Here is a 144179-nt window from a genome sequence, read left to right as displayed (position 1 = left end):
ATTTTATTAATATTAGTGCATGGGAATAAATCTGTGAAGGTAGGGATGGGAGTGTCTATATAATGTAATTATTCTCTTTTAAAGATTATAAGGATAATGGATTGGTTAGATTTCCACAAGTACACACACACTTTTCATTCCACGCCCCCCCCCTTTTATTTAGGCACATACAACTTTGGTCTAAGCTAAAGTGCAGTGGTTAGAAAATGCTCTACCCATCATATATCCATGAAGACCTGAATATTGCCATGGCAATGAGGAAAGCAGGCCGGATTTCTTACAGTGTGAATGCTTCAAAACAAACCATGGGCCCACACAGCCTAGTTTAATCAGCATTAATGGCTCTGACAACCATTGGCTCCTTTATTTTCTCTGTTTACAACAATTTGCTAATTATAATTAAAAATGCCTGGTGTTTGCCAATGATTCCAGAGTCACCTTCTTCAATGCAAGAAGACAAGGATATGAAAAAGTCTAAAAATAGTATCCATCCTAGCAGTTTTAGAAGTAAAGGAAAACCAGTGAAAAGATATAAGATGGTCTTGAATCTGGTGAGGGTGTAGCAGCACATTAACTGCAAAGTCTTTAACCTGTTCCAGGAACATAAAAGGTATTTATAGAAGAAAATAAAAGTTAGCTTGGAATTTTCTTAACATCAACATCCTCAATCACTAGAAGAAATAATTAGGGTGTAAGTATTTATGTTACTTAAAATTCTATAATAGAAATTTCTGTTCTGTAATTCACAGACAATAAATTGACTCCAAAAGGTCTACACAGTCCAAAATTTTAAGCAATATTGTGAGTTCAGGCTCATTTGTGAATTGTTTTTTCCTGGGTATATGATCACTAGTTCAATAAATTATAACATGGCTGGTTACTCATAAAAGACAATATAATCTTCGTTGTTATTCTGTCTTTGCTTTACAGGGCTGTTGAATTTTACAATTTTACTGGAAAGCAATTTTAAAACGCATTTTGAGAGCAAATATCAATAAAAACTCTAGTCCTAAGAATGCATTCTAAAATAATCCAACAGAAGAATAAGAAAACGATGAATCATTTAGGAAGGTTTAGCAACCACAACTTTAAAATAACCTTAAAATAAGCATATTTTTATCTCACAGAAAAGACAACAGCCATTTGTTAATTCAATGGTTCATTAACTTGTCTCTGTCCCACATTTCTGTTATTTCTTCTCCATGTGTACACTTAACACAGAAGATTGGGCCCGTGGAATCAAGATGGTATCAACATGACTGCAGGCATTCCAGGAATCACAGGCAGGTAGCAAAGCAGGAAAGCAACAATTTTTGTTGTGCATCTTCATTCTAAAACTAATAACTTTCCCAGAATCCCCTCACATGGCCCTTCCCTCTCATTGGCCAAAATGTCTTTACATCCTCTGCCTCAAACATTTATTGCAAAGGAAATGATCAGATGCATTCCCTGCAGCTGGAGATAGACCCAGCCTACTGTGAAGGACAAGATTGCTCATAGGAGGGCATGGAAGTTAGAGATCTGTTGGAGAGTAAGAAGATGGGCACTAGATTTTTCTTGGGTAAGAGCCACTTTCCAGCCATGATGCACTACCTAGGTGATGTCATTGTAGGAATCTTCATTGTTTATGGTAATATTAACCTGTCTCTATATATTTCACATACATGAAAAAGAATTAACAGGATCGTGAACACATGAGTACTGAATCACTCAGCTTTAAGTATTAACATTGGTTCAGATCTCATTAATATATTTGTGATTGCTGGGCATGGTGGCACATGCCTGTAATCCTAGCAGCTGGGGAGGCTGAGGCAGAAGGATCACAAGTCCCAAGCTAGCATAAGCAATTTAGCAAGGCCCTAAGCAACGTAATGAGACCCTGTTTCAAAATAAAAAATAAAACAGGCTGTGGATATACCTCAGTGGTTAAGCACCCTTGGGTTTAATCCTTGGTACAAAAACAAAAAACAAATAACAAAAACATCTGTATTCAGTTATCCAGAATTCATATGATTCCTACTTTTTACCCAGGTATGACTATTAACTGAATTCCTTATTCATCTTTCTCATGCTTAATTATATATTTATGTATTATAAGGACACTTTAAAAATTCATTTGTGATTTTCCAATCATGGGTAAGAAAAACAAAATAGATATTCAGTATGCAAGAATAACATTGTATTCCTAGGAATTACCAACTACAAAAAATTTTAATTCTTTATGGTCTTGATTTTAGTTTCACCCAGTTCATTCAATCAAATGAATCAATAAAAATTGGGATCACATACCACAAGAAATTATTTTTATTTTTTTCATTTATTTATTTATTTTTATTGGTGCATTATAATTATACATGATATGGGTTTTACTGTAATATATTTGTATATATTGTATAATTTGGTCAATTGGAAAGGTCAAGTAAATAAGCCAGTGATAAGCAATCCCTTATTTCTGATGTGAAAAAAAAAAAGCTGAAGAAATACGCAAGTAAATATCATGGCCCCTGAGTTAAAATAACAGAGGAACAAGAAAGAAACAAACTCTAATTCCAATATGTAAGAAGAGTGCTATAGGAGTGGTACTTTGAAATTCAACTTGATTCTTCTAGTTTATTATTTATTTATTTATTTATTAGTGCTGTGGATTGAATCCAGGGCTATACGCATGGTATGTGCTCTGCCATGGAACTACACCCATAACCACATCTTAGTTTTGAAAATGAAGACCCAGTAGCACATAGTCTAGAAGAAAACCTTTACATTCCATATTTTGCCAGCCAGCTATATTCATTTTTCTGGGGAATTCTGACTGTGAACATGTCCTGCTCATACTTACAGGGGGATTCTAATTGCCATATTGTCTGTACCATCCCCAAAATGTTGGCCTGTTTTCCTTCTTTAAGACCTTGGAGTTGAATTCTCAATTCATCTGATTAATATGTATATATTAGAAAAGTCTGAGCTGAGCAAAACTACCCTGCCCATAATGAACTTGCTCATGCCTCAAGTAAAGAATATCCTATTCATCTATTACATGCAAGGTATGTAGTTAACAAGAAATCCAATATGAATAAAAACCAGTTCACATATTAAGGAAGTCCTTCTCTATGGGCATCAACAAGTATAATGTGATGTGGTAAATTCTACCTGAAGCAAAAATTATAGGAAGTTCATAGATGTCAGAGACTGGGGTTCACTCTGGGAATCTGAAATATTTTATGGGAGAATATTTGAAATTGTTGTTGAAGAATAGCATGAGTTCACCAGGTCAAGAGGGAAAGAAAATGTCAGAAAAATTAAATATTCTGTATTTCAAATAGAAAAACCAATTCCATTTGGCTCCTGACCTCTTGAATGTCACTTTATGATGCTTTTATTATTATATGTGGTTCTTAATGAATTGCAAATTTCCTCCCATTCTGTGTAAAGTCAGTTCAATCTTGGACTTCTGAGGTTCCCCTTTGGAAATGCTTTTCATATATTTCTTCATTTCATCTGTGGCCTCCCTTTGCCTTACCACTTCTCTCAATGACAGTCTCTTCTCAAACCCAATACTCCTGTTCTTCTCTCACTATAGAATTGATTATCCATTGGGACCTCAGCCTCTTGAGTCAGTGGGATTATAGGCAGGCACCACTATACCCAATTAGGTTTCCTTTAATTCATCAGTGATTGTATATCTTTTCTCTCTTTCATTTTATGTTTAGTGGATAAATGACTTGCTTTGAAATCCAGATTTTAATTCATGTCCCACATAAAATAGTTGCATGTTTGGTAGAAGTGATTTTGTCTTTTGAACTTCAGATTGGTCATTTAAAACACTGAAGGTAATTTAGTTTTATAAGATTTGAGGGAATAATTAAGTGAAAAAGATGTGAGCCAAAGGAGACACTCAAAATTTGAATCTATGTATTCTTTTTCAGGGTCAAGATTATACTTGGTTATGGATTTGCAAATATTCATTGTATACAAACTACTTTCTCCACTCTAACAAGGCAATTTCTTGGGGATTGTAAGAGATTGACAAATAAGATCAAGAAAAAGAATCATTTTCATTCCTTATCAAACATTAACAGAACATATACTATAAGTGAGGCCCCATACTAGGCTCTACGTGAATCTTAAGAAATAATAGCATTGAGTTAGTTGAAAAGTGGATGATACAGACAAACAGCAATCAACTTTAACAGGAAGGGCTTCATAATCTCCTGTCACTGGGTTCATAAAAAATTTTGTTAGAACACATTGGAAAATATGTGACATTTTAGTTACAGTAAATTATTTCTAAAAGAAGAAATAAAAAGCAAAGAATCAAAACCAGCAGACAAACAAACAGAAATAGAAATCAGTGTCCTATTTGTGATATGCCTATGTTGTAGTTTATTGAGAGTTAGGGCTCACAAATGGTTTGCCTTTGAAAATATTTCCTTGCCATATTTCATGAACTGGTATTATAGATCTACTGTTTTTTCTCACTTTCATCTTACACTACATGGACTTCCAGAAACTATAAAATAAACTTTTGCCAAATATCCAGTGGAGTAGATCAGCTATGGTTGTTAACAAGGAGCAACTGACACTAGCATTCCTCAAAAAAAATGGCTTGCAGTCAGGATTGGGGAACATGATTAGCCAAATGGGAAATTTGTGGGTGTTAAATTTGGAAGTGAACAGAAAACTTGTAGGCTTCAAAATCCCATTTGGCTCCTAAACTAGACACAACTACAGGGCTGTGTGGGGCTTTTTTTCTCCTGTTTTTTTTCCCCCTTTTCTATTTTATTCCCATGGCAGTTTTAGAAGAAGGAGCAAGAATTCCTTTCAAGCAAGAATGTTTATTGCCTGCATGATGCAGGCTTCCATTTAGTTAGAAAAACATGTTTTTCAATTAACTTTCCCCTGATAAACAATGATTTAATTTAAAGGATGACTGTTTTTCAAATTGAAATAAAAGACATTTTTGTTTTTGTAAGAGAAAACTTTACTTTTTAAAAGAAGAAACGATTAGTTGCCAAAGTTTCTAGAAGCTGAGTAATTTTTGAGCTCTTGTTCTAATTCCAAAATATTTTTAGTAGCATACCTGGAATGCTAATGTCTGTATAATCTCACTTGAAGTGTCTAAGAAGATGGCATCCATCCAACCTAATCCATTTGATTTTCTCTCGTTTGCCTTTTGGTGAACAAATTATCTCTGCTGATAGCAATTTACTTTAAAATTGACACTAGATCTCAGCTTGATGAAGAGTGAATAACTCCTTGTTTCCTCTCAAATCATCACATTTAATTTCCTCCCCTCTTTCACTCTTCCTCATTTGCTATCTAGATGCATGAGGATCATGAGATTTCTTTTCCTTCTTTGATTACCAAGATAAGTAATTAAAATATGTCTCTTGAATTCAATTTATTTATTGTAATATAGAGAAGTCCAGGTGGTTTTATATACTATGTACATTAAATATCTAAAATAAAGAGAAAAAACCCTAAGGATAAAGTATTCATCTGGAGAAAAATCACTGCATAAGAAATTAGAGTAAATGTTCCTTCCATAAAGGTAAACGGAAAGTACACTCATTTAACAAGAAATGATAACAATGATAGGAATTAGCTGAAGATCCTGTTTCACCCACTCCAAAACAAAGAACCTATCTCCCCCAAGTGCTCCTCTCCTCCACCACCACCAGAAGGTGTGGGGAAGAACAAGTCATGTTTAAGAACTTATTCTCTTAAAAGTGACATTTAAAAATCTTTAGCTTGGTGTTTGCACAATTGAAGTAGTAACACTAGGTAGGATTTGATCCATAGAAAGGCTTATCTTTTTAATTCTAGCATGAGTATGCAATTTGAGAATGGGTATGGGATGAGGAAAATACACAATACTAAGTAAATAATAACTTCACTGTAAGATAGATGGTCTTACATATTTGGGAGGCTATTAGGAAAATATTTTCCACAGAATATATTTAGATGGTATCCTGAAATGTGTCTGAGAAATGTGTGTGTTCAGGTGTAAGTGTACATATGTTGAAGAGATTGAATAAATTACATGTAGGACATAAAGAAAAACAAAACTATATGCCTATGTGCAGTTTATACTTTCAAAAAGAACTAACTTGGTCTGTTTGTGGCTGCTCTAAAATTTGCTCCAAGTCTTAGTGTTGCCAGCTGGCTGGGCTGGCAACTAAAAGACCATACAAATACAGAAATACCTTTTTTGGGGGTCAGAGACAGCTCTGAGACTTCAGGTGTCAGCTCCCAAGCTGGAGGACAAGGAAAGCAAGGGAGGCAAGAGACAAGAGAGTAAGTGCACCCAAATGCCAGTATTTATTAGGGGAAGACATTTGATAGAATACTCCACACAAATAAGGCAAAGAATTGTGTTACAACAAACAGGGTGGTGTGTAGCCCAGTCCCATTGGGTGACATCCAATCCCAGAGCTGCACTTCCTTTCCCAGAAAAGGTAAGGCCCACTTGCTTCTCACTTCATGGAATGTCAGTTTCACACCCCCTTTACTCAAGGCTAAGGAGGCGTGCTCAGCTCCTGTTCATGGGGGCCCTCCAACTTGGGGTATCTAAGCAACCTCATAACCCTGGACAATCCTGTGAGTCTAGGAATGTCAAAGGCCACCATGAACTATTTTGGTGACACCCATAGAGTGTGTTCTACAATGGATAACTAAGACTTAGAGTAAGGAGAACACACTCTGGAGGGAAATCAAATCAATGGGTACATAGTAGGCTTTCTTAAAAAAATAGAGATTTACAGGTTAGAATTTTGATATTATTTGTGGGGGTTATTTTTAAAAGGTAAATTCGAGTACAAGAGAATCAAAATAGGACCTGGAGACATCTGTGAAATTCCCCCATTGAAAGATTTAACCCTTTTGATGTCTTTCGTTTGTATAATAGTTAATTCAAATATAGTATAGTGATAATAATTCATTTCCTTTCTTATGGTATTTAGCTATCTCAACTTTCAGCAAAGATAGATATTCCTATATATCATCCTGTGATGTTTTCATGGAGAAAGGGTGACTGTGAGGAGGGATCAGCAGTCAACAGCAATGATTAATCTTGAATTTCAGGTAGTTAATAGAAGTGAAGTGATTGGTTGACCCTACAATACTGAGAAGCAGTTGTCAGATGAATGACTCAAGATGAATATGAGAACCATCAAATTCTAACTGTATATTGACCAAAATATAAGAGAAGAATATGATTCTTAGAGTGGAGAAAATACTTACACTCGGTTAAATTGATAAACAGTGTTTAGTGTGTGCTGTGTGTTCTTCAAATATTATTTTATTTAATAATCACAAATAATACCACATTACACAAGAAGAGAATAAACTTTAAAGAGATGAAATGATGTTCCCAAGTTTATACTGTTTAATGGTGATAGACTCACCATCCATCTCAATTTTTTTTTTCAAGTTTGTCTTCCCTGAACCTATAGCTTGACTAGTAACATGTCATGGTTGTGTTTGCTTTATTAAAAATTGACATATTAAGTATTCTTAAAATTCCAGAGACCCTTTAATATACTGCTTGGATTGTATTGATTTCAACATTTATTATATTTAATTATCTTTTGAGTTCTGGTTTTTAAAGAAAGATACCACTGCAGATGACTTTAACTTCTGTTGGTAAACTGTAGGAGTTCTGTGTTTGGGATTGGGTCTCTGATACTCTTTGTGATCGTGGCATTCTTGGTGGCTAGGAAGTTTCTGTGCAAAGATACAGAATGCCTGGATGCTGGGAAGTATCTGTGCAAAAGTGCAGAAAGCCTGGCTATTGGGAAACTCCTCTGTCAAACACATGGGATGCCTGGCCACTGTAGCAATGCTCTCCATGAGGGTTTCGACCTTGATCTTAGACACATAGCTCCTGGGAATAGAAGAATTTGTTTGATAGATAACTACAATGTTTCATCAAACTCTGGTGCTCTGGAAGCTGCCCACCTAATAGTAACTTCAGGCAGTGGATTTTCTTGAGAACTGCACAAAGCTCCTAACATTGCATATTGTAACTATGAAATGTAACTGCAGCGTGAGCAACTTTACTGATACTCTAAACAGTAATGTAGGTATGGTCCTAATCACCTAATATAACCTATTGGTATAAACAAACATGGCTGCTTGGACAAAGAGCCACTCTGCCACCCTCCCTGCCTCTGCACCTTGTCTGTCTCCTCTTTATTATAATTCTTTATGGTAAACATCACTGACTATTCCTGTACTTCTGCCTTTCTTTCCAGAGGAAACCACTGAACTGAAGTTGGATTCTATCATACTCATTGATGTTTTTTATTTTTTATATTATTCTCATGAATTGAATTATGTATAATATATTTTCATTACACATATATTATAGACACACATGCATTTATCTGTACATTTAATTACTTACCTGTAAATATCTGGTTTATTCTGAATTTAGACATTAAAAACCCTCACCATCTTTTAAAATATCTTTATTGGTGAATTATAGTTACAAATATTATTAGGGTTCATTGTTACATATTCGTACATAAATACAAGATTATTTGGTCAATTTCATTCCTCAGTACCTCTCCTTTCCTTCCCTTTCTTCTTCCCCCCTTGTCTCTTTCCTCTACTCTACAGGTGTCTCTTCTATTTCATGGGATCTCTCTGCCTTTTAAAAATCCCTTTTCTCTTTCTAGCTTCTACATATGAGATAAAACATATGATGATCCTTGAATTTCTGAGCATGGTGTATTTCACTTAACATGGTGTTCTGAAGTTCCATCATTTTTCCTGCAATTGACATGACAATCTTTCTTAGATACGGCTGAATAAAACTCCATTGTGTGTATGTGTGTGTGTGTGTGTGTGTGTGTGTGTGTGTATATATATATATATATATATATATATATATATATATATATATATATATATCTCACGTTTTCTTTTATTCATTCATCTCTTGATGGGCACCTGGTCTAGAAAAAACCACAAACATCTTCTTTTTTTCCAAATTCTATCCATATGGATAAATGTAAACTGACTTATTGATTCTCACACCTGTATAGCAACAACATACATGAATGCATTACTATTTATTTCTGTATTTCTCTACTTTTGGATATTTAGATTATTTCATTTTTTTCTGCTACATATAATGCCAAGGTAAAAACCTTTGAACTTACTACTTTGTGTGATTGTGCTAAGAATTTTACATGTGTCTAGAAGAGAAGCTGCTAGGCTATAAGGTGAGTCAGTTAAAAACTTCAATAGGGTTTGTCCAACATTTCTACCCTCCACAGTAGTAAGAGCTCCTAATTCTCTATATCCTTTTCATCAATTGCTATTTTCAGAGATTTAAATTTTCTTTACCTGGCAAACATTAAGTGCACTTCCCTGTGTCACTGATTTTCATTTTTCTGACTTCTACTATGCTGGTGCAAGGTTTGTTATGTTTACCCAGCTTTGAAGCACCCTCACCAGAGGTAATTTGAAACACTTCTGCAATTTTTTTCATACTTTTTAAAAGATGAAACCGAATGTCCCTCCTCTTCCATGTGAGCTAGATTTTGTGCTTCACTTTTAAATAATAGAGCAAAAGAGAACTTTATTGTGCTTCAGAGAATAGGCCATAAAATTCACTGAGCCTTCCTGCTTCTATGCTCTCTTGAATCCCTTGCTAGTGGCAGGGAGCAGGAAGCAGTGCCAGCTGCCATATAGTGAGTGTACTCAAGTAGCCTATGAGAAGCCTATGGGATTAAAAAAGAGGCCTCTTGACAAATAGACAACAAGCAATAGAGGCCTCCTGCCAGCATCTAGCAAGGTGCTAATGACTGATGCTTCCAGTGATTGATGTCTTGCCTGAAACCTCATGACACACACTGAGCCAGAAAAATGTGATGGTCCAATATCACCCCAACTGAGCCACTCACAAATTTCAGACATAATAAATGTTTATTGTTTTAAGCAATTAAATTCTGGAGTAATTTGGTATCCAACAACAGGACTGGTAGAGGCTTCATAGAGCAGGTGCTACTGGTGTTTTATAACTAGGGACTAATTTTATCTTCTTAGAATCAAGGTTCTAACAGACAAAGAGAAAATATAAGCCTAACCCCAGATTTATAAAATGATGTCCTTGCTCTGTTTAATTAAATCTGTCTCAGGCCTTCTAATCTTTTTTTTTTTAAATTCACAATATATTACTAATATCTGCTGCCTATATTTCAGAAAGGAGGTTCTCTTGCCCTAAGAAATAAACATTAAAGTATTTTTGGGCAGTTAGTACATTTTTCCTATTATTTGTATTGAGAATAATGGTTTTTGCCCAGGAGAGTTGCCTAATAATATAATGATGAATAAAAATTTTAACTCAAGAAAATTAAATTTATTGTCCTCAAATTCTGCAAAAACAGAAATAAGCAATTAAATTGATTACATGTTGAGTATGAAGCTAAATTCTATATTGTACACTTAGCACTTAAATTTTCAAAGCCATTTACATAAAATATTATCAGGCTTCATCCAAATGGGTATGTGAACATTAACGCAAAATCATTGTTGATAATTGGACCAATTTACAGGGCTTATAAAAGAGCTCATGCTAATTTAAATCCAGATCCAATGCCATGAGATCCAGGCTTTATTCATTACAACATATTACCTTGTCTACAGCGATAATGTCAATGTGAGTGCCTTTCTTTTCCTTTAAGAAAGAAAGTGAACATGTCTTTTCAATATAAAATATTAAATTTATTACTAATGTTTATAAAACTAGAAGTGCTTAGAAAAGCTAGAGAGTATCATAGTCTGTGTGAAATACCCTCTCTCCATCCCCAACCACAAATATATATTCACTTAGCCTTGGGGTCCAAGATACAAACCTGAAGCCAAGTCTTATATTTGTATTTTAATTTTGCAACCAACTTCATGTTCAAATTAACTACCTTTAACATCTGATCTTTTTAAAACAAAGGTATAAAGTGTATATTTTTAAATAACCTAAAGTCCCAGAATAAAAAATTATTTAAAATACAATGTAATCATAGGCAAAGAAAATAAAAGCAGATAAAACTTAGTCACACACTAGTTACATACGGAAATGAAAATTGTATGTGTTTGTAAGTACGTATTTTCATAAAAATGGTTTCAAAGTGATATAACCTTTTGACAGCCAGTTGTAAATATTTTTCCTTAAAATTCACTGGCTTTTTAAATTATAAAGAAAGAACATACAGTGTTATTGTTGTAAAAATAAACAAATACTAAGATTGCAAACAAAAAACACAGTATGATGTGGTGGATAAAATTGTGGGTTACAGAGGCAGAAAGCCCAACTCTGTCACTCATTAGCTGTGTGACCATTGACAAATCACTTAACCTTCATGTGCTCCCATTTCCTCCTCAGTAAATGGAGATAACACTGAAATCTTTCTCATAAATATAGGAATAACAAATAAATATATATAAAGCTTTTGGGACTATGCCTGACTCACAAAACATTTAATAACTGGCAACTATTGACTGTTATGCCTATAAATTCCTATGGGCATCGTTTAGAAGAGAAACTGAGTATTTGGAGAAGAACAAGATCAGAAAGTGAACGAATTATGAGTAGAAAAGAAATATTTTGTGAAGAAACACAGAGAAAAACAGGAGATAAGGAAAAGAAAAGAAAGAGAAGGTATAAAGAATGATAAACAGGAGATGTCTCATCTGAATTCACATTGAACTATTTACTTTCCTGTGTCTCCTGGCTAGGAACCATGAGGGCTGGGTAGAGTCTGTGCTTTCTTTGTATTTATCTTGATTTGCTAACTAGTTAGTTAACCATTCTTCAGTTTTCTTTTTCCCAAATCTATACTCTGGATTAAAAAATAAGAAGGGAGAATTTATATTGGGGGCTTTATCATCAGAAAATAGGACTGGCAGGATCTGGAATATGGACACACACCCATGTACTCGTGTATGTGAGTGTGTATGAGCACACACACACACACAGGTCAATATATACCAATATTTTTATATTTAATATATACTTTTATATTTAATATATACCAATATATTCATATTTTTATATTGTTTATATATATTCTATATGGTCTAAACTACTTAAAAAGACCATAATTTTGAGCAAACAAACCCAAGAGGTTTACGTATGTTTGAGTGTATAAAACTGGCTGTTAATGAAAGAGTGATAATTTTGCTTTCCTCAAGTTCACAGATTCAGGCTCACTGAAGCTAATCACATTGAATATAGCATGACAATCACGTAAGAGATGATTCTGTTATAGATGACTGTCAATACAGCACTTGGAAATATTTGCATAAGATACCTTCAGGCAAATGAACAAATAGCTATGTTAACATTCCAGTAGACTACAAGTCCCATCCCTATAAGGTAAGATGATTCGAACTGAAATGGAACTACTGAAGCCCCTTGATCTCAATACCCAGCAAAATATGCCTTCATTGATTTGTCAGTTAGCATTGCTCTTTCTGCCTATACACATGATCTCTACAAGAGCTAATCTGGGATCCAAATGTTGCTTAGTACAAAAAAGTCATTATTCAATCTGTCATATATATAAGAGATCTTTAGATACATTCTCATTTGCATTTGGTTCCAGAAAAAAATATCTCTCTGAAGATAAATATCTTACCTTTCCTCTGCTGTGTAACAATAATAATATTTAAAAGCTTTCCTTGTGTCTCTTTTTGTCTCAGCAACCAGTTTAAAGATTGCTCAGATAAAGACATTTGCAGGGGCTTAGCAATTACTTTTATATTTTTATATATTATCATTCTGTTCCCAATTTTTCATCTTATCTTTAATATTTTGATTGATCACTTTTTAAAGGATATTAGTGGTACATAAATTCGAAGGAAAGTCAAAGATTTTAACATTCTGTTTTAATTTGTGGCACTTCAAAATTAAGCTGTAGAGAAATCTCTCTTTTGAGATAGATAGTAAGATAGTAATTGAAATTTTGCAGTATTCCATTTGATTTAATTGAATGTACTGAACATAAATTCTACACAAAATATTCCTTTTAAAGATGTGGCATTTTTATTAATTTATGAAATGGATACATTATATCTGGCTTTAAATCCTTGTTTTTCATACTTATGTTGAAGAACTTCAAATAATTTTAAGTGCTAGGGTAAATATGAATTCAGTAAAAACTTTAGCTAGGAGAGTGTGTCCTACTTGCTGAGGCAATTTAACTTATAAGTCAAAGTTTTATACTGAAATCTGAAATATAAGTTCCTCAAATTTTGCACACTACTAAACTAAAACATCACTCTTATCAATTATCAATGATATTATTAGTTAACTACCACTGCATAATAAATTATCCCCAAATGGCTTAAAGCAACCAAGTTATTACATCATTGTTTCTGTTATTCAGGAATGTGAATGTTATCTTTTCCCTTAAGGTCTCCTATATGGTTTTTGGCTGGTTGTCTACCACTCTTGGAATTAACTGGAGACTGAACAGGACTGTGGATCTATTTCCATGATCACTCCTGTGCTGTTGGTAGCAGGTCTCAGTTCCTCACTGATTATTGGCCAGAGGCCATAGTCCTTTGCCACATAAACTGTTCCTCAAGGTGATTTAAGGGCCACACAACATAATGGTTGATCCCCCCCCCCCAGTAGGTGATCCAAGAGGGAAGGGGACTTGAAACTGCTTTTGACCTAACTTATACACCTGTGCTTTTGTCATATGATTGTAGTTAGAAATGAGCCATTTAATCTAGTTTACACTCAGAGGGGTTGGGTGTGGACTAAGCTCTGCCCTTTGAAAGGAGCAATATCAAAGAGCTTGTGGGTATTTTAAAACCATCACAATCTTCCCTCTGGGCACAGTTTATTTACACTAACCACAGGGCTCAGCAGTAGAGCTCTCACCTAGCACAAGCGGGACCAGTTTGATCCTCAGCACCACATAAATATAAAGGCATTGTGTTGTGTCCATCTACTATATATATATATATATATACTCACACACATATATATTTCTCCCTCCTGAAGACCAAAAGCACTGTTACTTTATACCATCAACTCAAGTATAAATTACATCCAGGTGCAGACACCCCATAGGTGCAACTTCTTATTTACAGCTCCCAGAAGAAAGTTCTAAAACAATGAAATAATTAGACAAAAAGAGGAAAAGGGATTCACAGAGGAGTCACTGTACATAGTAAATTTGAAATCTCTCTGGGCTTGTGTTGTAACTGCCTTGATCAAAACTTAGGTTTAGGTAATGATTTTCCACAGTTCTTCCTCTATCTTTTGGGGTTTGGATCTTATTTTCCAAGTTATCCTTTCTTTGTAGTAAAAGGCATTACATGTTACAGTTGAGTACTCTGCTTCCAAAGTTCCTTTTTCATTCTATACTTTCTCAATCCCTTTTAGTCCAAACTGGTGACTTTCCTGAAAACACAATTCTTTTCAAAACTTTCTTGGTTTTCTGAATTTATTAGACCAGTGTTACAAAGTAACTTGGGCTTTTGTCCAGGTGGCTGTGAGACAATATCTTCAAGCTTCTTAGAAGGGTCACTGTCTGATTGAGGAGATCTATGAGACATAACCTTTCACACAATGATAGGGCTTTTGTTTGAGTGGATGCTACTCTGAAGCATCATTTTGATCTTTCTGAACTAGTAACAAAGGCATTTTTTAATTAGCCATTTCTTCAATGCTTCTCAGGATTTCATTCATACCTCCAAGTCCTTCTTAGCGTTTATCAACGGTCCAATAACAAAGTTTGTCCCATGCTTCATGTTTTTGTTATGGAAGCACCACAGTTCCAGTTATCAAAATCTTTACTAGTTACACATCACTGTGTAACAAATTATTCAAAAATTTAGCAACCAAAAATGCCAAATCTTTATAATTTCATATTTTCTGTGAATTATAAATTTGAAAATGGCTTTCCTGGGTAGTTATGGCTCAGAGTTTCTCATGTGGTTGCACTCAAGAAGTTTCTCAGGACTGAGTCCTTGAAAAACTTCACTAGAACTGAAGAATCCATTTTGAAGCCCATTCACAAAGCTGTTGTTCATTCCTCCTCAGAAGGGCCTCTCAATGGCATAGCTTGTGTGTCCTTTCACAGGGCAGCTGGCTCCCTCAGAAGCAAGCAGGGAGAAAGATAATTGAAGTAACAGTGTCTTTTATAATCTAATCTGAGAAGTAGCACAATGTCATTTTTGTCCTATATTGTATACTAGAAGTAAGACACAATATCCAGCCCAAACTTAAGGAGAAGAAATTAAGCTCAACCTCTGGAAACGAGGTGTCAAAGGGTTTGTGAACAAACCAAAAAACTTTTACAATGATCCTTTTCTGCATCGGAAAAGAACTTTAAAAATACTTTTCTGCTTTATGTCATGGTAACTTGCAATTTTATTGACATTCCTTTCCTAGAACATCCTTTTACTGACTTACACAATGAAAGTCTTTCTTCTTTTTTTAAAAAAATAATTATTGGATCACTGTTTTCATTATTTTCCACGTTCTTGTCATTGTGTATTAACATCTTGTTGTATTAACATCTTGCTGACTAAATCAATTAATATGCATCAAACATTTTCAACTTTTATTTGGAGATGAGGCTGAGCACTGTCACTGAGGAATAAAGGGAAGGAGGCAGCTTCCTCATACAGTCAGCTTAGTTTAAATTTGATGTTTTCAAACTGTATTTGTTTGAGTTATCTGTAGTTCTGTAACAAAATACCCCACAACTTGGTGTTTTAGAGCAACAATCCATCTCTTAATTCTTAGCGTTAAGTTGGTGCCCTTTAGGTGTTCGTTTGCTGGGTGTGCTGGCAGCTAGTATTACAGCTATCTAAGAGTTTCATTAAAGCAGTCACATGGCTGCTTGTTGGAGCTGGATATTGGTTGGGAGCTTGCCTGGGACTATCTACAAGGGTGTCTCAATTATTCTTTATGGGGCCTCTCTGAGTGACTTGACATTATCATAGCATTGAGTCTGAATTCTATGAGTCAGAGAGTTGAAGTTTCCAGTAGAATTAAGTCTTAAATTTTTCAAGATTAGAACATCATTTTTTTCCTGCAGTCTATAATAAAGCCAGTAACAAAATCATCCTCAATTCAAGGTGCATTGAAATAATTACCATGTCCTGATATTAGAAATGCAGCATACATAGAGGAAGGGGAAAGTATTATTTATTCCATCTTTGGAAAATAGCTAGCATAGTCTATTTTTTTTTTTTTTGGCCACAAAAATTCATGACACTCCTCTTACTCAACTCCTTGTAAGACTTCAAAGAGCCTCAACTACTTATAGCATTAGCATATAGTAAATCTAGAATTTCATCAAATAAATCAGGTTAAAGTAGCAATGGGTATCCTTGGGTACCTGTTCCTGGATGTGATGGCATAGAGAATAAGTCCCCCCACCAAATTGCCTGATTTTCCTAAATACCCATTATGAAATGCAAGAAATTGACTTAATAACAGCACTAAGCATCCCTATTGTAACAGGAAAGAAATAGTACTCATAGATGTCACTGGTTCATAGCAATTCTGAAATCCATGTAAATATGTATTGTTTTTTTATCTTGTCTTTGGTAGAAAACATTGGCTGTATTGAGTCATTTATTCTATTTAATAAAAAACAATCTTGTATATGCTGCCAGATAATTTTGTCAGCCTGTATTCTTCATAGGAAAACAAGGAGGACTAAAAGTCTATTTTCATTTTGAACTAGTTCTGTCCCTTTAGTTCAAGATAGTAAAAATTTTATAAAAAACCTTGTGGATTTATAGTGAATCAAGTTGTGTTTTATTCTATTAGATTAAATCCACAACTACATATCTGAGATAAGTTTCTTTATATGTTGAATTAAGGGTAAGCATGTGGTGATATAATACCTTTAAGATTCTTAGAATCCCTTTTATCTAACAGAGTCTATAAAGCACATGGTGTATAGCTCAAAACTCTGTAGACATGACCTTAACCTTCCTCAGTTTGCATCAAAAGGTTTTATAGATGTCCTTTTGAGCTGTTTATCCACTGTAAGGCTTTTACTAATATATTCCTGAATTTGACATTGTGTTCTATGTTTTAATTTACCTTGGGCATCTTTCATGTGTTAAGGTACTTGGGAATGATAAAGATTTTGATTTTCCAACCTAGCAATTATGAGATTTCTTCTATGTGTTTTTTTTTTAAACTGAATCATGGTAACTTTAGTTCATTCACTTCTTCCCATATTTTTCATAGGCAAATTTTTAAAAATCAACTTTTATTTCCACCACCCTGCCTGGAAGAATCCTTATACTAGTTTATTAGGTTCATGAATGCATGTAACCACTATTGCAGGGTTCTTAGAAATTATGGAACTACATAGCATCTGCCACTTTTTGCCTATATCCAAATATACTTCCTTACAGCTCTTTAGTCTCTACTAATACTGTTATAATTTCTGTATAATACCAAATCTACTGCCACATGTTTTAGATTATAGCAATGGTAGTAGTTCGCTTCTAGGTATCCATTTTGTATTATTTATTTCTGTGCAAAAAATTACTCTGTATTTTAATGGCATGAAACAACAATTGTTTAAAATTTGCTTAATCATTCCATAAGTTTACAGGGATCATCTGAAAATTCTGCTGTACATGATGCTATCTGAGTTTCAATTACCTGGCGGCTCAATCAGGATAGAATATCCAATATATTTCACTCATAGTAGTGGGTAGTTTGTGTTGGCTGCAAGGGAAAACTGAAAGTCAGTCTGGGAGATCAGCCTATCTTTGAGACTGGGGCACTTGGGTTCTCTTTCATCTATTTTTCTCTCTAAGGCTTTAGCTTCTCAGAATTTAGTGTTAAAATGGTCAGAAAGTTAAAGGTCTTAATCATTTCAAGATCTGAGTTCAGATCAAAACCACCACTTTGCCACGTTATATTGAGAAAAGTCAACCACAATGTCAGTTTACAAAAATAAGAGAAATAAATTCTAGCCCTTTATATTAAGTATGGAATGTGCCTAATGTAAGGGAAGAAATAATTGAAGTTAAGTAACCTACTATTCAGAACATAAAAGCCCTGCAGTTTAGGTTAGATTCTGTAGGGAACTAACTCTAAAGCAGAAATAATTCAAGTCAGAATATTACTGGGAATAAAACATGGCAAGAAACTTGAGAGAGTAAAGATAGGAAGTATGGTATAAGAAATTTTAAAAGGAGGTAATTTAAACAAAAGTCTCTGAAAAGTCAGTGGAAAATTCTGGAACTGAGGTGTCTCTACCAAGTTTCTAAGAATTGAGGCAAGGGTGTCTTTGTATACCCATATCCCCAGAGTTGCCTCTAAGCAGGGATTATAGTTTTGAATAAAGTAGCACCTTTGGCCACAGGAATTTCTGGAGAGTAACTCAGGTATAAGCAGTCAGCAGCAGACAAAATTCCTGAAAGCTGAGGGGAATAATTCCTTAATCCTGAAGGTCAATTATTACTTTATGGTATCCACTAGCTTCTATTCCTTGCCAGTTCTCAGGCCCAGAAGCCACTGACCAAAAGAGGCTAAATTCCTGGGAAGACATACACTGCAGCATCAGGTCTAGTATTTTATGTGAATGTATATAGGTGAGATATAATTTACATTGTATAGTGAAGATGTCTATAGTCCAGTATGCAACCATGCAAAAAGGAAAACAGGATACCCAGGTGTAGTGGCACCCCCTCCTCTACAGAAAATCTTAATTAAACGTTTCCAAAGACCCTCACCATAACTGTTCTTAAACTATCAGCAAGAATTTCTGCAACAAAGTTTTCAGGCAGGAGGTGTGTTGCTGAAGCAGGATGTGATAACAAAGATTAACCCAAGGCCTCCACAGAGGCATTTGCATTTTTGTATCCAGGCCTGGGTTTAATGCCCAGAGCAGCAAAAAGATTGCTTTTGTGTGGACTTCTACAGATTTCGAGCCTCTGAGCCCCTACCCTATACACTAGGTATAAAGTTCTCAAACTTTCTGAACTCGGGGTTCAGAGGGATTGAAGGACTATGGTGAAAGCTCCCTTCTAAGCCTGGCTGCAGCCAATAAACCTACTTACTGCTAATTCCTTGGTGTTCAGCCTCATCTGCCCCAGAACATATGTATTTCAAAAACTGTTAGACACAAGATTTTACTTGAAATTGACACCTGGACATCAAAAGTGCCATTATAATCTAACATCTATTATAGCAGGCCTCTAGGCAGGCCATGGAGTAAATGGAGTCCCATTCATTGTCTAACTTACATTAATGCCACTGAGTTTCTTACCCCATTTAATACCATTTTTTCAGTTCCTAAATGCAGTATCAGAAAGAAAATCTTGGTAGTTAGGCCAACCCTCCAATGGGTTTCTTGGCCTTTGTGGTAAGAGTTTTTATAGTGAGGAAGGCTATGTGGCAAACTCTAAAACTATCATTTTTCAGGAGTGAGAATCAATGAGAAACAATGTCAAATTCTGGAGTAAATGGTAGATTAGTGGTTCCTTAAAGATCCAAAGGAGAAATTGTCTCCTCCATTGTGTTTCCATCAATTCACCCTTTGCAGCTCTAGAAAAATAAGAGAAAACCTGGCAGATAACAATGAACTTCAAACTTAGTAGCCATCCCTGTTTTGGCTGCTGTACAGATTACATGTCTTTGTTAGAGTAGATTAACAGTCTCTTATATACTGCATGCAGCACATGTGTGTAAGGATGAGTACTTCCTTATCCACCTATCAAGAGGAGAGCTGAGATATAGTCTGCAACCACATGAAAACAATGAAGCAATAACTGTGCATGTTTCACTATTTTGGCTCAGGGTCTCCTCATCTTTTATTATAATAAAGACAAAAGAACCTAGATTATATGATTATAATGGAGACATCATATTCATCTACTGTATCAATGACCTCATATCAATCACAATGGATAATTAATGGAATGCATATTGGAAGACCTATAAAGCTACATCTGTACAGGGATCAGTAGATAAGCCATATAACATTTCAGGGGTCTAACAAATCACAAACTATTGGGTCTAGTAGTCATGGACTTACTAAGACATCTATTCCCAAATCAAGGACAAAAATTATTGTATTTCATATTTTCTTTGACTAAACATAGCTTGTAAGGCCTCCATGAGCTTTAGATGCACATTTTATTCATTTGTGAATACTAATCTGACCCATTTACCAGATGACAAAGAAGCTTCCAGCATCATATAGGTCTGCAAAAAAAAGCAGTAAAAGGCTCTGCAACCAATTCAGTTTGTGGTACAAGCAGCTTTGTGTTTTGGGTCTTATGATCCTGATACTGGAAGTGGAATTCTGTACAGAATTTATTGCAAACCATTGTAACGTGTTGGAGGAAGGCCATGACATCTGCAGCAGAGCACAAGACACAAATGAAAAATCAGCACCTGGTATGTCATTGGATCAGGTAAAAATTAAGCTTTGAAAAAACATTTTTATGTGACCACTTAGGGACAACTCCCAATCAAGAGCTGGGTTCTGTTAGGTCAATCAAATAAAAAGATGTACTTCATTAATTACTTACAGGCTGGAATTAACACATCCTTTACTAGGCATACATAAGGCTGGAGGACACATTAAGCTGCCCACACAGATGGACAGACACATTACTATTGGATTAGCACCTGTTTCAACTCATACCTATGTTCATATAAAGCTATTTATGACCAGATGATGGAAGAGTTGAACAGGTGGGTTAGCCTAGTATATAAGTAGAAACAAGAAAAAAATAGACATATGCTTCCCTATAGTCTAATTCAGAGATAGCTTTAAATTAATTTTGGTTACTGCATCTGGTCATATACTTGGCATGGCAAAAAAATGGCAGAAGAAGAGAGATGGGCAAATATGAAACAAAAAGGTATAGAGAAGAGATGTGCAGTTGAGAGTACACATAAAATGTTAAGTTTCTTGGATTACATAGTAACTCTCAACAAAGGAAATCCACTATTGAAGAAAAACTAAACAATGAAAGTCAGGATGGCTTTCAATAGTTGACATTGGCCAGACACTAACTAGGCCATTCCAGTGCTGGTACAAAATGCCTGAAGAGGGTATCTATTGTGATTGATATGAAAGCTATGAATGAGCCCAATTACACAGGCTTGGGATTATCAACATTTAGTTAGCTACTTTGACTGTTGAATGTCTGACATGATAGTAACAGGGACAAACACATGACCTCATACATTAACCATATCAACCATTCAATTGGCGGTAAGCTAGTTACAATAGATACCTTCGAGCTTAACATTAATTGACCTTGAATAGGACTATCATTTATTTTTGGAAATGACTTTACCTTTTCTGCCTGTTAGGGGACTTTTCCATCAAGGGCAGGGGTTCTTATACAACAAAGCCTTGAATCCTGTAGTCTCCTTTACAGCAGAGTAGGCATGCTTCAGACCTACTAGTCCTTCTATGTCATACCACCCAGAAGTTGCCAGCCTTATAGTTAGATATATCCACTCTTTGAAGGTACAGCTAGGGAGTCAATTTGAAAGGATTGCTGTGAGCAATCCTCAAGGGTATACTTTACACTTGACATAACCTGACATTATGATGTGTTCCCTGTGGTTAAAGTACTTGGCTATGGGAACCAAAGACTTGATGTAAAGATGGCTCCACTGGTTATCCATCTCTGTGACTATTTATATTTTTGCTTTATTTTCTGAAAATCTCAAACCCTGCTGGTCTACAGACCCAATTTCTCAGAGGATAGACACTTGCACCTGGTAAGTCACTAGTAAGTAGGGCAACTAGCCATAGGTGAAACTAGTCAATCAGCAAAGGTATGTCTCATCCTACCAACCTCTTCTTATAAGTTTCTCATAAAGGAGGTCAGTGAGAATTCTGGAGAAGCTGTACATGGATGTCATAAAATTACTATAAGAAGGGAGTGGTTCAAGCAATATAAGGGATACTTATTGTGAATAATCTGTTGTGTTGTCCAGAGCTCTCTTTCAGGAGTGAAGCATTGATCTTCTTAGCAACCAGAAGTCTAGGAGTCTTAGTTGGATGTCCCATGGTTTCTACCCTCTCTGGCACTTATCCTACAGAGAAATGACAGGCTCCACCAATAATTAGCATGTTCCAGCTACTGTTTAGCGGGATTCAAAAGTTGCACTTGCTTTGAGGGCATCTCCTATCCAAAGAATAATTTAAGCAGGGATGTGAAGATTCTTGAGACAATTTTCTCCCTTTGAATATCAAGGGGCTCTTCCAACTCCAAAGGGCCTCAAGGGTCTGGTTGAGAATTCTCTGTTAACTGAATCATAGTGAAACTTTTTTCTTACCCTTATTTCTTTACAGGCATTGTTCCAAAATCTCCTATAAACATTTTTAATGCAGATCTTTGTTTCCTATAAACCTAAATTAAAATCATCTTATTTGCTCAGTAAACTGAGGGAAGGAGTATCATTGAAGGATGAAATCTTACAGAACTGGCTACTGGGACAGGACATTGTCCTTGAAAATCTCTGTCATACAATATTTTGCTTTCCCTCAGTCTGTGTATAAAAATATATATAGGTATACACCTACAAGGAATATATATATACATACATACACACATATGTACACACACACTAATAAATGATATTATATATTAATGTATACATCATAGGTATATATATTACATAAATATGTTATGAATAATATGCACATATATAATATATATGTATTTATGTAACTATAAATACAACATATACAATGTTTCTCCATATTTCTTCATCCGAGGTAGAAGTGTCTCATCTTTTTAAGGGATCATGATTTTTTTTTTTATTTTGAAAGTACAGAGGAGAGGTAATTCTGAACAAAGAGTACAGCTGTGCTAATATAAGTTTCTAAATCCACCTCTGTGGTAAATTTCTGTAACCACTATATCTGTTATATTACCTAGCCCTCCAGTGGCCAATTTAGGTATTGATTGATCAAGTTTCTACAAGCAAATTTTAGCTTTGGAATTAATTAGGTCAACGGTACTGGTTAGCATTCTTCAAATCATTACTTAAGTTCATTAACCTAATGACCTAACCATTCAAGTTACTCAAGTAGATTTATTTTCATAACAATAAGAAACCAATTAAATGAGAAAAAGAGTAAATAAATAAATAAATAAATAAACTCGTGGGCTTATTTCTATAGGGTAAGTTTTCTTTAGATGGCACAATCCAATTAAAACCTACCTTGATGGATATTTGGTAGATTTTTCATAACCAGCCAGTGATTCTTTTACTCTACTGTCAATATGAGTAACTGATCAAAAAAGAAAAAGATGAAGGAGAAGACAAACACCACCCTATTGAGCTACTAAGTTCTCAAAGTAGCAGGATCAACTCTTCCTGAATAGTGACAGTGACAAGATCTCAGCAATAGAGAACACAATCTCACTGGTTGACTTTGGATGCCTGTGGAAGCTGTTTAGCTGAACAACTATGGGATTCCAGTAGATGTCAACCAAGGTGATAGAATAAATTCTTTTGCTTTATCTCCACTTAGTTCCATTCAAAAGTATTGATCTGAAAACTTACAATGAATGGTCCTTGGTACTTTACTGAACTTTAAAGTAGGTATGCTTTGCCTTTTTCACAGATGAGGAAACTCAGGCTTAAAGGGCCTAAGAAACTGTACAAAAAATCTGATCACTTTGGTCAAGTTTAACAAAGTTAAATCACAATTAAAAACTATTGGAAGTTGAACAATTTCTCAACAAATGCTGTATTTCTTTTTTAAATGAAGACTACAGATCTCAATTTTTTTTCACTAGCTCTCTGTGGATCATTTTTAAATTTTATTATGTGAATAACTATTAAGGACAAATGTATTCAAAGTATCCAGATGGCATTCAACTATTTCTATAATGTTAACTTGCAAATTACTTTCATTTTTTTCTCAAGTCCTCCAAAAAAAGATAAAAAGCATGCACATTTATTTTCTAGTTACACTAAATATTGGTACTTACTCACTAACCTAGTATAAAAAAGGGCTTGAATTAAATCCATTTTTTTTCTAAATACAAAGCCTTTGTCTTCTACCACACCAATTTTTATATGGTGTACTTCTTGCCACTTCTTGGTACAAGTATTTCTCACTTGAGCTCAGATACTTTGCAAAGAAATCTTTTCTCTCCCTCTACTTTTCTTTGCTAATTAATTTAAGAGGAGTTGAATAGGGCTGATATCATGATAGTGCACCAAGATCTCCCTCAACTTGTATATATATTGTGTGTACTTAAGAACCTTCTTTTGTCCATTTACTCCCATTTGCCCACACAGTGTTCCAGGACTGGTAATATTTGCTATGTATTGAATGAACTAATTCATTAATCTAGCTACTTGCCCGCCCCACCAGCCTATAAATCCATCATCATACTAAGCAGGATTAAAAACAAAACAAAATCTCAGAAAAAAAAAAAACAATAAGCAGACACTACAGGAATGTCTGAACAGGGAAGAAACTCCACAAAAAATGTTTCCTGCAAATTTACATCTTTAAGAGGATTACCTCTGGAGGGGTGTGGGTGACTTTTTCCAGAGTAAGCAGTTGTGGGGCAGTTAATTCTCACCTTTTGGCCTCGGATTTTATTAAGAGCTCAGCCCCCCACGTGGAGATCTTGGCTAGTTGGCACCTGACTAAGAAGTGTTTTATTATAATGGAAGGGAGGAGACATGCACAACCTTGACCCTGCAGCTTTGGACAATAAGAATCCTCAAAATGCTTTCCAGTCACTGCAATTCTTTAAAATCAATGTTATTAAGACAAAATTTGCATACAATAAAAGGCAGCCATCTTAAGGGTGCAGTTTGATGAACTTTTGGCAGATGTAGGCATATGTGGCATAAACCCATCACAGCAGGTATGTCATATATCTGTCATCCCCAAAATTTCTTCATACTGTTTTGCAGTAAATTCACACTCGCCCCAAACCCAAAACAATCACTAATCTGATTTTCAACATGATGAATTACTTTTGTCTTTTCTAGAACTTCATAGAAATTTGTAAAAATCTAGGAATATAACTTCTGGATCACATGGTAAGTATATTTCCAATTTTATTGCAAATGCCAAAGTCTTATAAAGTGGTTGTGTAATTTTACATTTCTTTTGAAATGAGTGAGTGTATAGTTGCATGTACTGAAATTATTATATGTTTTTCCCCCAATTTTTTTTTAGTATGGTAAATTGCCTTGATTCATTTTAGAATGTTAAACCAATCTTGCATTTTTAATAATCTTCTCTTATTTTATTTATTTTTCCCAGGATATCAGTTTGTAGTTTTCTTTGTCTTTTACTATGTCATTGTTTTGTTTTGCTAGCATAAAAAGGTAAAATGACTTGGGAAATTTCCACTCTTCGAATTTGCTTAATAAAAAATTGTGAAGGACTTGTATTTATATCTACCATAGAAAGCAAACAGGATTCACCAGAGGTAATATTTGGGCCTGGTACATATTTTTATTATGAATCCAATGTCTTTAATTGATATTGAACACTATATTTTTTTTTCTAATCCTAAATTATTTTTGTGTCTTTATGGAATTTGTTCATTTCATTTGAGTTGTCAAATCTATTGCTATAAAGATAGTTATAAAAATTTTTGCTATCCTTTTAATGTCTGAGGATCATCAATAATATTGCTCTGTCATTCTCAGAATTAGAAATATGAGTGTCTTTATTTTAATTAATGAGTGTCCTTAGAAGTATATCAATTTTATCTCTTTTTAAAAACTTCACCTCTTGTGTCATTGATTTTTATCTATTATTTTTCTAGATTCTATTATGATAATTTCTATTTCTTTTTTCTACTGACTTTATAGGTAGTTCTCACATAACTGCTTAACGTGGAAAATTAGATCATTGATTTTTCTCTTTCTTCTTTTTGCTAAACTGTTTTCCTTTTCATTTGGTTCCAATTATTTGTTTTTCTAATTTGTTAAGTTTGAAGACATTTACATTTGTTGATTTAAGGCTAATTAAGTTTTTGTCAGAGCATATACTTTGTGAGATGTTTAAAAAAATTCTCTTTTCTCTCTCACTTTTCTTTTCTTGGTGAATATTTCATGTACACTTAAAAAATGTGAATTCTGCTATCATCACATACATAACTATGGAGAAGCTTCAGTGAACACTGAAGAACTTCTTCGAACTCAAAGTAAAAACAAGACACTTTTTTGATAGTTGCTAACTCATCCAAAGATGGGTGAAAGAAATTTTAATTTAAATTTTGCCACAAATTAAATATATCTTCTAAAAGGACTTATTTTTAGTATCTTGTTCTGGATAAAATCTTTGTTTTGTACAATTTTAAATGAGTGCTTACTGAACCAAGAAAGGATGACAGCTAAATATTGATCTCACTCATTATATCTCTATTTACCCCGTAGAACTCTAACCTAACTGAAGCAAGAATTATGGTCATTTTTCTTATTCCTGAAATTAGTGCCACAGTCAATGATAGAAAGGCAATTTCATTTCAAACAATGCCCTCACTTACTTTACAAACTCCTTGATAGGGAGTACTCTCTGAAGGTCAGTAACAAAGAAATAATACTCAAGCTACCTAATATTCATTATTCATAGTTTTTCTTTAGGTTCATATTGCTTTGTACAAATAATTATTTATATGTAAATTCCAGCTTCTGATTTTTGGGTGTTTTTAGAGATTGTACTTCCAAAAATAGCAGAGCACAACATTATTGAAATCATATTTAACAAGTTCATCATATTTGTTAACAATGCATTGCAGATACTCTGGTTCTCATCTCCCTGTGGAACTATAGATGATTGTACTTTCTCCTTTATCTTATGGTTGAGTGGTCATGAGACTGATATGGTCTATGAGTTATGAAAGGAAATGACACATGTCACGTCTTGGCTTGAGCAAGACACATGGGGCCCTCTCTTCTCTGCCACCTACCAGCAATATCCTGCACAACGGCTTCCCCATAGGATTTTTATCAGGGCAGAAATGACAGAAAACAGGTATGCACATGGTCCATATGGGGTATGTAAGATGACTAAAATATAAACCTGTAAAAAGCCACCACAATTGGAAAGTATTGATTACTCTAGCATAACTTTGTTTAATCCAATTAATTTCTATGTCCACCAGTGAAATACTCAGTTACTAGAAAGAAAGCAATATAAAAACTATCCCTGAGTTATTTGTACCTCCTCAAAGAAAAGATAATGAGGTATTAACTGAAAAATGCTTACTTGATGTTCATTTCAAAGGGTACCCATTTAATTTCTTTTTAGTAACAAGAATTAAGTCTTTTAAAAAAATTTGTTATCATTTTGTCTAGTTATAACATCCTGAATCTTCTCAGGTTCTTGGACAAAATAAGAATGTGAATATTTATCTTATATATGTATGTAATTCATGAAAGAATATAAGAAACACAAAGTTTACACTAAGATAAAGTAATGTTGATATGTAAAGTAATGTAATTCTTGAGTTAAACTATAGTCTCTCCTACATAGGTCTAGATATAAATCAGGCTGCAATGACAACAATGAAAGTGATTTTTGACATAAAGAATCAGAATTTGGGATCTTGGTCATAATTCTCAGAAACTCTTTCTTTCACTAATTGTTTATATTACATAAATAATCTGAGGTTATTCATGTCTTTACAAGATTTTAACCCTTCAGTGTTTTACTTTGAATGTAAAGCTCAGGCATTTCCAACTTGGGGAAGCATGGCAGATGTATACCCCTTATGGGTGATTATTGCGATACATACATCTTTTTCTTTGCTGAACATGGGCATATGTCTTATTCCATGTGTTTAAAGAGCTCTTTCCCTTGGCCCCTTTCTGAGCTCTCAAAAGCCGTAGGTACAGGTGGAGTGGGTAAAATGCTTATAAGAAGCACAAACATTATTGAAAAATGTGTTCCTGTCATCTGGAGAAGCACAGCAGACTGAGTGTCCTCTAAAGCAAAGGTATAAGTTGTAGTTGGGATTTGTTTACTCAGGGATAACTTAGGTAAAACCTCAAGTCTTGAGGGCTAACCTTAGACTTATTCTACTTCTGAGACAAGATACATTCCAAGATCAAAAGAACCAAGTGAAAAATCAAATTTGGGATCCAAAATGGTTCAAATTTAAGAGGTAAAGTTTAAAAGGTAGTTTTCCAATACCCATGTTTTTATTAGATTGATTACACTTTCTGAGAGTTTGAATATTTCTAGAATGTTTTGATTATTGAAGCTTTTTTTGGTTATTTGAGCATTCAAGTTAAAGAATGCTTAAGACACTATCGCCTCTTCCTTTTTTCACAATGTCCAAATGCATTGGATTTTGTCAAAGAAGACAATCCTAAAATTTTATTCTGATTCACCAAAAGAAATCTAGGCATAATTTGCCCTTTTCTATTCTTTCTTTGAAGTCATTAAAATCCAGACAATCTTGGTTCACAGATTGTCCCCACTGTTTGTCAGTAACTATCAATTCATCTTCCTTGTCTGTGCATTAAATTCTTAGTTCTTAAAATTACACACTTAATATTTGTCTACTTTATATATACGTTATGCTTCAATTTTAAAAAGCTAATATATTTTGGGGCTGGGGTTGTGGCTCAGTGGTAGAGTGCCTGCCTAGCATGCGTGAGGCACTGGGTTTGATTCTCAGCACCACATATAAATAAATAAAATAAAGGTCCACTGAAAACTAAAAAAATAAAATATTTTTTTAAAAAAAGCTAATATATTTTGTTACACATATTTAATTTTACTACAACATAACCTTTTTGTGTGTGCATTCAGCCAAGTATGCCTCCATTCATTCATCTAGTTATTCATAATATTTGTGAGTACATATTTGTGATTCAAACTGACTTGAGTTCAAATCCAGATTCTGCGACTGCATTTTTACTCTCCCAAAGTTTGAATTCCTCATTTCTTGAATGTGATCATTGCTTATTTTCAGGGTTATTTTGAGGGTTAGCTGAGTAATGTAAGTGAAGTACTTAATGCAGCATATGCTATGTAGTAAGTCTTCAATAAATAGTAGAATTACCATTTTATAAATATAATGCTTCTATACAAAAAGGCAAACAGTGCTTGCTTGTAGCCACTGTGAAGTTGACCCAGGAGAACAAAGTTTTTTTTTTCTTCCAAGACAAGAAATAAATGGTACAAAAACAGTAGTGAAAAAAACACAAAACACGCAAGACCTGCTTCCCTTAATTAGAAAGGCAATAGAAGAAATCATAAATTGAGAGTAAAAAAAATGGAGTGTCCAGACCTATTTTCAAGCTTTGTTTTTTAAGCCTGTCATGAACATAGTGTACTCCCATACTCATTCCAACAGTTTTGGTTTTGAACTTTTAAAGTCAATTTAAAATGCATGTATTATGTCTAAGTATTAATTGATGCACTTCCTATCTCAGTATCCTCAGTAAAAAAAGTTCAACATAATAGTTTTATTACTATTATAATCCTAGTTAGCTTGCAAGTAGAAGAGGAAAGTAAAAATATGACACCCTGAGTGAACTTCCTTTACAGTGTTTGTAAAATTTTGTTATTTTCTTGACGCCTATAATACCTCACCCTAACCACTGAAGTTATTTCACAAATATTAAAATTGTCTGATGTTTCCGTTTCAAATTACTTTGTTAACAAATAAAAATTGTATAGTTTTATGGTGTACAAACATGATTTTTTAAAATATGTATACAATGCAGGATGACTGAAACAAGCTAATGCTAAAGTTTTCAATAACTATGTTTGGTCTTGGACTGGGATATTATCACTCAACTAATATTAACATAAGAAAGTAATTTTTGACTGTGAGAATTTTTCACCAAAAATACAATGTAGATAATTTTCGATATACATGCAATTGTAAGAATAATGCAGAGAGAGCCTGTGTGCTCTTCACTTCATTTCCCTTATGGTACTACTGTGCAAAATTATAATATAATATCGTAATCACAATATTAATATTTATACACCATGTTGCTGTTACTCAAACCACCTATTTTATTTGTACTCACTAGTGTGTGTTGGGGGGGATGTTGTATATAGCTTGATAATGTGTATAGTTTTATGTTGCACCAAACACACTCAGGATACTGAACATTTCCCTAACTACAAGGATCCCCCATGTCAGTTGAAGTGTAAATTTTTTTTCTTTCTTTTTGGCCTGTCAATGTGATGAATGGCATTGATTGACTTTCTAACACTGATCCAACATTGCATACCTGAGAATAAGTACTATTTTGCCATGGTGTACAGTTCTTTTTAAAATGTTGTATACTGTTTGCTAATAGTTTATTGGTGATTTTCATGTCTAAGTTCATGAGCAATATCAGCATTTCTCTTTTTTAAAACGATGTTTGTCTGCTTTTGGTATTAGAGAAATATTGAGAAAGACTATATGAAATTGTTTTTCAGTTTTTCAATGTTTGCTAAAGTTCTCTGGTGAAGCCATCTGGGGCTGAGGATTTCTTCTTCAGGAAACTTTTAATTACAAATTTTACTTTCTAATGGTTTAATGGGATTTGATAGTTCATGGTTTTAAAATAATTGGTCAATTTTCTCTAAATTATTGAATTTATGAGCATACACTTGTTCAGAATGATGATTTATTATCCTTCCACCGGTTTCAGGTCTGTAGCAGTAGCTTCAATTTTATCCTGATATTAGTGATTCTTTTTTTTTCTTTTTATTTCTGTCAGTCTTACCAGAGATTTACCAATTTTGTTGTCTTTGTTTTTTGATGTGTTAAGTATTTTTTTAATTAATTTCTCTATTTTCCTATTATCTGATTTTCATTTATCTTTATTATGGTAATTGACAGAGGCATATGGTGAAGTCAATGCTATAATTGTGGAATTGTTAATTTCTCATTGTAGTTTTATTGATTTGCACTTCCTGTATTTTGATACTCTCTAGTCTGATACATATTTAGAACTTCTATGTATTTCTGGTATATTGATCTTTCTCTTATTGAATTGCCATTTTTTGTTTCTGATAAATTTTGGAAATATACTTTGTCTCTTATTAATACAGTTATTCTTTCTTTTTTTTTAAAAAGATAATGTTTCTCTGGTTCATCTTTTAAATCTTTTCACTTTTAATCTACATATGTTGTTCAACTGAGAATGAATTTCTTTTAAATAGAATTTAATTGGGTGTATATTTGTTTCATGGTTCGTTTCATTGACCCTGCTGCCAACTTGTCTTTTCATTGGTGAATTTACACTGTTCACATTTAGGATAAGTAATAATAAATTAAACTTAAATCTTTCACTGCAATTTTTTTGTGTGTGTGTCCTCTGGATTTGTTCCTCTGTTTTGCTTTTTCTGCCTTTTTTTTGACACATAAACAAATTGTCCAGTTCCATATGGATTTGTGATAGTGTATTTCTGTATCATTCCTAAAGAAAAGGGGACAACAACAACAACAAAAAATGTGTCCTTGAATGTTCCTTTTCTACTCCCAAGAAACCTCGCCAAGTTAAGGGAAGCATGAGAGCAAACCTGGGCTGGAAAGTCCAGATACATATTATCTTGAAGGCATGGCCTTCTCTGTGAACACAGGTAATTAGAGTAAGTTAGTGTTACCTGTAGAAAGTTACTTTCTTGCATGTGTGCAATGATGGTTGCTCCTTGAGATTCTGGTCTTTACAAGGAAGCTAATGCTGATATGTTGCCGCAGTCCAGCTACAGCAAAATAACCCGGGGGGGGGGGGGTGGGGGGGTGGGGGAGTGACGAACAACTTGTGTACATTGATACAGCAGAAGTGGGCACCATTTATTGTGGGACAGGAGCGGTATATATACATTCCACACAGCTTATCTTAATTTACATAAACTAGATACAGCAGTCAACCAATAAGAAATCTCCACATTTAATGGCTCTCTGGTGCCACCTCATAAACCATTCCCCCTGGCAAAATGCCAGGCGCCATCCTGATTTGTTTATAGACTCTAACAATATGTCACTGATTCTGCCTCCTAATATGGAATCCATCCTCTGGGGAGTTGCGGGATGGTGTGAACTGGAGGCACTGTGGAAAGGATTTGTATCATTCTACACTCATTCAGCCAGCCGCCACTGGACAAAGCATCAAGAGGGAGAAGAGGCTCTGCCTTGGTGAAACACCTTGAGGTACAGAGGTTCTATTTGCTCAGCCTTCCACCACTGAACTTTCTTAGAGCAGTCACTGATCTCTCCTAAGCTTTCCCTTAATAGTCATATATCTCTCATGTGGGCACTTTCTTGACTTTCCCAGAGCACATCAGAGGGCCCTGGCATACTGGGCTGTGGACAAGACAGTCTTTTTGTATGGTTTCTGTCAGTGTTGCTCTGGGAATTACAACATATATGTGAATTTCAACATAGATAGATGACTTCTATTGTTACTGGGGTTTCCAATTGACCTCCCTTGCTTTGGTGCCATGCTGGCATTGTAAGTAAGCTCCTGAATCAACAAAGGAAGGAAGGTATCAAGGAAAACACTGTGCCTCCTTAGGTAAAATGTGTGAATCTCACTTCTGGTTGCTGTCAGTATCTTTTCCTTTGTCTTTATTTTTTATAAGTTTAAATTATTTTTCAGTATTAAATTCTCTGGAATTATTTTGTTTAGAATTTATTCAGTTTCTTGTATCTATATATTTGTATCATTTTGCCAAGTTTTGGAAGTTATTTTTCATTATGTCTCTGAATACTCTTCCCAAACACATTCTGCATTCCCTCTCCTTCTGGGACTCTGACAATACAAATACTGAATTTTGGAATATTGTCCATAGTCCCAGAAAGTATTTAGTTTATTTAACTTGTTTTCCAGTTCATCTTTCTCTTTTGTTTAAATTGAACAAATTCTATTAATCCATCAAGTTAACCATCCTTATCTTCTGTTATCTTCAATATATGATTGAGCCTTACAAGTCAGTTTAATAATGTTGTTATTGTACTTTTCAGGTTAACATTTTTCACTTGTTTCTTTTGTATGACTGCTATTTCTTGGTTGAAGTTTTTATGTATTTATTTATTTATTCATTTGTTCCATGAAAGTGTATAATTGATTGTTTAAGTAAATTTTCTGACCATTAATTAAAACCCCTTGTCATGGTGCCGGCTAATTGTCTTTTCTCACTAAAGCTGTCATCCTCTTTGTTCTTGGTATAACTAGATAATTTTGAATATATTTTATTACTAGCAGACTCTGGATCTTCTAAAATCTCTTGTTCTAGTAGATGAACATTCTTCTTAACTTTAGCACTCAGGTCCTGGCATTCTTCTATGAGTTGTTTTTTTCTCTAACAGTTCAATTTTTAGAGCTTGTGCCGTATATTCTAGTCTAATCTTCATTCTGGTACTGCTGGGGCTTCCACAGGTCTCTTTCACTGCAGATGTTTGGAAAGGGTGAAAGAAGTTTCTGAAAGCTAGTACTACAAAGCATTTTTCATCAGGTAAAGGAAGTCATTGATCCTAGGATTAAGTGGCTTCTGTGGCCAGAAATGTATTGTGGTGGGTTTCTCCTAATTGTCACGAACAGAGAACAGAGTATTGTCAGTAAGCATCCTGGCCAGCACTCCTCTTCCCTGACCTAGCATCTCTGGCAATGGCATGACTCAAACCCTCAGAAACAAAATGTTTTCCTTGATTTGGGTGATGAGAAGACTATCAGTTACATAGGTTTTTTTTTTTTTTTTTTTTAAATCTTCCTATCTTCTTATGTTGGGCTGCTCAGTGTGACACATTTCTTTTGCTGTTGCTGACCAGTGGTTTGGTGTCTCAGGCTGATATGAAGAGTGTTTCCTCTGGCTTTTGTTGTTACTGGAGTTTCCAACTGACCTCTCTTTCTGTGGTGCCATGTTACCTAGTATTCTAAGTAAGCTCCTGTACCAACAAGGGAGGGAAGAAAGCAACCTGGGCTACTCCTGGGTCAGCTTCTGTTGAGGGTGGGAATCATGAGTCTTCTTACAGTTAAGGGGCTCTGCCAGTTCTGAGTGACAAACCAATTTGCCTTTCTCTTACCTCCTTTCAGGGTTTTTCTTTGATTGCTCCTTGCGTTGTTCCCAGAGTTTGTGGTTGTACATATTGGGGAAGAACAGAGGCAAGTGTGTACATTGAAATCTTCTCCAGAACAAAAGCTGTAGATTATTTTTGAAAATAATGATTTTGAAAATACTATATAGTCAACAACCCATTTCAAAGTACAATAAAAACTTCCTGTTACAAATTTGATAGAAATAGCAGATAAAGTTTAGCTGGGCCATTGTCCACAATATCATATGTGATCTAGACTTCATAAGCATCTACAGTTGACTTGTCTTCTCACTGAGTTACTCAAGTTATTCATGTGTTCTAATGTATCAGGCCAGTATAACAATTTTTCAATATATAATAGGAAAGCAACCCAAAAGTCTCCTTAATTTTTAGTTGCTCCCATTCAATCATTCAACAATTAGAGGTTTATATTATAATTAATAATGCCATGTTCTGATAGATAAAAGTATACAAAATCAATTAAAATGTGTACCTCATCCTTTCTAAATTAGAAACTTTTAAAATAAAGACTAGGAAGAAAACCAAAATAAATTTTCATTTATTTATAATTTATTTTGATTACACATCAGGTTTTTGAACTACTCTATATCTACACAAAGATATATTTTTAAAGACACACATACAATGCTTTACACGCCAAGCACATCTAATTCAATAAATACCACACATCATAATATGCTATAGATTGGATATAAGATGCCCCCTGGAGAACTCATGAGACAATGTAGGAGTGTTCAGAGGTGAAATGATTAGATTATGAGGACCATAACCTAATAGATGGATTAATTATTTTGGTGATTTAATAATTTGAAAGGAATACTGTACTGGGTAGTAACTGTAGTTAGGTTGGGCATGACTGAAGGATTATGTCATTGGGAGCATGCCAGTGAGGGTTATTTTGTCTCTAGTTGCTTGATATTTGCTTCCTGGAGCTTTCCTCTGCTGAGATATTTCACCATGGTGTTCTGTCTGACCTCAGCCCAAGAGCAATGGAAGCAACCAACCAAGGACTGAGACTTCTGAAACCATGAGACCAGAATAAACTTTTTCTTCTCTAAATTATACTTATCAGATATTTTGGTCACATTGACTAAAAGCTGCTTAACACAATGTACTACAGGTAAAACTACATATATTATAAAATGAATAAAATTGTATTATTTTGATATTACAATACTTTTCCCAATGTAAATTAATAATAAATTAACATTAATGTTACACAAAATGTTAATAAAACAGCAGATTTAAATAAAAAAACTGAGGGGCTGGGGATGTGGCTCAAGCGGTAGCGCGCTCGCCTGGCATGCGTGCGGCCTGGGTTCGATCCTCAGCACCAGATACCAACAAAGATGTTGTGTCCACCGAGAACTAAAAAATAAATGTTAAAAATTCTCTCTCTCTCTCTCTCTCTCTCTCTCTCTCTCTCTCTCTCTCTCTCCTCTCTCATTCTCTCAAAAAAAAACTGAAAAAAATGAAAAAGCAACTTTATTGATCATATTTGCATATTAAAGTATTTATGCTGTAAGGTTTATTTTATAATAGTCCAGAATATTTATTCATTTTTAAAATTCCTCCAGGGGAATTTATATCAAAAGGAAATGAGATATTAATAAAGGTAACATAAATATGAAACATCATTTAATTATTTGTCCCATTTTCAATCTTAACATAAACCACCAAAATGACTAAATATGCATTACCATAGTTTGTAGTTTATGTAAATTAAAAGATTAAAAAAAAGTTATGCCTTTAGCTAAGGAAAAGAAATAAAGTAAAACATTTTACAATTGTATTGTCAATTCTAAAACCAGTGAATTGATTTCAATTATTCTATCTATAAGAATCAATAAAAGACTATTTTTTAGGGACAGGAATCGAGATGAGTTGAAGATTGAAATAATGCTAAACACCTGAGTCTTTCAACAGCATAATCATACTCTGATCACTTGCAAATGAAAAATGAAGGTTAATATTTTTAGAGATTTCGAATAAAGAATCTTTGTTAACCTCTGCTTTCAATTTCCCAAAAGCCAGTCATCTGACCATAATATTTATGATTAAACAGTAGAGTTTTATTATAATATTCCGGTACAGTTCACAGCATGTTTCCACACACTGTTTCAGAGGGAATCAAGGCTTGAGAAAGTACTTGTCTAAAGTCACCATGAACCCAGAATGGAAAGCTTGCAGTCTGTGATCTTCCCATCTTACCACGCAGTTTCTTTTCTCTTTTCTTTTTCTTTTAGGAGGAGAATCATGTCCATCAGAACTTTATATTTATACAAATTAATTATAGAGTTGTGTGTTTCATTATGGCATACAACATAATTAATCTATATTTTCCCAAACACCTCCCTTATTCTTCTCTCCACTTTTCTCCCTCCTCTGATTCCTATACTCTACTGGCTTATCCTCCAGTGGCCTCCCTTCTACTTTCATGACATCTTTTTTTTTTCTTTTTTTCCATCTAGGCTTCCATATATGACTGAAAATATATGACATTTGTCTTTCTGAGTCTGGCTTATTTTGCTTAACATGATGCGCTCCACTTTCACTCATTTTCCAACAAATAACATAATTTTGTTCTTCTTTTTTGGCTGAATAAAACTTCATTGTGTATATATACCACATTTTCTTTATCCATTAATTGGTTGATGGACACCTAAGCTGGTTCCATAACTTGGACATTATGAATTATGGTATGATAAACATGGGTATACATGTATGTATAAAGTATGCTGACTTTAATTCTTTTGGACAGAGACAGAGGCATGCTATAGCTAGATTACATTGGTTTCTGAGGAACCTCCCTACTGATTTCCATACTGCTTGAACAAATTTACATTCCCAACAACAGTGTGTAAGAGATGCTTCACCCCACTAGAACCCCCACATTCTTGACAGTTATTATGGCTATTTGTACTATCCATGATAGACATTTAGCATCTCAATGTAGTTTTGATCTGCATTTTTCTGATGGCTGAAGATTTTGAACATTTTTTTTTCATAGAGTTGTTGGCCAATTGTACTTGTTTTGAAAAGTGTCTGTTTTGTTCCTTTGTCCATTTATTTGCCTAATTATTGAATGGGTTATTTCATCACACTGTTCCTTAAATCTTAAATCATTGCTTACTGCCTTTTGGAATGAGCATAGGTGTTTGAACTTACTTGTATATAAATACACATACATTTATGTGTGTATAAATATATCTGTATATGTATATATATACATATATATATATACATGTAGCAACATTCTGAGACATCTTTTAACAATAGATATATCTAATAATTATAAGTTATATAAATATGAATTAGGTATTGAATTGTTTGACTTTCTAGTCAAGGCAAATGACAGTGGCTCACAACACAGGAGTAGTACCAAATAAATGCAGTAATTCGTTCCATTTACACAAATAGCTGCTGAAAGGCAGATGGAGGTGCCAGTTGTGTGGGGTGCAGGTGATTATGGCCCAGTCCACACACCACCAGGTTGTTTTTTTTCTTCACCAGAAAACTGTCCATTAACTTTCCAAAGAGCCAAAAGCAAAAGGAGAGGAATTTGTGAAGTTGCTAGCCCATATGGCTGGTAGTGAGTTAATCTGTGTCTGAGCAGCAGGTAGCAAGAGCCAGTCTGTCTGTTGGGGCTGTTAGTAACCCAGGGGCAGATCAGAGAACAGCAGGGAAGGGATCAACTCAGGCTGCAAATACAGTCAGGAATGTGGCAGGAAATTATTTCTGAAAACACACTTTGCAGCATAAGGGCAGCCATCAGATGCTACATGATAATCTAATCTGTACTTCATTTTGGTAATTATTTTAGAGCTATACATGTAGGTATGAATTTTAGATAGTTGAAGATATGTAGTTACTGTGAATGTTCACTTTATATAACACCTTGCCTTAAAATAATTATTTCAAGTGTCCTTGCTTCACAATAAAATATGCATGCAAAAAGATTTTGGAATTTTGAAAAAGAGGAATTGATCTAGATCAGCTATATTAGAAAAAATAGGGACCTGTTCAAAAGGCAGAACTGCAAAGATAATGGCTTTGTTAAATAACCAAGAGAAAATAGGGGCTGGATAGTATTTCCCTTGATGATCTGGCAAAATAGAGAAAATGAGAAATAAATTAGTAATTTCCTGAAAACAACTAAAAGAAGCTTGAATTATATTAACAACTGGGTACTAAAAATTAAAAAAAGGAACCATGCAAATGGTTGAATTATTATTGGACAATGGTTATTAATATCTTCTTTCCTTCCTTCTTTTCTTTTGCTTCCTTCCTTCATCTATCAATAGATCAATCTCTCATCTATTGATGTATCTATATGAATGTTAAATATAACATTAAGATTTGGCATATTTTTGTGTTCACAGAATTAAATCTAAACCATTGGCAAAAATAAACTGGACCAAGGAATCTGTTTACATGTAGTCTTCTTGTTTCTTAACCATGAAAATAAAGCATTAGTTTTCCTAAACTTAGTTAATATAACTTAGTTATATTAAACATCCATCATTAAAATATTGAAGAGAAGGGTTGAAGAGATAAATGATCAAAGAGGACTGAAAGCTAAATTAAAATGATATTCACAACTAGTAGCAAATGTGATAACTAGGATCATATACTTCTAGAAAATCCAAACTGCTATTTATTTTTTTATTTTTAAAATTTTTATTTATTTTTTTACATGAGCTCTATTATTGTTATTATTATTATTATTATTATTTGCATTACAATTCTTAATACACTTCTATACCACAATTTATCATATCTTTGTATGCAAGACATGCTGACACCAAATTCACATCTTCATACATGCACTTTGTACAATGAAGAGGTTCTCCTTCCACCATCCATGCTATTTCCCCTCTCTCTCCCCTTCCTTCCCACCCCTCCTCCCTATCTAGAGGTAATCTTCCTCCCTTGCTCTCCCTCCCTATCCCATCCTGAATCATCTCCCTTATATCAGAGAAGACATTCAGCATTTGTTTTTTTGGTATTGACTAACTTCACTTAGCATAATCTGCTCTAATGCCATCCATTTCCCTGCAAATGCCATGATCTTATTCTTTTTTAATGCTGAGTAATATTCCATTGTGTATAAATGCCACTTTTTTAAATCCATTCATCAATTGAAGAACACCTAGGTTGGCTCCACAGTTTAGCTACTGTGAATTGTGCTGCTATAAACATTGATGTGGCTGTGTCTCTGTAGTATGCTGTTTTTAGGTCCTTTGGGTATATATATATAAACATACAATCTTTTCAAATTCATAAACTTGTGCTTACTCTTAAAGAGCTTTAAAAACGAACTCTCTAGAGGGGGAAAAAATTAGAAAGGGCCAAGTCTATGCTCAGGATCAGAATTCAAGTGAACCTCATGTTTCTCTTCTGAGACCTATGGCCATTAGTTTCAGTAGACTGAATTTCACCTTCTGTCATATCATGAAATTCTAAAACTAAAAGGTTTACTGTTTGGGGGTCTATCACCTGACCCTCGTGATAAGATGTGGTTATTTCCATAGTGAGGCGTATTCTGCTTTTTTCCCCCAGAAATAAGGAAAGTGAAATACTGTTAACTCCTGCACAAAGTCATTGCTTCAGAGTGGTTCCTACCATTCTTCAGTAGCCAGTATATGTTATCCACATCACAATTGTTCTCTAATGCTTACATCACTTACATAATTTCAGGTGCTCTTGGGCATGGATCTCAGAGGCCAACTCAAGTTTTCTTCTCTTTGCTCCAAATTGCAAAAACATCTCCAAATATGTTAGGGTGATCAAGGGAGGTATCATGTTCAAAACTGCAGCTGAACTGGCCCTCAGAGTTTTGAATAATAAGAATTGGAAGATAAATTGTTATTCTATGAAGATTGACATGCTAGACACAAAGTCATCAAGAAGGATTCCAGACTGTGTCCAGGGGGAGAATGCAGAAGAGCAGGATGCCTAAATTTACTTATATCATTTCTGAAATTGTAATACACAGGTCTCATGAAATATGAAGTTCAAATTATGACAAATGCTAAAAATTTTATTAGATGTCAGCAAATCCTAGAAATGATGCTTTGGAAGAAGCTTGATTTTTTTGATAATCAAGGAAAATGACAACAATGACAAGAAAAAAAAAACTTGTTCAGAGGTATCTATAACAAAAGGCTTTAGGGTGAAATTTATGTATATATTAGTAGTATTTAGCAATAATTTGGATTACCTAAGTTTCAGAGAAAATATTAATGTATTTCTATGTAGAAAGAGTTTGTATTTTTTAAATGAGATGAATTTGTATTTTATTTGCAAATGCACTATATTCTATGTAGCTGTAGAGAAACTAAAAGCATATTATTAACATAAGACACAGACACATGCATATCTATAATGAATTACACAGTACCCGGCAATGTCACATTTGCCACTTTCACCTACTCTTATAGTATTCATTTTCCTTAAATCATGACAACCTAATAAATCCCATTTTACTACAAATAACAGAAGCTTTCTCAAAAATAATAAAAATTAATGTTGTTCATCTATGTATCTGAAAGACATCAATGTTCATTGTTTGTAAAATTACATTTTAAATTTATTATCAAAGTAATATGTTTAAAAGTAACTCTACTCTTCCAAGTCCACTACTAATTCTTAAAAGGAATGACATCCAGCTTACTTTTTGTATATTTTATTATCCACACCTCAAAATGACACGTGTGTATAATTTCTTAATTTATGAAAATGAAGTCATTTGTCTATTGTCTTCTGATATGACCAAAAATATTTAAAGCATTTAAACTACCACATCTCCTCCATATACTCTGGGTATGGTTACATCACTATTCTTAAATTCTTTGGGGGTGATTTCTATCATTTTGAACTATTAGAAGGAATATAAATTAATATAATAAATCAATGTGAATATCGCCCAATTTAATAAATCTCCAATGTAACACTTGTATTTCTTTCTCCTTCCTTTCCTTGCAAATGTTAAGTTCCACTTAAATTTGGTGTTTGTTTTTCCATACAAGTACATATTCACTTATATTTATCCATCTTTCCTGTTACAAACCCTTTTGAAGTCAAAGGTATTTTGAAATTCAGAATGGTTTAAATACTATAAAAAACATTACCATAAAGACACTATCTACTATAGAATATGTGACATCTTCTGTAAGATTTGGAGCAGGCGCTATAATTAAAATGAATAAGTATTTCTGAAACAGAAAGCATAAATATCCATAGCAAGTGTGTTAAACAAAAGGAACTAATAGCTTCATGTTATTTTGGTCAGATTTTGTCAGCAAGTGAATTAAGATTACGTAAATTTTAGAGCCAATGGATTGGGGGTAGGGTAAGAAATTTCATTTTTATAGCTCTTAGGATTTGGGAGTCATTCATGAGAGATTGTGAAAATACAGTAAAGAATGGATTTCTAATACACTCCTAATACATTTGTTTCTAACTTTGTTGACACAGATTAGTGTGGGTCCCCTCTGTGAAACACACTTATCATCACCATTTCCCTTCCAGGGACCTTTCTTCCCAATGCCTACCTCTAAACGGAGGTCCTTTTGGGCTTGATAACACTTGTGTTCTGTTACAGAATGATAACATAGCTTGTTTTCTCTGCTCTGTCTGTAATTTGATTTGGAGAGGGCATGTCAATAATCTGCTTACATTACTTTGTCTATGTGAATATGGGTTATGCAGCTCCATCCAGCACATCCATTTTTCTGCCAGCTTTAACTCTATTTAGTTGTGATTTATTTGCATTATTTTAACATACATACCTTTTAATTTACCCACAATGACTATCCAAATGTGTTTCCTGTCAGCTGCCTGTAAATACTGAACTCAGATCCTGCATTAAAAGTGATTTCCTTTTTGCTGACATTACCCTATGTGCAAGGCAAACATTTGTTTCCAGTTTCCCACCATATCCTTCACTCTTTTTCCATCTGCTTTTTATCTTTAAAATTTGTTGAAATACATCATTTGCAAATGACTCTTGTCTTTTATATTTATGTTGATACTATAAATGTAAAAGCATAATTTTTGTAAACATTTTTGTAAAATTTTGTAAAATACTATATATATATATAAACACACAAATAGTATCAGAAAGGAGAGCAAATGAATTTATATTGCTAGCTTAACATTTGTTTCTATGAATTTTAAGAAGAAAAATGTTCAAATTATAACTATAAAAGATTATGTTATCTGGGAGCAAGGTGGTAAGGTGCAGAACTTAAGCAATAGTTCTGACTTTAAAATGTCAGTAAGTTCAATACACAATGTAATAAACATGCAATAAAAAATAAAGTATGTTTTTAAAATATAAGTAAATGACAATAACCCCCTATATTCTCATAAGAAAATCTAAATATGAGGCTCATTTTATATTCTAAGAACTGTGGTTATCTTATTTTGACACATTAGTAAGAAAGCATAAAATTATAAAAAAGCATAAAATTATAAAATAAAATATATTCCAGCATAGTAGTCATTTTGTTACATGTGCATTTTATCACATCATGTTATATACCTAAAAGATTCACAATAAAATTTATTAAAAATAAAATTTAAAACCATGAAAAATAAATAACTTAAAAATACAATAATTCAGTAAAAACTGATCCAGTGGCTCAGGAGGCTGAGGCAGGAGGATCACAAGCTCAAAGCCAGCCTCAGCAAAAGGGAGTTGTTAAGCAACTCAGTGAGACTCTGTCTCTAAATAAAGTACAAAATAGGCCTGGGGATGTGGCTCAGTGGTTGAGTGTCTCTGAGTTCAATTCCTGGTACTTCCCCCTCAGCCAAAAAAATAAACAAATAAAATAACTGATTCTTGTTTCACATTGGTGCTGGTGATTTGTTGAGAAGCCAGCACTTTTAAGTTCCCAAATACATGACTAAGTTCATAGCTAAAATATTGTAGGTTATTCAGCAGATTTTATTTAAAGAGGTTAAGCATTCACTGTTGAAATTCCACTCATATTCCCACATTTTAATCACTTCAGTCTGTACTCCACACACTTGCAATTGAGAGACTGCATTTCTTTATGTGATTATTAAAGTCTTTATTTTATCCATGCACTAGACCAGAAATGCCAGGGAACAGATTTCCAGAAGAAGTACTCATTTGATGACTGATGAGAATTGGTGTATGAATATTTCAGCTTCTGTTAAGGACCTTTATGTTTGCGCTTCTCCCCTGGCCCCAAATCTGTATTTTGAAGTCTTAACTTTCAATGTGACTTGTGAAATACAAATATTTGGATTATGTGTATTTGGGCCTATGAGGAGGTAATACAAATTAAATGAGGTCAGTAAGATGGGATCAAAACAATCATATTTAGTTTCAAAATATACAAAATATATTGTCCAGGGGGCTGTGGATGGAATGCTTACTTAGCATGTTGAAAGACGCAGGTTCAATTCCTAATACATGGAAATATATGTATATATATATATATATATATATATATATATGTTTGTGTGTGTGTATACACACACACACACACACAGAGACAGAGAGACAGATAGAGACATGGAGAGAGAGAGAGAGAGAGAGAGAGAGAGAGAGAGAGAGAGAGAGAGAGAGAGAGTCCAGATAAATATATAGACCAAATTAATAACATGTTATATTTATTTGATCTTCAGAAAAGGGCAGTTTTTAGGGTGAAAAAATATAGAGTTTGATTAATGCCAGACATACTGAAAATGATTAGCTTTTATACAGACAATATATTTGAGTAAATTTACATCAAGAAATTGCTTGGAAAAATTCTAGCAAAATGAGATCACTGAGTGGAACCACTAATCCCTCATCAGTTTATCAATTCTATCACTGTATTGATAAGGAATAGCCCAGGTCCATGAAGCAGCCAGTGTATCATGCTTGCTTTACTAACCAAAGCCAGAAATTATTTCTTGTTCTCTTCATATCTTCGAACATATTTCTAGTCATCTGGAAGAAAAGTACTTTCTCTTGCCTTTTCTAATATTGTTTCTTTTATATTATATATTTCAGAATAAATATTTGCATTTTTCATATTTGAGGGTTAAATTTAAACTTTGTTCTCTAAGATCCCAAGTGCTTCTTTCTTTATTTTCTTTATTTTTTCATGAAAACTATCCAAGCCCCTGGTTTGGATAGTTTACACTGGTTCCAGGGTTTCATTTGATGAAAGAACACTATTCAAAAGCAATAAACAGAAGGTAGGCTGACTTTCTAGTTACTGACAGCAAGAACTTGTTGCCTGTGTTCATGATTAAGTAATAAACTATTGTTATAGAGTTTATTAATTCCATCAAATCCTTTAATATAAGCTCATATTAATTGTATCTTTAAGCTTCATTCCTCAGCTTAGCAATGCTGAATTTTCCTAATTGGAATTTGGACTGTAATTATAACTTACTTAACTGGAATTTATGAAGTGTGTTACCTCTTATAATACTTAAAGTTGAATCCCAAATCAAAATTTTGGAAAAAGGATTCTGAGGGAGGGTGCCTGAGCCATACATGGAAAGATTTGTCCCTTACAGATGTGTCATCTTTGAGAGTAAGGACATTTATACTCTTGTAATGCTGCAATGCTGTCTGTGGATAAACAATAATTTCAAACTTTTCTTCCTTTCTTTTTAGGAAAAAGCATAAAAAATTCATTAACTAAGCATTGGAAACCTTTAAAAACATTTAAAGTATAAAATCTTTTGGAGGACGGCATGTTTATATATTACACTTCTTCAGAATTATCTTAGGTGTGAAAATTTTCAAATGAGTAAGATGCCATCATCAATACTCAATAGTCAATGACTTAAGACTCACATCTTCTATATCAAGTTCACACTTCAACTTCAATATTCAGCTGGTCAAGAAGTTGAAGTCAATAGCAAAAACATCATGTATAGTTATCACTGAAAGAATATCCATGGACACATCTGGTTCCAAAAATTCAGTGTCACAGATTTGACCCCTACAGAAACATCTATAGGATTCTTAAAGTCTTATTATCTAATATCTAGGCTAGATGAGACAAAATTATATTTTGACAAAAATTATCACAATAATTCAAATGTAAGTATTTTTGATAAGATACAAATATTATATTCAAAGAAAGGTAGTAAATTTAATCTGATTACTCTAAATGATGTTTATTTAATCTTGTAGCATGTTGTGCATAGAAAATATCATAAGTACATTCATAACTATACAATTAAAGGCAAATAGCTATTTTAAATAGGATTGAGATGTTTTATCTGTCAATCTCTCTCCACTCTCTTAAACCATGAGATGGGTTGAGGGAAGAGAAGCCAAGCCTGGCTGCTGCATTAAATTTGTTGACAATTAAACTTTTATATTCTCATCTGTTGTTTTTACTACTAATAGTAGTAATTACAATTTACTGAGTTTAACTATAGACCAACCTTTAGGCAGATCACTTTATACAACTTAATTCTAATGTTCTCTATCAATGGATAAAACAATTAAAGTTTGGAGAGATCAACAGACTTCCCCCTAGTTACACTTTACAAGATGATGATTATTAGGGTTTAATGGAGGATTAAGAATTACAGAGAATTTTGAAAAGAATTTTCCATTTCATAATAAAACTGGCACTTTGTGTGTTTCGTGTAATCAAATAAAACAATGTGTCTGAGTAAGTTTTGCAAACTAGAAAGTATTAAAACACATTATTATTATTTATCCTCCTCAACAATCATTAAGTATAAAGACCAGTAGATGAAACATGCACAGAGCCAAGATGGAGAAAGAGTCACTTCAAACAACTAAGACACTAGATAAAATATATGAAAAAGTTGTTCTAAAGATATTGGACACTGGGCAATAAAGGATAAGGAAAACTAGAGAAATAAGAATTGCAATTGCTCTAGCACCTGTTGAAGAGTTTCCTGGCAAGGATGCAGAGACAGAGGGCACCAGGTGGAGTCTAGAAATCTCTCTGCATTAATAAAATAGATCTTAGAGTCCACGAAGGTCAAGGTGGCTAGAATTCACAGGGCTGAGTGCAGGAGTGAAAAAGAACTGCTCAGTGAGAACTTTGGAGAACAGCAGAGGGTCCCCTATGAGAATTCAGCTGAGTACTAATGATTGCATTCATTTGAGGAAACTACAATCTAAGTTCACTGAATAGAGTCCTTAGAAGATTTTTCCCTCAGTGGTTGCAAAAATTAGTTCTTGACTACATGTGTTTTAGTAATATTTGTCAAACCATAAAAACAAGAGCAAAAATGGCCAAATATTTTCCAAATAAGTTAATGAAATTCCAAAACAGTTCAAAGATTTTTAGAGAAAAATTTTACAGGTTTTATTTTTATTTTAAAAATATTTAGTTGATAAAGATAGCATATTTTCAATGCACACCACAGAATGATTTGATATAGGTATACATTGTGTAACTATTACACAATCAAAATATATAACAGATCCATCAACATCATATGCATCAGGTCCCTAGAAACTGTTCATTTTATAACTGAAAAGTTTGGACTTTGACTATCATATCCCCATTTTCCTCATCCTCCAGATTTTGGCAATCACCATTCTATTCTCTGTTTTTATAAGTGTGTGTGTGTGTGTGTGTGTGTGTGTGTGTGTGTGTGTGTTTTGAGATTTCACATGAATGACCAATACAGTATTGGTTTCTGATGAGCTTATTTTGCTTACCATAATGTCTAACAGAATTTCCTTTGTTTCATTCCTGAATAACACTCTAGTGCATGTGTATGTAGGTATGCTCACTGCATTCTCATTTGTATGTTGGTGTCTATATATGTATATATACATAAAATTATATTTACATATTATATATTTTATATGTATTATATGACATTTTATATGTTTATTTTATAAATTATATATTTTTCTGAAACACTTTTTATGTTTTTAACTTTCAATGTACCTTCACACTGACTTATAACTTGACTATTGTGAACAAGGCTGTAATGAATACGAGAGTATAAAGCAGATATATCTTGGAAAAGATAATTTCACAGCTCAGAGATTATAGCACTGGTCTTACAAAATAAAAATGAATAAATACATTTCTCAAGCAAGTAAGTCTCACATCTCACCCTTGGAATCTAAACAAAGACTGTCACTCATGTAAAGCAAGGTGTTCATCAACTTTCTGTCACTATAACAAATGCCTGGAATAATCAATTTATAAATAGAAAAGGTTTGTTTTGGTTTATGATTTGGATCCATTACTTTTAGGCCTCTGGAGTGGTGTGGTGGTAGATGGTAGTGACAGGGAGAATGTTATACAGCAAAACTGCTCACTTCATGACCAGAGATAAAAAATTAATCAAGGAAGGGAGTAGAGTCCCACAGTCCATTTAAACGGCAAATTCCCAAAGACCTAAAGACCTCTCATTAAGCTCTACCTCTTAAAAGTTTTTCCACCTCCCAATAGTGCCTTCCTGGGGATCAGGTCTTTACTACTTGGGCCTTTGGGGGCCATTAAAGATCCAAACTACGATAAGCAGAAAATAATAATTAAGGAAGAGAATGTCAGTCGCATGAAACAGACTGAGAAGTAACACACATGATAAAATTAGCAGACAAGGGCAGAAAAATTATTACAAGTATATAGCATATACACAGTAATCTAGAGGAAAAAAGAAATATGTTTAGCAGAAATCTGGCTGAGATGTTAAAGAGACAAAAATCTGACTTCTTCGGGTGAAAATTATAATATCAGAAAAAAATTGGATTTGATAAATAACAGCTAATGTAGAGAAATATTTTAATGATTTTAAAGACAGAGCAATTGAAACTATCAAAACTTTAGAAATATTTTTTAAAAATAGAGAATTGGTAATTTGTGGCTTGTGGTCTAACATACATGATACTTGGAGTCTCTAAAAGGTGGGGCAGAAAAATGCATTTGAAATATAATATCAAATATTTTGCTGAATTGGAGAGCTGCTAAAAATTCATAGATCAAAAATGATCAATAAACTCTAATTATAAGAAGTATGAAGAAAATTATACCTATATACTTCATAACAAGCTAACTTAAATCCAATAATAAAAATATTTTAGAAGCTCAATGTGAGGGAAAAGCACAGTCCATGCAGAAAAATAAGCTGAGAAGGTGAGCAAATGCAGTGTTGAAAACAATCCAAACACAAAGGCCTGGAAGTAACAGCTTCAAGGAACTAAAGAAAAATATTGTGCATCTAGAATTCTCTTCAGACCAAAACTAATTTTAAAAAATGAAGATGAAGGAAACACTTTATTTTAGACCTAAAAAAAAAGCTAAAGGAATATCACAAGCAGACAAGAAATGTAAGGGGAGTACTTCAGGCAGAAAGGAGAACTATACCAATTTGGAATCTGGGTTTGCATGAATAAAGATCACTCAAAATCATTCCCCCATCTCTCTCTCTCTTTCTCTCCCTCTAGTGTGTGTGTGTGTGTGTGTGTGTGTGTGTGTGTGTGTGTGTGAGCGATACTGGGGATTGAACCCAGGACATCTTTTCCACTGAACTATATATCCAACTGTTTTTATTTTTTATTTTGATATGGGGCCTCATTAAGTTGCTGAGCCTACTGAGTCACTGGAATTCAGAAATGTGCACCTGAACCTGGTTAAATATAATATTTTAATTAAAATTTATTTCCAAGATAATTAGCAAAAATAAAATAGCAGAAACGTTTCAATAAGAAATAATTATAGAAATAAGCATAGTATTGTAAGTTTATTATACTACATGTGATGGGGTATATTATCAACTAAAAGTAGACTGATAACTTAAAGTTAACTGAGAACTATAAACTCTAAAGAAACAAATGATATCATAGTATAGATAATAAGACAAATAAAAAGAAGATGGGGAATAAAAGTATATTCAGTTAATAAAAAAAGGCTGAAAATCTAAAAAATGGAAAAAGGAACAAATGGGACAAATACAAAAGAAATAAGAGTGTTTGATTTAAACCTAACTATATTAACAAGTGCATTAAATGTAAGTGTGTAATTGTCCTGAACACCACAATTATTGTAAGAATGGATCAAAAGTAAAACAAAACCATTTGATGTATGCAAGAATCCCACATTAAATAAAAAGACAAAATAATGTTTGGGACCAATTGAAATGAGAAGAGCTATTGTGATAACACTGATCTGAAGAGAGCTCAGATGGCTATATTAATACTAAAGTAAATTTTAGAACTAAAAGAGATAAGCAGTATCAAGTCCTTGTTTCTTAAAACAAAATTAATCAGTTGAATATTCCATGATGGAGCTGTGAGGACATCACCCTCAATTTTCTGCCCCAAAGCAATGATAAAACATAATAAAATTGCCAACTGCAACCATTTAAGGTTACTGGAGAAGAAAAAAAAGATATATAACTAATTGAGAATCAATAATTAATTTAAAAATCTAGCCAAGTTCAAGAAAGTACAATGCATTTGGTGGCCTTCTTGCCTTCTTTTCACTTCTTCTCCAGGTCTCAATTAGCATAGCAGCATCAAAAAGAAAATAATTCATTACATACAGGGAAGCAATTATTCTATGAAAATCTGACTCTCTTGATTCTTGCCAGAAGTAATGAAGAGAAGAATGTATCCAGTGATAAAAGAAAAACAAGATGCTGGGCAAAAGCTAATTTCCAGTAAAAGAATTCTTCAAAAATGAAGTAAAGACTTTTATGTGTAAACAAAGACTGATGGAACTTTTTGCTTGCATAATTGTCTCAAAATCCTTAAGCAAGTCCTTTGAGCTGAAATAAAATGACATCATATAGTAAGCTGAATCCAAATAACAAAATACAAAAGTGAGAACATTAAAAAAAAAAGAGGAAAGTTTCTGGATTAAAAAAATTAAAAGGAATGTATGTTACATTTTATAAAACAAATTACAAAACTGTGCAATTGGTTTTATAGCATATATAATTAATATGTATGTCAGTAAGAGAACAAAGTAGGTGGGCAGAAATGACTGTATTTGAGTCATCTTAACATTTTACCAGAGTCTATGTTTGAGTCTATATTTTAACAGAATTTTGTGTAAATCTAGCATAGATTTTTTGTTTTGTGTGTGTGTGTGTGTGTGTGTGTGTGTGTGTGTGTGTGTGTGTGTGGTGATGGGGATTGAACCCAGGGTCTTGTGCATGCAAGGCAAGCACTCTACCAACTGAACTATATCCCCAGCCCTAAAATAGATTATTATAAGTAAAGATGCATATCATAATGCCTACAGCAAACTACTACTAAGCTTAAAATGTAAAAACATCAACAAAAAATCAAAAGGATACACTAAAAATATCTCCTTTATCATAAAAGGAGTTAGTAAAGGATGAAATAAAAAAAAGAACAAGATGTAAAAAATAAAGTCAAAACACAGACATAAATCCAACAATGAGAACTATTATTCTAACCATGTTATTCTAATAAAAAAGCTGAAATTGGATTAAGAAATTAATTTATAACTAAATAGAGCATCCTGAAATTCAAAGATAAGAAAAATGGCAGTATAAATGACAAAGTAGACTTTAAGGCAAAAATATTATTGGAGGAAAAAGTGGCTAATTTATAATTACAGATCAATTCATGTACATTTACCTAATAATAGAGTCCTTAAATACAGAAAGCAAAACTTCACTGAACTAAAAGAAAAAATACTATTATCATACAATAATAATAGATGGAACATCAATATATATGGACTTTATTATCACACTCTCCATAACATATTAGAACAACTAGACAGAACTCAACAAAGGTATACAGGATTTGAATGACATTATCAGTCTATTTGTCCTCACTGGAAACAAATCATTTTCTTTTTGAGCAAACAAGGCACATCTCACAGTAACGTAGGTGAGGCTGTAACCCAAGACTCACTTTCAAAGGCTGAAAAACATACAAATGTTTTCCAACTCAAAGAAATTAAATGAGAAATCAACACCAGAGTGAAATTTGAGAAATTCCTGTATATTTAGAAATGAAAGAGTGTCTGTGTAAAATCCCATGGGGCAAAGAAAAACTCACAAAGTGAGATACAAAGATATTTTAAAATGAATGAAAATTTTAACACACCAAACAAAATGTCTAAGCACAGCAAATGTTTTAGAGGAAAAATGTCTTTAAATGCCTATATTAGAAAATAAAATAGGACTTATAAAATCCATAAATTAATTGTACAACTTGAGAAGCTAGACAGAGAATGGAAAATTAAACTCAAAGCACAAGCATGGAATAAAAAATGAATAGAAACAAGTTGACAAACTAAAAAGGCAACCAAGAGAAAATAACAACGAGACTAAAAATTGTCCTCTCTTAAGGTTAACAAGATTGAAAAATCATGGACTTAATAGTAAAACATGATAATGACTCAAAATTCCAAAATTGGGAATAAAAAAAGGAGTATCATTACTAATAAGGAGAAAGTAAAACACTATAAAGAAATACCATGAGAACTTTTAGCAAATAAAATAACTTTGGCAAATAGATAAATCCCTAGAAAAACAAAACTAAAAATGACTCAAAATTAACTCAAAAAGAAATAAAAAGTCAGGAAAAAATCTATTTGTCAACAACAAATTTTAAAATTAAGTATTTAAAATCCTTCCTATGGGCTGGGGATGTGGCTCAAGCGGTAGCGCGCTCGCCTGGCATGCATGCGGCCTGGGTTCCATCCTCAGCACCACATACAAACAAAGATGTTGTGTCCGCAGAGAACTAAAATAAATAAATAAATATTAAAAGATTCTCTCTTTCTCTCTCTCTCTAAAAAATAAATAAATAAATAAAATCCTTCCTATGAAGACTGAGCCTACTCGTCCTCAAAGCTGAATTCAAAACATTTTAAAGAAAAAGGTAATACCAAGCTTCCACAAACTCTGTCAGAAAACAAGAAAGACCAAGTCTCAACTTGTTAGAAAATGAAATCATAAAAATATGCAGATAATTATCGCACATTAACTTAGATTTATAAGTCCTTAACAAAGTACTAGCAAAATAAGTCCAGAAATATAGAAATATATTTCTGAAAAGGTGGAATTTATCTTTCAAATATAAGGCTGGTCCCAAAATTAATTAATGTAATATACTATACTAAAGAGAATAAAGAACAATGGACCATATTAAAACTTCAAAAAACACAGAAAAAATCATTTGAAAAACATCCAAAACAGAGTCACAAATAAAATTCTAAACAAACTAGGATAGGAAGGGAAATTATTTTACTTGATAAGTGAAAGCTGTGGGAAACTTGTAGCTAGCATTATAATTCAGGGTAAGAAACTGAATTATTTTCTTCCTAAGATCCAGAACAAGACAAGGATGACACCTGTTGCCATTTATTTTCAACATTGTACTGGAGATTTTATCAGGGCAATAGAACAATCAGGGCAATAAAGCTAAAAAATAAGTAAATAAGTAAGTAAGTTAGTAAATAAATAAAGTCATCTAGATGGGAAAGGAAAAAATAAAACTGTCCTCATTAGCAGATAGCATGATTCTGTATTCAAATTCTGTGTTATCCACAATGTCACAGGACAAAGGATATAAGATCAACAGGATAGAAGATCAACAAATAAAAATCATTTTTATTTCAAAATATTAGCAATAAAATACTTGAAACATTTCACAATGATAACACTAATTAAACAGAAGAAATAAATAAGATCAAAGGCATAAAAAAGAAAAGTACACTAAAGAAAAAAATTAAGAAACTCCAATAGCTTTATGTTGATTAAAATAATTAATGTTGCAGTATTATTTTTTTAACTTCCAATAAAAAACTTTAGACCCATGTGGCTTCACTGATGAATCCTACCAAATACTTCAGAAAACAAATTTTACACAAACTCTCTAAAAGTATTAAAGAGAAGAAAATACTCCTCAACTCATTATATGAAACCAAGGATATTTTCATATGAAACTGGAAAAAAATTCATAAAAACTGCAGACAAAGTATCATTGTGAATATAAATGCCAAAATTTTTAGGAAATGGAAAGCAACAATATATAAATGGTGACATGGAAGGCCAATTAGGATTTATTTCAGTAGTTCAAGGTTAATTTAACATTTGAACAGCAATAAAGATAATGTATCATTTTAATAGATTAAAACAACATGTTCATCTCCACAGACTCAGAAAACTCAAAATGTGGGATAAGTACAACATTCACTATGACTAAACATTCTCAGCAATCTAGAACAAGAACATCATCAACGCAGCCAAAGAAATCTATGAATAACTTGTAGCAAATGTGTCACATAATGATAAAGATTAGATGATTTTAACTTATAATAAGGAACAGGAAAATGATTCTTATTCTCACATTTTCTATTCATCATTTTACTGGAGATTTTAGTAAGTGCAATTAAACAAGAAAAAGAAAAGTTATTCAGTTTGGACATAAAAAATTAAAACTATGTAAAAATAATATGATTGTCTATGTAGAAAATTCTACTGAATATCAAAAATACTACCCAAACTAACAGATGACTTAAGCAGTTTGCATAAATGAGATTAATATTAAAAACTTATTAGACTTAATATATGAGAATCAAACATTTATCAAACAAAAATTTTATAAATATGCAATTTCAAATAGCATCTAAGATATGAACTGCTTAGGGATGGATCTGAAAAAAATTTGATCAAAATCTGTTCACTGAATTTATAAAACATTCCTGAAAATCATTAGAGTTATACAAATGAGGAGATAAATGAAGATTAAGAACTAGAAGTCTTGAGCTGGGGATATGGCTCAAGCAGTAGCACGCTCACCTGGCATGTGTAGGGCGCTAGGTTTGATCCTCAGCATCACATAAAAATAAAAAAATAAATGTTGTGTCCACCGAAAACTAAAAAACACTTAAAAAATTCTCTCTCTCTCTGTCTCTCTCTCTCTTTTTTTTAAAAAAAAGAACTAGAAGTCTCACTATGTTTAAGATGTCAATACTCATAGATTCTGCAAAGTAGCAATCAAAATTCTAGTAGCATGCCAGGCACAGTGACAGACACATGTAATCCCCATGACTCAGGAGGCAGAGGCAAGGAGGATCACAAGTTCAAAGCCAGCCTCGGCAAGGTCCTAAGAACTTGGTGAGACCCTGTCTCAGAAAAAAAGGGCTGGTGATGTGGACTTTAAGATTCTCATAAAGATAAGAGTAATCAAGACAGTTGACACAGGTAAATAAATCAATTAACCCAAATGGAGCTCAAAAATAAACTCACATATATATGAGCAGTCATTAATTCACAAAATAACTGTGTCCATTCAATGGAGAAAGGACAATCTTCAGAAAATAATTTTGGAACTATTAGATATCTGTTGCAAAACAATAAAATTGCTTCTATAAACAGTTAATTCAAAGTAGATTATACCTAAACATAAAACTTAAAATTACAAAATGTCTAAGGATAAGGTGACAATATTTGTAAATTGAGGTTAGCTTTCTTAGTTATAGCACCAAAGGCATGACCATAAAAGGAAAAAAAAAAGTGATGACTTGGATTTACTTAAAGAACTTCTGTTCAACAAAAGATAATATTAAAAAAGAAAAACATGAAAAGACCATGCATTTATTGAAGTTCATCTAGTTTAGTTCCACAATTTAGCTATTGTGAATTGTGCTGCTCTAAACATTGATGTGTTTGTGTCACTGCAGTATGCAGTTTTTAAGTCCTTTGGGTATAGATTAAGGAGCGGGATAGCTGGTGGTTCCATTCCAAGTTTTCCAAGGAATCTCCATACTGCTTTCCAGATTGGTTGTAGCAATTTGAAGGCCCACCAGCAATGTAGGAGTGTGCCTTTTCCCCCACATCCTCACTAACACTTATTGTTGCTTGTATTCTTAATAACTGTCATTCTGACTGGAGTGAGATGAAACCTTAGAGTAGTCTTGATTTGCATTTCTCTAATTGCTAGAGATGATGAGCATTTTTTCTTATATTTTTTGATCAATTGTTTATCATCTTCTGAGGAGTATTTATTCAGTTCCTTATCCCATTTATTGATTGGGTTATCTGGTTTTTGAAGTTTTTTGAGTTCTTTATACATCCTGGAGATTAGCCCTCTATCTGATGTGCATGTGGTAAAAATTTGCTCCCATTCAGTAGGATCTTCACCTCACTGATTGTTTCTTTTGCTGAGAAGAAGCTTTCCAGTTTGAATCCATCCCACTTATTTATTCTTGTTTTTATTTCTTGCCCTATAGGAGTCTTGTTAAGGAAATTGGGACCTAATCTGACATGATAAAGATTTGGATTTACTTTTTCTTCTGTTAGGTGTAGGGTCTCTTGTTTAATTCCTAGGTTCTGGATTCACTTTGAGTTGAGTTTTGTGCATGGTAAGAGATGGGGCTTACTTTCATTTTGCAATGGATAAAGAAATTGTGGTATATATACACAATGGAATATTACAAAGCATTTAAAGAGAATAAAATCATGGCACTTGCAGATAAATGGATGAAGTTGGAGAATATCATGCTAAGTGAAGTAAGCCAATCCCCCAAATCCAAAGGTCGAATGTTTACTCTAATAAGTGGATGCTGATCCATGGTGAGAGTTGGGGGGAACAAGAAAAGAATGGAGGAACTTTGGATAGGGCAAAGGGGAGGAAGGGAAAGGGAGGGCACATGAAAATTGGTGAAATGAGATGGACATCATTACCCTAGGTACATGTATGAACACATGAATGGTGTGACTCTATTTTGTGTACAAACAGAGAAATGAAAAATTGTGCTCCATATATGTACTATGAATTGAAATACATTCTGCTGTCATGAATAACAAACTAGAACAAATTAATTAATTTAAAAAATTGATTGATAAAAATACCCAATCTTAAAAAAAGACTATGCACATATAGCAAAAAAAATTTGCAAATCATAGGTGTAAAGGTTTATGTTCTGTCTTAAAGAATAACTCTAAACTAAAAATCAAAGAAACAGTTTTTTCCAAATTTTAAAAACAAGCATCTTCCAGGTGTGGTGGTTTACACTTGTAGTCCCAGTTACTCTGGATGCTAAGTCAGGGGAATTGCTTGAACCCAAAAGATCAAGGTAACCCTAGGCAACATGGCAATACCCTATAGGGGGGCAGTAAATTTGAATGGACACTTCTTCATGGGATATATGGTGTCAAATAAGCATGTGAAAAATGTTAATTAGCATTAGACATTAAGGAAATGAAAATTAAAACCACTCTGATATACCCTTACATATCTATTAGAATGCTCAAAATTTTAAATATGAATCATACCAACTTAGTACAAGGATGTATAGTAGCTAGAACTTTAATATATTTTCAGTAGAAATATAAAATGGTATAATTATTTTGTAAAATAATGTACTAATTTTTGAAAACATCAAACACACACATTTTAGCCATTCCACTTGTACCATATTTCATATAAAATCCTGTGCACAAAGCTATCCACATGTCCATCAATAGATTAATTTATAAAGACATAGTTAAATGTACATTTAAAATATTACCCAGTGGACACATGCTGATATTCCATTAAATAAAATTCTAGAACATGAAAATTAATAGAGATAGATGAGTTCCTATCTGATAGTTACATGTATATACGTTAAAATTTACAAATTGTACATTTTACATGCAATTTGTTGTTTGTCAAGACCATAATAAAGTTTTTTTTTTTTTAAGTAGAAAGTACAGAGATTAGTGGAGTACTTCCATAACAGTATAGTATAGCATGTACTGTTATAGAAGGTTTTGTATGGAAAAGTAAGAGAATATATTCTGGACATAAAAAGAAAAACTCATGAACTTTATACAACAATATGCCTTGAATGATTTCAATTTATGATACTCCCAATAAGCTCTGGTAATTGCTGCATTTATAAACTCATAAAACTTCCAATTTCCCTCTGAATAGCAGAATACAGGGAAACCATCAGTTCCCAAATGCTGCTCTCTCTTTATCCCAACAGGTGGGCTCCAGGCTTTTCTTTACACCTACTTATTGGTGGACAAATCTTTCCCACTCTGTCTAAGCCATTCACCCCTCCCTTGAGCCACAGTTCTTTATGATGAGATGACTCATTAAGCTTTGCTCCTGGTAGGGAGCTGACACCCAATTAATGAGCTGACACTGTTCTGTGTCTGCTCTCACAAGTGCAATAAGGCTCTGTTTACAAACACAGGCTGTTGTGCCTGTTAGGGAGGGCAGGTTAAAATCTCCCTGCTGGGCCAGTTTGTTCAATCTGATAAGGCTTCTTTAAACAATGTCTTTGTGCCTTAAACATCAGACATACTGCTTTCAGCAGGAAGCAAGTCACCCTCATGACAACATCCTGTTTGGCGGGAAAGTCACTAATATACCCAGGTTTTGCATTATAAAACAATACAAATAGTGATATTTTTATCACAAAGTTGTTCTCCAGACTATCTCATGGTAGATTTTGTTTACCTCTAAGAATTCAATTTCATATTTTCAATTTGTTTTTTTTCAGCTGAAAGTTTGGGCTAAAGCTAGACTCTGTGTTTTACTCCCTCCACCTGGAATTCCTTTTGCCCTTCTCGCTTTGTCAAACTCTGTAACCTCAGACCCTAGCTAAAATACCATTTCTTCTGTGAAGTCGTTTTCAAAATTTTCAGGAAGAGGTAAGCTTCCATAAAATGTTCCTATCGTTTTTAAATGCCTCTACAGTAACATTGCATTTTTCCTTTTTGTTTCTTAAGTCATAGTATAGTCCATCATGCACAGTAATCACTGACTTAGGCTTCAATTCTGCGGACATGGGCTTCCTACAATTGTGCTCTAAACCTATTATTCCCCACAATTACTTTGTCTCATACTGGTTACTGAAAGAATATCTCCTTCTATACCATTTGGATTCCAAATCTTTCTCACCTCTCTAGTGAGTTATTCAGAACAGCCATATCTGTGTAGAACTCATGGGAAGTGCTGGCCATGAGCCTTTCTGTTCCAACTGTATAGTGTATAAATCTCCATATATTCTAGGCAGTGAAGGATAACTATAAATGTCTTATCTCCAGCTAGCTTTTTCCTTTGGTCATACCTCAGCCTCTAAGGCCAGTGTCACTGAAATTGAGAGATGGAAAAAGCAGGAACAAGAGTTCAGCAGGACCCAAGAGCTACAGAAATTGCAGGCCATGCCAAACACTATAAACTGTTTTCAAGATTTTGCTTTTTCTTTTTCTGAAGAAAAATGGCAGAGGTGGACAATAGGATGAATTGACACTCCTAAAAGATTATTTGCATTGTGGAGTTGGGATGGGAGGATAATATAAAAGGGTACTGGAAGACCAGTTTGGACTCTATGGAAGCAGAAAATAAGAGTTCATTGTGGCTCAGGTGAGGTTGGTGGTGATGATGATTGTGATAGTTGTGATAAAGGTGAGAAAGTGTGATAGATTTGAGAAGCATCTGGGAGTAGATAGTCAATGATATACAAAAACACAGTAGATGAAATAGAAAAACTAATGTTTCTTATATCCATACCTTAGCATATGGTTCATGCCATCAACTGGGCAAGGACGGAATTATTAATATCTATTTGGGGGTGGGAGTAAAATTCAAGGGCAGATGTGAGGCTTTCTTTATGGATACCTGTATTCATTTTTGCATATGTTGGATTCAGCATCTTCATAATTCTGATGAAAATGTTCTGATGCTGTCCATAGTCATTTTATCAAATAATTGCCACTTCCTGAGAACTTCAAGCAACTCCCAGTCCTTTACTGTTTACTAATGCTCTTAAACTTAAAAATCATAAAAAGAACATAAATAATCACAGAGGAAATTCCAAGTCTTCTACATGTCAAACAATAATGTATTCATCTCGATTGCTGCCCTATCTTCCTTTTCCCTTGCTTCCATTAAGAAACTTGCTCGAACTTAGAATTCTTCCTTTCCCTATCTAACACCCCTACTTTAACTATTGGACCTCATTGCATTATTTCTTCTTGGAAGCGCACATTATTAAGTGTCTTAGATGGACACTTCTTATATGATTTTGAAATACTTGTCCCTTTTATTCAACAAAAGGAGGGAGAGCTGTCAACTCTACATTCTTCTCTACCACTTCTTTTCTACCTCCCATTAAAACAAATCACTAAAGGAGAGAAATGAGGAGAAGTTAGTGATCAATGGACATTGAATTTCAGTTTGGAGATGGATTGTCTTGATAGTTTCATAACAATGTGAATAAAATTAAATCCACTAGATTATACACTTAAGATGGTTAAAATGTTAAATTTTATGTTATCCATATTTTACCACAATAAAAGGGAGAAACACCCTTGTTCATGTTCAATGATGCTATTTCTTTATCTCCCTCTACTTCTTAAACTTTTGCATATGTTGCATATGAAATGTTTTGAAGATATTCAATTGCAGATGCAAAAATGCAGTTTATTTTGGGATCTGGAACTCATAAAAGAGATATTCACAGAGGTATATATTCATAATCACCTGACTACAAAAAAAGGTCAAGATACTAAAATCTTTTTCCTTTTTAAAAATGTTGATATTCACTGAGTATAAACCTAAGTTCCCATGTTTTCAGCAGATGTCCAATGGTGCACACATATTGTCCAAATTCCCATTTATAGTGTTTATATTATATCAACAAAGCCTGAAGATAAGGAAGGAACAGGAATAGTAAAATAAATTGAAATGATAAGATGAGAAACTGGCACTGACTTGCTGTTCACTGGTTAAAAGAAAATGGAGAAAAGCAGAAGGGAGCATATTCACTGTGCATGCACTTTGGAAATGTAAATATGTATATCTACATGCATATATACAGATACACACATACATACATACATATACATATGCACACTTTTCAAAAAAAGCATTTTCAGTTCACTATCTTCTCTAGAAGACTCAGCAAAACAGCAAAAAGTACTTTAAAAAATTGGAATAACTTTTTTTCTATGAAATAGCCATGAATTCAAACTACAGTACATACTTTTAATTAGGAACTAGACTAGGTTTCTTACATGAATTAATTATTTTTTTGTGTGTTTGCATGTACCTTGGGAATCAAACCTAGGGCCTTTTATGTGCTAGATAAGAACTCTAACACTGACTGAGCTAATCTCCAAACCCAATTAATTCCTTAATTCTCAGAAAAAGAAAAGAAGGAAAGAAACCTACATCTTAGATGCTATTATCACTTATTTCACAAAACGAGGGGACTGATGTAAACAAGCCTAAGAATGTGTGCAGGATTCATAGGAAGCAACAAGTACAGTCAGACTTTGACCAGGCCAGTCTGGAAGTACAATGTGGGCAATTTTGTGCTGTCAACCACCAGTCTCTACTCAAAAATCCAGAGCCATTATGTACTATTTCAGACTAACAATAGGTATACACAGTCCTCTAATAAGTGTGTCAGTACTGATAGACCCATTCAATGATCCTTTAAGGCAGCAAGACCCCTTTCCAAACCCTGTCTCACTCAGATACTTCATTTTAGAATACATGATGGATGAGAAAACACCATATTTATTGTCTCAGACAAAGTCTCTGATGAGAAAGATTATCGGTGTAATATACAGAGCAGGAGAAAGAGGAAGCAGAAAATTTTAGCTCTTTTATAATTTGTGGACAAAACAATTTGGAAGTCTGAATTTTGATGCAAATTTGATATATTAATTTGTGTCTCTTGGATCTCTTTTATACCTTCCACTACTAAATGTTTCTAATTTTATTCATTATATTATTCATTATCTAGAATGGCAGGCAACTTACTTATAGGCTTGTTTTTAAAGTTGATTCTGCAAGAAAACATTGTGGTCATAGTGTGTATATTATTTCTAGGCAACAGAAACACAAATACACAAGCATGTTTTTGTATATTCCTTCTTCAAACTTGTTTTTCATATAGTTCAGAACACTATTAATAATTGAAACACAAAAGTCTATCACACATTGCTGTCATTGTATTGAAAAATTCAGAGCACTTATACATACTTGGAACTCTGTGTTTTTTTTTAATAACATCCTCTCAAGATCTTTGTAAGATTATTGATATTCTTATTTTATGCATAAAGGGATTGAGACCTTTATAGTCAAATATCTCGGCCAAGTTCCTGTAGCTGATCAGTGACTTCCTCAGAGTTTGAATCCATTTTTATCTAAGTTCAAAGCTAATGTGCTTAATAATTAAAGAATATTTTCTATCACCTAACTCTACTGGAATTTATTCAAGACATATGTGCAGTTACTTGCAGCTAGTTTGAAGAAGTACTTCAAATATTCTGATAGAGATCAGAGAAGAAATAGCGATTGCTCTTTATCCAAGAGGGGAATAATGGACCTGTGTTTCGAGGAATAAATAGATTTCCCAATAGAGAAGAAAAACAGTATTAAATATGCAAAGGAAGAAAAGTGGAGAACATGGTTAGGCTTTGAGAAAATGGAGTAAAGACAAAGAATTAATTACAAAGTCTCATGAATCATGGAAAAAAAAAGCTGAGGCTTGAAAAACACATTAGAGCTAGATTAGAAGGATTCATGAATACCATACAAAAGAAGCATAACTATCAAGGTTTTAATAGAAACTTTAGTAAATATCAACAGCAGTGTCTCTTGTCTTTTTGCTTATAATATTTCTATCACCATCACCTCACACCAATGAATTTATTCCTTACTACCAGGCATTTGTTTCTCAAGACATGATTCCTACTTTTAAATTCACCTATAACCTACTTAGTGATAGGTAGATGACATTATATAAATGAAATGTTGACATTATATAAATGAAATGTGTATGTGTATGACGTTATATAAATGACATGTTGTCCTGTATGCTAGACCCCTGAAGATGATGCAGAAAATACATAATAGATACATTAATCCAGATAAGCAAGGAAATACTTTGTGTTAAGTGAGTCATGGAAGGGTGCATAGTGGTAATGCACATAGCCATTAGAATTATAATGAAGTTGTAGTCCTAATAACTCCCAAATTTGTGTGATCTTGAATAAATTACTTACATTTTTGTTCCTTGGTAAGTAAAATTGTGATTATAATGCATACAGTGCTTGAAATATAATAAACAATAAATAAATATTGGCTAGAAAAAGATTTTTAAGGGCAGGAAATTGTTGACAGTCATATAGATCACTTGTGAATATACAACCTATTATGTACTGGAAAACTCACCTGGCTCTAACCTTTAACCATTGGATAATGTCTTCCTTCATGAAGAGTGATAGGAGCTCTTTCCTACTAAACAGGTCCATGAATTCCGTAGTAGAATAGAAAAGCAAACTACCAAGCAAACAGTTTTAGGATCAAATGAAAGCTAAAGTTTCTGTTATTGTATTTTTATGATTAGAACCTCCAGAGTCATAGGATATAAATGACTTTTTTTTTTTAATCTTGAGGGAAAGAGGCCTTCCTGGCTTTATTTAATTCAAACTTTCTCACTCTTGTTTGATTATTGATAGATTTTATTATTACACACCTGCCAGAGTCAAAGGGATCACGGTACTTGGGTTAGTACATTAGACCAGGGCTGCAGCCGTCTAAAGTAAAGACAAGGATGGGATTGGGAGCTTCCCTTTCACAGAGTGGTTTGTAGGAGGCCTCACATGTACTCCTCCACAAGATTGCTTGAGTGTTCTCATGACATGGCAGCTCACTTCCTCCTTAACAAGTGATCCCAGAGATACAGGAAGACAAAAACCAAAAGGTTCTTTAATCGAGCTGGAGTTGTGGCTCAGTGGTACAGCACTTGCCTGGCATGTGTGAGGCCCTGGGTTCAATACTCAGCACTGCATATTGGGGGAAAAAAAAGATCCATTTACAACTAAAAAATATTTTTTTAAATGGTGTTTAATCACTTAGTCTTGAAGGTGATCAAGACCCTCAATTCTAGAACACTGGGTTTACTCCAAGTGAGTCACTAAATTCAGCCCATCCTCTCACGGAGAAGCATTGAACTCTATTTCATGAAGGAAGGAGTGTCAGAGAAGTCAGGGACTGATCTTAGAAACACTGAATAGCTCTTTAGAGGATGGTAGGTATGCTCTGTCAGTATCCTGCATGCTCAGTCACCTTCTAGTTGCAGCTTTGTAAGATCAAAACAGAAGTTAAAAGCATTATTAGACTAGCCAAGATTTTTTCTTTTTCTCTTTCTTTCTTTTTTATTTTTTTAAATAAATGATCTCACTACATTGTCTAGGCTGGTCCCAAACTTTTGAGCTCAAATGAACCTCCTGACTCAGCTTCCTCAGTAACTGAAACTGCAGGTGTGTGCCACTGTACTCACCCAGATAATTCTTAATTTAGAAAACATAAATATCAAAATACATGTATGAAGATTTGAATTTGGTGTCAGCATACTTTATATACAAACAGAGATATGAAAAATTGTGGTATATATGTGTATTAGGAATGGTAATGCAAAAATAAGTATATGTATAATGGCATAATTTGGCATGAACATACTTTATATACAGAGTTAGGAAAAATTGTGCTATATCTGGGTAATAATGAGTGTAATGCATTCCACTATTGTCATGTATTTAAAAAATTTAAAAAGAATAACAACAACAACAAAAAAGAAAACATTATAAATAAATACAATATTCATCATATATTTTTATATAAGTATTTTTATGAGTTCTGATAGTTTTACTGAGAAAACATTTATTTACTTTAATACTCCAGAAAGCAATCTTAGAGTCTTAGTCCTAGTTAATAATTTTACTAACCATGAGTTCTTGGAATTCAGAGATAATTGAAAATGCAGCAAGTGTCATTTAAGAATGGCTCTGAATGCTAGGTCTTAAAACCACAAAATATTCTCTAGGCAAGCTTAGACTCTCTTGTTTGCAAGAAATATTGCACGAGGAACAACTTGGATTTTAAAATTTTTCACAATATTATTGAATATTTTATTTAATTCTTCTAAAAATATAAAAAGCAGTTTTATACAAGAAATATGACATACTCAGATATTCTTGGTTTTGGTGTCAATTGTGTGAACTTGACAAAATCATATGTCTCTCATCAGCCTGGTCCTCTTCTGTAAATAGATTTTAAAAATAAAATATGTTGTTGAATTAGATGGTCTAAGTGCTATTTGATACAAAATTCTCAGGTTCTAGAATTCCAACTTATTTTTTAAGTTGAGTTTTGGTAAAAATCTTAATGCTATAATCTATTTCTATCTCTAAAATGTCTACAATGAGAATTTAAAAGATTAATGTTTTAAATGAGTAAAAATCCATAAGCTAACATTCAGGAAAAAGTATTTTTTAAAATTTTAAGTTGTTTTCTAGCTTCAAAATATATAATGCAAAGGTTAAACATGAATCTATAGAAAATATGGTTGTATTCTTAACATGAATAGTAAGGTTTATATTTTTACAAGGATATCAAGTAGATATTTTCCCCTTTAAAGTAAACTACCTTGTGACTAAAGTGGTTCAATCAAGCAGGAAAGCAAAGCACCATGAGGTAAGGTGAGTGATGTGTGCTTATTTGAGAGAGAGAGAGAGAGAGAGAGAGAGAGAGAGAGAGAGAGAGAGAGAGAGAGAGAGAGAGAGAGAGAGACAACAAACTAAATTATGTCTCCAAGTATTAAAACCATATTTTACAATCACCTCATAATTCACAACAAAAAAAGAAAAATTATGTGGATCTGGCGGTAGTTCAATGCTAAGGAATTAGGCCTCTGTTAGATCTGTAACTATTACAGATTTCCCCCAAATATTCCCGAGAGCTAAAATAAAGGACCTGGAAAACGAGAGTCTTAAAAAGACCAAATAAATAACTTTCACTTTACTCAAGGCACATGACCAAAGAGCAGTCAGCTAATCTGATCCAAAACACAGGTGGTCTCTGGGGGGGAAATCATGGTGTATATTGGCCACATTGCAGAAAGTTTTCAAAAGCTAGAAGTTCTGAGGAGAGAAGCCCCATGGATTTGCACCTGTCTCCCTCATCTCTCATTGCAGGACGGGCAAGTCTTGTAGGTAATGCTTGAAACTGCCTTCTGTCACCTAACAGATCCAATTGAACTTCCCCCTCCCCCTGTGGATTTCTTTACCTAGGTATCTAAGTTATAGATTATTTGTAGATTTGGGTTGAGTTTATTGTTTCTGTGAAATTTACCCTGAAGGGCCAGAACACTTAATGATAATGGCTATCTGAAAATCATAGACGTCTTTCTCTGTCTCATTTTTAGTGAACATAGCATGTAAATCTTTCCAGTTTATGTTCATTAACTCAGTTCATCTTTCTGCTAACCCTTGGGATGGGTCAGGTAGAGCAAGTGCTATTTATGGATGAGGGCATGGAGACTTCAAGAAGTGAGCAATTTGTCCAAGGTTGAAGCATTAGAGCCTGGTCTAAACAACCTAGCTATAGATCCTACAGTCTATAATGTCCCCCTTCTGTTCTTTCTTATTCCAAGACTCCTATGGGTTTGTGTTCAACAAGTTGTTGGGTTTTGAATATTTAGAAAATGAATTGTAACTTCCTTAAAAATGAAATCTGTTTAAAGCATTCTCAGAAAAAACAAACACTAACTGTTGATGCACACACACAGTCACTCACACACAACACTGTCCTGGTGTGATCCAGGCACTGCCAATACAGGAGTCTATTGGGTCCTGAATGGGACAAACTGCTTCCATCTGGAAGTTCACCAACAAATATCTCAAAGTTATTACTGACCACCCAGTAAGGGAGGCTGAATAGTTAATTTTATATCATTGTCCATACTATTTTAAATGACCTATAAGATATTTCTACAGTCTAATCCTCAGAAATTAACATAACAATTCCATAAGGGCAAAAATTAAAAGCTATTTCACAAGTTTCTTAAAGGCAAAAATTTCTCCATAGATACACTAGTCAGCCATAGACATCATTAACATTTTTTTAAATATTCAGAAAATTTAGTTTTAGAAAATTTATAAAATTTAGACTGGTCTAAGATTGAATAACTAAAATCAATAATATCCCCATTCATTGTGACTAATCTGACTAGAAAGCTTTATGGTCCAGAGAATACTGCACCTTAAACATTTGGGACAAAGTATGAGTACTATATACAAAACTATAGATCATGGGAAAATATCTATTTGCTACAGCTATGCAATTGAATGCCAAGAGTGTGTGTGATTTTCCAGTTTATGTGACATAAGATTCACAGAGTATTTTGAACTATCTACTACTAAATTTTCAAGAATTTTCCTTTCTACAGAATATAAATATCCTCTTTATTCCTCAACAGAGTAACTCACATCTCAGTCTAACATGTCTTCTCCCAATCCTCTATACACCTGCATTTTTCTCTAGGTAATTTGAGCTAATAGTGCACTTGTAGGGCTTTTTGCTAAAGACTTTCCCTGCAGTCCTGTTCTCAAGTGTTCTCTTATTCCTCTGATGGCAATCACACCAATAAGGGGTGACATCTGTGCCTCAGATCATTGTGAGCCATTTCAGGTAGACCATGTGTTGTACCTTGACCTAACATCTCATTTCTTTTCCCACTATTGTGGCCAATTAAATGGGGGCCTTTTAAGGAGCCAGTTGACTGGTCTGGTCCTGTGCCTGTGCCTTGTGCCGGCTATCACCACAAGAGCTTAAGGGCCACAAATCTCTGTTATTACCAAGCTGTTGCTGCCAGAAGCATGCTGATTCCTGACAAAAAGAATAGATTAGGATCAATCAAATCTCCCCCAGGCTTATCAGTGGGACTTTTAACCACACCTTCTACCTCAAACTTTCCCCTTCACCTCCTTCCAAACACCTACAGCAGCAAGCTAACAAGGTGTCTGCCAAACCATATGTTCGTAATTAGTTAACTTCTTGCCTGTCGCTAGAGGCACCACTGATTCAGCAACAGCCCTCAAGGGTGTTGGGCATCCAATAAGACACCTCCAACCAGCACCAGCCCCTCCCCTCAGCAGTAGGAGAAGAAGCATACTTAATTCCAGCTGTGGCATTGTTAAGTGAATTAACTTTATCCTCAATTTAAAAAGCCAGCATGAAATCAAAGCAGACCTCAGAAAAGAAAAATAGAGAAAATGAAAAAAAAAAATGCTCATAGGTTAACTCAAAAAGTCTGCTGAATGAAACTCAACTGGTTGGCCCTAACCAGCCAATCACTGCAAAGCAGGTTCCTGGCACCGTTGTTACTTCTGGCATAATTCTTCCTTTTATTTCCCAGTTCTGTGGTTAAGGTCTCTTGTTACACACAGAGGGGACTGATGATATAATTGTTTATGAGCCAGGGGAACACATTTTTAGGTAATAGTGAGGTTACCCGGCAATGAGAAATTAATGTTAGAAACAGCAGTGTACGATGCTGGCTAAGAAATCTCATCTCAAGGTAAGAGTTCTATATGTGAAATTAAATTTGCAATCTCCTCTCTGAGCCTATACATGTTTGATTGTATGGGTTTTCTTTATGGGAAAAAGTTGGCAAACAATATTTTGCAAAAAGCTATAAGGTAATGAGAACTCTGTAGTATTTTTTTGTTCCCATTGACTAAAGAAGAAATGTCTAGCAAGTATTTAAAAATATGTGCTTTCATTAAATATGTTTATTTAAATGAGAAGCAGTGATGAATTACTCTACTTTGAATAAAATAGTAGTAGAGATGCTCTAATAAATTCATTTGCTTCAATGAGTGAAAGTAATTCTAAAAGCATATCATGATCCTGAATTTTAGTAATCAGAATTTGACAGTGTCATTTCTCATTTTACAGCTAGTAAGATTACAGGGAATAACTTTTGAAACTTGAAAAAATAAGGATGTATTTTCTGTAACTTAAATATTCCAAGTTCTTTATTTTAAATTTGTAATATATGCAAATATGCATTTATATAACTACTAAAGTTGGAATGAAAAAAATATTAGAGCCATGAAAATCCTTCATGTAGACTCATAAACTATTATAAAAGTTAGGACTGAAAACAATGATATTCACACAGCACCCTTGTGAGCCCAAAAGTGTGGATATAAGTATGGAAGTAAACAGAAAATTTTAACTAATAAAAGAAGATTAAAGAATGCATGTGAAAATAATTATAAATAAGATTAAGATAACAGCTCATTATTTTAAATAATACTAATCATAGACGATTATGATTTTGTTGTTGTAATTCATATTTTTGCTCAGAGGAAAACCTCTTGTGAAGCAATCTAAAAATTTTGGACAATGCAAAGATTAGGGCAGAAAAGCTCAAGATTTAAATATCCAACAAACCTAGGTTACTGTTCCTTACGAGTTTAGTATCAGCTTGAGATCTAATTTCATTGTCAATTACATAATCTCTGCTATTATATTAAATAACCATTGAGGTTGGCAATGTACTCAGGGGTCTTGTCAGAATGACATGTGGCTTAAAGTGAATTAAGAAATAACTGATATGGCTTGGGACCAGGGAATTAGAAAACATAAGTCAAAGGGAAAATGCAGAAACCACAGATTGGTACAAGTTACAGGTAATTTTCTTAATAACTCCCTTTACAATAATGTTATACAAGCTATGTCAAGCGTCTTCCCTATCCTCTATGGGACAAATCAGTTAACAATCACAGCCACATGCCTGCTTTCACAGACAAATGTCATACTAAAAAAAATACATATATTTTATAACTTAATTGTTACTAAGCAAATAACGCTTATTTATAACAAGAACAATCTGATAAAAAATGCCCACAGATTAATACATTTATTTCTCCAGTTTAATCTCTCCAAATTTTCAAATATGACATTTTAATTAAAATAAAGCCTGATTCAACTAAAAAAATGCAGTCTCATTTTCATAGCCAAGGGTTTTATTTACAATTCCATAGTAGGAGGTCTTTATTTAGCTTTCAATGTGATTAACTTTTAAAATGAGATTTAACTTTTAGCAAGTATTCTACTTAAGGAATATGAAGATATGCAGATTGGAAATAGGAAGCAATGTTGATTAGATATTGAAAATTGATTTTGAGGAGTCTTAAAATATTTAGGCATACTGAAATAATAGTGAACCACTGAACAACAGATCATGGTGATCTAATATGATGAACAGAACACTTAACAAAAAACTGAGCAGCAATGTGCAGTGCAGATTGGAAGAAAACAAGATGCATGTTGAAGAGGTGGGTTCCAAGTTAGTGCTGAGCACCTGGTCAAGACAGTGTGAATGGAACTAGATAGAGAGACAACATTAGATATATTAAAGACTGACTCAGATGGTTGCAGACAATGAAAGAGGGAAATGCAAGACAATAATGCCTCAATTTTGTTGAAAAAAAAAAGAGTGGCAAAATGATGTGAAGGCAAGGAGGGCAGAGCTCAGTTTTTTCGATTTGGAAAATGATGAGTGTAGTTTTAAACTGGATCTGAGGAGTGATTTGCGCAATAGGAATGACCCCCTGGCAGGATAGAGCCCTGATGATCAGAGGGAGGACATCAGTTTGGAGGCCAGCATGGAGGCACACACCTATAATCCCAGGGGATTGAGAGGCTGAAGCAGGAGGATCACAGTTTCAAAGCCAGCCTTAGCAATTTAGCAAGGCCCTAAGCAACTTAGCAAGACCCTTCCTATAAATAAAATATTAAAAAGGGCTGGGGATGTGGCTCAGTGGTTAAGCACCCCTGGGTTCAATCCCTGGTACAGAGAGAGGGAGAGAGATAGGAAGGGAGGGAGAGAGAGAGGAGGAGGAAAAGAGAGAGAAAGAATATCAGTAGTTTGAGAGTTATCAGTGCAATGCCCAGGAGTGTATACAGGGGAAATGCTGGGCTTTCTGAGGCAGAGAATGTGAATCCAGAAACAACAGGTCAAGCCCAGTGTATTATACTCCCAAAATAAAGGGGCCCAGGGAAAGAAGTCAAGGATGAGAACACAGGAAGAGTGTTAGGAAAAGAGTCAGATAAGAGAATCTACAAGATAATAAAATTTTAGAGAACAAGAGAAAGTAAAAAACGTCTTGTGGAGATAAGAGGTCAAGTGTGAAGAAAATAGTTAACAATACAAGTAAACTCAAACAGCAGAGAAACTTCAAAAAGCTGCTTTTCAAATTTTGATATGAAGTTTCCACAAGGTTATGAAATAAATTGAGACATGTTTCTTTGTTTCTGTGCCCTTATTCTCAACAACAAATTAAGATTATTATTTGAAAGTTTGATTAAAAACTAATTTATACAAACATGTAATCCCAGTTTATACTTTGGAGGAAGAATTTCAATGATTCAGTTTGTTAAAGTATTCTCATAATATTTTATTTATTAGTTTATCTTGAGATTTTTCATCTATAAGATTGATCAAAATCACCTACAGTACTAAATTCATTAAATTTTAATATTTACTGATTAATATGATGACTGTCTTCTTATTTTTAATATTTAACCTTTTTCCCCTCATAAACAAATGATTTGTATGTGTGGCTATTTGATAGCCTCATTGAAAAGTAATTAAATAAGTTCATTTATTAGTTACATATTTTTTCAGTTCCATTTGCAATTATTCCCATTCTTTCACTATTGTTTCATTTTTTACCGATTTTTAAATCCCATTTTTTCTCCTAGTTTCTCAGATTAATAATTGATATTTGACTTTTATTGTTAACTAGTATTTTTTGAAGTTCATAAGTCACCATTATAAATTCATTTTGCATGAATTTTTATACAAATCTTCATTTTATATATTTCTAAACATTTTATGACACTCAATGTAGTTTTCTTTAACATGTTAATTTCTTAGGCATTTTAACATTGATTTTTAATTTTTTCACTTGTATTCACTTTGTTTTACATTATTGAAACTTCATTAAGAGGTCAGTAAATTATCAGATACTACTTACTAATCTCTGAATTATGCAATAATTTAAGTGATGTTTCCTATAAGAATAGCCCAAGACAAAAATTTATGAAAGCTAAGAGTATGGTGATAAGGTGGGGAAGGAAATAATCAGAGAACAAAGGACAAATTTTTCAGATTAAGACTTCCTCTATGAGGAAGGTGATAGTGAGAGAGCAGTGAAGTATGGCCATAGGGTGGTGGCATTGCCATTACTGATACGAAGACTGAGAACAAAGGCAGAGATTATGTCATGTGTTGAGTGCTTGCCATGATACAACAAGGGTGATAAGCAACTATACCAATTTAACTTTGATAATCATAGGTTTAGAATTTAATTTTCTATAATATATTAAGAATCCATTTGGTTTTCAGTCATCCACTTAACTTCATTGTTAATGACAATAGTTTGAGGCAATTGTTGCCTGTGTTGCCTGTGAGAGAAAAGAAGGGGATTACAAGAATATATAAATATAATGACCTTTCCTTAAAATAGAAAAGTTTAGGCTAAGTATACAAATTGTGAACCATCAAGATATAGAAAGTAATTGAAATTATGACAGTGGATCAACTTGGCCATGAAACATCTGCAGCATAAGGAAAAGAACAAGGCTAAAACCTTGAGCAATTCCCATGGTCTTTAGGAAGAATAAGAGTTGATAAAGGGGATTCTGAAGCCACAGGAGAAGACTGAGGAGAAAAAGAGGCATGTGATACCTGGTAAGACAAGAGACTGGACTATTTGAAGAAAAGGGAATCATGATGAGAAAACTGAATTCTTAAACTATGATATCCAAACTGTAATCCCCATTAAAACCATTATTAATAATACTTACAGGGATTTTGATACGGCAGGTAGTTCTATGAAGCATACATTTTCTGCTGATAAGATTGAAAGGCACTGTCAATACACTAAGACTGGTAGAAATAAAAATAACAAACTTCCATGTATTGAGTGCCTACCATGCTCCAACAAGGGTGATAGGCATCTCATAGAAAATAAACTCTGAAAAATTTGTAATTTCCATCTGGAACACAACATGCTTTAAACAAATGTGTCCTTTAATAAACATATCAATGAATGATTCAGTTTTGTTTGCAATTTATAATTTGTCCAGCACCTTTCACATGGTCAATCATCACTATTGTAGAAGGAAAAAAATTATCTTCTTTTCACAAATATGCCTTAATCCATAAAGAGGGACAGACATTTTCTGTCTACCATTCTTTCTGTATTCCCTTATTAACCAATAAGGTTTCTGCCCACAGAAACACAGGATAATCTTTTGACTGTTCTGAATGGGAGTCTATTGGTTTGTACTTTGCTAGTAGAAAAAGTTCCATTTATATATGAAGCAGGGAAATGCTGTGCTTTCTGTTTATTTATTTATATTTTACTTTTGCACTCAGGTGCTACAGTTTTCTTGGTGCTTCCTTCTCTGTCCAGAGCACAGGTAGCCACACAGCTGTCAGAGTCCACCCTTGCATGCAGCCCCCTACTTCATTCTTGGTCCCATCTGTGTGCTACAAGGCAAGGGTTATTTAATTCGTTTATATAACTATTGAGTTAATAGACTTGGAGTTTGATCCAAAAATACTAGCCACTCCAGATTCAAAGGAAGATATCTCATTTGAACAATCAGGTAAGTATATCACTCCAACATATTATACCAGAGGAATCCTGCATTGGAGATTTTCAAATAAACACCCAACTTAACTCCCACATACACATACCCCCCACACACACATTACTTATTAACATATTCTTTTTATATGTGTGCATATTCCTTTGGCAGGTTATTTCAGAGAAGAAGAGATAAATTAAGATTTGTATTTTATTAATATAAAAATGGGAGTCCAAAGACCTTGATACTCGACCAAGGTGAAACTCTTAAGATGTAGATCCAGGATTTAAATCCAGGTCTTCTCAGTTTTCTTTTGGTATTCTTTTACCCAACCTGTAATTTTACCTACCATATAGCCACACTGAAATTATGATATGTTAAATTTGAGTAGTTTAAACGTATGTAGCATTTTCCCTTTCATAAAATATTGATTATACTTTATTATACATTCATTATTAACTGCTTTAAAATAGCTTATCTGTTTCACTAACACCCAGTAATACATAGGTTATTTGGATTTCAGAATGATTAAAATATTGCTCCAAACTAAAGGAAAAGGTTTTTGAAAATAATAACAAGAGAGAAGAAGAGAGAAAATGTTAAATGTTAGCATATTTTCCACACTTGCATAAAAAATACAATATCATCAGTTAAGTTAGTTGGCTTCTCATCTTTATATTGGCATTATCCAAATGTGAGTTTCTGGCTGATGTTGCCATAATAAACTTTTGGTAGGTCAGAAAAGGCCAAGAAATAGAACAAGTACAGAGTACCACTTTGTCACTGAATCAAAATAACATCTGTACCAACCTAGTAATCCTTGTCTCAAAAGGCAGCTGATGGTCTCACAGAATGAAGATTAATTCACAGTAAAATTCCTTGAGCCTTTTGAGGAGCTTGAACACTCTGGCAGAGAACAATTGGACTATGTGTCAACTGGAAAGAACAGAGGTATTGGAACAGAGGAAGTACTGTTTAAAATGTATGGATTTAAATATTATACTATATAAGGGAAGACGCTAGAATACAAGAAGAATACAAGATCAGGAGCCAGGTGTGGTGGCACACGCCTGTAATCTTAGCAACTCAGGAGACTGAGGCAGGAGGATTACAGGTTGAAGGCCAGCTTCAGCAATTTATCACGACCCTGCATTGGGCTGGGAATGTGGCTCAGTGGTTGAGTGTCCTTGGGTTCAACCCCTAGTACCCCCCCCCCCCCCGCAAAAAAATCAATTTGCAATTATGGTTGTAAAAATATTTAGCATGAAATTAAAATAAACTGAAAGGATTGAGTGGTTAATGGAATGCATGGAGCTAAATAAAGAAATGGAGGTTTGACAGATACTTACTAACACTGTGTGTTAAAAATGCCATAAATGAAAGAGAATGTAAATAAATAAATAATGAAAAGAATAATACGATACCAGATTAAAAGCTTTCCAGGGTTTCAAGCCCACGAGAGAACAAAATTTCAACTCCAAAAATGTACTTAAATGTAAGACTATCAATGATAATAAGTAACAGATTCCAAAATGAATAATCAAATAGTGCAAAAAAGAAGCAAAGAATCCAAGTAACTTGGACCCTTCTTCATTAGAAATATGTTGGACTATGTAATAATTTAAGAATGCAAACTAATCATTCATCTCAACCTGCATCACTCTGAGGATGATGAAAAAAAAATCATTGTGTATTCTTTACAAAACTTCCTGAACCTGATTGCCATGGAATTTAAGAGATGAATTCATAAGTTTATTGTAAAATGGGTCTTCATCAAATTGTATTTGTTTCCTTTTCTGAAAGAGATTCCTCACAAAGGACCACCACAACTCTCCTTTAACCATATTATTAAGCAATGAGTTTTCAGTTGAGAAAAATCACCTTCAGAATACTAATCTCATAAATAGACTTCTCTTCCATCAATTTCTAGAAGTGCTTCCCCACGTTTTCATAAATGTAAACAGAGGATGGAAAAATTCTAGGATTGGTTGGCATTAAATTAAACTAGCCCCATACTACAAGTCATAAATAATATAAATGATAGGTTTATTAAATTTACATTAGGGGCTGGGGATGTGGCTCAAGCAGTAGTGCGCTCGCCTGGCATGTGTGCTGCCCGGGTTCTATCCTTAGCACCACATACAAAGATGTTGTGTCCGCCCATAACTAAAAACTAAATATTAAAATTCTCCTCTCTCTCTCTCTCTCTCTCTCTCTCTCTCTCTCTCTCTCTCTCTCTCTCTCTCTCTCTTTTAAAAAAATAAAATAAATTTACATTAAATGAAAAAAAGTGAAATCACACTTCTTAATTAGAATTTGTGTTTAAAAATGTACACTGTCATCAAGAGAGATTCAACCTTTTCTTTATTCTGTGAAATGCTAGAAAAGCCCTCAGGAGCCCCCTCTAGTGTCTTAAGGATGCAATAGCTCCTCAACAAAGGATTTGCTCAAAAGAAAAAGACAAGAATTCTTTGTCCTGCTAAAAAAGTCTATAGAGATCTTCAACTCCAACACCTATTCCATCCAGAAAATGGCAAGACTGAAGGTCCAGCAAGAAGGCTTTTTTTCTAAGGTTTGAAGTAGGTTAGTGGTAGGTCAAGCAATAGGACTTGATTTCCCCTACTACTAGTTAACAGAACATTCCACTGTGCTCTGTGGACTTGGATTTGGGGCTAACAGGTCCAGAATACAATAAAAACACGGAATTTGGAGGATATGAGGGTTTTCTAAATGAGAGAAGAATTATAGATATAAGGGAAGAGTCATTGAGATAAAGGAGGAAACAGAAAGGGGAAAATGTTAGGGGTCCACAGTAATAGGAACTCAGAGACAGGGTAATTAAAGGATTGATTGGATTTGTGATGCTTGAGAGGATACTGATAGATCAGAAACAGACTTGTAAAATGAGCATGTACAAAAGTATGTATTTTATTTGTAGTTTTCAAGGTTATTAATGAAGTTTAGCTACAAATTCCCCACTTATTAAAATCTGTTATTTAACTCTTATACCGTTATTCTTTTTATCTATATCAAAAGAAATTACATTACCAGCAATGCAGAATATGAAGTTTTCATTTCAGAGCAATAAACCTTGATTTCTCACCCAACTCTAGTTCATGGTAACAGAGTAGCACTGGAGATATTGGTTAAAACATCATGATATATTATCCTTAAATGCAGTGCATAAATTTCTGTCTCCCTTCCTTCCCCCAGAATGCATAAAAAGCAATACTCTCTGGAAAAAAAAAGCTTTAAGTACTATCTCTCTCAAAAGACACAAATCCAAACAGCCTAGTTAATTTAACTGTGTGACTTTTATTTGCATAGCATTGTTAAGAAATAGTTTGTGAAAAATGTTCAGCTATTTCTTTTTCACAAGTATTGAATTTGGGAATTTGCCATACAGATAAGACATGCATTGAAGAGTTCATAGTCTGATGGGGAAAACCCAAAAGTAGAAAGGAAAGAGGGGGACATATTATTTGAGTCATATTTCGACTATCAGCCTTTAGTCATGTTAGCGATTGTAGAATGTGGAGCTGAAGGGCAGTGGAGATTTGGTACGAAAGTACATGCTGCCAGGCGTTAAGGATACCTGATACCTGAACAACTCTTCATTCTCAATACCAGTGTAGGAGATGAGACAGACAAAAAATGCTTTAGACAAAAAGCTCTCTATGGAATAACACAGGGTGAGCATTGAATTAAGAAGGTGCTGAGAATGCTGGGGAATAAGTAAGTGGATGAGAATTCCTGCATTTATGTTGTTCAAAGGAAGGAATCACAAAACTCCTCAAGACTAACTTGTTCAGTCATTAATTGAACAGTTCTGTGCCAGACAGGAATGGTAAGGGATTTGAAAATAAATTTCTATGAGGTCACTTTTTAAAAGTGAGAAGACTTCATAGAAATCAAATATTCTTTCTCATCAATTTTTCATGACTTTCATTATAAATGAAGGTTCAAATACCTAATAAGCTAAAATATATTGAGAACCAAATTTTCGAAATGCACTCTTCTTAGTGTTTTTTACAAGCATCATCTCATTGAATTTTTACAAGACCCCTTCATCCCTGGGGCATTCCTGTTGGGCCACCAGCCTGGGAAATGGCCAAAGCATTACAGCATTCTCATAAAATTTCTTCATCATTTCCTTCAAGACGTTTTTATATTTAAAGGAGTATAAATGATGTTAGATGTTTCATTGTTCTTTGTATTTTATTTCATTTGAACTGTTGGAAATCAAACTCAGGGTCTCATGCATGCTATGCAGGTACTCTATCACTGAGCTACATCCCCATCCTGATTTTTTTGAGACATTTAATTGTTCCTCAAAGTGCTATACTTAGAAAAGTTTCATAAAACTAATGGAGATGCTGTTAAACTTAAAATGATGGCAATGTTCTAACTGTTGTAAATATTTTCCAACCAATGAACCTGAAATTGATTGATTCAAGAAATTGGATACTTAATAGTGAATGCATTGATGTAAATTGGGTGAACCATAGTAGTGATAGAAAACTGGACACAAAAGGAGATCTAAGTTCCACTTGTGATTTTCTATATGTATTAGAGCTGTTCTCCAAGGCAATCTATAAAAGCTCTAATTATACAAAGTAGTGTTGCTAGTTTTAACACTTGGCCACATTCCCTTTTTCTTTCCCCATTCACCATACTACCCAGGAGTATTCCACCACTCCTAAGAGGGCCCGCAGTCCAGTGAATCCTACACTGTATCCAAGAGGAAGGGATCTAAAGACATCTTAGGAACTTTGGGATTCCATTCACAAGTCTACCCTGTCCCACTATCCGGCGGTAAGCCACCATCCAGTAATTTTCTCACTTGACTATTTCATTTCCCCTGATTCTTGCAACCCTTTTGAAATTTCTTTCCTTTTTTACCCAGCATTCTACTACTCCTTTACAAAAGCCTTCAAATCTTTCTCTCCATTGAAGTTTCTTTAAAACTTCTCAGCAGATCCTAAAACACAGGTCAACCCTGATCATCTTCTTTTCTCTCTTTACCTCTATGATTCTGATCACATAATTCAGTTACCACATCCACAGGCTTTCTCTTCATTTGAACTATTAGAGCTGATGGTCCATTCTCTCTTTTTCTTTCCTCTGTGACAATTTCAAACTTCATAGCAGTCTACAAGCCCTACTTTTGTCCCTCAATGGATCTATTGTTTTCCACTTTATGGAGAAAAATTGAAATTATCAAGTGAATATTTCCTCAATTCTTTACCAAAATATGTGTCACAGAAAACCTTCCACAACTTCTTATCATCACTTAGTCTCTCTTCCTGTAGTATATGATCTCTATTCCTTGCCTTGATGTTGAATCTTTTATACTTTTGTCTCTGAGGGTAGATATCTATTTATTATTTTTTTTGCATTTGGAATAACTAAACTCATGGTTATAAAACTCAATGTTTGAGATATTAATTCTTCCAAAGATGATATATAAATGTACTATAATTCCAACTAAAACCCATAAGGCTTTGGTGAAAATGGACAGGCTAAAACTGAAAATGATGCTCAAGAAAATGATAAGATTTTAATACTTAATATAAAACCATACTGAGTATGACTGCATGGTATTGGAGAAAACTATCAAATGAAATGAACAGAACAGAATAGGATGCACAAAGTAGACTCAAATATATGATCATCTGCCTTATAACAATGGTGACACTGTCAAGCAGTAGAGAAAATGAACATCTATTTCATTAAGAATCCTCTATAAGGGAAAAGATGCATGGGAAGATGAAACTTAGCATCTACACCAAACAATATAAAACTCATACCTAGATGAACCACAGACTAGATGAACCACAGACACTAATGCACAAAGTAAAACAATAACAAACCTCAGAAGAAAAAGCAGGTGACTATCTTTCTTGGAGTAACTGAAGATTTCTAAAATAAGGCACAGAAAGAATTAATCATGAAGGAAATATTGGTTAATAGAACTATTTCAAATTTAGAATTTTAGGGCACCAGAAGATACCTATAAGAGTACAAGGCAAACTATTTTTGTTTATTATGAAATCAGTTCTCGATAAGCTTTCGATAAGTTAAATGTATGATAGATAAGTTCTTGGTTCTTATTAAATATTTGATTATTTTTGGAACTATGTTTCAAGTGACTACAAAACACCAGGAATTATGTAGTGGTCTATTTACATATATTATTTAATCTATTCTTTACCACAACTGTGCAAAGTATGTAGTAATATTTACAGATAAAGAAATCAGTGCCCAGAAAGATTTAGCAATTTACTCATACTCACTTCTAATGGGAGAGAGAGCTACAGTTTAAGCCAGAAACTTCTCTAAAATCCAAATTCTCTCTACATTCTGTCCAGATTTTCTTAAGTCAGTACCTACAGGCAAACATATTTTATGTGATCTACTCAGTATTTATAGTTCATTGTAAGTTTGAATAGAAAGATCTAAGTATCATCTTTAAATCCCAGAACCTTTCAGTGGGTTCTTGAATTTGACTAATTTAGCATCTAAACAAGCTAGAGGCAACACTGAAGAGGAAGCAGAAGAGGAAAGGAGAACTCTGATAGAAAAGAAGTAATGAGGACTCAGCAGAAGTCTGAGTAAGGAGTCATGGAAATGAACAGGTAGACATCAGGTTACCCTGAGGCGGAGCAAAGTTAATTCTGTGAAATGCAAAGAGACCGCTGGTCCAGAAATTTGTAGAATTCCTTCAAGAAAGAACTCTGCTAAGTTCTCAAGTGTGAGCCTGGAGAAGTTCCAGAATTTCTCTTCTACTCAGTTGCTCTCTGAGAGAATTACTCCAAGGGTCTGAAATGTTTCTTCCACTTCTGATATTAAACAAATCTCCCTGTGTATCTACAGGAGGTCCATGTATTGAGCCCAAGAATACTCAGCCTTTGCAAAATAGCTGATACCAAATAACTGTTAGCATTTAACTGACACCACATTTATCTACAGCTAATGATTTTTTTCTGTTTATTTTCCAAAGTATTGATTAGCTACACTGCAGTCAATGCTTAAAAGAGCTGAACTTATTTAAATCACAAAACTCTTCTTTGTCATTTTCTGTGAACTTCAGGTTTCATTTCTACCAGGTATGTGTGTTATAAATCAAATTCAAGTGGGTTGAATATTACTAGACCAGTAGCACTAATTCAGTGCTCCATGTGACTCTGTTGGCCATTTTAGCATATATTCCTTTTACATATGCACCTTACCCATATGTTTCTTTTTTTTTTTTTAAGAGAAAGCGAGAGAGAGAGAGAGAGAGAGAGAGAGAGAGAGAGAGAGAGAGAGAGAGAGAAGAGAGAGTTTTTAATATTTATTTTTTAGTTTTCGGCAGACACGACATCTTTGTTTGTATGTGGTGCTGAGGATCAAACCCAGTGCCCCGCATGTGCCAGGCAAGTGCATTACCGCTTGAGCCACATCCCCAGCCCCCATATGTTTCTTTTATGTAACTAAATACATTGTGCAACCTCTGCTCCACTCTTTTTTAAAAAGAAAAGAAAATTGTGAATCAACCAAAGTCCCACAGAGGGCAGTATGGTTCTAGCTGTTTCAGAAGAAATCCTATTTCATAGTAAAGAATATAAATCTAGTCAAATAAATGAATACAAAATGAAACAGTGATATGAAAATGTGAGATATAGAGATATAGGTTGAAAGATAATAAAAGAGTAGGGTAGAAGACTTCTGATTGTAAATTAATAAATAAGAATCATAAAATTTTTAGAAATTAATGAAATAAAAGTAATTTTATTTATTAAATTTTATTTATTAAATTTAAATTTTAAATTATCCATTATCCCTAAGGTCAGACAGAATCATTCTGATGTCTGTGTATGTGTGTGTGTGTGTGTGTGTGTGTGTATACACATACACATATATTCATAAATATATATACATATAACTTCTATCAGATTAGTTTTGCATTCTTATATTCTTTATGTCATTTAAGAGTTTTCTAGATTGTGTAATTTGTATACTATTTTTAATGGATGGATACAATTTCTTCATAGTTATATATGTTAACTAACCATTTAGTTCTTTTTAAAAAATTATTATTTTTATTTTAACCAGGAATATATGACAGCAGAATGCATTTTGATTCATTGTACACAATTGCAACACAACTGTTCATTTCTCTGGTTGTATATAATGTATCATCACACCATATGTGCAGTCACACATGTACATAGGGTAATGATGTCCATCTCATTCCATAATCTTTTCTGCCCCATGCCCCCTCACCATTTAGCTCATGATTCAACTTTAGATATATTAAATGTTTTTTATAGATTAATGCTATAATAAATACTTTTGCTTAAATTTATATATTAATTTTTAATGTTTCCTTGTAACATGTTCTCCTAGCATAATGAATAGTTAATACCTATTTAGGTACTAACATGTAACTATTCCTTATAACTGTCACCAAATTCTTTACAGACATATACTCATTTATGCTGTGTAACTATAGATAGCTTCAACAACATGTAATTATACTCATAATTTTATTTAATACTAGAAAAATGATACTCCAGTTTGATTTTTTATATGATAAAGAATTGGTTGAGAAAAATAGTCCAGAACTCAAAATTATAAATTATATCTGAAAAATCTTGGAATAAGTGGTGTTGAAATAGAGTACAAAATCATTTCAAAGATCTCTTGGGAGAGGCAAATGAGAGAAGGGAGGTGAAAATAATTTTAAAATATTGTCTTATCTAAATGGAAAGAAACAATAAAGAAATAGTATACTTTTTCAAGATAAATAATTGAGTCTATAAGGTAATATATAAAAGTGGAGTTTTGAAACTTTGGTTCAACTAGAAAATACTGAATCCATTTCTTACTATTTGCATAGCACTGGGTAAATGCCTTAATTTCCCTGGACAGATTATGCCTACTTAAAAGAATGTTGTGAGGACCTAATTATATACTATAGATTATTATTAATACTTGACAGGTACATAACATATACTCCATAAATATTATTAACATTATTTTCTTTTAGTCAATTATCAATAAAGAGACACATGTCTAAGTATGAGCACCAGGAAGAAAAATTCTTTAAGTAATTAAAAAATATAGTATGATTTCCAAATTAACAAGGTAATAATATGGAGCATATTCCAACTGTATCAAACTCACAGAATAAGAATTGAAAGGGGAAAAAGATATAGTAAAGTTAAAACTAAGCCATATATATATATATATATATATATATATATATATATATATAGTTAATGAAAGAAAAAAATGCAAAGCAAAGGGATTTTTGAGCAGTGAAATTATTCTGAGTGATACTCTAAAGGTGGATATATGCCATCATGCATTGACCGAAACTCACAGGTTACAGCAAATCATAGAACGCAATAGTAATATATCAATTTTGGCTTATCAGTTTTAACAAATGCTGCCTAATTAAAGATCCTAATAATAGGGAAAAATTGGGGATGGGGAAAATAAGCTTGTAGAAATTCTGTGTTTTCCACTCAACTTTTCTGTAAAGCTAAAAGTGCTCAAAAAGTAGTATATTAAGTTTAAAAAGATCTATACAAATCTCTGCTACACGAGAGACTATTTACAACATATTTTTGTCAACTATGAAATATAATAAATTTATATTCACTTTTAATATGTTAATTGTTTTGAAATTAATATTTCCATAAGGTATTATTAAGACCTTATGAATTTTAAACAATTCACATGTATGTAAAATTTTTTTGTCATTATGATCTCAAGAAGATATCAAAGGAAAATATTGTGTTCATGCCTTATGAAAAAATGGCTAACTTTACAGAAAAAATAAGTTGTTGAGTGAAAATACAGAGTAATTATTCTGATTATTTTTTGGATCTTGGAAAGAGTCATTGTTGATCAAGATGCAAAAAATGTTAAAAACAAAAAAAAATCAAATAAATAAAAACATACATGAAGACACAAAATAGTTTATCAATCATGACAGAAATTGAGGGTGAACTATAATCCATAAAAAGGTCTATGTTCTTAAACTAGGTTTGGAAAATGATAGTTCATTACTATTTATAAGAATCAGAATGAAGCCAGTCTCAGGAAGTCAGGGTCACATATTTCCTCTTATATGCAGAAGCTGTGAAGAAAAATAGGAAAGAAAAAGAAACCACTTGGAAACAGAAGAGAGAGTGGTAGAATGGAGAAAGGAGGTGAGGAGGGAGTAGAGGAGAGAAAGGGGAGGTATTCAGAAAGGAAATACAGCAATGTATGCTGTCATACATCAATTAAATTTTTTAAAAGGAAGCTATGAAATCTGAAAGTAGGTGCAAAAGAGAAAGAGAGGAGTAACAACATTAGTATCGGAAGGCTGACTGTAGGGTTGAAAGACCTACATGAATGCAAAGTAGGGAGCCATGTATTGATAGAAGGGACATTTGTGAAGAAGTTATGCAATTGTCAACTTCTGCATGACAAACTATACAGTAGCTAAACATTAAAGGTGAGAACACCAATTAGTACAAATTTGATGAGACTGTAATTAAATGAAAACTTTTAATGTTTCTTTTCAAATTTGAGTAATCTAAGTACTTCATGAAAATTAACTCAATCTTCACCCTAATAACCCTGTAAAGTTAGCATGATTATAAGATGTATTTTCAACTGAGGAAAAGAAAAATTATAAATAAATCACAGATTTTTGTTTTAGAAGTTCCATTGAAAATGATGACTTCCTTATAAGTCAAAAGAAAGGGAGTAAAATACACAAGATTAGATAAAACTTAACCACAGAGGATATTAATAGAAAAATAAATGTTGTGGTACAAAATTTTAGGGAACACATTTGCAAATCAAAAGAAATGTATGATTTTTGGGGGGAGGGGAGAAATAATAAATACCACAAAAGACTAAAAAAATTGAAAAATTTTAAATGTACACTTTGAAAAATTTGAAGAAACAGATTCACAGGCAATTTCTATCTAATATCTAAAAAAAAAAAGATACTTCAGGTGCATTAAGGCAAGAAAGTAGTATTCACTACCAAAAAACCTATAGAGATAATCAAATAAGCACTTGATAAAATAGACTTAGCCATTCCTAACAATAACACTAAATAAAAAACAGACTGAAAAGAAACTACTTAAATTTAATACTTGGGTATTTGCAAATCACACAATAAGTATTATTGCTATAAAGAGTAAATGTTTAAATAATTAATGATAAATAGCAAAGGCTGAAAGCAATGTCATTTTAAGGTCAAAAATTGGACAGAGAAGACTGCTTTTAAGATTAGATTTCAATATTGGCTGGAGGTGCCCTGAAAGCAGTAGGGTAAAGATCAAATTAGTGTTGGTATTGGAAGACAGAATTTCATTTCTTTCTTCTCTTAATATAATTTTGTACAACTGAGGAGATCTAGAAAAATCTATCAAAGTTAATATGGGAAAAAAGAATCTAGATACAAGACACACATTCAAAAATCGGTAGTTTTCTCTTTATCTTGCCGTCACCTTTAAATGAAAAATCTTTAGACTCATTTATAGGGCGTAAACACACAAGCAAAAATACTTAGAAACTAGCAGAGTGAAATTGATTATGTAAATAAAATATGCATATATAAATTTACCAATGTACATAATAATTTGTATAATACATTATATAAAAATATGTGAAAAATCTTATAGGGCCATAAAAATGTTCTAAATAAGTGAAAGAAATTGTATAGTGCTGGTTAAAATTGCAGCCAATTTAAATAAAGTCTGCCAACATCTGTTAATATTATAAAACCTTTAATTAACTCAGTATTCTCCTGAAAATCTTATACTAAATAAATAACCATTATGGATATATATGGAGAAATATTTTGTTATATAATATTTATGGAAATAAAAAAGTATGGAAATAATCTAAGCATTCATTAGGAATATGAATTGTTGACTATATTATGTAATATTATGTAGTCAATATAATATTTTAGACAATGTATGATGTTACAAAATCAACAAAAATAGAATGCTTTGAAGTTGTTCCAGTGTTCTTATTAGTACCTTGGAAACTTGATGAAAATATATTTACAATGAGAACTTTTAATATGTTTCTTTTGAAATTTGAACAATCTAAAAACTACATAGACAATTATGGAGTACCTTTCTATTTCTTTGTAAAATGCTGTTATTAAAAAGTCCCACAGGAAAGGGAGGAACAAATTATCATGTGCTGCATCACAACTGACATCAAAACCTAGTGGCCTAAAGAAATGGTTCTTACATGAATTAAATTGCTTCTTGAGAAAAATTTTTGATTATCAAATTATGTGCCTGACACAAGTTAGTATATCAAATTAGTACCGCAACCCAGACATTCTGCTTGTCTTGTCCACACAGTACTTGTCAAGTCAATAAAATACACAATGAGGACTGAGATGGAGCATGACAGCAATATGGTAACTGAGCTTCATAATAAATCAAGGCTTAAGAAGACTGCCATCTATAGCCCACATGGCAACAGATTTTTTTAGTAAAGGGCTAAAATTTGCTGCTTCCTCTTCCTCCTTCTCCACCTACATACCAATACTTTTTCTCATTAAAGACTTGGTCTGAGACAATAAAAACTATATTTTGATCATTTGTCATCTATTCTAATATAAAAGGGTTTGAATGGAACAGGGTCTGAGAGGGGTCTTGTTGCCTTAATTAAAGGACCATTGGGTTGGTCTATCAGGGATGGCACACTTCTTTAGGGAACTCTGTTTCAATTCTTGGTGAGATGAAAAAAGTATATATTTTCTCTTCGATTTTCTGAGATGTATCCAGTTTAGAGTGGTGGTTGATGGGGCGTATCAAGTACCCACACTCTAGACCTAGGGTATTGTTAAGCACCCTACAATGTAAGACTAACCTTTTACAACAAAGAATTGTCCTGTCCGAATTGTCACTAGGGCAATGTGAAGAAACTCTTAAAGAAGTGACAGTGTTTATTAAATAAAATACAGAGCTATAATTTGGGCAGGTCAGGGTTGGGTAAGAAAGCTCTGCTCTCCTCAGTGTCAGGATAGAGGGCTTACCTGAAATCATGTGAGGCTTCTCTGTTGGAGTTTTAATACTAGTTGCAAATGAGACCTGGGCCTGTCAACTGGAACAATCCACAGTTACCTTCTCCTTGTGGTCTTACTTTTGTCTTAAGGATGTAGCTAGACTCCAAGGTTGAGATTTCAAAAAAGTAAAAGAAAGAGAAAAAGAGACAAGCCATGTGACCTTTAAGAATGAGCTGCAGAAATTCACATGGGTCTACCAGATTCTTCTTGATTGGGTTAGTCACAAAGCTTTGTGAGGTTCAAGAGGAAGGGAAATAGACCCCACCTGTCAATGGGCATAGCAAGGTTGTAGAAATGTGAGAACCGAAATACTGCTATAGCCATTTTGTATGTCTTTTTAAAATTTCTTACTGGCATATTATAATGAATTATGATTGTGGGATTAATTATGTTACATTCATATATACACATATTTATTTGATCCATATCATTCCTCAGTACCTTCCAGTTCCCCACCCTCTCCTTCTACTGATTCACTTGCTTTATTCTACTTGCTGTAGCCAGTTTTGAAAAAAAACTGACTTCCTATTTAAAATGAGACTAATAGTGTTTACTAGAGTTATTAAAATTTCTAATCATCCATTAAAGAATAACATTGATTAATAACAAGTTTGGACAGGAGTTCAATGTTCCAGTTAATAGTTCTAGCTTTTTGCTAAAAAATTTAACAGTCTTGGTGTGGATCTCCTAAAAGTCAAAGGGAAATCAATGGAGGAAAATGACTAAGGTATGGGAGGAGGGAGGGAGGGAGGAAGTGCTGGGGAGTGATATTGGACAACTTATATTGTTATACTGTGTCATGTATAAATATGTAACGACAACTCCCATCATTATATACAACTGTAATGCACCAACAAAAAATGTGTGAAAAAACAAATACAGAAGTGTTGGAAATGTTAAAATTGGAGAGAATTTAAAAATACTATTACACAGACAAGATACAGATGCTTTAATGACTTAAGAGGTGGGTGTGATGAGTAAAGAGATGAGAAATATTGGTGGAAAAATGCAAATATCAAGAAAATCCAGATGGAAATTCTAAAAGAGGAAAAATATGAGATTGTGGTGCTGCAGATGTTGCTCAATGGTAGAGCATACAGTTAGCATAAGGAAGACCCTGGATTCAGTTGCAAGTACTGAAAATAAGTAGGGAAAAAAAGAAGGAGGAGGAGGATGTGGAGGAGGAAAAGGAGGAAGGGAAAAAATATATAAGATCTGAATTGAAAATGTCAAAGGATAGATTTCATAGAATCATAGAATATTTAAAATCAAAGAAGAAATGATCAGTAAAATTGACTTTAGGGTAACAAATAACAATTCAAACATAAGCCCAGAGGCAAAAACAAAACAAAAAAAACCCAAAACAAAACATAAACAAATAAAAACACAAAACTCTCTTGGGAGGGCTCAGGAGATAAGGGGAATCAGATGAATCCATGAGTCTAAAACTTTGGAAATAATACAGGATCAATGAAAAAGAAAATAGTGTAGTTCTGCACAAAGTCACGGGGACCTGTATTATTGCCCAAGGTACAATTTATTGGAGAAATTATCTTACTCAATTTTGTAAACTCAAGCATCTGGAAGGTCATGATATCACTAAGTAATTGATGATTTGAAAATAAATATGACTCCACTTACCTCATTAAGACCCTTTCATGTCTTTGAATTCCTCTTAGCATAATGCCTAAATGATCTCAACTCAGTCTGTCTCTCCAGCCTCATCATGTTATCTGTTTCTCACGTGTGTACCAGGGCCTTTGCATGTGCTCTTTGTCATTCCCGATGCATACTTCCCTCTACTCTTCACCTGTAGAACTGTTTTTCTTCAAGTTTTGGCTAAAATGTCATTTTCTCAAGCAATATAGCCTTAACAGTTTAAACACAGGTCAAAGAGGGTAGCAATATAGATGCAGAAGCCCACAGTGTTCTAAATTCTCTTTCCATTTCACTTACCAAAGTCTCCATTTACACAACTAAGTGTGCAATATTTCCTCCAAAATATATAAACACCATTAAGGCAGGAATCACATTTGTTTTGTTCAGTGTTTTATCCCCAGTACTTACATAGCATAGTATAAAATGGAAGAGGAGAGTCTTGGAATGAATGTGTTTTTCTAAAAAATTAGTCACTTTATCACTTTTGATGGAACACTTCCAGGGGTGGACATCCTACTACTCCTGAAGGAAAGTCATTTTTTTTTTAACAATTCCATTAAAAATGCCTTTTATTATTGGCCATAAATCTGTGTCCTTCTAATTTTGGTTCTTTGGTTTCCAATTTTACATAACAAACAAGTGATTCTTGAGGGTCTTGAGGATCATATGAGACTTTTCTTGTTGAATACATTCATTTTCGAAAGATCAGAGTCATTTTCCACAGTGACAAGAAGGATATTACATGCTGATGCTTGCAAAGAAAAAGCTAAAAAGCTAGATAAGTGGGAGAAAAGGATAAAGGCAGAGACGTTTCACACAGAGTAAAAGTAAACTATTGCATTTGTGGTTCCTTAGTCTCAATAAAAGAAAGACTTCATTGAAGTAGCCTTCACATTTTCCTTCTCTTCTGACTGCTCTCCTTTTAGCCCATCTTCTCCTCGTATATTTGGATTTTACATATTTATGACATTTAACATATGACTGAGGATATTGACATCCACTATTCACTATGTTATTTTTTTATTTTCTGGAAATATGGCTGTGCTCACACTCTGCAGTCCCCACAGGCATAAACAGAACACCTTAGAAATAGAAATATATATAGAAATAAGGCTGAACTTGGTGACTTTAAACTTCTTCTTGGACCCTAAAGAGTTACCACCCAGTGTGACATAATCTATGAAGGTCTTGCACTCCCAAATCTTCATTGTTTGCCTCTAAAGCTCGAGCCCTTAATATCTGGGGTGGATGCTATATATCGTCTCTTTTATTATGCTGCTCCCATCTTTTCATGAAAAGTGCTATGGTTCCAGTGACTCATAAAATGGAGAAAAGACTCCACAGGAATGAGGATTTACAGTCACTTAGCCCTGCCACTAGCCTCCTCACACACGGCTGCTTTATCCTGTTTACTTGATCACTGTTATTCTACTAAATTTCAGCAATTATAATTTCATAATAATTATAATTTCATATATATATATATATCTATCTTTAAACATGCATTCAAGTTAATTACAAAGACGTCTAATCTCAGAATTACATTGAATTGCGAGTTCTTTGCATTGGAAATAATTTTAAGGACTGTGTTTTCCTGGTAGTAGCACTGTATGAACAAGCAATAAAACATCTGGATAGTCTCAGTAATCCATCTACTCTGTGAACTTGTCTAGTAACTAAGAGTTCACTTCTTATGGGATAGCACATTCTATCTTTACACATTACTGAGCATTACAAATACCCTTATTTATTTTATACTAAAATTTTACAGTTGGTTAGTGCTAACTAATGGGATTAGGTCTATTTACTCTCTTCAACAATTTTGTATTAATTTGAAGATTATAATCACACTCTATTTAATTTTCTACATTTAAGCAAAGCTTTCTTGTATTTTTTTTGCACCTTGATGTCAAAGCCCCACAAAATCTTATATATAAAGTACTTTTCCACTTTTATACAGATTTGCATAATTTTTAAAAACATTTTTGAGTTTTGGGGTAAGAATGAAATGGAACATTTACCTTCTACCACAATCACCCCTCACCATGCAAATCCAACAACAAACAGTAGGAACATACAAAATATAATCTGTCATTACTCTTCAAGGCACTCAGCTTTAACCATGTTTTTACTCCACAAAAATATATTACTTCTAATCAATTCTGTGATTTCATATATATATTTCCATTTTTAAGACCTTAAAAGCAAAACATCATTCATATAAAGTTTCAGGAATGTACAGGATTATGAAGAATAGAATCATAATCACACTTATGAAACAAGAAACATTATTTTAATGTCATTATGTTTATGCCTGTTTTTAAAATTTGTTTTAATACACTCATATACATTTCAATATAGTTAACATCATGCTATTTTTCTAGGTTTTTAGTTTAAAAATATTTTCAATGAATACACAATCCATACTATAGACATGCTCTAATTTACTGAAGCAATCTTTTATTGTCAAAACAATTTCTTATTGGCCATACTACTGAAAGCACTATACAGATTCTATGTGATTCCAATTAAAATTCCAATGTCATTCCTTATAGAAATAGAAAAGGTAATCATGAAATTCATTTGAAAAAAAATGAGAGACCCAGAATAGCTAAAGCAATCCTTAGTAAGAAGAGTAAAGCAGGAGACATCACCATATCAGACCTAAACTGTAATACAAAGCTATAGTAATGAAACAGCATGGTATTGGCACCAAAAATAGACATGTAGACCAATGGTACAGAATATAAAACACAGAGATAAACCCAGATAAATATAGTTATCTTATACTAGACAAAGGCACCAAAAACAGTGGAGAAAAGATAACCTCTTCAACAATAGTGCTGGAAATCCATATGCGGCAAAATAAAAATATTCTTGAACATTTTCTTAATGTTTACAAATGTCCCTTATATTGATGTGATGAACTCAGTTGTAAATCGTGCTTAAATTTGTTCGCTTCATGCATTAATTTGTTTTGTGCTTGCTGGCTTAAAAGGATGGATGTTTTAAAGTTCTTAAAATATCTGTAATCCCAGTGGCTCAGGAGGCTGAGGTAAGATGTTCATAAGTTCAAAGCCAGCTTCAGCAACTTAGCAAGACCCTTTTATAAAATATAAAAAGGGCTGGGGATGTAATATATATATATGTTTGCATAAAACTGAATGTCAAATATATTACAGTTTTTCTCCTGATTACTTTTACTTGTTTATGACAAAGTATTTGATTGTTTTGTATATAAATATGTTACCTTTAGCATTAAAACACAAAACTTTATGGTGAAGCTTTACTTGCATGTATACTTTTAAATAGGCTTCCTAATATGCATTTCTTATTAATATAGAATTTAATTTACTGTGAGTGATGCTGGGGGTACAACACAACTCCAACTGGCACAGAGCTACTTGAAACTTTCCACAGGAGAAGCAGACAGCCCATCACGTAGACACTGACATTAGTGTGGGACCAAATGCTCCTTTCCTTCACCAATCAAAGAAATTTGCATTTATGTGAATTATTGTCGCTTTATAAAAAATATAAGATTGAAGAATAACTCTTTATTTGTCAACATCTGAACATTTCCAGGTGTAAGTGTTTTAAGGCCTTGGGTATCACTGACTGCTCCAGATGCCTGAATTTGTATATATGTAAAAACATAAATAGGCACATACAATCAAGATATATTAATAAATGCCAAATAATTCATAAAAGCAGTTACAAATAAAAGTTTTTAAAAGATGCACATTATGCAATTTGAGTTCTTCTCAGTTGTACTCATGAACAAAAAACACTTTTTTTTTCCCTTTGCTTGTCTTTCAGTTCTTCCTTCCCCAAAAGGAAGCTATTAAAATGTATTGGTTTGTGTAAAATCATCAGCTATGATTCAGTCATGCAATGCTGATACTACCCAGAAGTGGCAGCTGGGAGGCTTCTGGTTAGATAAAGAAAAAATAAAAATTATATGTACCACTGTCACCAAAACATCATTTATCTCATGTCATAGAGGGTATTTGGAATTTTACTTTATTGTTGATAGGGTACTTAATTCATCTTATAATACTTTAATTCATTCTAATTTTAGTAAGCAGCATTAGTTTCATAACAATAAAAATTCTCTATATTTTTCACAGATTGCTTTAGAATATATAAATGATTCCACCGGCTATAGATTGACATTATGCTTTCATTTTCTAAAAAAAGAAATATGGCAAACAGAAGTTGACTAGAAACATCCAAATTGTATTAATACCAATATCAAGTAAGTTTCTTTGATTTGATTGTAAATAAGATGAACTTGTCAAAAATTTGTTAACTTCACAGATTTTATAGATTACAAAAATACAGAATTATACCTTTACTATAGCTGAACATTTGTATTTAAATACATTTATTTGTCTTATTTTCATGAAAGAAGTCAACTTATTTCAGGTTCGCTAATAATTCCAAGGCTAGAAGGAACCAGTTGTCCTATTTTGGTATTGAAATCTTAAGTTTTTTGAAAAAAAGGAAGCCTGACTTCCTTTTTCAGCATCTTCTAGACACACTTAGATGTCATAGTCACTGCCGATTCACCATTCAGGCCTTTACTGCCTGATCAGCAAGTTATCCAAAAACCTTTGCATCAGAAATCCTTGGGAGGAATCACTTGAGCAATGAAGGCACAGAAGCTCAGTTTGTGAAGATACTGGTGCTCATGAAGCAGAGATTTATTGTATTTTAAGTTATAGCTGCGCTAGTATAACTCTGATGTATATTAATCCTAATACCTGTTTTAATCATTTTCTACTATGGTTGAGTAAAGTGTCGGGGATGAGATGTATCTGTCTTGTTTTGTTTGAAGTTCCACATCTATAACCTTGGTCGCAATACAAGGTTCATTTCAATGTTTTGAACATATTTTCATAGTGGTATTGATATTATTTCATTCCATTTGAGCCAGATAGGTCACATGGAGCAGACCTTCCCAACTGTTTTACCCACGCATAATAGGTCACAGGCCTGTGAGATAATGATATCCTCTGTTCTCAGGGTGCCCTGGTGAGACCTGGGGGAAATGAGAACTCCCATAACTATCAACAGCCAAGAGAAGCCTTAGCAATTTATTCTAACTTGCCACAAATGTTATTTTGAAGTGCTATATTATGAGAAAAGCCAGAAAGCAATGATAGCAAGTAAAGAATAGGTTTGTCTCACTTTGCAATGAATACAGATTGGCATATATTTCCTAGTTATCTCTCAAAGATGAAGTGAATAGTTACCATTTGAAAGATATGCCCTTAGGCTGAAAATATTTTAAACTTGTGAAGATTACTATAGTATGTGATTTGCCTTGATAAAATAAATAAAGAGCTGAAGGTAGTTATAAAGATATTAAAGTAAATTCTGACTGAAACTTCCAATAAAACAATATCACAAATTACACACACTCACACACACACACACACACACACACACACACACACGAGTGCACATGTGCATACACATTTCCATACAGAGCTGATCTGACTCAGTTCCAAACTGAATATTTCATTCCTGAATGCATCCAAGGCCTTTCTCTTTTCTATCTAGTAAACTGCTAGAAGTTTTTCAAATTTATTATTTTTTACATTTTTGTTACCAGGATTAACAATTGACTCTATTTTTCATGCCTTTTGTTCATGTAGAAACAGTTTTTATCACTGCATAGGTTACTGCATATATACTGGCTACTATGCAGACATGGCAAGTAGTAAGTCTCTATCTATATTAAAATTATTGATTTCTGCATATTATTCTGGAGGGGTGAAATTCAAACTATGCTTCAACAAATGAAATATGTCAGGTTCTTCAGACATTCTAAAAATTCAAATGTTAAATTTTCCAATGTAAAACATCTTCTCTAAATATACTTTATCTAAATGTAATACTTTTCTTTACAAACAGGTGAAATAAGAAATATTATCTTTATCATTACCTGGAGATTCAACCATTGAATCAATGAGAAAAGCTGTATTTATAGAAAAAAATTTAGAAATTGTTTATTACATTTACTATCGATCCACTAATGGGATAATCATGGAGTTAAACAAAAGAATATTCCATATGCCAACCTATTTATCTCCTGACCAAACTCTGCTCACGCTCTAACCTTCTCTGTCTGCAGACTTGTTTTTTTTTTTTTGTGCAAAATAAGAGGTCAAATTACCTCTTATTTTGTTATATCTTTGCCCAGACAGGAGGTGGTACCCTGATTCAACAATTGGCTGTTTGGTCCACATTCCCTTTAACACCATTGCTTTAGGCACAGAACAAAAGGCAGTTTTAACTAATCTTATTATTAGCAGAAGAAAAACCATCTATGTGGGTTACATTGACATCACTAAGAAATGTGAACCTCTTTCTTTCATAAAGGTGGATAAATAAGTGCCAGAGGGTTTCCCACTATGGTTTACGGGATGCAGGTTTCAAAATACTAGTCATCATCATAATAGTAACAATTAAGTTTATACCTTAGTAGTGGATGTTAAGTAAGATGTCATGCATAAATCAAATCTTAATAATTAGTTTTTTCCCTTAGTTTTTTATTTGAGAATAGATTTATGATCTGATTTATGTTTAATTGTCAATAGCTCTTTGCTGTTTAGGGGTTCTCCACCATCATGTATACTCCCAACCTACCAAGATAAAGTATTAATGATTTGCCAAATATTGTTGTGCTTAAAACCAATCAAAAACTTCTTAAAATTATGTCTTACCCTCAGAAAACAAAAACCTCATTTTATAAATGTAGCATTCTTTTTCAGTTACTTTAATAAACAAGACACAGGAGCATATGTGTGTTCAAAGGCAGAGTCCCTCACCCCTAATAGTAAAAAGAGATACTATCCATTATTTAGTCAACAAATTAGGAAATAATTAAGCATTAATAAAAATGTCTGGTTTTTCAAGTAACTTCTAATGTATGTGTTACTATGCTAATTTCCCAAATAAGAGGCTTAAGATAACCCCAAGTGACTCAGTCATAGCATGGCAGCTTAAATCTGGGTATATTTTGATGCAAAGCTTATAGTCCTTTTTTGCATACCATGTTTAGTCAATTACCTACTTTGTATCATTTTGGGAGCCAAAAGAAAATCTATCTTGCAGAGGCTCCTGTGTCATTTGTGAAAGTTTCCAAAAACACAACTCCATCCTCCTTTTGCTGTCCCTGCTGCTCATCGCAAAATGAATGAGGGTTTTGCCAAACAGATTGTGTTGCTGGCAGGACTAAAAGCATGAACAGTTCTTTGCCTTAAAAAGGATCACTGATTCTTACCAATTAAATACATTTTGATATGTTCTCCTTACCCATCATCTCAGGGCCTTACAGCCATTACATCTTTTTTTCTTGTTACAGTTAGAGCAGAGATGGACCAGTCCTTCATGTCACATACTGAAATGAGTTAGTGTTGACTGATCCAGTTCATCCACATTCCAGGCAGGGATCCCCAAACCTATTACTATTAATCTGAAAGTGTTTTTCAAATAAATGTCATTGAAGCAGGAAAAAAGGACTGCTCCAAGAGAAGCAGCTTCCCTCTCCTTTCCTTTCTTAATTTTGGATATACAGTACTTAATTAACATCCATTCTGTCCTAGTCATTTTGCTGAGTGCTATGGGTCATGAGTAGAGTACAAAGAAGAATGAAGAAAGGTCAAAGCCAGAGTAGAGAAAGGGCTGTGCAAGCCAGAATCAGTTCCTACACCTGTCTTGAAATACAGTAACATTGGGTATAGGTCTTCAACATATGACTTATGGGGAACACAACCCAGTCCATAACAATGCCCATTGATCAACAGCAATAACATGCAATAGAGAGAAGTTAAAGTCAAATGCCATAGGCATAGTAGTTAGTCAGAAGTTCAAATCCAAAGCCTGCCACTTCCCAATTGTGTTAACAGTGGTGAGTTTTCTTAACCTTAGTGCTTCCTTCCTTAGTAGATGTAACAAGGACAATAAGTATCCTTTCTCCTATGGCTATCATCAAGTATTTTATATCTAATTAGAAGGTAAATTGAAATGAGAAGCTACTATTAGTTGTAGATAAATAGTTTCAAAGATGTTGTTACTCTTCTTTCTATGGTAGGCATAGTATTTTAGGAATTGTGAGAATCAAATGTAAGAGAAAAGACAGAGGAAATTAAATGCTTACACTATTTTTTCTTAATGAATTTATTTTATATAAATATAGTTGTGAGGCTAGGCCTACACAGAGAAAGATGCTTTAGATTTCAGAAATGTGTAGCTTAATTCATTCTTTAAAACAAATCTTTACTGAGCATTTATTATGTGTCAGAAATTGTGCCAGGCATTTTGGAGACAGCAGTGAGCAGAAATCGCTATTCTTGGGGAATTTATATTCTAGAATTAAAATATGTCACCTCCACTTCCAGAATTGGGCAAAATAAGGTCCATCAAATAGGGAAAATAAATTAATTAAAATAAATTTACAACATAATACAAGTTGGCATTACATTGTTATCATGTGGTCAAAAGATAGATAGGCATAATACTAGCTCTGGGGCTGTAGGACTGGATTCCACAAGTGCCACCCCATCTCTGAAATACAGGTTTGAGACCTGCCATCCCTCACCATTGCCCAGGCAGACTTTCCGCCCCGCCCTGCCTGGCTGCGCGTGTGGAACAGGAGGAAGCGCTGGCCTTAGGGTCCCTCAGGGCTGCGCTGCCACCACCAGCCTCTGACATCCCGCGCCAGGTGCGCAGCCAGCGCGCATTTTGAAGCGGCGCAGCATACCCGGTAGCCAAGAGCAGGCCGGGAGCCCGACCCGCCGGTCCCAGATCTTGCTGTCCTGATCGCCAGAGTGAGAGTGACTCTGGCTTCAGCTGGTGTCTGCAAGCTCACGTCACCTGTTTGACAGCCTCCCACCAAATCAGAGGGCAGCACTCGCCAGGAACCCCGAGCGTCACCGGCTCCCGCAGATTAGAACTCGCCTCTCATAGTTCCCCCCTTCATTCCATTTAAAGCTCCCACTGGCTTTAAGAAAAAGTTAAGTGTGAGCTCAGTTTCTTCAGCGCTTTCTTCCACTGCAAGATGGTAAGTGAGGAACCGGCGTTTGCTAGTCCTCTGGCAAAACCTGGGGCTCTGAAAGTTAATAAACTTTGCACTGAGAATTTATTCCATTTTTGGAGCAAGCTTTCTTTGCTATCTACCAATTAAAATAGATCCTCTCCTGTCTCCTTTTTATTATCATCTGTCTTCTCTCTCTTTCTCCCTTCCTTTCCCACTACCTTTCTCCCTGTTATTTTTATCCTTCATATTTCCCCCAAATTTCACCTATTCACCTGCACTTACTTTTCATTCCTCCTCTTCTTCCAGATTATGCACATATTTGCAAACACTTGGAGTTGAACTACTGTAAGAGTATTTGGGGTTTGTTTTCTTCTCAGGTGTCAATTGCCTAATAGTTTAGCTTGGATTCCAATAATACCCTCAAGGAAGGAGTCTGCAAACATGCTTTTAAAATGAAAACAAGAAAAATAGCTCTTGATAAACTTTTGGCTTAACTTCTTTGGTCTGCACTCCCCAAGCTGCACTTGCTTCTGAACTGTTTTTTTTTTTTTCTTTTCTTTTCTTTTTCTTTTCCAAGACTTAACTCACTGGGAACATTAACAAAGTGTGACTTAATTGACTCATTTCCCCCCCCTTCTGTTTATGTTATGACCAAGAAAGTACTCAAGCCAACAAAAGATTCGTATTAGTCAAAAAGAGTTTATCTAAACCTAGGCTCTGCTTGAATAAATGGCTTTTACCTGATTAAACATTGACAAATAATTAGGAATGGACTGTTGTACAAATTAACCCAGGAAGGCTGCATACTTGTCCTTGTTTGGAGATTTGGAAAGAGTGTATGTTTGAGGTTTGAGAAGTGGCAAGCAGGAAGGTACTCCCTGGATCAGAACACAGTGAGAACACACGCCAGGCAGTTAGTGGTGACAGGATAACTTTGCAAGGACATTGAGCCCTAGTGATGGATAGATCTAGACCTTGCAGTCTTTGCTTATTTCTTTCAGCTTTTAGATGTTTACTTGGAGTGATGTTATGTTCCTCTGACTGGAGCTGGGGCAAAGTTTGTTTAATCACCTACAAGGAACAAAGTTTATTTAATTATCTATAGAACAGAGAGAGAGAGAACATATATATACATATGCACTTATGTCTATATCTGTATATGTCTATATGTATGTATATTATACAAGTATGTATGTACATAACTATATGTATGTGTATGTATATATATGCATATCACATATATACATTATATATATATATATATAATTTGCATATACATTATACACAGCATGTGTTTGTGTGTATCTCTATTCAGATTCCCATAAGATCCAACAGAATGTTAGTTTGGAGGAGAAGAGGAAGGGAAGCATAAAACAATTATTGATTCAGAAGTTAGTCTATAAGATGTCATATTCTGCTTTTTCATCCTTTTTAATGGGTTCTTCGTCTTCCAAGGTGATTAGAAATAGAAATATAATTAAGATAGTTCTGACTGGCATATTAGGTGAGCTAGGCATTACAACAGAAAATATAAATATGATTCATCCAATAGTAGTCTATTCATCCAATAGTAGTCTATTTCCACAGGTTCAAGAGACCTGTGGAAATGTTAGGAAAGTCATAAGAGCTGATTCCTTTTAAGTTATTAAATTAAACCACTCAAAATTTAATCTGGATCTAAATTTAACATCTTCTCTGTTTCTTGATTAACTGCATGTAATTTCTCTGTGTTTCTCCCACCCTTCTCTCCCTCCACATCTCCATTGCCCAATCTCCTGGGACACCCCCCTCCACCCCAACTCCTTATACTGAATTTCACAGAACACCATTCTGCCTTGCCAAGACCAGTATTTTGCAGGAGACCAGAGTTGTAATTGCTCGTATTCCACTACACCGTCAGAAACTAGTGTTGACGTTTCCACGGAGACTTGGGTCTCTTTCTGGGCTGCTGGTCTCCTGGACAACAGTGAGCCCCAACAAGCACCACAGGCACAGGGTAAGTTCAGCTCTTCTGCTTTAGTGGTAGACCTGGAGCCCTTTTCAAGCAATGTGGCTGCAAAGCATCATGGTCTGGGACTCTAGAAAAGGGATGTTATAAACAATTTAAGTTAGTCCAAAGAGTCTTGAATTTTACAACCTTAACTTCTTCTATTTGTACTTGCCAAATAGTGAAAATGGGATTCTTCCTCTTTCTTGCTGGACAACACATGTTTCTCCCTCTACTTTATAGTACTTGGAGATTCCCAACTCACTGAAAGAAATTTTCTGGGTCATATTTTATAAACAATATCCTAGTAGAATGTTTTTGGAGTCAAGATACTAGTTACAACATTTTTTTTGAAATTCAGGAAACTTTCCAAAGTATGATAAAGAAACAAGAATGAATAACTTCATCTTTTATTTCATAGAGGAGATTCTATAGACAATGCCTTGTAAGTAGAAACAATTATTCTCTTACACAAACACACACACACACACACACACAGGATTTCAAAGTTGGAGGGAAATATAACATTGATGGAAAATTATGGATGTGTTAATCTTGACTTGAAGGTTAGTGAACATTTTTATAAAATTAAGTGAATTTCTGTATAAATAGTTAAGTTTCTCTAAAAAGTTTCAGATGTCTTAGAATTAAATACCTATACTATTGTTTGCCATATGCTCCTTTGGTGGACACAGGGGTTAAGGAAAGGCACACAAAAAATGAAAACCTAAAAATGTTGAAGCAGACTTACATATCATGGATAAAGTTGTTCAGTTTTACTTTTTTACTATAAGCAACAGCAAAGATAAAATGCCCAAAATCTAAACCCAAACTGTTTATAAAATTGGATTCCTGTTTTCTTACTCATTACTCTATTTTAATAAAAAATACTTCAGTAACAGCAGTTTAAGTAGAACAGAGAAAGAGAATGGTATTAATGAGGGGAATAAAGTAAAAAACCAATTAAGCATGCCCAAATGCTTTTGATTAACAGGCATAGCTTGCTGTCAAATATGAAAAAAAATTCTTTGTAAAAGCATAAAAAAATATACAGATGAAAACAGTTGAAACAGAGAAGGTAGAATTTTGCAATTTTTATCATGGTCTTCAGAGAAACAAGGTGCAAATTATTTAAAAGTAGAAATTGCTACTACATCAAATTCTGAATTCTATCCATTAGATTTAACAGGTAGGCAGACAATAAGGGAAATAATAGCATAAAATGTTATTAGATTATCAAGCCAAACACTATATTATTAAGTGTTGAAGCTTAGAAAATAAAATAAAAATTATAAAAAGATAGTGGGATTGCAATATTATGGCTAGTGGGAGGGAAAGGTTAATAAACATTTGAATGAATTAATGACGCAGCTGAGAGAGTCTTTATTAATTTAACCAACAAGAATATACATATAAAGGGAAGAATGTGACCACTTAGTTCCAAAAAGAAAAAAAAATCCCACCTCTTTAAAAACTTTGGCATAGATTGTATAAATATTTGTCTGTCACAGCTTGCTTCCTTCTTCTGAAAGCTTTAAATATTTTGTTCTATTGTAAGAAGCAATAGCTATTTTTAGAAAGGTAATTGAACCTATTGCACTTTGGGAATGGTTTGGTGAGTTCATTGCACATAAGTCAAAAGTGTGTTTTCTATGCTACCCATTTTGTATTTTCTCATAGAGTCATCTTCTAATTCGAGTTTTCCTATTCTGAACTCATGTTCCTGGGAAGAAGCTCAGCTTTCCTCACAGCTCTACAGAAATAAACAGGTATGTGTGGATAGTCAGAACATTGAGACTGGCCATGTACCCTGCAGTCCATTCTCCACTTGCATCCTCCCTTAAGTTCACGCTGCTCCTTTTTCCTTTTAAAATTCACATTGACTCACTTTAGAACTAAAATGAGCATATGGAGAGAGAGAGAGAGAGAGAGAGAGAGAGAGAGAGAGAGAGAGAGAGAGAGAGAGAGAGAGGTGTTAGATGAACAATCTCTCTTCCCTCCCTCCTTCTTTATTTTCCTCTCTCTCTCTCTCTCTCTCTCTCTCTCTCTCTCTCTCTCTCTCTCTCTCTCTCCTCCCCCCCCAATAAAGACACACTCTCATATACACAAATAACACTTTAGGAAGACATGAAGTCAGGCTCTGACTATATCACATTTTAGCTGTGTGACCTATCACGTCCACCTTTTCCTCATCCATGAAATTGGAATATTTATGCGGCATATCTCAGAGGGCTAATGGAAAGACCAAATGGAATCATGTCAGTATTTTAAAATGATAAACATAGATAATTGCTTGGAGAATTAATGATGATGAAAAAGGTTTTTTTCCAGATATTGTTTCATTTTCCATATGTTATTCTTATTTGTTCCCCAAAAGTAATATGATCTACTGAACATACAGACACTGATCAATCAGAGTGTGGCACAAGTCAACTATCTTTTTTTTTTCTTTCTTTCTTTTCTTTTCTTTTTTTTTTTTTGATGTGCAAGGAAGGAGTCCAGGTAAACGTTTCTAAACACCTTTTTTTATATTTAAACAGTTGAATGCTGCTCATTTTCCTTTACACCTACCTGACTCCCTTGTGGTTAAAATTTTAAAAGTCATATAATACCCTCAAATACTTTGTAATGAATGAAAAATTCAGAGCACAAAACTGAACAATCAGGTGGTAGGGGGTTGTTGATTTCCGTCTCGGAGGACGAGAACTCCCTGAAATTGTGTTCATAAAACAAACAGAAGAATAATCAAGTTTAAGAAGGCTGAGGCACAGTGGCATTATTATAAAGTTACAAAGTCAATACAGTGGAGCAACCTTCACCATTGTCTGCTTTTTGCAGCTCCAAGATACTCTGGTTCAGAAGGAAGAAGAACTTGCTAGGCTACATGAAGAGAATAATCACCTCAGACAATACCTGAATTCTACTTTGGTTAAATGTCTTGAAGAAAAGGCCAAGGTGTGTAATAATCTTTTTTATAAGGTCAGGGCAGTGATTTAAGAAAGGAAACCATTTATGTAAAATTTCTTAATTAAAAGCAAGAAGTGTACTCAACAACATGTCGTGGGATATGTGAACAGAATGGATAATATTTCTTAAGGAAGTACATGACTTTCACTAGAACTTTTATGTATTGTTTCTTAGAAGTATCTAGATTGCAGATTCTTTCCAGATATTATTACAAAAGGAGTTTCTTATATATCAAAAGCTAGGGGATTGCTGAGGAAACAGGTTGATCAAAAGGAGAGTTAGGTGGAAGTCAGAGATTTAAAAACTCAGTTGTTTTAATTATCTTCTGACTTTAGGAAAATCATTCTCAATTAGGGATTTGGTTACCTTTAGCTACAAAAACTAAAAATCTGTGAAAAATCTCTCTCAATCTAAGATGCTATGATTACTGGAGCCTAGTATCTTGAGCACCAATTCAGTATATACAATTACATTATCTTTTATTCACATTTTTCTTACACTTTTAAATGAGCTATTTCTAACTCAAAGATAGCTTGCCTATAGTTTCTTTGTGTTCTTTCTTTCTTTAGTTTTATGTTTTTTTAGTATGTGTTTGCCATTATGTTATCATTATTGTTTCTATGACCAATTTCTACTTTACTCTTAGACAAACTATTATTTGATATTCTGTAATCTAAATTGATTATGTGTCTGATGCCTTTACTGAATCCAACAGTTCAGAGAAGAAAAGATATTAGATTTGACTACTGTATAGTAAGCTTTCTTAAAAAAAGGACTAGCCTGGGCTTCTAACTCCAGCCAACATTCCTTGAAAAAGACATTATTAAATTATTAAATGACATTAAATAGCTTTACCTTTCTTGACCTCAGTTCTCCAAGATTTAAAATAACTTTTTTCAAGGGATTGCTTTGAAAGTTAATGAAATAACATAAAGAATGTTGTATAGTGTTTAAACAAGAGTTTTGTCTATATTCAGATAACTTAGGTTTAATTCTAGGCTAAGGGATACTTAGCAAGTCACAAATATGTCTGTGCCTTAATTTCCTCATTAATAGAGATTTTCAAGAGTATCTATATCCAAAGAAATAGTGCATGTGATCAATTATTCATAAATTATATCAAATGATAATTTGTTTATTTTATCAGTAATAATTCAATAAACAATTGCTTTTATTGTCATCATTGTAAAAATTATTACTTCCCTGATTTGAAATCTTCAAGACATTATCTGCTTTTTTCAAGTTTCAAACTGAGAGTAAGAAATGAATTCATGTTCCTAAGAAATAAGATGTTATCATGGATTTTACTTTAGTAACAGACACTAATCTAATCCATTTTACTTGTATGTGAAAAAATATTAGAAATTTAACCTATTTTTTCTAAAGAATGAGGGTACCTAGTAGATACTTAAAGGAAGTATAATTTTCAAATGTCACTTCTTCAGAAATTGTTGTCATCAGATGAGTTCTCCAAAGTGTGTGGAAAATTCAGAAAGGGGAAGAGGAAACACAAAGAGCAGGGATACTCTCCTGCTGAGATTCCCTATCCCAAAAATGTCAAGAGAAACCTCTTTAGTGAGTTTGCTAACTGTGAAAAACCACTTGGGCCCCATGTTGATCCCTGGGTGCTTCAAACACTTGGATTGAAAGACCTCAACACCATTGATGACACCTCATCAGCTAACTACAGTGCCCTCTCCTCTCATCCCAGAAGAGTGACTAGCACATACTCCCATTTTCCGAGTGATGCCATTGATTATGAAAATGTCCCCAGAGAGGATGTGCCAATCAACTATGGAGGTGAAAGAACAACCCCCTTGCACAGCACTGCCAGCCATGAGGAAGACTTCCACTACTTTTCTCAACTTTCAAATCCCCCAACAGAGGTGCAAACACTTCCATATCATCCAGCTGATGTGTCACCCAACAAGACAGAGATGGCATTTTCCACATCCCTGAGTCCTCACTGTAATGTCAAAACTCATTCTTTCCACCAGGGACAAGCCTTTGTGTGTAGAGATGAAGAAGGAGGCTGGAAGTTTACCTGGGTCCCTAAGCAGCCTTAGTGACCCCTCTTGTATCACAGAGCACTGCCAGAAACTCTGTTTACAAAGACCTCTCTTGCACTTGAACCTGACTATGTGGAGCACAGAAGCTATTGTCCAGACAATCTTTAGCCACTTTAAATGTTACTCTCAACTACCACTTAAATTTGTAGGGAATAGCTTCCAAGAATCCATGTGAGAGGCATATGCTCTTCCTCCACCTGAACTTGACTAGTTTGCACATCAAGATCTGCTATCAACTTCTTCTCTTTGCCCTGTACTTGAAAAGGTGTTTTCCAGTCTTTTGTAGATTTCTTCAAGACCTAGATATACTTTGCTTATCATGACCTGTTTAACACCTTTTGTTCTCTTGTCAAGTAGTTTAAATATGTATGGTCTTTATTTCTCTCCCTCTTGTACATTTCTTTATTTCTGAAAACTGCCTTTAGAATGAGCCCTATTTTTGCTTCAAGTACTTCCTCTTGGTTGTTTAAACTGCTACAGATAGGGTAAAAGCAAGTGTCTGCCCATCATCACTGCTGAAGATGTATTGTGGATATGAGTAAAAGTATGTCCAGGGCAGCTCAAAGAGTCAAGTGTTGCAGGGTGGCTTTGGCAAAACATCTCTAAGACAGCTTCGACTCCACTGATAAGCAATACCACTGAAAAATGACAAAAGTTAAAAAGAATTAAAGTTACTTCAAAATGTCCCAATACCTGCTTCCATTGGCACCTGGCCATTGTTTCTTTAACTGACATGGCTCAAAAATGATATTTTTTGAGGAACTGTTACACAACAAATCATCATGTTAAACTGCACAGATGCTGGCAAACTCATCACTAGCCCAGGTCTGACAATGTCACATTCATTCCTTCTGTCAGTCATGTATTCATGCAATTCACCTAAAATATCTACAGAATACCTCATGCTCACTTTGTAACAGGCATTGTAATTTGAAATGGTGATAAAATGTGAGCAGATTGGGCCCTGTGCCCACACTCATGAGACCAAGAGCCATTCATCTGCTGTCATCCCTGACAAAGCTATTTCCCTTGTATGAAAATTCAATTTTCCCAGCTGTGGAATACAGAACTTGATTAGATAACTTCTAACATTCTATGAATGAAGGCTGGATCCCATCAGCTTTATTTCTATTTGGTCATTCAAGGCCATTTTTCCCTTAGATAGGTACTGCATATACTAGGTAGGGTGAACTTTATCTGCAATGGAAAAAATAGAAAAATAAATGAGTCATTTGTAATGAGCATTAGAAATCATTTCTCTGATTACAGGATTCTTTTTTCCAGCATGAGCCCACTTTGCAGGTTGATTCAGTCTGTGTGAGAGTAACCTCTATCTGAAAAAAGATACATTTTAATTTGTAAGTAAATGTGAATAGATTGAATGCAAGCATGATATCAAAGATCTCCTAAATTTTTTAAGAATATTTTTGGGGCTGGGGATGTGGCTCAAGTGGTAGCGCGCTCGCCTGGCATGAGTGCAGCCCGGGTTCGATCCTCAGCACCACATACAAACGAAGATGTTGTGTCTGCCAATAACTAAAAAATAAATATTAAAAAAATTCTCTCTCTCTCTCTCACTCTCTTTCACTCTCTCTTTAAAAAAAAAAAAGAATATTTTTAGTGTTCTTGACTGTTTCCTTCCTTTCCATCCTTCAAGCTCCCTATTGTTCCCAGAATAAATTATGCATCAATGTTGGGCACCTATGCTTTTTTGGACAACATGATTAAATTCACCAGGTTGAAAGCCATCTTTCTCTTTCTATTCTCCTCTCAATACTTCACTTTGCACAGTCAACTTTTTTTGTGTGTGCTATTTGGAATTCTTTGTAATCAAGACATTTATTTTGTGTTTGATCATTGCTTTATTTATGTTGTGTGAGCAAATATCTATTTTATAAAGCTTTGTTACCTATTAGTTTTCTTTATAATTCATGAAGGGGAATACAAATTAGCAATTAATATTATTCTCGGGAGTATTTTAAAACTAAGGAAGAGATAGAATATGTTCTACTCCCCCCACAAACCCCCCAAAACACAAAAAGTACCTTTTACATTCTGGTGTCTATGCCTCTTGTGGGTGAAATTTATCTCTAGAATAACAAATTTAATTAGAATTGATTATACTTTACTACACAAGGAATTAAGTAAGCAATGGAACTATTTTAAAACTCTTATAATCAAGCTGTAAAACAAAATTTACCAGTTAACACATATTTATTTTGCAATATCCATGTGCCATGTTATATGTTAATTACCATGAGGAAACACCCAGGCTTCTCACAGTGCATTTGGTGCATAAAAAAGTCACCAAAAATATCAAAGCTTTTGAAAGCTTTTAAATGAAACTTGGTTTCAGCCTGGTTAAAGAAACTATAGGACATTTATGTGGCAAATTATGATATCTTCTTCTAACTCATATCATGAATGATAGTATGGAAGAAAATTACCCACATATGTTTGCAATTATATTTATAAACATTTGATATTCATTTGAATAATGTATACAAAATTATTTTGTTAATGTTTGAGAAATTGGAAATTCGTTTCACTCAAGTATATGTTCTAACTTTTATAGTTTTATCATGAATTTCCAGTAAACCAGTTAATATTTTATTAAGATAAAGTGGGAAATGAAACTAAATACCTTTGTGATTATGATGAATAATTTTATATTGTACATAACATTTTTAATAATGGACTTTTTTCTCCTGGATTTTTGTGACCACAATTCTGTATATTTGACTCTCTTTTGTATGATATATGATATGGCCAGATTAATATCCTCAGAATTTAATGGTTCCTTCTCTCCTCTTGGATACATTAATGATTTTTCCCATGTTAGGTGGCCTGAAGGGTTAATTGCCTTAGGAGTACAGCACTCTCTTACTTAATCTCACAGAAAAATTAGAATTCAATTTTTTAAAATTTGATGACACTTCCAACGTCCTCTGATACTCTGAAAACAATCCTGTGTCTTACTAGTATCTGGAAAATATGGACAATTGGAAAGTCTCAGTTCTATAGGTGATGTTTAATAAGTAGGGTTACTTAAAATTGCAGTGATGTTAAACTATAATTTTGAAAAGATTAAAGAATGTGAATAAATAAAAAGACTTTAATGTACTTGATATAATTGAAGAAAGCAGAATATGTTTTTAAATATGACAAATGGATTCAACAATAAATCAAATTAACACAGGTATAGCAGAAAATATAGTTAGTACATTTACTGATAATTACTTTTATTTTGTACTAGGGATTTAATCCAGGCAGGCTTGTCCACTAAGCCCCATCCTTAGCCTTTTTAAAATATTTTGTTTAAAGACAAGATCATGCTGAGTTGCTTAAGGCCTGGCTAATTTGCTGATGCTGGCTTTAAACTGCCTCAGCCTTGGGTGCCACTGGAATTACAAGTATGCACCTGGCACTTGGCCATCCACTGATAACTTTTTAAATGTATAATTTTTTGCCTGTTAAGTTCAGGTATACAATTAGATATTTGTTTCAGTTTACCAAAAGATTCACATATGGTTAAATAGTAAATGCCTAATTTTAATTTTTAAAAATAAAACCACATATATTTGGTTTTCATGCTAGAAGTTTATGGTATGATTATATTTCTTAACAATCGTTTCACATTTTTATGTACCTTTTTGTTACATGAATTCAATTTTAATCCTTATATTGGATATTCTGCAAATGTAAAATATAATTCAACACTTAATAATAAGCACTTAGATGATATGTTTTCTTTTTGATTTGAACTTTTTTAAATTATGGAAGTCAATTTTGTGATGAACTTATGACTAATAAATAAATGACAAGTCATTTAATTTTATGTTCAGCCCTTAATTTGGAAACATGTTTTCAGTGAATGGAGCAATGAACTAAGAAAAAGGTTTTGTTTCTCCTATAAATCCTATGTCATAAAAGTATGTATTTCAAGTTACAAATGTGTGAAATAGTAGTATGATTAATAACTGAGGCAATTATTCAATAGATATAGCTGGTGTCAAGCTCTTCTGAAGATATAAAGATGATGTTATATAAAAAGGATATATATATATTAAATCTAACTTATGTATAAATGAGAGAAACATAACTTCAACATGATTGATTAAAGCAAGGGTTTAATAGGCTCTCATAATGAAAACGTCCACATTGCAAGTATGGAAGTATGGTTGATTCTATATATCCAAAGCGTACTGTCAAGAATCTGGTTTGGGATTTCAAGGGAGGTGATATTTGGGGATGGATTCTTGAATGGTGATAAATATAAAAGCACAGAAAAGTAATAATGAAACTAGCTCTGTGAGTTTGAAAAGGAAGCTACATCTCATAAAATATTTTCTATTTTTGGACATTCTCCTTATTCTTTCAATTTATAATCCTGTTAAATGAGTAAAAATTGAGCTAAAGTTTCCAGACTGGTCTCACTTATGCCATGGATAGTTGTAAACATATTGGATTATCTGCATGTGAGAATTGTGAACAGGATTTCCTTAAGGCCATTATCTAGACTATGTAACAGTAAAGGGGAGAATAATATCAAGAGAAAATGGTTTGAGATTTGCATATCAGGCCATTAACTCTTTCTATTTGGACATTCTTTTGGTATCATTGATGGATAACACTGATTTTATTTCGTTTTTTTTTTAAACAGGGCTGTTTGATTTTTTTTTCTTAGAGAATAGTGCTTAAACCTTGCTCACTCTAAATAACTTTTGAATATGAGTGTAGTCAATACAGATTATTAAACACAGAACATCAGAATGAATTAGATGGTGTGAATTTCATTTGAAAGATAAAAAACCTGTTCTGAAGTGTTGTGCAGGTAATAAAATAATAAATAGGTGAAGCCTAAGAAAAGCTCTGGCATTGACTTTAGATCTAATGCTCTTTCTACTATAAGACATAATAATCATTTTGGGGACCAATCAACATACTTATAGGCACTGGCTGTTACAGTGTATTACAGGCTTCAGATATAGAGGCCCCACAAGTATAGAGGGGTTCTTAAATCTTTATTTTACTGTCACTGGAGGTCTATTTCATAGCTTAAAAATTCCATCATTGCTAACAGACATTGTTCACAAGAGACCTAATTCACCTTCCATCATTTTGAAATAAAGTAGTGTGTAATTTGAAGCCCATTTCAAAAATTGGTATGACTAGAGTGGCAAAGCATGAAAAGGCATCATGGTCAAAAGTATTAATATGCTTCTTAAAGGCAAAAAGAGAAATTCTTTCCCAATTACTACTGCTAATATTCATGCCTAGAGTAGCTATGTATAAGCAATCCTTGTGAAGCTTCTCTTCCTCTCATCATAGGAAATAGACTTTATATACTTCTTCAGGTGATGACATTACTCCCTTCCAGTCAATCCTTTTAGGTTTAACACCAGGGGAAAGTAAAATCATGATATTTACAATGCTGAACCCACTGGGTCAGACACGCCATGGACATTCTATCTTCTCTTTTTGGAAATCAGGAGTTAAATGGTAACTTTCAGGAACACAGCAGATTTTCCCTCTCATCTCTATCCAAGGTTTATAATCTGAAATAAAAAGGCAGAGAAAGTATTTCAAGGTAATTTCTCACTTCAAAAGAGTCTTTAAAACCAAAAGGATAGTCCCCCTGGGATAAGGTCCAGCTCTCTCAGGAATTTTCTGAAGGTAATGTTCCCCCAGAGCCCTCCAGTTGCAGTGAATCTGAGAATAAGAGAAGCTCTTTAATGAATGTGCTGTGAGAAACCAGAACACCTGGACACAATGAGGCAAAGGATCCAAACATGTCCTCCTTTCGTTTTTGTCTCCTGAGATTTGCCACTTCACAGAAGCCTCAATGACATCCTCCCTCCATCCCTGGCCCACAGGGGAGATCATCCCAGATGCAATCTGAAAGTGGCATCTGTACAGGACCGCCCATGGCCCCACCTACCTGGTAGAGCTGGGAATATGGCTCAGTCATCCTAGCCTCCATTGAGAATTAGAGCACATATTGCCAGAGACTTAGCCTTTTCTTCCTTTTCTTTTAAGGACCACCACTACTCCCACCAAATCCATCCTATCGTCCTCACTCCAAATTTAGACAATCATTTTAATTAACATACTTCTTCTTTTGAAACAATACAGAATGAATTCAGATTCTGTCATATATCCTTAACCTTCACACAGAGTAAAATATACATTTTAAATTCTCAAATGAAAAACTTCATACTTCATAAAATACAGCATTCCAAAATAATTTATAGCTATTTCTACTGACTCCATTAAATGAATATTCAATGTTTTCATTGAATATTCAAAATATAAGATCACATTTCAAAATGTGATCTTATATTTTATGGACTGTAGTCCATGTCTAAAAGGTTGATAAGTAGAGAGAAACTAGGAAAGGATTCATTGATGGCATGATGTTAGAGACATTCATCAAATTATACTGACAACAAATACAGATAGAGGTAGGAGGAAAAATAGAAGAAAAGGTATGGGGCCTATTGGGGAAATGAAAACTAGCCTAGGTGGCTGCAGGGTAGCGTTTTATAAAATAAAGCATGTGTTCTGGGGATTCAGCAGAAATTTCTGTATAATGAGACACACTTCTGCTTCTTTGGATGCTCTGTAAATACAAATGGAGGTAACATATACTGAGTCCAAACGGGCAAGAACAATAACTTACACATGTTAGTTGTATCCTTGAAATAAAGCATCATCTCTCATGCTTATTTATACAGTTTCCATTAGAGTCTGGTTTCTCTTCATATCATATAAATCTTTTGTATTTTATTATTTATACTGGTTCTAGTACAGTAATTAGTAAAAAGGAAAAAAAAAACCCTTCAACTTTTATAGATTTTCTTTAATAGTGCTCTGAATTTCTTCAGACTAAAATAAAACCTTCATAGACAAACCTATGGGATGTTTTCAAATCCCTAAGTTCTTTTTAAAACAAACTGCTATTGTACTTTCTTTGAAAATCTAATATGTACTGCACCTACAGCATAAGGACTAAGGAGGCTACATGGCAGGGGGCATCATCTTTTTGGAATATACAATGGAAGAGTGTCTATCCAAATCCCTTTCCCACTACAGGAAGGAGGGTGCGAATGTAGGTAGAGACATTCAAGATAATCATGTGAAGAGTAGGAGTGACAGCAAGAAAGGGTATGTGAATGTTTTTTTCCTTAACTAGACACTGATGCAGAAGCACAATATACAATGCAGGGCAACAAAGATGAGGCAGCAGAGTAACCTGGATCCTCGGAGTTCTTTAAAACAGGGATTCCTAGGTCAGAACAAACACTATAGAATTTCTCATTTCTGGGTTTTAAAACATCTCAAGTGTATCTGGTCCCACCCTTCTCTAAAGTAATGGGCATAAGTAACGAGAAGCTCCAGAATTCACATCTGGCAGTCTAAGCTGAAGGTGGGGAGAAGAGGAACAGATTGATGTGGTCAAGTCAAAGCTATGTGGAAATTCTTGGGTCCTAAAATGATGTCATAAAGGCATCCCACAAAAATATAATTATCTAATTTATTGCCCAAAATATGACAAATAGTAAACTGGAAAGAATGCGGGAACAATAGATAAAAATCATAGATTACTGTAATTAACCAGGACATATTTCCACAATATAAAGGAAATACAGCATCTGAATGCCTGTCACAGAGAGGAAGGACACCAGCAACCAGTCATTTCACCTAGGGAGACCACAACTGTGAATAAGAAGAGATTAAACTTCATCTGTTTATGTAGATGTGCATCATCTTAAGAGAAGGAAGCAGATTTGTCAAAAGTGGACCTTCCTCCATTCTAATGTGCCTTGAACCACAAGTTTAGCCCACCCTGAGGGAGGGGAATAAGTTATAAGATTACCAGATTAATCAATTAAAATATTATATATTTTTTTATTTATTAAATAAATATCCATATTATTTACTGGAATGCATTACAATTCTTCTTACTCATATAGAGCTCAATTTTTCATATCTCTGGTAATATACAAAGTATATTCACACCAATTCGTGTCTTCATACATGTACTTTGGATAATAAAGATCATCACATTCCACCATCATTTATAACCCCATGCCCCCTCCCTTCCCCTCCAACCCCTCTCCCCTATCTAGAGGTCGTATACTCCTCCCATGCTCCTTATCCCTATCCCACTATGAATCAGCCTCCTTACATCAGAGAAAACATTTGGCATTTGTTTTTTTGGGGATTGGTTAACTTCACTTAGCATTTTAAAACTTACCTGGACTCTCATTCATGGACTAAAGTGACCTAATATTTATATTGAAGTGGAAATGTAATTCAGTAAAGTTGAACTCAGAAAAAGGAAGAAATAAAGATAGTTCATTCCAAATAATATAAATCACAATTAGTCAAGCCAATATACCACTGACAAGTGGTGTAGAGAGTGAAAAATGAGTTGAAGAGAGAACTAGAGTGGGCTTTTTGAAATGAACTAAGGCTCATTTGCAGCTGGTAATAAAAATATATAGTAAAACAAATTTGAATTACTAAAGTATCAATGGTCAAAAAAGAAATAAATTGCCACAAATTAACCTATTTGATATGCATTTATATATTTTATATCAGAAAATAAGTAATAAAATGTTATAGATATGAAATATTTTTAAATTTTTTTCTTAAAATTCTGTAACTTTTTTCAGGTTAATTGTTTTTTACAATATGATTTTCACTAGTTGTGGTATGATCAGTTGTGTGAATGTGCTATAAGATATTTAACTAATTATTTCTCATATATGAATGTTGTATTCAATTTTCCTTATTATACATAATGAAACTGTGGAAACACACATGTATTTTCCAATGATTATGCTTGGAACTGTAGTTGCTTTGTGAAACGGTATTTAAACTTTTAAAAGTTTGCACATAAATAGCAAAATGAAAAAATGCCCTAAGACTTATAATTCTCAGTTATCTATTTACATAAAAATAAAAAATTATTGTATGTAGATATAATAGTGAACAGAAAACTCTCCATATAAATTTTAATTAGCTACTAATTTTTAAGAATTAGAATGCTTCAGAATGAAACCCCTGATGAATGATTTGCTTTATCATGCAAAATCTTGCATCAAATATTAAAACATTTGTGAATTTGCTTTTGGCATGTCTCTGGTGCATTGAAATAAAAAAACTCAGGAAAATTTTGATGGTCATGGAAAATTTCACTTTCTGATTGAAGGGTAACAAATATAATTACTGTAATCAACAGAACTTGTATTTAACTACTTTTGCTTAAAATTCTCAGATACCACTTTAACTCTTTTGCTAATTCTGTCAATTAATAAGAGTGTTGAATTTTGAGTTCTGAGTGTTTAATTTCATAAATAATCTCCATTATTTTCTCATTATAGATGCAGCCCATGCTCATTTTTTCATGGGCCACATTTTATAGGAAACTTATCAAAGGAAGTTCTATGAATCATCTTCAAATTAGTTTTATAAGAGAGTCCCTAATATCATATTGTATGTGATTTTGTGTGTGTGTGTATATTTGATGTACTTCATATTTTACTCCTCATATGGAAAAGAAAATCAGTAATATTAAGTTATAGAATGAAAAAATTAATCTCACCTTCATTTTATGAAACAAATTACTTCTAAAAAACTAAAACTGAGAGAAACAATAAAAACCTTTTAAGTGGGGAGCAGTGAGAGGAGAATTTTTCATGATATTTTATTTTCATGTATATTTATGTTACTATCCAAACCAAAAAAAAAAAAAATCACAGAAAACCTAAAGAGAGACAAAAAACAAAAGTAATGACCAGAAGTCATGGTCACAAACAAGTGATGGATTTTCATCCTCCTAAATCAATGGATCATCAAATACATACAAGAGAAAGAAAAAAGTTATGTGACTGAGTTAGACATCTAAGCAACAAATACTTGAGACATTTTCTTTCTTTATGGAATGACGATTTTAGTGATAAGAATTTTAGATCTTTATTTTCTTATGTCATTGTAATAGTCCATACCCAAGTATGGATTCCTAATTCTTAAAACATTTCACAAGTAAATTAATTTCAATTTTTCATTTAATGAAATTTAAATACTACTTTCTAGGTTGGCAAAAATCAAGAGTGAAAACATACAGGATTGTAGATACAAGTTTCCAAGAAATGTAAATAAATTTTATAAACTGTTATAGGAAATGCAATAAAACAGCAAAAATCAGCCATAAACATTCTATAGTTTTATGTGGATGCAAAATGTAAAATGAAACTCAATTTTTGGAAAGGATTCACCAAGCTCACTTTGCTAAATCAGAAGGAACCTGGTACACAATTTCTTTCCAAAAACTCAGAGAAAGCTGGGAAATAATCTTTTTGTCCTTTATGTCATTGATTTTTACCTTAATCTTTTAAATGTGCTCTATTCTCCAAGATTTCAACCAGAATAGAGAAAGTATAAAAAATATATAACCATCTGCTTTCTCTTCTTTTTCTTCCGGTGTGTCTATGATTAATTCCTACAGTCCTACCTAGGATATATTTTTTTCTGAGGTGTGACTATTTTATCATCTTTCTGAAATATTTTTTAATGTTAAAGCTGAATTTTAACATTTTTCTTTGTATTACAGGTTTAATAGTCCTTATCCAAAATGGTTAAAACCAGAAGTACTTAACATTTTATTTTTAAATTTAGGAATATATGTATATAAATAAGTGAAATATCTGAGAATGGGACCCAAGTTTTAAAGTTAAATTCCTTTATTTTTATTTATTATTATTATTAGTAGTAATAGTGATAGTATTTTGGCACTGGCAGTTGAATCCAGGAAACTTTACCACTGAGCTATATCCCCTTCCCTTTTCATTTTTTATTTTGAGATAGGGTCTTATTAAGTTACTTAGGGTCTCACTAAATTGTTGAGGCTGGCCTTGAACTTGCAATCCTACTGCTTCAACCTCCCAAGTCTCTGGTATTACAGGTGTGTATCACTATAACAGTTGTTCATTTATGTTTTTTAAAAGATATTTTGTATGTTTAAAAGAAAGTTTGAGAAACATGCCAAAATGCTTCATTGACTACTTTTCACAATAAAATATGCAACATATTGTTTTTCAAGCACACACTGAGATACTCTAATAACAGATGCAAAAGCATAACAGTTATGAGCAGACAAACCATATCCATAAAGAAATAGGTCAAGCCAGGTATAGTGGAGCACACCTGTAATCCCAGATACTTGGGAGGCTACATAGGAGGATAACAAGTTTTAGGCCAGACTCAGCAACTGGGAAATCTTGTCTCAAAATAAAGCATAAAAAGGGCTGGAAATGATGCTCAGTGGTAGAGCACCCCTGGGTTCAAGCCCCAGTACAAGAGAGGTTAAATAAAAAATAAAAAAAATAGGTCACAAAGTGATAAATATAAAATCACAAAGAGAAGTAATGTTGTGCACCTGGCTTAATAAATGCCATCATCTCAAATTCAGTGAAAGACTCCCTACATCTTTTGAGGAAACATCAAAAAACATGATGGGTCAACATCACAAAACCAATTGCTCAAAGATTGGAGATTGAGAAATTTTTATCTGTCACAAAGGTAGCTATAGAAAAAAGGACATTTCTTAATTTACAAAGGAATTTTCAATTTTTTAAATGTAAAGTCACAATGCTTCCACACTAAGTCAACATTGTGATAATGTACTTTTGCAGAATCAAATTTGCACAGAAAAGCATAAAACAAATTATACTTCATCTAGAAGTATTTATACTATTTATAACTCCAGTATGGAAAGTAATATGAAGATGAAATACACAACAGCAAATTATAAGAAATAATGCTGACAAAAATTGTGGTAAAAAACCTGAAAGTTCAACATCAAAAAAGTACATTACAGGGAGAGATTATGGGCAATTACACAGCAGTAGTCTGTAAGTGCTGACCAATTTCCAAGATCATTAACAATGTTTTGAAGCCTTGCATTGAGATAAATAGCTGATTTTTCTTAAGGCATGCTCTCCTTGAAGAATACATCCACACTCATTTTCTAGTGATGCTTCTCTTTTTGAAATTCTTCTATGATTCAATATAGAGCAAAATAAGCATTAAAATTTCCCATTTTCTGCATCATGCTTATATGTTCTTTTGGGTGCATAGAAATCCATTTTGCATGCCTTCATATATAGACCACAAGTTTGGCAGAAAAATACTGATCAAATGGCAACATCATTGCATATATTTTTCCCCACTTTTATAGTACTGGGGATTGAACCCATAGCTGCTCTACCACTGAGCTACAGCCCCAGCCTTTTTTATGTTTTAATTTGAGACAGGGCCTCACTAAATTGCAGAGGAAGGCTTTGAACTTGTTATCCTCTTGTCTCATACTCCAGAATAGCTGAATTTATAGGCATGTACCACTGCACCCAGCCATCCTTGCATTATCTTCTTTTCCCACGGTGCACATAATTATTTTCAAATCAGTGACTTTGTTGGCCTCTTCAGGCAAATATGGTTTCAATCCATTAGAAAATCCTGGAAGTTTTCATCCTTGCTGTATCTCATGACCAACACACTCATTTGAATATTCTCACATGTGCATTGAGCTGAATCGAAAAAACAAATTTTATTGGTAACACCTTGAAATTTTCTTTTAGAAGCCTTGTTCATACCTAATTCCAATTCTGTCATTATGAGAACTCAAACCTATTTTCTTCAGCAAAGCACATCAAATCTTCAAATAAGTCTTTTAAAACACTTCACTTTTGCCCAGTCCTTAATACATAAAGGAGCCAATAAGTTCTTGATTTTTCAGATCCAACAGGAACATGAATTGTATGTATTTGATTAAAAAATAAAATAAAAACCAGTGGGACAGTTTTGAAACATGTGTCTATCTTCTTCAATGGTCAAATAAATAACAAAGAACAGTTCACATTTAATGGGTTTTGTGACAGCGGAGGAACCTGTTACCAAGTGTCTTCAATTCAGAAGGTCCCTAAGATTGTCAAATTCTTTTTTTTTTTTTAGAGAGAGAGAGAGAGATAGAGAGAGAGAGATTTTCTTAATATTTATTTTTTTAGTTTTAGTTTTATTTTTATGTGATGCTGAGGATTGAACCCAGTGCCCTGCGCATGCCAGGCAAGCACACTACCGCTTGAGCCACATCCCCAGCCCCTCACATTCTTTTTATTCTCTGACAAAGGGCAGTTTTTGAAAGTAAGCATGGTGCTATATGTAAAAGGACTGAAGCAGTATACAACTGAGTAACTTGGCAGGATGAACTTCTGGTATTTTCACCTGCATTTTCATTCCTTCTGTGATCTTTGAGACAATCACTGCACTTTTATTTGATGAGTGGTTTTGGTCTACAAACTTTTTAAATACATATTGTACATCTGAAAGTCTAATTATTACTTGGGCATTACTATTAAGAAATGTTCTGTTTTCACAGCACCAATAATAATTGGCTTTAAATTAAAAAAAAAATTTCACCATTAAGTAGACTATTACACTTAAATTATGACAGCCTTTTTAGGGAAGAAACAATTTCACAGATTTCTTCCTTGTGTTGTAAAGAATACAGTAATAGAGACCAAAGTTTGGCTTTCATAATACCAAATCTGTATTGGCCAGGATCTTCCAGTAAGATGTAGATACTTAGGTAGATGAGTGAAAGAGTTATTGGAGGAATTAGCTTACACAATTATGGTACCTAAGAAGTTCCAGGACAGGTTATCTGCAAGCTGGAGAGTCTGTACTGCCAGTAAATAGGTTAGTGCAAGCTCAAAGGACCTAGTTAAGGGAACCCAATAGTGTTAACTCTCCCTACAAGTCCAGAAGCCTGATGACTCAGGGACCTCTAGGCGGTGGGAGGCAGCTCTCTCTACTGCTTCGGATCTTGTGTTTGTGTTTGTGTGTGTGTGTGTGGGGGGGCGCTCTTATTTGTGTTTTTTGTACACCTTGCACACAAACTTTTTGTTATACAATATTTATAAAAATTTACAATATTTCTAGCATGCTTGTTTTGACTGCAACCCATCCTATGAACTCACAAGTTGAATTTTCCACTTGTGGTATCCTGTCAGTGCTGAAAATGTTTAGACTTTGTGTCATTTTGAATTTCTAGTTTTTGAATTAGGGATGCTTATCCTGTTATACTGTAATGGTTATAAAATCCCTACCATCTGGAAATGGATGACTTAGCTTTCCTAAATACAAGGTCATGTACATAAAATATTTAAGAAATAAGTCACATTATTATAAATAAAATCATATTAACCTTGCAAAATATAAAGGAACCAAAAGTGTGATTATTCCATACATCCTATCCCATGATTTTTTTCAATCTGTTCAGGTTTTGTGATAACCAACACTTTAAGGAATACTGACATATTGGGAAATTTTATGAACACTATTCCTGGATTTTACAAAAGCCAGTAAAAAGTATCCCTCACATTGGTCTAGATTTAACTGAAACTTAAGATTATCTGCTGAAGTTCCCCAGAAGGGTTATTTCTGGTAAAGTTATAATGGATTATTATTTTTTTCAGTTCACAGTTGTTTGGTTTTAGACAAGTTACTTAAACATTTTAGGACTTAGTCTCATTTGTAATATTGGCAAAATCAAAGTAACTAATTCAAGTTTTTAAGGTGACAATTAATTATTCTTATTACATATAATTAATAATTTAAGTTTTAAGACAGTACTTGAATTATTTATAGTTGCTCTTGATACATAGTAAGCGTGGAGAAATTTTAATTATCATCATCACCTCTATCATGATCACCTATAAAGAGACACATCAATGTAGGGTATGATATTTTGAAAACACAAGTTATGAGAACTGAGAGATCTGCAAAACAGTCTAGAGCAATTGAATATGGCTCCTATGACAATTACAAATAGAAAGCAAGTAGATTAGTAAGGAACAGAGGCTGTGAAAGGAAAGGGATGATCAACGAAGTTTCAAAGACTGTTCCCTATTATATCATCTAGCCCTTGGGTTGGTCTTTTTCTTTGTATTGTTACTGCTGCCACCAACATATATTGGAACCATAATGCATGGTTCCCTACCTAAAGTCTCTGGTAAGATGCTTGCTTCCCTTAGCATAATGGAAGAATGCAAACAATTTATTTTTACAAAACATTTGTATAATTTTATATCATTCATGCTTTATCTAATATTAGAGAAACAAAAATAAGCAAAAACAAATATACAGCTATAATTCCAGAATCACTATGTACATTTCTGTATAATTATTATATTTTCTTTAACATGAGTATTTGTTTTACAAAAACAAAATCCACTGTTATTTTCTTTCTATTACATAAATTTTCAAACATTTAAACATACATGAGTCTTGGGGCTGGGGTTGGGCTCAGTGGTACAACACTTGCCTATCATATGTGAGGCAGTGTGTTTGATTCTTAATACCACATATAAATAAATAAATAAAAGTCCACTGACAACTAAAAAATAAAAATATACTTGTATCTTTAAGAGTCCCCTTTCACTTCAGCAATAATCAATCTATTCACATCTTATTTTATCTATTATTCTACATATTAAGTCTTATTTTTACCATAACTAATAATAACATGACAAGCATATTGAGTATTTTAAAGCAAATCTATCATTCCATCTGACTTATTATCACTACAATATGCATTTTTAGCCAATAAGCACTTTCTATATAACCACCATCCCTTATTACATCTAAAAAAATGTTCCAAATTGAATGGGGAAAAACTGAATTCATTTCCTCTAAAGTCAGGAACAAGACAAGGATGTCCACTTTCACCACTCCTCTTCAAAGTAGTCCTTGAACTTGACCAGAGCATTTAGACAAGAGGAGGAAATAAAGGTGATAAAAATAGAAAAGGAAGAAGTCAAATTTTCTCTGTTTGCAGATCATATGGTCCTATACAGGGAGTTCCTCAAAGCTTCACTAGTAGACTTCTAGAAGTGATAAACAAATTCAGCAAAGCAGCAGGATACAAAATCAACATACAAAAAATTAAAAAAATATGTCATCTGAGAAAGAAACAAGAAAAAAAATTCTATTCATAAGAACTTTAAAAAAAGAAACCTTAGGAGTAAATCAATCCAAAGTATGAAAAACTTTACAAGAAAATTACAAAACCCTAAAAAAGAAATTGAAGAAAACACCAGAGGATGAAAAAAAAACCTCACTCTTTATACATAGACAGAATTAATGCCATTAAAATGGTCATATTACCAAAAGATATCTAGAGATTCAATGAAATTCCTGTGTAAATACCAATGAAATTCTTCTCAGAACTAGAAAAAACAATCCTAAAATTTATATGGAAGAACAGAAACCCCAGGATAGCCAAAGCAATTCTGAGAAAAAGAATGAAGTTGGAGGCATCACAATACCTGACTGCAAATTATATTACAGAGCTATAGTAATAAAACCAGGATGGTACTGGCACAAACACAGACATAGCCCAATGGTACAAAAGTCACCTCAAAAAGCATCAAATACCTAGGAATAAGACAAACTGTTAAAAAAAAAACATAAGAGAAACTCTCCAACGTATAGGAATGACAGCAACTTTCTCTATAGGACTCCTATAACTCAGGAAATAAAACCAAGAATTAATAAATGGGATGGTATCAAATTGCAAGAGAACTTAAGGATGGGAGAAAATCTTTGCCAACTACTTTTCTGACAAAGAATTAATATTTAGGATATGTAAAAAAACTCAAAACCCTCAACACTCCCCAAATAAACAATTCATTCAATAAATGGGTAAATGAACAAAACTGACACTTTTCAAAAGAAAAAGTACAAATGGCCAATAACTATGTGCAAAAATGTTCAACATTTATAGCCATCAGGAAAACACAAATCAAAACTATTCAAAGATTGTGTCTAACTCCAGTTAGAATGGCAGTCGTCAAGAACACAAATAAAATAAATGATGGTGAGAATGTTGGGGAAAAGGAACAGTAGGACTGGAACTATAGCTCGCTCAGTGGTAGAGTACTTGCCTTGTGAGTGTGAGGCTCTGGGCCAGGTCCTCAGTACCACATAAAAAATAAATAAATTAAGATATTATATCCACCTACAACTAAAAAAAATAAAAAAGGAATAATAATACACTGTTAGTGGAAATGCAGATTGACACAAAGAAACACAATAGACAACTATGAGCATTCTGTAAGAACATACTGAAGTCTTCAAGCAGTTTAATAAGCATTGAGTTAAGCGAAATGAGCCAGATTCAGAAAGTCAAGAGTCATAATTTTTATCTCATATGTGGAAGTTACTAAGGAAACAGGAAAAATAGGTAATTTTCATGATAATAATGGGGAGAACAGTAGGGTAGACATGGGGAGGTAGGAGGTGGGAGGACAAGAGGAAGTATGGGGATTAAAATTGTTATGTGCATATACAAATAAATCAATGAAATCCACTCTTTTGTATAATTATCCACTCTTTTGTATAATTATTATGCACCAAGAAAATATTATTTTATTCTATAACAGCTATGTATTTTTTTGTATGTAACATTGATTTACTGGAGAAATGGCTTTGAATATATGAATTCATTATGGATATGTTTTTGTATCAACATACATAAATATTAGCATTTTATGGCTTCATTGTGTTTTATTTTACAGTAAATCTCTTTAAAATATCGAAAATCCCAAGAGACCATGAAATAAAATAAACATAAGAAAGAGTAAAATAATTCATCTACAACATACATATTTCTTATCTTCCCATGGGTCTTTTCCTAACACTTCTAGTCCATGTTACATTCTAATCTGCTTTTAAGATAATAAATATGGAAGAGTAAGAGAGAGAAAGAAAATGGGGCGGTGGTAGGAGCTTCAGCAAAAGGCAGTTTGCTATCTTGTGCTTTTGACTTAAACTTAACTGAATTACTAGATCCTAACACTTGGGTTTTTTCTACATAGAAATCACTTTAAATCCACCATTCAGAAATTCTCTACTAATCACTTTGACCTTTATATGAGTAAAACAAAGAATTTATTTCTATATGCACACTGAAAAGTATTATGGTACTTAATCTGAAGAAGCACATTAGGAATTATTTCACTCCTCATTTAAGATTCTAAATTATTAAACAAGTATGTGCCTCTATTATTCAATTGTTCTATTAAAATATAAACAGTTCTCTTCTGGCCCTTGTGACCTTGGGATGGATGGATATATATATATAAAACTTAAGGTTAATGGAAATATGTTGAATATTTCAAACTATTAGGATCACTAGCTTTCCTGGTTATTTTTTAGATTGTGGAGAATTATTTCTAGAATGTTTCTGTACTACAGCCCCTTGGTATACTCAAACATTTGTATTTTATCAATGCAAATAAAATATGAATTAATAATTAAAAAATATAAACAGTTAAGGTTGGCAAATATTTAAAACCTGATAAAGCCTGTCAGTGCCATCCAAATGAAGTATGCTAACACGTTGTGAGTCCTGACCATAGCATAATACACTTTTACCCTGCCACTTTCATAAGATAAGTATGTAATTGAAAAAATAGTATTCTTCAGAGCTCAGTGGTAGAGTGCTTGCCTAGCACATGCAAGATGCTGGGTTTAATCCTCAACATCACATTAAAATAAAATAAAATAAAGGTATTGTGTCCAACTACAACTAAAAGTATTTTAAAAATAGTATCCTTCTTTGTACAGATGAAAACTTAAATATAGAATTTTAATATTGCTTATTCTAGTTCACATAAATAACTAGATCTAGAACACTGCTTTCTTGAAAGTTTTGAGTATATAATCCCTTGCACCATGGCATTTTAAGAGGTGTATTTACAATGATAAGGATAATTTCATTTTATGGACCAATTTGAAAAAGTCAAGCAAAAACCTTTGTCCATTTATAATGGAAGGCAGTGATTTTGGATTAGGTTATCTTTTATGTTTTATTTAGCCCTACGGCTGAATAATAATTGATTAATTTATTTAAAGGATGCATATTTAACTGCTTGAAGACTTTAGTATATACTTATAGAATGCTTATGGTTGGCTATTGTGTTTCTTTGTCAATCACTTTTGTATATATAATTTTTGCTTATTATCAGTAGCAATAATTGCCCTATTGAACCCAAGGTATACAAAATGTATGAAAACATCCTTGCTTCCATTGCTCTGGCCAAGGTGCTGAACTCAACCTGGGAAATTTTATTTCAACTATCAAGCACCCTAAGAAAGTTCTGATTGCTCTTCATTGTATTTCTAATCACATACCAATGAAGTATATATCAAAGTGCTAAAAATTATCTCAACATCCCCCATAGTTCCCAAAGTAGAAAACTAAAGTCAAAATTACAGCATACATTGAAAAAAATTAAACTTTATCATGGCCTGTTTAAAATGCTGCCTATCTGTAAAACAAGTAAATTTAAAGGATATATTTAGTAGAACTTAAAGCAATCATATACACATAACATAAATTACAGTATTTTTAGAATATGATTTATAATTACAACAAGAGTCACATCAGCTAGATGGCAGAGTAAGAAGACTTAGGCCCCATCTCTCCCACACCCCACAACGTTCAACTCATAATTATTCACAGACTAGACTATACTTTGAAAATATCTAGAAACATGATAGATATAACTGATTGAAGTCTGAATTAGGAGGGTAAAAGGAATAGTCTCACTCTGACCACACCACCCGCTTCTCCTTCCAAAGTTAGGATAGTACCAGATAGAGGGGATTTCCAAGAGGTCATGGTTCCTATAGAGGGGAAAGAGAAGCACAAGCAGGCATCTTCTTTTCTAGCTTTATGAAGTGCTTCCTGAAAAGCATGCTGTAATCTCACTTCACAGAGGACACTAGGAAAATAGAATGGTGTGACTGCATAGAATTCAGGTAAAAGCAAAGAAAGTGGCTAGCATATAGATTGTGTTCTTGCTAGATGTGACAATCAGGAATAACAGGAAACAACATAGAACATTTGCAAAGTTGAGTGGTCACCTTTAAAAGCATGGTGTGAAGCTCACTCTAGCTTGAACTATTAGATGGCTAGCCTCCCTAGTCAGCCCACCCCAACAACCTCACTTGGCCCTGTTCACCTTTGTTGACTTCAGAGAAGCAAAGTGGCTGTAATGGTAAGATTTGTAAGGAAAGCTCAACTCAGCCATAAACCCATTCTGTGTCTCCACTTAGGACATTTTCAATTACATATTTCTAAGGAATCTAAGGAACATGGCTATCAGTACCACTTGTCTAGAACAGTGACTCCACTGAAACTCAGAGTTCAGTCTGCATACCTATTCAACTGCAGATTCCAAATACATGGATTATCCAGTCATGGAATGCATTTTGTTGCAATCCTGAACAAAATTCATAGCAGTGACTAGCTTACAGCTCCACCTGATAATACAGTTTAGCTAAGGTTATCACTGATCAGGAGAGCCCAGCTGGTAATTCCATCATACATCATAGCAAAGGCAATAGCCCAATCCACTAGAGAACTCCCAACAGGCTCTTCCTGCCTGAGTAATCACAAACTGTCTACACTTAATTGTATGATGCTCTCTTTCTGCCTAAAAACACTCATAAAAGCCAGAAGACAGTACGGTGTCCTCAAATGCACAGATAATGCAAAATCTTAAAGATTATAAATAATCAGAAAACCAGGATATTTCTCAAAGAAACAATAACATATCTAATAATAAAACACAAAGAAAACGATGTCTATAAAATTACAATAAATTCAGAGCAATGCTCATAGGGAAGTTCACCAAACTATAACAAACAAATGGATAGAAAACTTAGTGTAATTTAAAAAAATAATACACAAAAGTGAAAAGATAGATGAAAAATAGAAGCAATAAAAAACAACACATAGGAATCCTAGAGATGAAGAATACAATGATTGGCTAAAAATTCAATAAAAAGCTTCAACAGCAAAGTCACTCACCAGAGGAAAAAAATCAGTTAACTAGAGCACAAATCATTTGAATTATCCAGCCAGTGGAGCAAAATGAAGGAAGAATGACAGTCTATAGCAATTATGGAAGACTATCAGTTTTGATGTGAGGTATCCCCCAGAAGTTCACATGTGAGATGGTGTAAGAAGAGAAGAAATGTTTGGGTTGTAAGAGTCTTAACTCAATCAGTCATTTTATCCTGTGATAGGGATTAACTGATGAATGGAAACTGAAGTGGTAGGATGTGGCAGGAGGTGAGAATTGGGGCATGGCTTTGTGTATATATTTGTATTTGGTGAGTGGAATCCCTCTCTGCTTCTTGATCTTGATGTGAGCTGCTTCTCTCTGTCACACTTTTTTGCCATGATGTTCTGCATCACCTCAAGCCCCAAGGAATGGAGCAGGGCTTCTATGGACTAAGACCTCTAAAACCATGAAATGTAAAATAAACTTTTCTTCCCTAAAATTGTTCTGGTCAGATCCTTTAGCCAAGACAATGAAATAGCTGATGAAACAATCAGGAAGTCAAATATTTGTGTAATATGAATTGTGGAGAGAAGAATGAGAAAAGGGCAAAAAGGCAGCTGGGTGCAGTGGCTTACACAGTGATCCCAGCAAAGGGGCGGCTGACGCAGGAGAATTGCAAGTTCAAAGCCAGCTTCAGCAGATTAGTGAGGCACTTAGCAACTCAACAAGACCTTGTCTCTAAATTAGAAAATATTAAAAAGGGCTGGGAATGTGGTTCAGTGATTAACTGGCCCTGGGTTCAATCCCTGGTATGGGAAAAAAAGGATGGGGGACAAAAAAGCATATTTTTAAAATAATGGCTGAAAATTTCCCTAGGTCAGTGATAGATGCTAATACATAGGAACAGAAAGCACAGAAATCCACAATCAAATTAAACCAAAAGAGAAGTCCACCTAGACATATAATACACTATTAAAAATCAAAGACAACTTATGAAAGCTGTCAGAGATAAGAAAAATATTACATGTGAAGGAAAACCAATATGACATCCATGCAGCTCATAACAGAATTCAAAGTGATGAAAGGAAAAAAGACTAATTCATCATATCTTTCCTGTAGAAACGAATGAGAGATTAAGATTTACCCAGATAAACAAAAACTAAGAAACTTCATCATTACCAGATCTATTTTTCAAGAAATGCTACAAAGAATCATCCAAGTTGAAAGACAAGTATACTAGTGAATAACATGAAAACACTTGAAAGTATAATGGTAAAAGTAAGTACAAAATTTAATTTAGAATTCTCTAAATACTGTAAACGTGATGTGCAATCATTTATATGTACTATGAAAGCTAAAAGGCAAAAATTATTATAAACAATAATAATTATAATAATATATTGCCAGATATGCAATAGAGAAATATGTGAATTATACTACTAAAATTTCAAAATGTAAGAGGAAATATGAGGTTAATATATAGTCTTATATTTTCCTCTTATTATTACAAAAAACTTAAGTTGTTATTAGTTTAAAATAACCTGATATAAGACTGTTTTGGTAAACTTTATGGTAACCACAAAGCAAAACACTTACAAAAGACACACTAAAGATGAAAAAACAAAGAATAAAACATATAACTAGAGAAAATCACTTAACTACAAGGGAAGATAATAATAGAGGAAGAAATGAGTAAAGTATCTACAAAGAAATTAGGAAACAGCAAAATAAGTAATAAATCATGATCTATCAATAACCATCCTAAATATAAATGGATTAAGTTCTCTAACTAAAAAACAGTGTGGCTTATTGGGTTTGAAAAAAAATACTCAACTCTCTGTTGTCTGGAAGACTCCCTTTACCCATAAGGATATACAACTCTGAAAGTGAAGAGATGGAAAAAATATTCCATGCAAATTGGAACCACAATAAAGCAGGGACAGTGACACTTATATCAGATAAAATAGATTTTAAATTAAAAGACATATAATGAGAAAAAGAAGCCCACAGCATCATGGTAAGAAGATTAATTCAGTAAGAATATATAACAATCACAACTATATATGCACTAAACATGGGAGCATCTTAGTATACAAAGCAGATATTAATAGATTTAAAGAGAGAAATTGACAGCAATATCATACTAGTAGGAAACTTGAATACCTCAATTACAAAAATGGAATCATCCAGAGAGACAATCATCAGAAAATATTGTTAAAATAACTATGCTATACAAAATAATCTATGGATTCAACAGTGCTTATCAAAATACCTGTTGCATACTTCAGAGAAATAGAAAAAAATCTTAAAATTTGTAGGGCCCCACAAAAAAAAAAAAACACAACCAGCCTAAGAAGTTTTGATTAAAATAACAAAGAGCTGGAGACATTACACTACCTGAACTCAAAATATAATACAAATCTATGATACCCAAATCATTAGGGTCTTGGTATAAAAACAAAAATGTAGACCAATGGAATGGAATATAGGATTACAGTCAATTGATTTTCAACAAAGGTGCCAAGAGCACACAATGTCAGAAGTCTTTTTTCCATAAATGGTGCTAGATATACACATGCAGAAAAAAAAAAGAAGTTAGATCCCTGTCTCTTACCACATACAAATCTTCAGAGTATGATCTGAAATGATAACAATTACAGAAAGGCTACAGGATGTTGGTCTGGGTAAGGGTATTTTTTTGAATAAGATCCTATATGCACAGAAAGCAAAAACAAATGTGCTAATATTATTTTCTAAAGTAAACTTCTGCATAGCAAAGGAAACAATTGACAGTACGAAAAGACAATATAGAGAATGTAGAAAATATTTGGAAGCTTCGTATCTGACAAGGAGTTACTATTCAGAATATATAAGAAAATGAAACAACTCAATACACCCCAAAATAAGTAATCAAATCAAAGTGAGTGAAAGATACAAATAGACAATTCTCACTAAAAACACATAAGTAGCCCATATATATTAATATAAATATATAAATATATTTACATACAAATAACATATAAATATACATTTACATGAATTTTTAATACATGAATTTTTAACATCGTTAATCAGGAAATGTAAATCAAAACCACAACAATATATCACTTTATCTCAATTAATTATTATCAAAAGACACATAGATGTTGTATGATGTGGCATGGAAGTGGGGTAAGGGACACTGTCAATGGGAATGTAACTTAGTATATCTCTTATAAAAAATATTATGGAGGTTCCTCTAAAAATTGAAAATAGCTCTGTCATATGGTCCAGCAAGCTCACTACTGGGTACATATCAAAAGGAAATGAAATCACTACATCAAAGAGACATCTGCACTCCTGTGTTCTTTGCAGCACTATTAAAAATAGCAAAGTTATTGAATCAACCAAATTTTCCATCATGTATGAAGCAATAAAGTAAACATGGTATATATTCACAATGGAATACTGTTTAGTAGTTAAAAACAGAAATCCTGACACTTTCAGAAACATGAATAACCTGGAGATTATTATCTTAAGTGAAATTAGGCACAGAAAGATAAATACCATGTGATCTAACTTATGAGAAATCTAAAAAAGCAAATGTCATATAAGTGGAGTGTAGAAGAGTGGTTGCCAGAGGTTAGGATGGGGAGGAATGTCAATATACACTAAGTCAGGCAGAAGGAATAAGTTCTTATGTTTTATTTCACAGTGGCTGGCTATGGTTAAAAATATTATATTAAATATTTTGAATTTGATCTATTTAATATTGAATATTTCAAAACAACTAGAAGAGAAAATTTTGAATGTTCTTACTTCAAATAAATGATAAATTTGTGAGGTGATAGAGGTGCTAAATACCTTTACTGTTATACAATTTATACATGTGTTGAAACTTTGCATGGTACCCCATTAGTACTTACAAGGATCATGTATCAATTTAAAACTTATTAACCAATTTAGAATGACTCTAATATTAATGTCTTTATTAAAACATTACATTAAAATAATTTATGGAACTGTATTGTGATGCATTTTCTCACTATTGTCACTGAATTTAACAATTGAATATAGGTAGGAGGCAAGGATCCTTTTCTGTGCCAATGCCTTTGTTCTACTTGGAATCCACCTGTTTTCAACTTCTATCCTTAATATCTCTCCTCATTATATATATGGGTGCCACCTAATTGCTTTAATTTGGTACACATCTCTTAAGTGAAACAAATCAGTTGTACAGCTGATCATTCATTTATTATGTTGTCAGCATCCACTTGTACCTCATCATTGAGGGAGAAAAGGGAAAACATGGAGGATAAAAAAACAACTAACCTGAATAATCTGCATGTCATAAAATGATGCCATACAGAATAGAATCAAAATAATAGAATCAAAATCAAAAAATAAATGTAAAACGAAATTATTTTTATCATGGGAGTAAAGTTATTAGAAAAATATGTGGATTAAGGGGATAATATCTGTGAAATAATGTTAAAATTTTGAATAATAGAATGTGTTAGAGCAGTTGAGAGGAAAGGAAATTGTGAGAGTGAAATTATGCAGGAAAAAATTGGGAGTGCATAAAGAAATGGCAAGTAACCTAGAAAGTTAGGTGATAATCTAGTAGAGAGTATCCTGTATTCATTCAGAAAAATTTACTGGGTTTAAACTTGTTCTTTATAAAACAGGAGTGTGTGCAGCTTCTGAGCAAGAAAATTACATAATTATGTTTAGAAATATAAATATGGCAATAAAAATGTAGGAGTAACAAGAAGGAAGCAGAATTGAGTTTTGTGAATATGCTTGCACTGGTAGTAATAGAGAGCAAAGTTAGAAAGAGTAGCACTATCTTGTTGACAGTCATTCTAATATGCTATAATTACTGTGAAGAAAATATTTGAGTGTAAACTCATTATTTTTACATAAATTTGAAATTTTTTATCTATAATAGTAGCAATTTAAAAGTTGTCTATTCAACAAATAAAATATTAATTACTCAATACAGAAAGCTCGATATTCTCAGTTTAGGAAATGAGTAAGTCCTCATTTTCAATGATTTATATCTTAGCTTGGGACACACACACATGTGAATAGGTAACTTAGATCTCATAATATAATGGCAGTGATATAAACCACATTGAGTGGTCTCAGTAATGTGATGTAGAGGAGAGGGCACTGCAATGTGAGTCTGCAGGTGTGAATTCTGATATTGGTTGTCATGTCCTGTCCATGTGACCTTGTGTACTAAATCAGATTCTTTAGAAAACAGATATTGATCCAAAGACTTGCATGCAGGAAATTTTCACATACCTAAAGAATTATGAGTAAGTTTAGAAAACAGAAAAATTGAATGATGATAGGGTCCAAATAAGGCCCTTAAGACCCAGTCACCTGGGGAGCTTTGAAATTGAGACAGCTCTTTGGAACTGAGGCAACTGAACAGTATTTAGACCTTGGCCTTGAAAGTGAGGTTAACCTTGAGTGGTATATTTCCCTTCAGCGGAACTCAATTTCTTGAAAGAAACTCAGCATCCTATAATAGTCACATCAGAGAGAATTAATATCTGAAATTTATTCTGAAAGAGGTTCTGAGTGGTACAAGACTCAAAATATCTCCAACAATGTACTCCTTGCACTTCTTAGATTCACTTGCTTCACTAGTATATCCACCCTATCTTGGGAGAGCTCCTACAGAATTCTAGCTGATGTTTGGTCTTTATTCCTTTGTTACAAGAAAAAGTTTAATGTGACAAACTATGATTTTCCGACTGCAGTACATCTTGAGCCTACAATCAATACTAAGTTTGTCTCTTTTCTATCATTCTTTCCAGATGTGCTTCTAAAGCACGTCTGCTATGTAGATAGCTGACATAGTAGTGACCCAGGTAGTAACCCTGATGCAAACTGAGACCCCAGCCACCATGGTCTTTAAATGCTGTGGTTAATGTCTATTTATCATCCAACTAGGCAAGAGAGTACTAGGAATTACATCAGTAGATCAAACAGATGCTGATCATTTCCTCCTTATCACTATTGTGTAATAATAGCTCATTCTCCTCCTGCTGCTGGGGATTAACTATTCACACACATAGTGACCATTCTTCTTATCTGCTGGTCTCTTCTTATCTTCTTATCTCTTCTTATAAGGAGCCTAAATGAATTTGTGGTAACCATAGCTCAAAATTCTGTAGGACTCTTTCTATGTTTCTGGTGGGGGTGGATCTTCTCTGGAATAGGACAACTAGAGACTAAAGCACAAGTTCCTCCAAGTGAGAATTTAGGGTAAGGGTAAGTGAGGTCACTGATATCTCCCATCTTTGATTTGGGAATAGAATATTCTATCATATTAGGGCCTATGACCCAATTCATTGATTTAGGGTATAACTACAACCTGGAGAATAGCTTAATACTTAGCATCTACATGTTGATGCCTAATGTGCATCTGCTCTAAAGTTGTCATATTCTGGGTGGGACGGTGTATGATGATGGGTCATGAAGCCCATTTTCATACCTTTTGAAGGGAATTTTCCTTTTTCTGAGGTGTTATACAGTTTTTTTTTTTTTAGGCAATGAAATGCCTATATGAAATGCTATAAACTCTTAAGCCAAGACCTATACTTTAAATAAATATCTAGCTTAGTCAAAATTAATGATTTCTCCCTTCTGTAGCCTTTAGTATTTGGAGGACAAGTACTGAAGATTGCATCCAGGGACACTGTACCATTGAGCTATACCACCAGTCCTTTTTAATTTTTGAGACAGGGTCTCACTACATTGCCCAGGCTGGCCTCAAATTTGCAATCCTCCTACCTCAGCCTCCCAATTCACTAGGATTACAGTTGTATGCCACAGTGCCCTGCTCAATGTAACTTCTTGAAATAAAACTGATTGTTCTGATTTTTCTCCTTGAAGGATTGAGTAGGGACTCTCTGTTTAATCTCTGTGGATATTGGGCAAACTCCAAAAATTTAGGTAGTTGAAGCTCATGTTGGTGGGTCTATGCAAATATAACTTCCATTTCCATCATTAAAGTTACTCCATTTTTGAGTACACTCTGGTCCACTGCACTGCCAATGGTCTCCCATGGTAGAGTCCTCTGCCAGATGTTAACCTGGAATAAGAAGTACTTCACAGTTCACGTTTAATACCACAGGGAATTTTTCATTTATCATCTTGCAGAAGTGTGAGTTGATTATAAAGATAGAGGTTTCTACTCCACTATCCCCACTTCAATAGCTTTGAATCCATAGTCCAAGACTCTGACATGGATTCAAAGACAAGTATTACAAACAAGTATTCCCATTCTAGGTATAAATCAAAGGAACAGAGCAGTAACTTCTGAGATGTTCATAATATAATGCAATTGAGTTCAGCTTGGTCTGGGAAAGAAATTTGTCTATTATCAGGAGCTTATTTATATCTGTTTTAATAGCAAGACTGGCAATGATTGAGACCCTCAGGTTTTGATAACAATTTAAGCTCCATGTTCAACAGTTCTCCAAATATCAGAGTATTCACATTTTTGACAGTGCATGTTTACCTGATTAAACAGTCCTAAGTTCTTTGAGAGACTGGGAGAATCATGACTGACTATATGTTATGGTGTTATAAAGTTATTCCACTTGAAGACCCCACCTCTTCAATACTTTTCAATAAGTATAGGGATTGAGAATTGGTTAAGATCTAGAATCTGGGTGTAGGTTTTATTCAGATGGCTGCTCATACACTTGTTGGAGGACCCTCTCTTTTCCTAAGGAATTCTGTGTCCTTGGAACCATTTATTTAGTTCCTGGACTAAAAACAGGCATTGGTGCTATTACCAAATGACTGCATTTGCTTTTATCTGGTCTCTTTTACTTTTTGGATTTTTAAAATTCCCATTATTCTCAGTAAGCCCTATCAACTATCTAGTTCTGCTCTGGTTTGAATGTGTGGTAAATGCTTCCCCAACCTGTCTTACTACTGGAAGGCTGTGGAGTCTTCAAGAAGTAGGGTCTAGCTATAAGTCTTCCAGTCATATGTGGGCCCAACACTGCAGGATATATTGGAACCATGGTCCCTCCTCTTTCTGTCTTCGATTCCTAGTTGCCATGATCTGAACTGTTTTTTATGCCACTTGCTCCCATCACACTGCAGGCTAAAAATAAGGTCAACCAATGATGGACTAAATTTTCCAAAATTACAAGCCAAAATAAACCTTTCTTATTGCTAAATTATCTCAGGTATTTTGTCATAACAACACAAAGCTAATTAATATACCTACCAACTATCCTGGAATAGAGAAGATGTTTATCCCTGTGCTGTTCAAGCATGCTGGTTCTTCTCTCCTCAATATATTGATAATCACTCTGGTTAACAGAGTTGTGGGGTCCTGTTTTACAATGGAATCAGCTGTTGCATTTTCTTTCCTCAACTAGTATATCCATTAAAGCCTGGCTATTTCCATAAACATCCCTGCATCTTATGCCTTAGTATTTCTATTCCTTTTGGTGTAATACAGAATGTGTTTGTAGTTTTCAACAGATATTTTAACAATGTATCAGTATCAACATTCACGATATTTTAAAGGCTTGAATCACTTATCCTTATCAATCCTTTGATCCAATATTTTACAATCCATTTCACCATGTGTTTTCAAAACATCCTAATGTAAATTTTAAGAGAAGAGGCAAGAAATTTAAGACATAGGAAGAAGATTCATAAATGATAGCTATCTGTTAAGACATGTGGATCTATTGGCATTATAGGTTAACTTGATGTTACTCATTTGCATGTGAAACATGAAACACAAAAGCTGGTACCATTCCAAAAATAGATCACCTCTTCTAAAGCACACAACTTTGGGTATGCACATGTATACACATATAAATTCAAATTTAAATATTTACCCACACACTCTTTCACATGCTGTACCAGGGAGTAGCAGCAGGTTTAAACTAGGTCAAAGGATGAGTGTGAGAGAAGTTCTAGTCCTTTAATGTTTAAATGATCCCAGTTATGCTTGAATGAGAAGAGTGAATTCAACTTGCCAAGGAGGTTAGCAGACAGTACTCTGAAAGGTCAGAACAATCTGGTCATGGATCACCTTATCTAGCACCTGACTTACATTTCAGTTCATGACTGTAATCCATTATATCAAGTCTGGGTTAAGATGAAATAGTTCTGACAAAAATAAGGTAAGTGGAGGAAGACAGATAAATTGCTAATTTAAACTAGAACTCTCTGGGACCTAACATACTTAGTCCAAGTTAGAGCACCACTATAATAAAGTCATAGGAGAAAACTGATTATTTCAGAGATAGAAACATTGCCAATGTCAACATGATTTTTAAATATGAAATAAGGAAAGTCAATTGTGACCTAGTATAAAAAAATAAATACTAAAGCAGGTACTGCTCATTAGTCATCTATTCTGAAAAATTCAAAGCTTATTTATTTATTTATATTTTACTATCAGAGTGTTAAGAGTTCATGCTACTATTGATAATGGTCAAAATACTATAATGTTATTGTCTTTCACCACTTGGTGTTGTATTGATTACACATAATTACACGAGGCACCAACTTCTATACCTTTACCCATCCCTATATTTTGAGGAAACAGGTATTCTTTTTCTCCCTCTAATTCTCCCTCTAAAATGTTCTTATTGCATATTTTAGTTGGAAGTATCATTCTTATAATAATTTCAAAAGGACACTTGAAAATGTAGGAACAATAATTTGATTAAGTGAAGAAAGGAAAGAATACATTTCAAACCTCTTTAATTTTATTTTAACTGATTCAATTAAAGGAAAGGGTTTTCATGAAAGGCATGCAGAGCCTGGCAGACCTAAGATTGCTCCTATCAAGAGGACCATCTACTAAGTTGAATCATTTGAAATTTCCATTTCTATAGGAGAAATGTAGTATAATATTGGCAATTTTAAATAATTTAGTCTATCTAAATAGGCATCTGTAATGAAGTTGAATGAAAAAAATCTGTGAATATGCTCAGCATATTAGACTAACAAACAATATATATAAGCAAAGAGGCAGAAGTGACCAATTGGCTTTTGGAACCATATAATTAAAGTGAATTTTTTCCTGATAATTAATACCTGACTGCAAAATAACTTTTAATTTCAAAATGGTCAGCTAATTCAGATCACTTGCAGCTATTAAACATATTTTAAAATTTATCCCAAACATAGGACTAGTAATTATTAGACAGCCTAACTAACCTAACCACCAATATCTTGCTTGTTGAGTAATCTAACAATGTACTTTTTACTCTAAAATCATTGTGCCATGTCTTACTAGACGAAGAAGCCTAACTTTTGATACAAAAAAATGATTATATTGTATTTTATAGTATATTCATAGTCTCTTGGATGTCTTCTATAAATCCTGTAGCATTTCAAATGAATTAGAAGGTGAAATTACAATTATTTGCCATGCAGAGTAATAAAGGAAAGCCTCTAACTTGGTCTTCCAATTTTTGTGAATCAGTGCTGCCATTTTTGAAACAATACTTTAAAGGAATCTAAATATTTACTGCTTATCTTAAAACTACTCCATTGAAAAAGCTGTCATTTACATGTATATTTAACTAGGTCACTGCACACCAGTGTATAGTGATCTACTTTTATTCAAATGGGTGCAATCAAACGTAACGGTGAAATACTTCTAAGGCCAATAACAAAGCCATTCCAGTGGCTAAAATCCAACATCTGAAATTACTGATGTCCTGCCATGATGCAGAAAACTATCAAAGTGATTGCTCAAGTATGATTGTCTTGGAAATGACTTTTTTTTTACATATAGCAATATATAAAAAAGAAATATATCCTGTCTATATATATTTTTAGATCTAGTTATCAAAGTAGTTCCTAATATTCCTCTAGTACTTAGAACAGTGAGGAACACAAAACAGATGTTCAGAAAAGTTTTGCTAAAGAAAGAACAAATAAATAAACAATGACACCTTTAGTAATTATGTAGTATCTCATGTTTACAACACATTGCCAATTAGGAAGCACTTTCAAACAAATACAATACAGTGAATATTCAGAGGATGAAGAATGTATTAGTATCTTCATAAAACTTGGAATTAAAAGATAAATGTTTGAATTATGTTTGTGTGTTTTTCTCCATTAGATAACCTTGAGCAAGTAAACCATCTTCATTTCCACATCTGTAAGTGGGGTTAATAAAACCTCTATCATAAGCTCTGCTTGCAAGAATTAATTGAGAGGTTGCATGTAAATAATGTATAAAAACAATTAAAATGTTAGAAGTTCTAATTAGAGAAAACTCTGAAAATGAAGTCATAGATAATATTCCAGATGTGGCTGCATATAATTTTTAATATCTTTAGGAGTCCCTTAGGACTTTCAGTATTCTTACACAGATCAGGTCATTAAAACTCAGTGAGGATATATAACTGGGAATGTCACATTCTAACATATCATTCAAGGCATTATGTTCCCCTTGCTTAGTGTCCTCACAGACCTCTGTGAGTGGTGTGTATACACACAAGGAACAAGGAGTAGGTACTCAGGTTGACCTTCACCAACTGCATCACCAGTAAAGGAAATATGAACACCCAGGTTCTTGGCTTCATTTGCAAAAAAACTTCTTTTCCAAACCCCAGTGTCCATTAACAGATAAAGCCTTTCCCAGCTTGGCTCACTTGTGTCAGTTCCTACGTGTTAATTTAATTTTGCTAGCTCTATTCAAGCCTTTCTCACTAGGCTCACTGTCATTTGGGTGTTTGTTAGTATCCACTTCATGTAGAATGGAGGAAGAATACCAGGCGTGATCAGATGTCAGAATGAAAGCTTGCCCCATGGAGATTTGAGACGAGGTAGCAGTTTTTCTTTGGTGGTGCAATAACCAGCAATGAGTGCCTCTGATCATTGAGATGACTAAATCTTAAACAAATTGAGCTACTTTCTTTTTTTGGCTGGCTTGATTTGAAAACACTTGGACACTTTCCTTTGTTACAAGTGCATTAACGGTCTACACAGCAGTGCCAGATTCTCATGTTTTTCTTCAGATTGCCACTGAACATAGCCTTTGTCTCATAGAAACCTTTTCTTATGCCTCACGATAACCATTTTTTATGCCTCTCAAATTAAAATAGACTCTTCTCTTTTCCTCTCCCGTGGAACCATGAACATTTGCTTTACAGTAATCCTACAGTGTATAATTATCAATTTACTTAGTCTTATCATGTCATTGCAGTATGAGTTCTTTGAGGGCAGGAAAGTCCTCCACATTATTCTTTTCCAATATGCCCTGTAACAGCAATTAGAATATAACACCATTCAACAGCTATGTCTTAATTATGGAAAAATGAAGCTAGGCACAAGAAGTCAAATACCACATGTTCTCAGTCATAGTAGAAGCTTAAAAAGTTAGTTTGGTAGAAGCAGAGAGTAGAATAGTGGTCAATGGGTACCATAAAGGAAAAGGGAGGGAGGATAGAGGAAGGTTGGTTGGTGAATATCAAAATATAGATAGAGGAAGTACTAGTGTTCCACAGCACAGCAGGGTGGCTGTAGTCTACACCAATTTGTTATATTGTATGTTATAAAGACCTAGAAGAAAGGAGTTCCAAGGCTCCCAGAAAAATGAAATTATAAATGTTAAAGGAGATAACAAATGCTAATTACCCTAATTCGATCATTACATATTGTATACATGTATCAATGATCACACTCTACCCTATAAATCAATGCAACTATTATGTATCAATTAAAATATTTTTAAAGACTGTATGGACCATCTATAACAATTGCCTCAGTGGTCTCTCCATTAACATTATAGTATCATTCTGCTAGAGAGGGCTTTGAGGAAAAATCTGGTATTTTAGCCAAGAAAATAAAAATCTCACTATAGACTCACAGAAGAGTAAGATAAAGAACATGAAAACTAGTTTAATATAGATTATTTTTTCACCAAAACCATGAGAGAAAAGTTAAAGCCTTTGAAATTAAACAAACCCTAGTTTTCTTTGTATATTTCTTAGTTCACAGAGCCATTTTCTGACTGATTTTATCCTCAAATTGAGCCCTTACTAAATCTCCTTGTACATAGGGCATGTTGCTTTCTCTTTTGGTGTTGTTGCCAGAAACTTTAAAGATTTTAGAGGCTCATCTCATCAAGAGGACATCTGTGATTCTTTTTGTAGGGTGAAGCCTGATGGGGACAGTTGGGAATGACATCTCGAAACATGGCAATGGAGTAAGAATGGTGTGGGATTTTTAGGGTGGACGCCTCCCTAGTTTTCAATTTAGGGAAAATAAATATGAAAATCTAGAGAACTGGAGGATTGCTCTCTTCTATAAGTGATTCTGTATTCTTTCTTTCATTTTTTTTTTCTTCTGAGCTGAGCTGCTGTGGATCTCTTTGGAATGTCCTGTTCATTTCAGCATGGATGCTCTCAGCAGTTTGTGGCTTTCTGGGATGTTTTACTTCACCAGCCAGAGTGTGCTTGCCAGATTTTGTTGAGAAATAACAGGAGGTCATACACGGTGTCAAGGAAATGTTGGCATCGTCAGAGAAACAGGTATTGTATTAGTTGCGGTGAATTCAGACCTACTGATGGTAGGATTAATGAAATCCATGTCTGGCACTCTCCACAGCTCGATGGAGCTTTCAATAAGCAAAGCCAGGACACTGGAGAGGCTCAGCAAGCCCCCTGGCCCCTCGCCTGCTTGATCAAGCCAGACTTGCCCAAGGAACCTGGAAAGCAAGTGCAGGCCTCTTAAGAAACCAACCTATAAAAAGGGGCAGACAGAGGAGGAGAAGAAAGACAGAGGACCAAAGGCAGGAGGGCAGTGTATGGAACAATGCCATGAATTGTCTGCCTTTAGCTGCTCCAAACTGAAATAAAATGAACAGTAGAAATCTTCTATTGACTGCTTCCCTCTAAGCAAGATTAATTAATGTAATATCACAATGAGGTAAGTATACTTATATCCCCCTTTTAGAGGTGACAAAGTGCTGCAAAGAAAGACTGACATAATTTCCTCTAGAATTTTCAGCTGGGAAAGGTGGATTCAGAAATGGAACTCAGCAAATCTGAATGTAAAGGCTATGTTCTTAGATGAAGCTGTTGAGAAAATCAAATACGTGGGAAATAATCTTCCAAACTAGAAGAGAGCTGTAGTAGACTTTAGAATTCAACTGCTTTTACAATATTGGAATATTGCTTTGATATTGGCAATTGATTTTTTTTTCTCACTTTTCCCCTCTTGATTGTAATGTCACTAGCTTTGCATTCTTATTTTTACTTATAAGGCTTGCCCACTGCACCTTTTTCTTGTCACCTCTAGTATGAAACAGCTCTCAGAATGATAGAATTCTGGGTCTATGTGTCTGCCAAGTCTTGTGAATACCTCCAACACCTAACAGAGACTGAGGTTATTTTCTTTCTATTAATGTTAAATAAAATTCTAAACTATAAGGATATGGTGACCTCTGAAGTTTGGTAAATTTACAATCCCAGAAATTATTTACCTGACTTTTTCATTGTTGTTTATCTTGTATATATTGAAGCAGCAAGATGACCCCACACTGTGCAGTGGCACCCTATGTTTTGAGACTTCACCAGGGATACATCGTAACTCCCTGAATTTCCACCCAATTTGTATCAACAAAGGTTTCTGTGAAAGTGAACTTCCTGTGTTTTCTGGTCTCCCCTAGTTAACAGAAAGGTTATGAGGATTAGAGGATTCAGCCCTTCAAAATCTCAAGTGCATTTTTTTTTTGTATCACATTCAGAGAAAAGTAAAACATAACAGGTTATCAACAAACAGTGAAGAAAGGGCAAGGCCAATGTGGAAGGAGGCTCTCTTAGAAATGGACAAAAATTAACTCCTTTTTGGAGGACTTAAGGTGATAATGGTGAAACTCCTTATATCCCTTTATGTCACATTTAATTGATCAATATACAATAGCACCACTCCTCATTTTCCTGCTTCATGTGTATTTCCAGAACTTCAGGAGAATCTGGGTAACATACACATGTGCAAAAATCTCATCCTGTTAGATTTAAGTCTGTACAAGCAACTTCCAGGTGGCTACTTCAGCTTCCTGTCTCCCAGAACTCTCTCTCTGAAACTCGAGTGCCTGTTGTCTTATTAATGTTCAAGGTTGCTTCTGAAAAGATCATTTAACAAAGACAGATAAGGATAAACCTTGAAGACACTTGTATCAATAGGCCAAAGTTCCTGCTCTCTGATGGTGTCAGCGGAATCCAGACGCAGATTAATTGGACTCCAATAATTAAAGGCCTAATTTCTTTTCCCTATGTCTGTTAAGTAATATGGTTTAAAACTTAGGGGGAAAAAAAGATGACTCCATATCCACATTGCATCTTGGACAACATCACTTTCAAATACAATATTTTTAAAATGTCTTTTTTTTTTTTTTTTGGTACTGGGAATTGAACTCAGGAGCACTCAACCACTGAGCCACATCCCCAGCCCTATTTTGTATTTTATTTAGAGACAGGGCCTCACTGAGTTGCTTAGTGATTTGCTTTTGCTGAAGCTGGTTTTGAACTCGTGATCCTCTTGCCTCAGTCTCCCAAGCAGCTGAGACTACAGGCATGTGCCACCGTGACCAGCAAAATGTCAAATATTTTTATTCTTCATCATGGACAAATGCTGTTATTGCGTGTACACAGAATGAACAAAAACGTGATATTGAAAAATACTTAGAAATTTACATATAGTAATAGATATAAAGTTCTTTATGAGTATAGTGTATTACATATAAAATATGCAATTTCTTGCAAATATTGAGGACTTGAAGACCTCATTCTTGAAAACAGTTTAAAAACGTGATTTTTTGTGTCTCTTCCAAATAATCAAGCTCATTTTTTTTTCACAACAGTACCATCATTCCAGATGTTCTAAAATTTACTAGATGTGAAATCTCAACTTTATCTAGAAGGAGATATAGGCTTATTCATATAAAATAATTAATAATGTATTTGAACATATTGTATGCAAATCAAATATGTAAAAACTAAATATTACTCTAAGTTGATATGTGAAAGTTTTTTCTGATATCCAGAATTTATTCAGTGGTTTCTCTTGTTCCTTTTTAATATGTTGTATTTTTATTAGTACTATTGCTTTTTCAGGGTTATCTATTGTGTCATATTCAACATTTTAACCAATATAATAATTACTTGCATTATTTATTATTATTTATTATTATAGTCATAAAACATTTTAATATCTACAAAAGCAAAATCTCTTTTCTAACTATTATTATTTATTTTACTCATTGTTTTATTTTTATAATCATTTTAAGCTTTTTAAAAAATATTTTTTAGTTGTAGATGGACACATACCTTTATTTACTTATCTTTGTGTGGTGCTGAGGACTGAATCCAGTACCTCACCCTTGCTAGGTGAGTGCTCTACCACTGAGCCACAACACCAGCCCCTTATTTGTTATTTTCAAAGCATGTTTTCAAGTTAAAAATTTATTAGTACTAAACTTTCATTAATTTGGAAATATTAATATATTTACAACATTTACCATTTTTCTCTAGGTGAGGACATAATATTTCTTTTACATATCATTCAACAATGTACTTTAGTGTTCTTGTACTTGGGATTTTATTCTCACTTTTAATTTTGTGGCAAGATATTATTTGCTTAGACATATCTGATTATTGTTTTCTAGGGCTGTAATCACATCATTTGCACCTAATATTTCTGACCCTTAACTCCTTATATTAATTACATGTTGTATTTAATTATCATATCTCTAGGATATTACCAAACATTTTTAAACAAAAGGCAAAAGATACTATTCTTATTTTTGCTCTTATTTAATGAAAATGTGCTCAGTGTTTTATTCATTAGGTTTATTATATACTAACTAGTTTCTTTAAAATAATTGCCCTTGTCATATTGAAGAAAATTTCTTATTCTTATAATTTTATTTTATTTTTTTGTAGAAAATTGATTTTTATTGACCTTGCTTCTTGATACCTTGTTAAATTTTCCTATTTACTTAGAAATTTTCCTTCATTCCTTAATTATTTCCTATTAACAAGTATGCCATACAAACAATGACAGTTTTGCTTTTATTAATTTGTACTTTTTATTGATTTTTATCAACTTACTGTTTTGCCTATGAATTTCAGTGAAAAGTTAAATAAGGTGATGAGAACCTGATTCCTGCCCTTTTGATGAATTTCATGTGGAATTAATTCCACATTTCACCATTAGGTATGATGCATGTATGATGTTACCTATATTTTGTTTTGCTATCCTTCATTAGTTTGAGAAAATTCATTTCTATTTCTTATTTCTTATAAATTCTTAAGAATAAGTGTTGAAATTTGTCAGTGCCTTTTTTGTATCTATTGGGATGAGTATATTCATTTTCTTTCTTATTCTTTTAAGGAGATGAGTTATATTATCAGAAGACTTAATGTTAAATCAATCTTTCCTTTTGGGTAACATTTACTTGTTCATAATGTGTTGTCTTTTTCACATAATATTAACTTGGTTTTGCTACTAATTTGTTGAAGATTTCTGTGTTTATGTTCCTGAGGAATATCAGCCTTTAACTTTTGTTCTTGTAAAATACACTCTTCTGTCTTTATAAAGTGCGACTGGACATATTTCGTCTTCCTTTTTTTTTCTGAAAAAGCTTATGCATTTTATTCTTCCTTAAATGTTGGGTATGATAAACAGTGAAGCCACTAGGAATTTCCTTGGTGGAATTCCTTAAAATTTCCAATATAACATACTTAAAACATATAGGAGCATTTGAACTTGATAATTTTCTCGCTTAGTATTCTAGATGAAATTCTAAAATAGCCTTTGTGTTTCCTTCCCTTACTGCACATGCCTGTACACTCTCCTCTTCTTGAGTCTGGGTCAGAAGTGTGAATATGTATGGGTTTCACTGTTGAGGTTAGGTAGCCAAGTGGCTGCCTTGGAGGTAATCAAAGGGGAGAGTATTATGGAACAGTGTTTAAAAGAAAGGTTGGGCTCCTCCTGAAGAATCTCCTGTTGATTTCAAAAATAAAAACTTCCATGTTAGAGAGATGATTATGTGGTAGAAATGACTGGAAGATCCATAGTCCATCAGGGCGTCCATCAAATGAGAAGAGGTCTCTGGTGAGCACCCAGGCTAGCCACACCTTGTTGTCAGCCTCATGAGATGCTCATATATCCCCCTTATTTTCAAAGCTAGAAACTGTTGGAGTCCTCATTCTGTGTGGATCTGACCTTCCTTACACTGTCACACGTCCTTTTCCAAACCTAATAGGTTGGCTTCCTTTTTAACTTGCAAAGACCATCATGATTATGTTGGACCAAGCCTATAATCCAGGAAAATCTCTCCACTATGAGATCAGCAATTTTACTTTCTCTTTACTGGGTAACATATTCACAGGTTCAAGGATAACTGGGATGTATGTGTCATTGGGACCACTAATCTGTCTATTGAACTTTAGAAACATTGATTTTATAAAACAAGGTCAATTATAAAATTAATGTATATTGTATTATTGTTTGGTAGAGTGCGGTATACATTTTGGTGGGACTAAATTGATTAATAGTGTTTTGTTTGTTCTTTTGCTTTTCTATTTTTCAATTACTAATAAGTGTGTCCATAATCTTCAATTATGATTATTAATTTGTTTTATTTTTCTCTTTAATTCTACCCATCTGTTCTCTTAATACATTGAGCCCTTTACTATCATAAAATGTCCTTCCTTACCTCTGGTAATGTTAGCAGTAAGTAATGAGCAGTAAGTAATTGACGTGAAGGAGGAGTTGATTACCTGATTGGTAAAGAGTGAACCATCAAACAGTGGAGTGCCTAGCAAGATTACAGGTTTACTTTCAGTTATTTTTAAAATTTTCTTTAAGTTACTATCAAGACAGATGAGTAAACAATTTGCAGTAGATAATCTGGGGAAAAATATTCATAGACAAACTTTGAGTAGAGAGTAAACAGATAATGGGAGGCAATACCTCAAGAAAGAAGGATTTATAAGACTAACTCTTGACAGTACCCATAAAGGTCAAGATGAAACTAGGAGTCATGGCCTCCGTGGTCTTCTTCTATCTCAGAATCGGGGGGAATTCTTCAGTGATGCAGATGCAATAAGGTAACCTCTGATAGCTGCTGAACCCAGTACCCACATTGACATAGGATTGACTTATAACGGAAGCCCCCCTCAGTAGGATGGCTGCCGTGGTAGTTTCAGAAAAGATCAATTAGGGTCAAAAACTCTACTGCCCAACGTGAAGGAGGAGTTGATTACCTGATTGGTAAAGAATGCAGGTGTCCTCAGTTCTCAAGGGAACCATCAAACAGCGATCAATCTGGAAGCAGCATTGCTTCCTTTGTCATTCTCTAATTGGAGACGACCCACTCTCTCCCCTGAGAGTGCTCTCTGCTTGAGCCTTACCCTAGTCTCACTTTGATTCCACTTTACCTTCACTTATAACAAAATCCTTTTGCATGACTTTCAGTGTCTGATTTTAAATTTTCTTTTGTCATAAGAACGGAGGTTTGAAGCTTCAGCTCCCTGCTCTCCTGTGACAGCAATAGTTTGCTATGAATTAAATGTCCTCTCCAAGACTCATGTTGAAATTCAACTGCTATTGTAACTATTAAAAGATGGGACCTTTAAGAGGTGATTGGGATTTATGCCATTATTGCTGAAGTGAGTGAGTTATCACAGGGATGGGTTCTTGTTAGAAAAGGATCTGTCCAGCAGATTCCTTCTCAGTCATGTGTATGCTCACCTGTCCTTCCACCAAATTGTGATATGGCACAAAAGCTTTTGCTCCAGAACAGTGAGCCATATAAATTTCTATTATTTTTATTTATTGACCATGCTATATTCTGTTGTAGCAGAAGAATATGGACAAAAATAGAAACTAATACTAAGAATTAGAGCTGTAGCGACAAATGCCTATAAGTGGCTTTTGAAGTGGGCA

At 33.7% G+C, this 144179-nt stretch overlaps 1 protein-coding gene across 2 annotated transcripts; it reads left to right on the top strand.

Moving 5' to 3' along the window:
• Positions 1-67209: 67209 nt before the first annotated feature.
• Positions 67210-107874, top strand: Gmnc (geminin coiled-coil domain containing). Of its 2 annotated transcripts, none has more exons than XM_040270212.2 (5): positions 67210-67388; positions 98098-98272; positions 99944-100032; positions 101102-101218; positions 102676-107874. In XM_040270212.2, exons 1-5 carry the CDS (start codon positions 67362-67364, stop codon positions 103294-103296), a joined length of 1029 nt encoding a protein of 342 aa, XP_040126146.2. In that variant the 5' UTR covers positions 67210-67361; the 3' UTR covers positions 103297-107874. The 2 variants fall into 2 exon arrangements, with proteins under 2 accessions (XP_040126146.2, XP_040126147.2); XM_040270213.2 differs by lacking the exon at positions 67210-67388 and adding an exon at positions 95729-96300.
• Positions 107875-144179: the final 36305 nt, after the last annotated feature.

Source organism: Ictidomys tridecemlineatus, chromosome 3, assembly GCF_052094955.1.
Source record: "Ictidomys tridecemlineatus isolate mIctTri1 chromosome 3, mIctTri1.hap1, whole genome shotgun sequence".
NCBI classification, from domain to species: Eukaryota; Metazoa; Chordata; class Mammalia; order Rodentia; family Sciuridae; genus Ictidomys; species Ictidomys tridecemlineatus.
This window is presented reverse-complemented; position numbering and strand designations above follow the sequence as displayed.

Bases quoted from the DNA above. Each gene is read 5' to 3' on its own strand.
- Gmnc (XM_040270212.2), top strand. From the start codon at position 67,362: ATGCTGGCTAAGAAATCTCATCTCAAG. The intron at 98,273-99,943 runs GTAAGTTCAGCT...ATTTTCTCATAG, and splicing joins ACAAGCACCACAGGCACAGG to AGTCATCTTCTAATTCGAGT. The intron at 100,033-101,101 runs GTATGTGTGGAT...TGCTTTTTGCAG, and splicing joins AGCTCTACAGAAATAAACAG to CTCCAAGATACTCTGGTTCA.